Genomic DNA, 144,179 nt, shown 5'->3' on the forward strand with positions numbered 1-144,179 from the left:
GAAGTCTTTAAAATAATGCAGACCTTAAATGATAGAAGTGAAGTTTTTGATTAGTTTATTTTAGGACCAGTAACTTCTTTGTCTCATTTTAGTCTCCAACATACAGGGCCGATGGCTATGGCTACAGATGTAGATGTACACTGAATAGACGGTTGTGATAACTAAATTCACTGAGTATAATCTAAGCAGTGCTTGGTTGCTGCTTTTAAGATGTTAAATGTATTTTAGGGATGAAATACTGCTGTTATTAACCTGTCTTCCTGTGTTAACACTAATAGGCAGTCTAAATGGCTCTGGTGACTCTTGAATGTCTCTTCCTTAAGCTCCAGAAAACAACTGATTATGTTGAAGAAAATGGTCAAAGATTCTGTGATGGGGAAGAGTGGTTACCAGTGTGCATGAGGTGATTACTCAATGAAGGGTAAGATCTTCTTTGGCCTAACGGAGGGCAACCTAAGGCAGGGAGTCACCGCAGACACTGGGCATCTCCTGATAGGAGGTGTTTTATGTGAGATGGGTATGAGTGTGGAGCAGATTCTGTGAGTCCAGCAGAGTCATTACACCGGGAAGGGGAGAGGAGCTGTGAGAAGTTATGGCAGTCTGACCCAGAAATGTGAGTTCCTCTATACCACTCACCAGAAACCACATTAATTGTATGGCTTGTTTTTCATGTGACAAGTGTCTGTAACTATGCCAGGGGACAACACCCTGAAGAGAAGAAAATTAAAGATAAAGAGCTAATGGGAATGGGCTTTCAAGAGCCAGTTGAGACCATGAGGTGATTGGCATTATTTGTTGTGGAGACAAAACTTAATTTATATGAGGGACATGATGTTGGTTGCCTTATAGGCAAGAAAATGTATAGAAGTGTCTTTAACATAGTTTTAACTTCTGAAGGTTGTTAGACATGGTGGTGGATAAAGATGAAGACAGCTTTTGTAGATTCAAGAAAAGTCTGGATAACAAAGGTAAATGATCAATGGTTATTTTGATGAATTTAATATTACATTCTGTATAAATGACACTCTTAGGAAGCTGTTGAAAAGATTATTTGTGTATAGAGATAGGGAGGGAGACTGTTTGAGTGAAGGAAGGGATGGTAACTGTGTCTGTCTTTCTGTTATCAGCCTGCTAGAACAAGCTTAAACAAAATAATGATAATGAATCAAAACAACCCAGCTCACTTTTCTAAAATCAAATGAATAATGAACAGACATAATTTGAAACTGGTTAAGAGACCATGTAAAATTGGGTAAAGGCTACAGGAAAATGTGAAGTTTAAAATCTTACTTAAAATTTAAATCTTTTTGGAGATGATATAATGAAAAGCGAACATTGAAACTGAGCAGTTGACTGCACTTTATGTCTTGTATGTGTTAGTTTGGGGTACTAATACTCCGCCTGAATAGTGTGCATATTGTGTCATTAACCTGTGGAATGAGGGTTTTATCATTACAGATGGGTTAAGGCAAATGACAAGTTTTAAGGAAGCTGATATTTTTGAGTCAATCTGATGAAAAGATGATGCAGAAAATGGGACGAGCTTTAAATGGATTAGTTATCCAGCTCTGTCTGCTACTGGTAATTATGAATCAATCTATGGATTAAAAGCATTTATGTAAATTGGATTTGTGAACTTGTAGATCGCCGTCCATCATGGGTTGAGATAAACTAAAATGTTATAGATTTGAAGGCAACAACAAAGTGACATGTAGGCTAAGTCAATATCAAATTATCCAGAGAGTCCTTCACATTTATGATTACTGTGAACAAATGGGGAAAATGTTGTTTGACTGACTTTGACCAAGTCTGTACAGTGCGACCTGACCTGACAGCAGGGGTAACGAATTACTAATACCACGTTACTGTAATTAAGTAGTTTTTTTCAGAAATTGTACTTTTTTGAGTAGTTTAAAAATTGTGTAATTTTACTTTTACTTTAGTACATTTTAAGTGATGTATCGGTACTTTTTCTCCGCCATTTTCCTTCTGTTTGTGGTCGTTACTCGTTACATGCTTGTTTTAGCCTAATTTTATTTTATTTTTATCCATCAACGTGATTGGATTGAGTAATCGGTCTCGTGACTGTCATCAAATCAAATTAAGTATAGAAAACTTTAACCGCCTATTCCTGCTGTGACTGCTGTGGAAGTGCATTCTTCACGCATCAATTCAATCCAGATATCAGCGTCTTCCTCTAATATGCTAAGTTACATTTCACATTTCTGCTTAATATGATATTTATATAGGCTGGCCTGTCTACATGGCCTAACATTTGTAGGTTGGGGGTATTGCGTGACGAGTTCATAATGCGGTGAATTCCCGCTCCCATTTACTTCACAATCACATTATAGAGAGACGCGCGTCACGATCTGTGCACTGCCGCGTCTCGCGCTCGCCATGCCGCCAGATTCAGAATCAGTGCACCCTATGAACAATGGCGTTAACTTGAACTGCATTTCTGTCAGTCTCTGACTAACGTTACAGATCGTTAATAAACAACGTTTTTTGATTGATCCATTATACAATCCGTCTTCATTTGGCAAGTGCACTTGCGCAAAAACATTTTTCATGTTTAACTTTTGTTTTTTTGTGTGTGGATGCTGCTGATAAAACAGCTTCGCCGAGACTACAAATAGACATGCGTGTGTGTGTGTGTGTGTTTGTTTCTTTTGTAAAAGTTTCCTGGATATAACTTCCCTATTTAATGCACAATTTTCCTTACAAATTATTTTATCAGCATTACAATGCGAGTAAATGTAGCCGTGTAAAATGTAATAATAATAATAATATCCTTTATTTTATAAAGCGCCTTTAAAAGCAGCTTCTCAAAGCGCTGTACACACAATAAACAATTATTAAAAGCAAAACACATCAACAGGTAAATGCAAGTTTAAAAAAATATGTCTTAAGTTGACCTTTAAAAGTGGCATAAGTCTGGGGTTCTCTAAGTTCAAGAGGCAGAGAATTCCAAAGGACAGGTGCATAGAAGGAAAAAGCCCTGTCACCCATAGATTTTAAGCGAGTTTTAGGAACCACCAGCATGCTCGATTGTGAGGAGCGCAATCTGCGATTCGGAGTGTAGGGGAGCAACAGTTCAGATAGATAATTTGGAGCCAGGCCGTGCAAGGACTTGTTTGTAAGCATCATAATCTTAAAATCGACTCGGAACCTAACTGGGAGCCAATGCAAGGATTCCAAAACCGGAGTGATATGGTTGCATATTTTGGACCCAGTTAAGATCCTAGCAGCAGAATTTTGTACACGTTGAAGCTTGCTTAGTGTAGATTTAGAAACTCCGGCTAAAAGAGCGTTACAATAGTCAATCCGAGAGACGACGAAGGAATTTATCGGCTTTTCAGCTACAGGAAAAGTTAACATAGGCCGCAATCTAGCGATGTTTCTAAGATGGAAAAAAGATGTTTTAACAGTACTCTGAATGAAAGAATCAAATGAAAGATTAGCATCAAAAATAACTCCAAGGTTCCTCATTTTTGTTCTGGATACCCAAAACAGAACCATAAAGATTAAAAGACAGAGAACCAACTTTGGAGGTTTGATGACGAGAACCAATGAGCATAACTTCAGTTTTATCACTGTTAAAACACAGGAAATTATTACTCATCCAGGTTTTTATTTCAGTAATACAACCAGAAAGAAAATCAACGTTGGAGCGCTCATCTGGTTTTGAGTGTATATAAATTTGCGTATCGTCGGCATAGAAATGATAATGGAGGCCGAGCGATCTCAAGAGATAGCCAAGTGGTGATAGATAGATGTTAAAGAGTAAAGGGCCCAGAACTGACCCCTGGGGAACACCAGTGAGAACCGGGCTAATCTCAGACCTATGGTCACCCATTGAGATGAACTGGGAACGGTCAGCAAAGTAGGACCGAAACCACTTCAAAGCTGTCCCCGACACACCAGACACTCTCTCAAGACGTGTAAGCATTAGACTGTGATCAACAGTGTCAAAAGCGGCTCTTAAATCTAAAAGAATGAGAATAGATGTTGCACCAGAGTCAGAAGCCATCAACAGATCATTGGTGACTTTAACCAGAGCCGTCTCAGTACTATGAAATTTACGGAATCCTGACTGAAGTGGTTCAAAGAGGTTATTACCTGTGAGATGTTTACACAAATGAGAGGCAACAATACGCTCAAGTATTTATGCCAGAAACGGAAGGTTTGAAATAGGACGATAATTATTAAAATCATCCAGGGCAACATTCTCTTTTTTTGGTACTGGAGTTACCGCAGCAATCTTTAATGCTGCTGGAACAACCCCAGTCTGCAAAGAGTCATTCATAATACTGAGAACCACCGGAGACAGGACCCCAAAGCAAGATTTAAATAAGCATGTGGGAAGAGGATCAAGCAAGCAAGTGGAAGCTTTAATGCTTGATACCTCCCTTGTAAGAGTCTCAGTATCAAGAAGAGGAAAGTTAGTTAGAAAAGTACCAGTGAACCCAGGTGGACAATGGAATGAAACAGTAGAAACAGATGAAACAGAGATTTGTTTACGAACACTATCAATTTTTGAATTGAAGAAATGAAGAAAAGAATTACACAGCGGCTGAGAAGCAGGCGTGGTAGTAGCAGCATTAACTTGAAGGAGTCTGTTTATAGTTTTAAATAGATGTCTTGGGTTTTCTTGATTGTTTTCAATAATCTGAAAGAAATACAAAGATCTTTCAATATCAATTAATGCTCCGTAGTCACTTAGAAGATCCTTCCAGGCTAGATAATGAACATGCAAGCCAGTGAGACGCCATTTTCGCTACATTTTGCGACAGGCCGCCTTCTTAGTGCGGAGATTGTCATTATACCATGGAGCAGTGCGAGTAAAAGTAACCTTCCGTGACCTCAGGGGAGCAAAAGTGTCTAGATTAACAGCAAGAGCGTTATTCAGCTGTGAGACTTTCTCCTCCAAAGATGTGAAGTGCAGATCACCGAAAGTGGAAACAACAGAATTCGAAAATACTGTCTGATCAATAGACTTCCACTTCCGAAAAGTTACCGTTCGGTTGGCAGGCACACATGAATTGTGCAATACAAAATTAAAAAAGACAGTAGAATGATCAGATAATCCAATATCAACAGATGATAACTGTGATACAAATGAGCTATTTGTAATCACAAGATCCAAAGTATGGCCTTTACAATGAGTCGGGCCAGTTACCAAGTGTGAGAGATTGAAGCAGTCAAGCAGCGATAAAAATTCCTTAGCCGTCGTTGAATCACTTTGATCCACATGAATGTTGAAGTCCCCGACAATAAGAATTTTGTGGAACTTTAAGGACAGCATTGACAGAAAATCAGCAAATTCTGACATAAAAACTGCATGTGGCTTAGTCTTAGGTGGTTTGTAGACGGTCGCAATGATTGTAGAAGTAGGAGCGGAAGTACTCAAAACCAAGCACTCAAATGATGAAAACTGAGGAACAGACCCAGAGCTTAAATTGAACTGCTGGTTGTAAACCACAATAATGCCACCCCCTCTGCCAGATGACCTCGGGAGACCTAAAACTCCAAAACCAGCAGGAGTTATCTAGTTAAACAGAAGTCCGTCATTCTCTTTATGCCATGATTCAGTAAGGGAGGATGCCACCCTTCTAGAACAATGTGCATTTACGTTTAAATTCTAACATATTTAATAGCATGGAATTAAAGTGTGTAATTAGTGTTAGCTCACTATCTTAGCCTTTTTCAGTGCATTAGGTGAGGTAATCTGATAATATCAGTGATTCTAATTTATTAAAACACTAACATTGGTACCGTTTGGAGAGAAATTGGGTATTTTTTAATCTCTCTATTTAACCCATCTCATGGTGTGTGATGCTGAACTATCATATGAGTTTCTAAAGGTTTTTGAATTCTTTGCACAGTTATGAATATTGATATTTTATGTGTAACAATAGCATGCTCAGGCCCAGTTTCTTTTCGCCTAATTTAAAATGCTTTTCCCCCCAAATAATATGATTTAAATGGTGATGAGTGTACTGATTTGATGCATTTTAAAAAGACGGATGATAGATATTCTTGAATCCTTCTGACAAAGAACAAAATATAATGTGAATTACAGTATGTGCAATTTTTTTTAAATTTATAAATCGTAGTGCACAGTGTTTATTATAAGGGGTAGAATCCGCAGCTCAGTACTCACTACTCATGAATACTTTTAAATAAGCTACTTTTTTACTCTTACTCAAGTAGTTTTTTGGACAAGTACTTTTTACTCTACTCACACTACATTTTTTGGAATGTAATGGTACTTTTACTTGAGTATGTTTTTTCAGTACTCTTTCCACCATTGCCTGACAGAAACAATTGATGACTTCGAAAATGTTTGTAGACTGGCTTAAGAGACCAAACAACAGGCCTGAAAAGCAGGATACTCTGTAAGACTGCGTCATACAGAGCCCTCTCGAGCTCTCTGCATGACCCGGACGGGCATCATCTGTGTTATATGTAGGTCCCGTGCCCACTACTCGTGCGCGTGCCCTCGTACAAACAATGTTCCAGTTCTGCTCGACCACCGAGCAGGAAGCTAGCTCGCTTTACATTACAAGAGAGCTACTCCGCCCTCGCGTCCCCGTTCGCGTCATGTAGAGCCCTCTCGAGCTCTCTGCATGACCCGGACAGGCTTGCGCGCCGCCGTCGAAATGTCTCGCCCTGTCAGTCCCCTTAGATAAGGCTACTGCAGCAGTGTATTTGGCAGTAGCTCATGCTTACTAACAGACACATCGCCTACGAAAAGACGCGCGTGTCCCGCTGCGGCCGGACCGCAGTCAAAGTTTATTCCCTGTCAGTCCCCTTCAAACAGGCTACTGCAGTGGTTCAATTAGCAGCCAACGAGCCGGTTTGTCTCGCCTGCACACAAACGGCGTTTTCACGGCGAACCAGAAAAATCTCAAAAAGAGTATAATGTCTGGTCCGGCTCATGCCGTCGGTGTTGTAAGTGTAGTGAAAGTGCCCACGCCCCAGTGTTCACCCCTACAGATAAGGACACCGAATCTCGCAGAGCACACTCTCATAAAGCACAGAAAAGCCGCTCGAGAGTTGAATGTAAGAAATGTGTCCACAAGTCTGTGCCCACTATCTGCCGGCTCTGTTACACGATCAAGAAAGCAGGTTATGAATGTAAGTCTCGTGCCCGCCAGAGTCCGTTCACGCTTACTAACACTAACCTCCCGCCCGCGCGTTATCACAAAACGCATTGGATTAATAAAACGTTCTCCATCCATTATGATCGGGGCATCAAATAAACTTGTAAGTCTCGTGCCCGCGCACACGCGTTCACGCTTACAGGAAGCTTTTCCGCCCGGAGCGCTGCTCGCGCGTCAAGTGACATATGAATGTTCCCCATCCCTTATGATTGGGACATCTCACATAAATCAGCCGGTTTCGGCTTTTCAGCGAGCAGCCATTGCCCAGAGAGCGCGCGCGCCGCGCTTTCGGCTCCGGTTCAGTTTCACAAGCCCGCAAATGGCGGTGATCTGAACCCGGAGGCCATTCGCCCCCTAGCGGCTCACATAGCTGCGTGGGATATCAGAATGGGTGCTGAGCACAATAAAGCAGGGCTATACACTTCAATTCATTCGCCATCCTCCTCGCGTTCAAGCCCGAACCGCGACGATAGTGAATGCGGAAGTAGCACACCTACTTCACGCAGAAATAGCAAAGCTGCTGTGCAAAGGGGCGATAGAAAAGGTGCCGCCTTCTCTGAGCGAGTCAGGCTTTTACAGCCGATATTTTTCTCGTACCCAAGAAGGACGGAGCCTTCAGACCTATCCTAGATCTGAGACATTTGAACAAAGTGCCTGCGAAAAGGCCGTTCAAAATGCATGCGACCAGGAAAATCCTTGCGCACGTTCGCCCGAGGGACTGGTTTATTTCCTTAGATCTGAAGGATGCCTATTTTCAGATTCAGATAATACCCCTTCACAGGCAATTGTTGAGATTCGCCTTCGACGGTCAGGGATATCAATACACCGTCCTGCCGTTCGGCCTGTCCCTAGCACCCCGTACATTTACGAAGTGCATGGATGCGGCGCTCGCCCCGCTGAGAAGTCAGGGGCTGCGAATAATGAACTATCTGGACGATTGGCTGATATTGGCACAGTCAGAGACCGAACTGCTGTCTCACAGAACAGTGCTTCTCAGTCACCTGGAAAGCTTGGGTCTCAAGGTCAACTGGACCAAGAGCTCATTACTGCCCAGCCAGTCAATTTCCTTTTTAGGAATAGAACTGGACTCGGTGACCATGACGGCTCATTTATCGACATGCCGTGTTCGCCACCTATCCGCATCTTTCCAGAAGGGCAGCTTTCTCCCTCTGAAAACATTTCAAAGGATGTTGGGCTGTATGGCATCAGCTGCAGTGGTGCTTCAGCTGGGCCTACTGCGCATGCGCCCACTCCAACACTGGTCGGCCAGAAAATCAGAGTGACTCAGACCTGCATAGCGGCTCTGCAGCCCTGGTTAGTAGCCGATTGGTACCAGCAGGGAGTGATGATGGGAACCATCTCTTATCGGAAAGTCATTTCGACAGACGCGTCTCACTCGGGTTGGGGCGCGCTGTTCGAGGGCAGACCGGTCTTCGGCCAGTGGTCAGATCAAGAGAAGTGTTTTCACATAAACTGTCTGGAAATGATAGCGGTCGAGAACGCGCTGAAGCGCTTCCTCCCGTTCATACAGGACCAACATGTTCTTGTCCGTTCGGACAATATGTCTGTAGTATCCTATGTAAACCGTCATGGTGGTGTCAGATCCAGAAATCTCTGCAATCTGACGGAACGGCTCCTTATTTGGTCTCAGATGCACCTGCGCTCGCTGAGGGGGGCGCATGTGCCTGGCCATTTGAACGACGGCCCAGACAAACTGTCCAGGGACAATGTTCCCCCAGGGGAATGGTCCCTGCACCCCCAAACGGTCCAGAAGCTGTGGCGCCTATTCGGCAGAGTGGAAGTCAAGCTATTTGCGTCAAAAGACAACACTCAATGCCTGATGTTCTTCTCGAAGGACGGGGACGCGCTGGCCCAGGTTGGCCCAGCCTCATGCTATATGCTTTCCCTCCGGTCTCCCTGTTACCACAGTTGATCAAGAGAATCAAGGAAACGCGCCACTCGGTGCTCCTCATAGCCCCGCGTTGGTAGAATCAGATTGGTTCCCGGAACTAGCACGGTTGTCACATACAGCTCCGTGGCCGATTCCGGTGAGGGCAGATCTCCTCTCTCAGGCTCGCGGCACGATCTGGCATCCCCATCCAGAGCGCTGGTCTCTTCACGCATGGTTGATCAACGGGTACTCGTTGCCCTGCCAGAAGGAGTGATGAACACGATCACGCAGTCTGGAGCTCCTTCCACGAGAAGGCTCTACTCGTCTAAATGGTCGGTGTTCTCCGGATGGTGCACCAACAGAGGTCTGGACCCACGGACATGCGGGTCGGCGCATGTGCTCACCTTCCTACAAGAGCTGTTGGATAAGGGGAGGTCCCCATCAACGCTCAAAGTATACGTGGTGGCCGTGGCAGCGTTCGCAGAATCGACGCACGGCCAGTCACTGGGAAGACATGAGTTGGTCATCCGCTTCCTTAGAGGAGCTAGAAGGATGAACCTGCCGCGCCCCCCGTCGGTTCCTATGTGGGATCTTTCATTGGTCCTTGAGGCCCTGAAAGCCTTTCCATTTGAACCACTAGACTCCGTGGGGTTGAAATATCTATCACTGAAAACCGTCTTTCTGACTGCACTGTCGTCAGTAAAACGTGTGGGGGACCTGCACGCGCTGTCTGTTAGCGCGTCGTGTCTTGAGTTCAGGCCGAATGACTCTAAAGTCATCCTCAGACCTAGACATGGCTATGTTCCTAAAGTGATGGGCACTCCATTCAGAGCGCTGATATTTTACATTACGCGCTCCGCCTCCTTCAGGCGTTCAGAACAGCTTTTTTTGTTTCGTTTGGTGGGTGCACCAAGGGTCTCGCCTCCTCGAAACAGAGCCTGTCCAGATGGATAGTGGACGCTACAGCGGGTGCTTACGCGTCAAAAAGTCTGCAATGCCCTATGGGCATCAGGGCTCATTCCACGAGAGGCGTGGCCTCGTCGTGGGCATGGTCCAGTGGGATTTCTATCCATGACATATGTGTAGCGGTGGGCAGGAGCTCCCCATCTACCTTTTTCAGGTTTTATAACCTAGAAGTTCCTGCCTTGCAGGCTGAACTGTTGTCAGTGTGAAGGAGAGGTGTATTCTGCCCAGATCATCCTGCTCAGATCACTCTCACGTGACTCAGCTCTCCTGGTTGAGCTGCACTAGTAGGGTATGTGCCATGTGTACGCGCCGCTCTGTATTCCCTATGTGTGCTTATGTACAAGTGATGGCCCGCGTGGCTGGCCACCTTATTTTTCCACTTATGGGATTCCCCTGAAAGTTCGGGGTCTCATGGTGGATGCTTGGGGCGCACGCGTTGACAAAGTGTTCTCGTAGCGTAAGCTAAACTTACGCAATACGAGAGAACCTCTCGTAAGAGAACGATACTCGGTTACTTACGTAACCTCGGTTCTCTCTAGAGAGGGAACGAGTATTGCGTAACCGGCCATGCTCGCGCCATTAGCGACTTCGCTTCAGTCGGCGAAAAACCAGGGAAGTCAGCCTACAGACCCTATGTTTATACGCTAAGCCACGCCCATTCTGGCGGGCTGTGACGCTATGAAGGCAAGGGCGCCCTTCATTGGGCGTGACTTCACGCCGGGCTCACTGGTAGGCTGCAGCAGTTGCCCGCAGGGCAGCCAATGAGCACGCGAGATGGCCTGCTCTAGGTGTGCTAGCTGCTGCACTGCGTTGACAATGAATACAAAATTAAGGATAATTTTTTGGCTTCAATATCTCGAGAAGATGAATCTTTCCCGTAGCGTAAGGTAAACTTACGCAATACTCGTTTTTTAAAAACGAGGTTACGTTAGTAACCGAGTATCGTTATCACGCATAGTACACGTCATGAGTGACGTAAGCATCTCTCTTAAAGGGCACAACTGCACTATAATGTGATGAACATGAATACACAGTAACGATCATTACAGTATGCATCATGTTTGAATTTGAAATGCCTTCATTTGGCAAACACATCTTACAATGGCTTTTTTCTGGACTTTGACTGTGCAAACTGGTGTATAACATCTTCAAAATCAAGGCCACTAACAAGTTCATGTCCAATAGCTAAAATAGAAAGCGCAGAGCCGTGTCTGTGACACAATTTCTCTCTAGAAGACAAGATAAAAAGATACAGCTGGTGGTCTAGAAAAGTCCTGGCTAGCTTAGTTGTCCTCATCGTTGACGGAAGCTGACTTAACAGAACTGTCGGCAACATTAACAGGAGTGAAGAAATTACCTATTTTAGGTATATACTTTAAATTTTCTGCTTTTCTGATGTCCTTTTCCTTTTTTAATTAAAAAACTTAGCTTCCACTTAGCTTCTCCATGTCTGATTTTTTTCTGTTGTAGCAACGCCTGACGTCACGTAACCCGCTCGGTGTAACCTTTGACCAACCCACTTCATGCGGACTGACCAATGAGGAGAGGAGAAGACCGGGTGTAAATGCCCTCCGAAACGCATTCGAGACGGATTTGAAATCGATCGCTCAAACCACTTCAGGAGTAGATCTGAGAATCATTCCACAAACTGGACAAGTGTAAATGCATTTTTACTCCTCCGAAAAATGCTAAAAGAGAGCGTGTTATAGGCTATATGTAATGTTATAGCCAGATATGACGGCGCTATTGCAACACACATTACCGCAGAAAAGCCAAGGCACAAAGTACTTTCACTTTGATTTGCGCAAACTATCGCATATCAAAGTGAAAGTAGCAGACGCTTAACACACAATCATCATCATTAAAAGTAAAGAAACGAAATGATCTTACCAGTGCTGTTGCCGCTGATTTTAGCTGACGATCAATAAAATGCAGCTCATATCTGTTGCTTTCGGTGACGTGAACTCCGATAAATCTGCATATAGCGCGGGAATTGAAGATCGGATTTATATCCGTTTTGTGAAAACACATTTATGTGACCAGTAGTGATGTGACATTTGAACCGAGGCGTCGGAGCTTGTGTCGAGAAAAAATGGGCGTGCCAGATGAAGCCGCGATTCGAGGCTTGTGTTGTTAACGTGAAAATCACGTGACCAATGACAAACGAGGCCTCGGTTTGTGTGGATACGTCATCGGTTCGGTCTGAGTGTCGCTACGGATAGACCAACGCTACTTTTGCGTCATCGAAGGGTAACGCCCCTTTTTGTGGGAAAACAAACGGATTCCTCTGAGAACAGAACTCGCTCTAGATCTGCAAAGTTTTTTGATCGCAAAAATGGCACAAACACACTCTCTTTGCCGGACTATTCAGACATCTACCACTATCTCGTGGTATCACCAAGTTAGTAGCCTATTTTTTTGTCATCAACACACGCACAGTATGACAAACTAGACGATGAGGCCATGAGGGATGTTCCATTGTGGCGGTTTGTATTTTGGTGAAGAAATGACTTTTTTTTTTTTTTATCCGACGGATATTTTCTTCATCTTCCGAGAATTCAACACCGGTAAATACACTATTATCTCAGACCATGCCTCTGTTCGTTCAAGATAGTTTGTGAAATGATATATTAAAGATGTTAACCAAACCTAAAATGATGGGAAAAGATGAGATGCCAGGAAAGATTGGGCTATAATAGTTTTTGCGTTTACTTGCATAACTTTGGTGTTGATATAGGCTATATATTTCCTCCCAGGTCTTTATTTCATTCTCCAAAGTTTCTCTTGGGAAATTTTTCGTAGAAATTTTATGACCGAATAAAACTTTCTCGGGCAATTCAAAGGTTTTGCAAGTGAACGCAGAATAGAGATATAATTTGTTAGGATCATATAGACCAACGCTACATATTTTGCCGTACACTGTAAACCTTTTTACAACTTTCAAAGTCCTAGCACTTTCTAGACACAAGCAGAAACCAGCCAAGTCCACTTTAGTCCTAGCCTGCCACTATTTCAACAATAAAATCAGTTAACAGCCAAGGTAGCGTGCCTAGTGAGAGCTAATCACGTAGCTGCTAGCAGCTTCGTCTTTCTAACTAGTATAGCTAGTCGACAACAAAACTATTTCAATAGTTTAAATCAAGTTGAATATGGTCCAAGTGACATGGCCTCATCGTCTAGTTTGTCATACTGTGAGTGTGTTAATGACAAAAAATAGGCTACTTGGTAATTCCACGAGATAGTGGTAGATGTCTGAATAGTCCATATTTGGCCACTGCGTGGGGTCATTAATCCAGTTTTCGACCATTTTAAAGGGACACCTCTGTAACCCCGTATCCAGTAGCTTCTTTAAATACCGCTCACGGTCCTCGGCCGGCAAAGAGAGTGCGTATGTTTGTTACATTTTTGCGATCAAGAAACTTTGCAGATCTAGAGCGAGTTCTGTTCTCAGAGGAATCAGTTTGCTTTCCCCCAAAAAGGGGCATTACCCTTTGATGACGCAAAAGTAGCGTTGATCTATAAAGGGGATTCGAAACTCGCGCCACCTTGTGGGTGTTGTTAGGAGTAGTAGAAGCAGTAGTAGTAGTGTCAGAGAGTCAAAGAACTCTCATTGTTATTGTCGTTATTGAGATATATATGTGTTAGGGCTGTATATTATTACATTATATCAGGTTAGAATACGTATATTATATTATTAATTATAGTAGCTATATTATAGTCTTGTTATATAAATGAGATAAGATTATTTGGATTTTTGGATCTGGACTGCTTTTTGTGGTAACACTTTATTTCGATAGTCCACTTTAGACATTCAACTAACTATAAGTAACTTTGCAGCTACATGTCAACTAACTGTCATTAGAGTATTAGTAGAGTGTCTGCTTAATATCTGCTTACACTTTATTTTGTTGGTCTCCCAACAGATATTCTATTGACTATAAATAACTTAGCAACTACAAGTCAACTTGTTCTCCTAACCCGAACCCTAACACCTAACCATAAACTACCAGTCTACTGACAGTCTACTACAGTCTAGGGCTGTAGTCAAGACCACCTTTGTCGAGTCCAAGACAAGTCCAAGACCAGTACTAGTCGAGTCCAAGACAAGACCAAGACCAAAGAGGTTCGAGTCCAAGACAAGACCTAGTCCAAAAAGGTTCGAGTCCGAGTCAAGGCCAAGTCCGGGACAGGGAAAAAAAGTCTTGTGCAAGACATTATCAACACAATCATTTTGGGTTATTATTTGTTGATCTAAAAGCAAAAACAGTGTCACGACACCCAGGATTTTTAAGTATAGACATTCCCCTTGATATCATATCTTCTAATCTAAAGAAAACAGAATGATGACATATGGTGATACCTCATAATAGCAGTGTTTCACTCTGGATCTGAAAGACGCATACTTTCACATTCAGATAGCCCCCCATCACAGACCATTCTTGAGATTCGCCATCGTGGGCCAGGCTTATCAATTCACAGTTCTGCCGTTCGGTCTGTCCCTACCACCCCGTACATTTACGAAGTGCATGGACACGGCGCTTTCTCCCCTGAGACTCCGGGGAGTGCACGTGCTGAATTATATCTCGATGACTGGCTGGTTCTGGCGCAATCGCGGCTCACACCAGAGCAAGTAAACGGCCTGCATATAAATGGCTTTTATGTGTGCTTACTGGGAACATAATAAAGACACCTGGACTCGGTCGAGATCAAAAGCCATATTTGGCAAGACCAGTGGCCGAGACCGAGACAAGTCCGAGTCCGAATACCAGCGAGTCCGAGACAAGTCCGAGATCATAGAAAAACAAGACCGGACTCGAGTACTACAGCCCTACTACAGTCTACTTATACTCTAATGACAGTTAGTTGACATGTAGTTGAAAAGTTACTTATAGTTAGTAGAATGTCTAAAGTGACTATCGAAATAAAGTGTAACCCTTTTTGTTTTGGATCGCCCTTTTGGATTTGTTTGCTTTTTGCGACTCTTCCTTTTATCCTGGTTATGGAGCCAGCAAGAAAGAGGAAATCCTCGCCTGTCTGGGCTCAAAAGAGGCATCAGTATCCTCATTTATACGAGCTGGCACTGGCATTTTTATGTTCCTCTGCATCCTCTGTTCCTTGTGGAAGGATATTTTCCAAGGCTGGAGAGGTTTTGTCCAAGAAGAGGAATTGTCTAAACCCCAACACACTTGAAAAATCTATTGTAATCCTTCCTTCACCCACCCCGAACTGCAGTGTTGCAGTTTTCTCCTCTATATCCCCAGTCCCATAAGCATAACACTGCACTGATTACCTGCGCGGCCAATAGAAACTGGGCATCCAAACAAGCACGGAAATCAAAATGAAAACTCCACCTACTTTTGCTCTGGCCAGTGTAACGCAAATCGCTCTGTATCTGAATGGCTACAGTTTATATCTGCATTTAGTAAACGAACGATTTAGTCAGATAGGTCTTTGTTGTGAGAGAACAGTTACAATTTCTGCATTTAATAAACGGTGCAGTTTATTGCATACAATAAACTGTATTTAATAAACAGTTTATATCTGCATTTAATAAACGAACGATTCAGTCAGATAGGTCTTTGTTGTTAGAGAACAGTTACAATTTCAAGCATTTTCAAGCATTTTATCCAAAATTTAAGCACTTTTCAAACCTTGAAATCACAACATCAAAATTCAAGCATTTTCAAGGATTCCAAGCAGCCGTACGAACCCTGTAAACTGTACACTATTTCTTGTTTATACTGAGATGACTGAGGGTTCGATCTAGGTCGAGAGTGCAATAACAGTGTTTATTCATTTAGCCCGCCTTCAGATAAAGTCTTTACTTGTTTGCTAATAATTAAGGGACTATCCCCACAAAAACAGCCTAAGCTTTTTACTTTTATAAATGTTATTTCACAAATGTTTAAGAGAGTGATCAGTTATGCGAAAACCAGAGAGGAAGAGTAGTGTAATGATATGACTTAAAATTTGTCTTATTGTTTATTATTAGGATTGAGTAATCTGAATAATAAAAAGCGGGGATTTGTTTTAGAAATTTTAAACGTCATGGATCCCTAACAGGTATCATAGGACAGAGAACCTATTCAAAGTGTAAAAATATATGTGTACGTGCTTGTGCGTGACATTTCAGGGACATATGGGACAGGACCTCTGACCTTAGGGTAAGGCAGGAACACACTAAGCCGACGGTCGGCCGTCGGGCAGTTTTTGTGCGTCGGCCGAGTAAGTTTTCTCAGTGTGATCATTCTGCACCGTCGGCTGAAATTAGTCCTCGTCGGCTTTGTAACAGCCGATTCGACATGTTGAATCGGCGTCGGGCCGTCGGTGAGAGAGAGAACTCTGATTGGCTGTTCAGCTTAGTGAACGAGTCAGTGCACGAGAATAATAGCAAAACAGAGAGCAAAGAAGTCAAAACGGTATAGATAGAAGGCTGCTGTTATGTTACGTCATCTTACATGAGTGTTCCTTGGCAAATATTTAAATATTAACATGAGTGGAGTGGAATAAAGAAAGTGTTTAACAGGATTGATATTCAAAACGGTAAGCACGCACCGCTTTGGTTTTACTTTATCTGCAGCCTGCAGTGTCGGTTTCTCTTTTGAATGTCGGATATAGAAATAGACAGTTGTCTCATTCACAAGCAGGTGCAGAACGCGCATTATAGCTAACAGTCGGCAGTAGTTCTCTCGGTGTGTTCAAGTACAGCTTTTTACCCCGACGCGAGGCGACAACACAGTCGGCTTTCATCAGCACTAGATCGTCGGCGTCGGCTTGGCGTGTTCCTGGCTTTAGGCGCGAGCATTCATTCATTCAACTAGTTTAAAAGACTGGAATAAAGCACTGGTCAATGCACACAAGCAATCCTTTTTATTTGTCAAATTCATTTAAAAATGTAAACTCAACAGGTATGAAATATCAGTAAGAGAAAAACACTTATTAAGACGAGCATATAGGACTGCTGCAGGTTAGTGGATAAATAGGATATTTAACCTATTTATTTTTTCAGAATGCACAGTTGGAAAGAAAATATAGGCTTAAGGAACATTTCAGCAGGCTCAAGATAATTAATACAGACATAATTATTTATTGTTTTAATTAATTGGCATCCATAAAAGGTAGTGATAATCTGCGTTATCATGTATGTAGGTGCGCTGAACGCTCTAACCGGAAACCCCCGATATATGTACTAAGTAGAACGCAGAAGTAGTTGTGCAAGTAGTCCATGACACAGCACAAGTTCAGTGACATTTTTATTTGTGCATGGTTGAAAGCAAATACTGATACTGACATAATGAGAAGATACAATAAATATGGAAAATTTAACTACATACATAACTAACTACTGACAACTAACTACTTCTGAATAACTATAATATTCAGAAGTAAACAGTGTAGCTGACTTAATGTTTAGCTAACAGAATGTTTATTTTTAAACCCCAATTTTTAAACCACAACCCTCTCTAATGTCAGAATGTTTATTTTTAAACCACAACTTCAATGTGTGCTTCTTTTACTGATATATTTGACGATGTCTCTTGCATTTCTAATCCATACATCATCAAACTCGGCACTGCCCTTACTCGTGCCTGTAGCGAGACACCTGTCAAGTTTGAGATCCATCGGACTAACGGTTCGAGAGATATGCGATTGACAGACACACAGACAGACAGACAGACAGACAGACAGACACACAGACGTTCCTGTAATTTATGGATAGATATATAACATTGTTGTAGTGGTTTTTGAATATTTTGATCCAAAAATATTACATAGTGTACCTTTAAGGGATCAAATTATTGACTAAAGGCGGGATTTAATAATCACATGATAATTAATGCTGTATATGATATTGTATATTAAGTCAGTAACATAAATCAAATTAATCATCAGCAATAACAATGACCATTTCACAAAATAATTACATATATATTCATTCTAACACCATCTAACACTATTTATTCTAAAGTGAGATCAAATAAACCTGGTAACACTTTACAGTAAGGTCTTACTCGCATGATTAAAAAATAGCATAGGTCTTACCCAGTGAATGTGCAGCTCTGTCCGAACAACTGAGTGACTAATGTACTGCGTTCTGCTTTATACTAGAATCTCCCATCATAAACATGCACTGCGTCATGAGAAACAAAACTGAAACTGAGTTAACTATCTAGTTAAAGATCCTACCTGACTGTTTGAACATGCTTGAGAAATGCTTTAAACGACTCGACTGCAGGCATAACAACACAGTGTGAGCAAGTAGTGAGCTTGTGATGAATGATTAATGACGGCATGAGCTTCACCCTTAGGTTTCGTTTTCCTGCTCTCGTTCTCAGCTGATCTAATGCTCTCTGTTATGAAAGAAGTCATGTGACTCCTCCAGCTGGAGCCTGTGACAACATGCGCTATTGCATTTCCTGAAACACGATACTTAACTGGCTTGCCAATTAAAGGGGCAGTGAGGAAAATAAAAGCAGGTTAAAAAACTGGTTACAAACCCTTGTTTGCTCAGCATGCAGGAAATACAAAACACATGCCAGTGGATTTTCTAGATCAGGGGTGTACAGTATTTGGACCGTGTCAGCGTGACTCATGAAGTCCAACATGTGAAAATGCTTTTAACATTTGACTCCTATCCGTAACTCAGGCCTGGGACCACACACACAGCCGGGGGTCAGGCCTCAAAGAGATTGCTATCTCCTCAAAGGAATGCCAGATGCGCAAATGGACATACACAAACATACACACACACATATCCAAGGACTTTCACTAATTTCCTCATTTAGTAGACTTTACTGAGATGTATTTGATATGTTGTTATGTTCGTCCGATTGCCCAGGTCCTATGGAGGGATCTGTGAGTGTTTAGTAGCAGAGCTGCCAACTTTTGAGTATAGCTTGGCGTGAGGGGGGGGGGGTCCTCTCGCTCGCTTACCTCTCTGCCGTGCGCGCACGCAGTTTGAAGCACGATATCTGTCTCGCATGCACGCTCGCTCTAGATAGATTACGGGATAATTTAACGAATTTGCGGTATAACTAGTCGATCACGAGTGGCTCAACAGGTAGATTTATCAGTATAGATCAGTATAGATAAACTCATCTTTCAGGCATTTGAACGACCGGGTTGACACTTCAGCGTGAGAAATCGGGGGTGTGGGGTGAGAGCGTGAGAATTGGGTCAATTGCGTGAGTCTTACGCTCAATGCGTGAGAGTTGGCAGCCCTGTAGTAGTTGTAGAGTCTGGACCAATCACACACTCACAGAATCCTGTTACAATAGGTAAGGATTTTTACGACCTCTAAAAGGGAATTCCTGAGTGATGTGACACTCACTTAATTCTCCTGAGGAGGAGACATAAACCCTGTTAATCTTATATATTATATATACTGTATATATATATATATAAAACCACTTGAGAAATGTATAAACATGTATAAAAATTTCACATCTCATGATTTTCCTTCGGATGTTGTTTTGGCCTTTGTTTTCTTGTAAACTCTAATGGGTTAATGTTTTAGACTTTGCATACAAATATGTGAAGCATATTTGGTCTCTATAAATTCCAATCTTCGTTCCCCATTTGTTAATTTACATTACATTTTGTTAACTTTGTGACACATGGGTATTATAAGAATCTTGAAGATTCTTTCTCTTAAACACCCAATGAAAGGAACCTCCAAAGGAACGACTTCGGATTGGCTCACATACCCCCAGAGGGTGTGACATCCTCACCCTTTTAGATGACTGATCAAGATCAGTCTCTCTCTCTTACTTCTCCTCTCTTCGCATCATGTAACTGCTCCGCGTGATCCCCCTCCGGGGATCATTTCTTTTGTTTAAGTTTTATTTTTCCTTTCTACTTTGTTCATTTCCTCAGACGAGTAAGTGAACTTAGCTTGAATCGTTTCTTTGGTGTATTATCGTCCGAGACCTTTAAACCTTCGTTTGAAAGTGTGCGCTCCAAACAATCTGTAGACCACGTGACTCTCCCACGGAACACATCCACATGCCTACGAAGCAGCCACACAACGAGCAACTGTGCAAGTATATATTCGTATCGAACTTTTAGAGCATTAAGATGTGTTTTTCCGTGTTGTCTCTCAAAGGTTTTGAGGTCTGTAATTCGCCACTGATCTTTCCAGATTCTCTCTCTCTCTCTTTATTGATGCATTAACTTTCATTGTCGTTGTATTTCTGTTGTAAATACATTTTATTCCTTGTAACGTTAGTAACCGTATACGTAGTTTTCCTTTATTAAATTCATTATATTCATCTATTGACTTTGTCTCTATGCTCATATACAAGTCCCTTTAATGTTAGGATCCAGCTACGTGCTTTACAAATTTATTGATACTTAAAGAGGTCTCGTTATAGAACCGGAAAGTTGTTCCTTGTGGCCAGAGGAATAGCTTCTCTTGGAAGTCTATAAAGTAGGATAATTTTGCGAGGTTTAATGAGATCGAATCATCAGGTTTGCTGGACAAACATTCGATCATAAATTAATCCCCTTAAAGATTATCCTGACGATCGATCTATGATAGACATAATTGATATTTTAAAAATTTAATTAGAATCCGTTTTGATTGAGTATTGATATACAATTGAGCTGATAATAACCTGTCTGTAAAATATAGTCTACATATGCAATTAATTATAATCCTTTGTGGTTAATTGTCTAGGTACATATATGAATGCAGATGCAGGGAAAATATTATCCCTTTTTGGGAGATTTTACATGTATGATTATCTGGGTCAAACCCATATGAATAATTATTACTTGTAAAATTACTAATTTTTGAATACATATCCCCAAAGCCTGACCCAGGTTCCTTACAGGGGTGCCCAAACTTTTTCCTATGAAGGGCCAAAAATCAAACTTGATTGAGGGCCGTGGGCCAAAAGTAAATTTTGCATCATAAATCAAATTGTATTACATTAAAGTTGCTATGGGTTTATTTATTTCATAATATTTAAAATAAATATAAAACAGCTTTAATCTGATTAACTAATGCAGTTTTATTTGTAAAGTTTTGCATTTTAATGAACTTAATACAATAAAACCAACAATCCCCAAGTGTTCAATGTACAAAACAGTTCAATGCCAAATACACAAGCAATAATAAAACCATGTGGTTGCAATGTCAGTGACCTAATGAGAGATATGAAGCTGATCCTTATTTTTTCAAGATTGGGCTGTAGCAGCAGTGGCGTCATGCCCATTCAAAGTGAGGGGGCACGTGCCCCCTCAGATTTTTCCTCCCTGATAATTTTTTTTGTCACAACTTTATTCCTATTATGCTCCATAATTAACAGAGCCTATAAAGACTCAAATGTATTCTCAGGGATGTGATTTTTCCGGATTAATTGGATTAAAATACATGAATTGGTTATGTCTAAACTGAAAGAAAACCGAGAAAATTGAGAGAAATCTGCTTGTCAAATGCGTGTATATTAGACGCGTCGCGTACAGGTCTTAAAGAGACAGTAGCCCTAATAATAAACATGCAGCCGCTTTTCCTTAAAGGGATAGTAATAAAAATTTAATTCCAAAAATAAAAATTCTGTCATTATTTATTCACTGTAATGTTGTTCCAAACATATATTAATTTATTTCTTGTGCTGAACACAAAAGAAGATATTTTGAAGAACGTGAGTAACCAGACAGTTGCTGGTCCCCATTGACTTCCATAGCGAAAAATATACTATGGAAATCACTGGGGTACATCAACTGTTTGGTTACCCACATTCTTCCAAATAACTTCAACAGAAGAAAGAAACTTATTCAGGTTTAAAACAACTTGAGAGAGTAAATGATGACAATTAAAGTTTTTGGGAGAACTATCTATTTAATGTTAATAAAACAACAAAATCGGTATATTTTCCTGCTTTTTTGTCCTTAGCCAATCACATGCCTGATTCTTCTGGATGTGTAATAAATCGGTCAGCATCAGCCCGCCCCTTTTTCCTAATATGGTGTCTGTGTATATCAAATCAGCGCTCTTGAATCTTTGCTGTGTATGTTCAAACAACTCACTCGTCTCGCACGTTGAGCTGGCAATGTTTTACAGATGGTCTTGAAGTGGTAAGTGGGCAAAGCAACAAATCGGCATTGAATTAGTTATCGGATGATATTAAAAGGTAGTGGGATTATTTGTGGTTGACCTGGAAATTTGAACTTGATCAAAAAGTTATGGATTTGATATTAGCTGCGAATTCAGAGCATTAACTTCAGTAGTGTTAGTGTAACGTTATCGATAGCTAGCCTAGTCTAACCTTCAGAAAACAATTGCCTCAGATTGTGCCCCCCCAGAATTTTGGCTTGCATGACGCCCCTGCTTGCATACAAAGACAAGATATTATGTAGGTGAGAGTCAGTGATTTGGCTTCTGAGTTTACTCTTTTTCAAGTTCATCAGACTGAAAGTCTGCTCGCAGAGGTAGGTCCTGCCAAACAGAGACAGCATCACTTGTGCCTGCTTACACATCTTTGGGTACTTGTTTGCTGGGACACATTTGTAGAAGTCTGTCAAGGGAAGGGATGTGAACTTGTGTTTCAGTTCTGAATCACACTGAAGCTCAACTAGTTCCATCTGAAGATCATCTCTGACTGCATCCACACTGATGGTGAAGGGTTGAGCAAACAACTCAAAGTCAGCAGTGTTGTGTCTGAAGTCCTCAAAGCGACTGTCAAACTCCTGGATGAGGTTGCTGAGAACAGCATCATACTCATGGACCTTGTCTTTCACCATGCCTACCTCTCCAAGACAGGGAAAATGGGCTAAATTTCCTGCATGTGGGATGAGAAACAGAAAGAACAGTGTGATACTGGGATAGGCATGTAAAACAGAGGGAGAAAAAAATAGAATAAATAACTGAAAAAAGATTGAAATTATTATTTCATGACAATTTAAGAAACTAGCAAATTTTAAGCAAATTTTAAGCAAATTTTACCAGCTTGATGTACAACAAAAATACAAATGCTGACATGACTGAATATAAATGTAAACTCCACATATAATTCTAAATATAATTAAAAATAATATAATTATAATTGCACAAAATATCCTGAATATTATAACTGTAAATGTTACTGTTACCTGCTGAGAGATGTCTTCTGAGCAGCAGTAGTTTTTGTTTGAAGGCCCTGACGTGATCAAAAAGCTGGGTGATAATCTGGTCCTTTCCCTGGAGCTGAACACTCAAAATATTGAGCATCTCTGTTACATCCACAAGGAAAGCCAGGTCAGAGAGCCATTTCTTATCAGTGGGCACTTGAATATTACCATCCTTGCTTTCCTGAAAAACTCTGATCTCATCACGCAGATCAAAAAATCTCCTGAGAACTTTTCCAAGGCTGAGCCATCTGATCTCCTGGTGGTACAACACATCACCATATTGCGCATCCATCTCATCCATCAGTGTCTTGAACTGTCGGTGAGAAAGCGCCGGAGCGTATATTGACAATTTTGATGACGTCACGCATCACATCCACAAGCCCGACAGATTTAGCACATAGTTGTTCTTGAGGTAAAATGCAGTGGTACCTAACAACTTGTCCTCCACATTCACTGACTTTCTGAGACACAAATGTAGCAAGGCCAGATTTCCTCCCTACCATTGCCGGCGCTCCGTCAGTTGTAATGCCGGCCATCTTCTCCCACTTTAATTCATTTTTTGCCAACACTCTCTCAACAGCAAAAAAGAGATCTTCTCCTTTAGTAGTACCAGAAAGGGTCTCAATGCCAGCCAGCTCTTGTGTCACATCAAACGTTTCATTTACTCCATGCAAAAATACCAACAGCTGTGCGGAATCGGATATGTCGGTGCTTCGTCGCAGGCTATTGAATAGGCAGAGAACGCACTTGCCTTTGTCTTGATTTGCTCGCCGATGTCGTGAGCCATGTCCTCTATGCGTCGGGTAACAGTATTTTTTGACAGACTAATTTGTGAGAACATTCGTACCTGAGAAGGACAAACTGCTTCTGCAGCCACTGCAAGACATTCCTTGACGAACTCTCCAGTAGCGAAGGCTCTTCCACTTTTAGCAATTGTGTGCTGCTTTCTTGTGCGGATGAAGGACGTAGCAGCGCGCTCTGTTCATATCGAAGTTCAGCAAGCAGCTCGTTAGCCTTCTGTTTTCGCGCCTCGCCGCTGTACTTTGAGAAAGCTGCAGAATGTTTTGTTTCATAATGACGATGGATATTGTTCTCTTTTAAAACAGCAACAGACTGTTTGCAAACTAGACATACTGCCTTTGATTTGACTTCCGTGAATAAAAACTCATCTTGCCAAACTTTTTAAAAATTTCTCTTGTCTGTGTGCCACTGCCTTGATTTCTCCATTATTGCGTTTAATTTGTTGACGTTAAATGACGTCAAGTGTCGCAAAGCACGCGTTGCTGCACCTTGAATTGCGCATTTACAGGAAAAAAATCTAATTCATTTACATTTAATTTAAACATTTAGTTTCAGTTTATTCTGTTGTAGTTCAACAATAAAACAAACAAAAATGTTATGTCAAATTAGAAATGACGATCTGTGTCGAAGGTATCACCCCCTCCCCCCTCTCCCCAGACGGTACGGTATTGCGGGCCCTAGTTTGGGCATCTCTGTTCTAGATCGTTTTATAATAATTCATTTGTCATTCAGGAGATGCTTTAATTCACAGCAACTTTTGGAAGATCAATAACAAAATCTGATATACTATATTGAGATATATGATTATATAAATACATATTTAGTGATAGAATATTAGACAATACTAGAATTAAATATTCAATTAAAGAGGTCATGACTCATGAAGATTTTAAAATTATTTTTAATATGTTCCTTGAGGTTGACTCAATGTTAAAAAACGGAGAATAATATATATACATATATATATATATATATATATACACACACACACAAATATATATATATATATACACACACACACAAATATATATATATATATACACACACACACAAATATATATATATATATATATACACACAAACAAATATATATATATATATACACACACACACAAATATATATATATATATATACACACACACACAAATATATATATATATATACACACACACACAAATATATATATATATATATACACACACACACAAATATATATATATATTAGTGGTGGGCCGTTATCGGCGTTAACGTGCTGTGTTAACGTGAGACTCTTATCGGGCTGATGGATTTAGCATAAGGAAAACCATGATCGCACTTCTGCAGGCCAACGTTAAAAAGTTGGTTTTCCTCGGGACATTCTAAAACGCTTAACGTGAAAAAAAGCTTTAAAAATGCTTAAAGGGCACTTTTACATGACTTAATGTATAGTAGGCTACATACCTCATTAAGAAACCATACTATGTGCAGATAAGAAGATGAACCCAGAATATGAACGCAACGTGTTCCTCCTATAGAAAGTCACGTAAAGCGTTTTCTTTATAATAGCGTTTTTCAATGGGAGGAAAATTAGTGTTTAATTAAACGCATTGCGTTCATATTCTGGTTTCATCTGCTGTTCTGTAGGCTATACAGTAGGCCTGTGCTTTATTAATACGTATAGAATTTGATCTTTTAATAGACCCCTTTTCAGCTGGTAAACATGATGATGTTTTATGTGGGCGGAGCTTAGGTGGAGGCAGAACGATCCCTCTGGTCGCTTCCCTAACGTTAGTTTGCAAGTTTTGTTAGCTTGTTTTTTAACAATGACGGGAGAAAGCCAGATTTTATCTTAATGTGCAAGGTCATTCACTGTCCAGACCGTGATTGTTGTTTGCAAAAGAAATTTTTTTTCGGACGGAGCCAGATTGGCCGTCCCATGCACGCTCAGTCAATGGATGGACGATATGACAGGATTAACTTTACCTCGGTTGAGTGGCCAAACTACACCGGCCTGATAGAGAAACCCAGCGTAAAGTCAAACTGAGGGCATATACATCTTTAGATGCCTATAACTATGTGATGAATGGTCTTGACTTGTGGCAACGTTACATTGCGCGGTCCTGCCCAGCGCCAAGGCCAGAAGACCACAATGTAAAGAGTGACATTACAGTGCAATTTTAATGATGTGAATATTTTCTAGAAATAAAAATATTTTTTATGTATTAAAATTATATTAATTAACTATGTATTTGATTATTCTTTCTTACCAGGTTCTTCAAAAAGTCTATCACAATCAATCACAACAATGTATACAATCATAGATGATTCATTAATTTAGAAAACATTATGCGATAAAATATCAAATTGATCCTGTGATTCTTGCACCCAGAAACACAACAAGATGACATTTTATAAAAATTTAAATAATTTAAGATCCTTATTATATAGCCGAATCTGTGCTGGTTTGTATTGGCCGCCTCGAGTTTTCACTTTGTCTTGCCTCCAGCTAGCGCCGTGACGTGACTGTGACGTCGCCGCAAAAGGGGTCTATATAACTGTCTTAGGATATTAAGCCGTTAAACGTTTTTCACGTTAAGCGTTTTTCATGTTAAGCGTTTTAGAATGTATTTTATCCGTGCACACAGTTTGAAAAGACTCAGACCTACACAGAGACACAGACAAATTAAGAGACTAGATTTTTCTCTCTCGATCAGGTAGGGTACAAGTGATTTCAAAACCTTTCAGCCGGTTCTAATTAGATTTTTGGATGCTGTGAACATGTTTAGATAAACTGTCACTCGAGTTTAGCGTTTATTGTTGTTTATGCAGTTAAAAAGACAAAGTTGACAATTCTGGCTATACTTTTGATATTTTAATAATTTCTTTATTCTTATTTTATTTATTGATCACTCAGGGTTATCTAATTTAACTATCTGTGGCTTGTGTTTTGAATATATGTTCCCCTGCACTTTATGCACTTTGCACACATTCTGCATCTTTTGACTTGATTCGGACTTATTTCGTTTTGTATTTTTATTTATTAGAAAGGTATATTCTGTTCTAATTTAATTCTGTAAATGAATTGACTATTTTTCAGTGGATCGATGTTGCGCTCTGTACTTAGAGCCTGCTCGCACAGGCAATTTAGCCGATTTGATTTGCATGCGAAATGCAAATCCTGTCTGCAGTGTGGCCTTTCTTTATTTATGTTATTTCTTAGTTTTATTGATCCGAAATGTTTTTCTACATTTTCTTCTATATCTTTGTGTGATGTTCTGTACATCGCGGCTCTAAAATGTTAAAGCCCCGCCCCTCACCAACCCCACACACATGATTCGACTATTAGTCGACTATAGGGAAGACCTGACAGTTCTGATTCGACTATGAAAATCCTAAGTCGGGGACACCCCTACATTGATTTATAGGCAACAAAAAAACGCTTCAGAGTGTCGGCGCACTGGCAAAGGTTAACAGGTTAAATAAGCTACCATTGTGTACAGTTTATGAAATGAACACCCACCATCCCGCGGTAATGTGTGTGTATTGCGCAGGGGCATGGTTTTCAATCAATATAAACTATTCGTGTGACTAGTTTATATTGATTGAAAACTAATTTGTTTAAAAGGGAGGAGGATTTTGCCGGTAAAGGCAGGTTCACATAAAATCATTATGACATATGACATTATTTTTTGATCTAACGAGCATCTGGTTTGGCGATGCAAAAACGGACTGTACGTCGTGCTTATTGTTTTTGTCTTCTTCCAATTAGCCTATTATGTTAAAAAAAAACGACGAAAACATGTTACTTGTTAGATTTTTGATGACAAATCGCTAAAGATGAAAGTGGCCTCCCTTTCTTTCACTGTGAGTGTGTGTTTGTTTTTTTACGATATTCGACTTTTGCTCCTCTATTGTCGAATGGCATTTTTGGCAGAAATTCACATCCCTACGCGAGGCGAACTATTCTCAAAGACTAACTTTAGTCATTATTTTGGTAGCACAAATATTCTGAATTCCTTCGGCAGAATTCAAATGAGCCATTTTAATCTAGATTAATCTAGATTAATTCCAAGATTCCAGTGAGATTAATCTAGATTAAAAAAATTAATCTATGCCCACCTCCAATATATATATATATGTGTGTGTGTGTGTGTGTGTGTGTGTGTGTGTGTGTGTGTGTGTGTGTGTGTGTGTGTGTGTGTGTGTGTGTGTGTGTGTGTGTGTGTGTGTGTGTGTGAACTTTTTTTTAAACCTTCAATCTGAGCTTCTTTCTGAAATGATCCATTTGTGCTGCTTCTTTAATGGGATAGTTCACCCAAAAATGAAGATTCTGTCAGTAGTTACTCTCCCTCATGTTGTTCAACCCCGTAAGACCTTCGTTCAGCTTCGGATCACAAATTAATATATTTGTGATTAAATCTGAGAGCTGGATCACTCCTCCATAGGCTTCTAAGGGATTGACACTTGTTCCCCGAAAAGTTATTAAAGACATCGTTAAAATAGTCCAAGTGACTACAGTGGCTCAATCTTAAGTTTATCAAGCGACGAGAATACTTTTTGTGCGCAAAAACAAACAAAAATAATGACTTTATTTCAACTATTCATTTCCTTCTCTGTGGGCCTCGACTCAGTTCATTAGTGTAATAGTGTAAGCTTCTGTTGTTGTACGTAGGGCTGGGCGATAAAACGATAACGATATGTATTGCGATAGACACGTAATCAATATCAATAAAAAATGTGTTCGATAAAACGTTTGATAATTTTCTAAAAATTTTTTGGTTTTAATACTCTATGAGTGTACACGCACTCATTCACAAAAATTAGCTGACTGAATGAAAATTGCTGATGTTATCGGAATTATAGGTGAGATTCTCAATTCATGCAGTTAACGGACGCTCTGAGGTAAAGTGTAGCAACGATTGTATTTAATTTTACAGTACAATCATAACATAGTAGCCTACAGGCCTTATCTTAATTTCATAATGTCCTTAAACATAGCCTAACAATATTGCTGGCCATAAACTGAGAAAGTGCGCGTCCGGTGTGCGATACCTCTAGTTCTTGACGCGACGCGGCGCTTCTCGTCCGGTGTGCGACCCCCTTAACAGTATGGTTGCGCCATATCGTTGTCTCGTGTTGGATTCTTCAGTAACAGAGCCGGCGTGGAGTGATAAGTGGAAAATGAGTGCCGCAGCGATTGTTTATAAAACAGGAAAAGTCAGCTCGCCAGTATGGCAGTTTTTTGGATTTTATAAGTCTGACCGTAGTCAGACCAATGTCGTCTGCAAATAATGCAAGACCGTCGTCGGTTTCTCTATGTTTATTTAACACTTTGCACTATTTTATTACCCTTTTTTTAAGCATTTCTTATGTATACTTTAATTTTGCAACTTAAGTTTAAGAGATAATTAAGTGTTCATTGTGATTTTAGACTTATGTTTACATTTTAATTATTTGATGTTTTCCATGGTTGTGTTGACATTTTTTGCTAATATATTATAATCAGAGGAAGGTTAAGTTTAAAATAAAAAATGTTTAAATGTAGTCTAATATATTTGTCTCCTGGTCCTTTAAATAGGTCATAAAAAATATCAATAATTATCGATATGACCGATATGAAACACTTATATAGTGATACAGTTTTCAGCCATATCGCCCAGCCCTAGTTGTACGTCACACGCATCACACACATGACCAGCGTCGGCCAATAGTGACCCTACGTGTGACGTAGCTCTACACTATCACACTACGTTAACTCAAAATTATTTAATCCAAAATATCTTAATTCGTGTTCCAAAGATGAACGAAGGTCTTACGGGGTTGAACAACATGAGGGAGAGTAATTACTGACAGAATTTACATTTTTGGGTGAACTATCCTTTTAAGGCTTGTCAGTAAACTGAGTGTTAGTACAGATACGCACTACCGGCACATCCGGGAACTTAATGGGGGACCTTGGCAACTATTTCAACTTAATAAAACCGTTTAGAAATTATTTGGATGGTTAAATAACCTGTTCTGGTGAGAATGGTGACTTTCCCCGCTCCCCCCAGCGTTACCAGGTGGAAAACCAACCTTGCAACATGAGGACTAACGTCCCGGTAAGTTGGAAATAGGAAGTCTCGTGAGAAACACAAACTGCTTTACAGCAATTCGACATAAACACACATGTCCGACTCAATGTGTATGATGTATTACCCACCTCGGTAGAGTCAAGTCAAGTCATCCTCATTTATATAGCGCTTTTAACAATGTAGATTGTTTCAAAGCAGCTTTACAGAGATAAACATATAATTTAAGGTAACAGAGATTGGTTTGGTTTTATAGTGGCTCTTGAAAAATGTTTTTTCCAGCTAAAGTTAGTTTTGATTGATTCACTTCCGTCTAAATGATCATTTGTTATTAAATTAGGGGCCGCTAAGACGACACCGTTCTCTCTAAACAGACTTTAAACGTGAACCTGTGATAGACACTGATGGCGTTCACATGCGCATTAAGAATTTATTCTATAGTTATGTGCGTTTGAATATATGTGCGCAGGTTTGTAATTCCTTACAAACCATGCCTAAACAAACTACTTGTCTATAAATTTTGATGCTTTGTCCAATAATTAGAATCTGTTTTTTCAGAATTTAGTAGTAGGAAATTACTAGTCATCCAATTTTTGATATCAACTATGCATTCCGATAATTTTGTGAATTGGTGAGTTTCGTTAGGTTTGGAAGAAATATAAAGCTGAGTATCATCAGCATAACAGTGAAAGCTAATTCCATGTTGCCTAATGATATCTCCTAAAGGTAGCATGTACAGAGTGAACAGCAGCGGTCCTAGTACTGAGCCTTGTGGTACGCCATACTGAACTTTTGACCGATAAGACATCTCTTCATTTACTGCTACAAACTGATAGCGGTCAGATAAAAATGATTTAAACCATGCTAGTGCAGTTCCACTAATGCCAACATAGTTTTCTAGTCTTTTTAAGAGAATGTCGTGGTCAATGGTGTCAAATGCAGCACTAAGATCAAGTAACACTAATAGAGAGATACAACCACGATCGGATGATAAGAGCAAATCATTTTTGACTCTAATGAGAGCTGTCTCATTGCTATGGTGCGGTCTAAATCCTGACTGGAAATCCTCGCAGATACCATTTCTTTCAAGAAAGGAACACAGTTGTGAGGACTGAGGACTAGACATAACTCCACACGATAAAGTTGGCCGGCTCCAATAATAACAAATGCACATGAGCACCGGTAGAAAGGGGGAGGACGGGAGTTTTTTACGAAATTGTTGTGAAATATATGCCCCACAGCTGTAGGGGGAGCTCGTTGAGAAAACATGCGACAACAAAAGTGAAAATCAATGAAGAAAAAGCTAATAGTTGCCAAGTTCCCCTTTAACTGTCGATTTCGTCACCGCCCCTTTTTAGGGGAAAATAAACTAGACTTTCCATAGATTTCAATCAGAATCAGAATCAGATTCTGAATCAGAAAGAGCTTTATTGCCAAGTGTGCTTGCACACACAAGGAATTTGTTTTGGTATTGAGGCTTCCAGTGGACATATACAAATACAAATACAACATGAAACATAATACTACAAATTATAAGAATAAAAATATAAATATATGAGAATAAAACTATCACAGTTGGGTTTAGTCAGAATAGACATTTTCAGATTTACAGATTATGAACCTATTTACAGTGTTTTGAATATTATAAATAAATAAATCTACATATAAGTATCACCTGAGTTGTAGGATATTGCACTAAACAGTGGGAGTATTGCACTTACAGGCATATGCCTTGGGAGGAGTGTTAACTGTTCAGGAGGGAAATGGCCTGTGTGAAGAAACTGTTCCTGTGCCGAGATGTTCTTGTGGCCAGTGATCTGAGTCTCCGTCTTGACGGTAACAGTTCAAACAGGTGGTGTCCAGGGTGAGTGGAGTCTGTGATGATTTTACCTGCTCTCTTCCTCACTCTGGAAGAGTACAGGTCCTGGAGGTTTGGCAGGGGGGGCACCAATGATCCTCTCCGCAGTCCGGACTGTCCGTTGTAGTCTCCTGATGTCTGATTTGGTAGCTGAACCAAACCAGACAGTGATGGAAGCGCACAAGACAGACTCAATGACGGCTGAGTAGAACTGAATCAGCAGATCCTGTGGCAGGTTGAACTTCCTCAGCTGGCGAAGGAAGTACAGTCTCTGCTGGGCCTTTTTCACAGTGGAGTCAATGTGATTGTCCCACTTCAGGTCCTGAGAGATGATAGTGCCCAGGAACCTGAATGACTCCACTGCTTCCACAGTGCTGTTCATGATGGTGAGTGGGGGGAGTGCTGGCCTGTTCCTCCTGAAGTCCACGATCATCTCCACTGTTTTGAGCGTGTTCAGCTCAAGGTTGTTATAACTGCACCAGGCAGCCAGCTGTTCAACCTCCAGTCTGTAAGCAGACTTGTCACCGTTTTGGATGAGACCGATGACAGTGGTGTCGTCTGCAAATTTCAGGAGCTTGACAGTGGGGTCTTTAGAAGTGCAGTCATTAGTGTACAGGGAGAAGAGCAGTGGGGAGAGAACGCACCCTTGGGGGGCTCCGGTGCTGATTGTGAGTGTCTGTGATGTGTGTTTCCCCAGTCTCACTCGCTGCTGCCGGTCCGTCAGGAAGCTGGTGATCCACTGACAGATCGAGGATGGTATGGAGAGCTGGGTCAGTTTGGCTGTGAGAAGACCAGGCATGATGGTATTGAAGGCCGAACTGAAGTCCACAAAGAGGATCCTTGCATAAGTCCCTGGTCTGTCGAGATGTTGCAGGATATAATGCAGTCCCATGTTGACTGCATCATCCACAGACCTGTTTGCTCTGTAAGCAAACTGAAAGGGATCCAGCAGGGGTCCAGTGATGTCCTTCAGGTGGGCCAGCACCAGTCTTTCAAACGACTTCATGACCACAGACGTGAGAGCGACAGGTCTGTAGTCATTAAGTCCAGTGATTTTGGGTTTTTTGGGGACAGGAATGATAGTGGAGCGTTTGAAGCAGCAGGGAACTTCACACTGCTCCAATGATCTGTTGAAGATCTGCGTGAAGACCGGGGCCAGTTGGTCAGCGCAGGCTTTTAAACAAGCAGATGAGATGCCGTCTGGGCCTGAGGCTTTCCTAGTCTTCTGTTTTTTGAAGACTCGGCTCACGTCCTCCACACAGACCCTAAGCTCAGGTTGGATGGCAGGAGGGGGGAGTGATAATTGGAGTGCAGGAGGTGATGCTGAATGTGTGAAGTGCAGATCAGACCGGGTGTGTGGTGTGAATGAGGGCTTTTCAAACCGGCAGTAAAATGAATTTAAATCGTCAGCCAGGTGTTGATTGTCCACAGATCGAGGGGATGGTGACTTGTAGTTGGTGATGTTCCTCAGGCCATTCCAGACTGATGATGGTTCGTTGGATGAAAACTGGTTTTTCAGTTTATCAGAGTAGTTCCTTTTAGCAACTCTGATCTCCTTTGTCAATCTGTTTCTGGCCTGGTTATACAAGATTTTATCCCCACTTCTGTAAGCATCCTCTTTGGCATGATGAAGGTGTTTGAGTTTCCCAGTAAACCATGGTTTATCATTAGTGAATGATAAGAATGTCCTGGTAGGAATGCATGTATCCTCACAGAAACTTATATATGATGTTACAGTATCTGTGAGCTCATCCAGATCATTGGTAGCAGCTTCGAAAACAGTCCAATCAGTGCAATCAAAGCAGGCCTGTAGATTCTGCTCTGCTTCATTAGTATATCTTTTTACAGTCCTTATTCCAGGTTTAGCTGATTTCAGTTTCTGCCTGTAGGTCGGTATGAGATGAACCAAACAGTGATCAGAGAGCCCCAAAGCTGCCCGTGGGACGGAGTGATACGCATTTCTTATTGTGGTGTAACAGTGGTCCAGTATATTACTGTCTCTGGTGAGACATGTAACGTGCTGTCTGTATTTTGGTAGTTCACGGGAAAGATTTGCTTTGTTAAAATCCCCAAGAATGATTAAAAGAGAGTCTGGGTACCTTTGTTCCGTTTCAGATATTTGTTTAGCCAGCTGTTGTAGCGCCGCGCTCACGCACGCGTCTGGAGGGATGTAAACATTCACGAGAATGAAAGAGGAAAATTCCCGAGGCGAGTAGAAGGGTTTACAGTTTATGAAATGTGCCTCTAAATTAGGAGAGCACATCTTCTTCAGTGTTGTTACATCTGAACACCAACTTTCGTTAATGTAGAAACACAATCCACCACCTCTCGTTTTCCCCGTTAGCTTCGCGATGCGATCCGCTCGGAACAGCTCGAATCCCGGCAGATGTATTGCGTTGTCCGGTATGGCTTCACTCAGCCAGGTTTCAGTGAAGCACAAAGCAGCAGAGTTTAAAAAATCCTTGTTAGTGTGGGTGAGGAGAAGAAGTTCATCCGTTTTGTTAGGAAGGGATCGGAGATTCGCGAGATGAATACTGGGGAGTGCAGTGCGCAGGCCGCGCTCGCGGAGTTTAACCAGCGCGCCGGCTCGCTTCCCGCGTTTGCGTCTGAACGCGCGTTTGAACAACACCGCTGCCCCGCCGACGAGAATGTCCAGCAAAACGTCCGAATAATCAAAAACTGTAGAAAAGGTTTCTGGTGTGTGTTTCCTAATGTCCAGTAGTTCATCTTTGGTGAAACTGATAGGAAAAGAATCACTAAACGCAGAACAAACGAACAAAAACAACACAATAGCTGGAGAGCTCCACACCGAGGCAGCCATCCGCGGCGCCATCTTGTATTATGTGTACAAAATAGCATCACAAATCAACGTCCGTACACAGCCGACAGGCGTAAATAACTTAATAAATCACTAATATAAAACAGGTCAAGTTATTATATGTCCACCCTGCCTGCCATAGAGCGTGAAAGATAGACATCAACAAACTTAATTTGGTCAATTTAAAAATATGTCCCTTCATTCTTCCAGCGTCAAATTGGTGTAACAACCCCACCCCAACATATAATCCTCTGATGCGATTCGGGACGGCATTAAAACAAACCATCCACTTGTTTCTGACGCTGGACGAACGCTCTCATCAGTGAAGGCAACTCTCAGCCATTAAACGACTGAACGGGTATATTTTTACAGACTACTGAAAGCTACAGAACAGATACGCTGTGATTCACAGAAACGCCTGGTTCCAGCAGAGAAAGGAGGATTTGCCGTTTTCATTTTGTGCCAATATGCTGAATTACGGGGTAAAATCACACCCTATATATTGTATTGTTACAAATTGTATCGACAACTCATCAAGTAAATATTTATCGTTGTATATTCTGCATAATTGGATGTTTTTAAATAAACACTGACAAAAAACTACATAAGTTTTAGGGCTGGACGATATGATGATATATATAACATTAATATGATTAATCACATGGATTTAGAGCTATATTGTGTTTAAAGCATTCACAGGCAAATCTGCTTTATGTATTTCCCCGGCGTGGAAATCAGGCTCATATAAATGTGAGGAAACACGATTCCTGCTGCATGTTGATGTCCATGATCACTGGATCTTTGGTAAGTTGTAAGGAACACTATATCGAGTCCAAGCTTTAGTTTAAACTTTAGTTCTCTTACGAGAGGTTCTCTCGTATTGCGTAAGCTATCAGGTAAAGTCATCTTTTCTTGAGAAATTGAAGCCAAAAATTATCCTTAATATTACATTTATTGTCAACGCAGTGTAGCAGCCAGCAGACCTAGACCAGGCAATCTTGCGTGCTCATTGGCTGCCGTGCGGCAACTGCTGCAGCCTACCACTGAGCCTCGCACGTGACGTCGTGCCCTCTACGCGTCACAGCCCGCCAAAATGGGGTGGCTTAGCGTATAAAGGCCAGGCTCAGAGGCTGCATCACTGATTTCATCATCTTCAGCGAAGCTCTCCGCATCGCTGGATCTTGAGAGAAAGGCGTCCGCCATCGAAACTAGCGACCAGCACGCAGAGGAAAGCGCCGGAGGAAGCCGGCCGTCTTCGCCACCATCAGCATTCCGTGCCTGCTACGCCATCCGGTGCTCTCTGCCTGGGCCCAGACCACGCAGCCCTCGCCCTGGAATCGGGCGGCTGCGTGCACTGTGAAGCACTTCCGTTGTCGATCCTGCAGGCTCGACTCGAAGCCTTCACCCCGGATGTTGTCACTCCACCCTCTGGACCGCACAAGAAGAAGCGCTGTGCGCAGAGGATGCCGGAGCCTGTGGCCACAGTGAAGCGCTCGCCGGATCGTATCCCACCAGCCTCACTTTCTCCTTCTCCTCCCCTCCCGGACGCGCAGCTGCCGGCTTCGGCCCTCACTGCTGCCACCTCAGGGGACGAACCTGAAGGAGTGTACCCAGGTGACAGCTGCTCTATCCTGGCATCAGATAGCGAGGAGTGGTCGAGTTCACATTACTCCGCCTCCTCCTCGATCCAGGAATCCAGCAGGACACAGGCTGGCGTGGACGCCGAGCTCATGCGCCTCCTTTCCAAGGCCGTCGACCAACTCGGCCTGGATTGGTCACCACCTAAGGAGCCTGTGCCCAATATGCTCGACGGCTGCTTCTTCCACAGCCACCGCCCCCCGCCCGTTTACAGATCTGCGCCATTTCTGCCAGAGCTTCATGCCGAGCTTTGAAGTCGTGGAACGCACCATTCTACGCGAGGCTCCACTCACGTCTCCTCGGCGCTCTCCCAAGTGGGTGCTCTCCTGCCGAGAAGGGGTACACAGCTATCCCCCCAGTGGAAGAGGCGGTCGCAGAGCACCTTTGCCCGCCCTCTGCGAGATGGCACTCAAAGTCTGCCCTACCGTCCAAAGCCTGCAGGACTACCTCAGTCCTTGTAAGCCACGCGTTCGCCGCCGCCGGACAAGCTGCTTCCGCCCAGCACTCGATGGCTGTGCTGCAGATCCTCCAAGCTGATCTCCTCTGCGAATGGGACGAGAAAAGCAAGGACCCAGCCGCCATCACGGATTTGAGGAGCACGACGGTTATCTCCCTTCGTGCTACGAAATCCGCGGCTCAGGCAATGGGCAGATGCATGGCCTCGCTCACCGTCACAGAGATCACAGGCACCGTCACAGGCATCTCTGGCTGACGCTTGCGGATATGAGGGAGTCAGAGCGCTCAGCGTTTCTCGACGTGCCGCTCTCCCCCACTGGTCTCCTCGGCCCAGCGGTGAACGGGATCGTCGACCGTTTCTCCGAAGTACAGAAGACCACGCAGGCCATGAACCTCTTCCTGCCGCGACGTTCTAGCTCCTCTGTAAGCCATCCACATGAGCCGCCTGCATGACACGCTAGCCAGCGCTCAGCTCAGCCCCAGCCTCCGCAGCATCGACAAGGCGGCCGCCCTAGATCACGCTCGTCTGGACGCAGGCCGCCTCCCCCCCGCTCAATCGCTTCCTCCCGTTCATACAGGACCACCATGTGCTAGTCCGCTCGAACAACATGTCTGTGGTGTCCTACATAAACCGTCAGGGCGGTGTCAGATCCAGAAGCCTCTGCCATCTGACAGAACGCCTTCTTGTATGGTCTCAGTTCCACCTGCACTCGCTGAGAGCTGCGCATGTGCCAGGCCACTTGAACGACGGTCCAGACAAACTGTCCAGGAACCACGTTCCCCCAGGGGAATGGTCCCTGCACCCCCAGACAGTCCAGTTACTGTGGCGCCTTTTCAGCAAAGCGAAAGTCGACCTGTTTGCGTCAAAAGACAACGCTCACTGCCTACTGTTCTTTTCAAAGAACGAGGATGCGCTGGCCCAAACCTGGCCCAGCCTCCCACTTTATGCTTTCCCTCCGGTCTCTCTGTTACCACAGGTAATCAAGAGGATCAGGGAAATGCGCCACTCTGTGCTCCTTATACCCCCGCGCTGGGGGAACCAAACCCGGTTCCCGGAGCTGATGCGGCTGTCACACACAGCCCCTTGGCTGATTCCGGTGAGAAGAGATCTCCTCTCTCAAGCCCCCGGCTCAATCTGGCATCCCCATCCAGAGCGCTGGTCTCTGCACGTATGGTCAATCAACGGATACCCCGTTGTCCTTCCAGAAGGAGTGATAAACATGATTACGTAATCCAGGGCTCCCTCTACGAGGCGGCTTTACGCATCTAAATGGTCGGTGTTCTCCAAATGGTGCGCTGATAGAGATCTAGACCCACGAACGTGTGGGGTCCCGGGGTTGCTTGGCTTCCTTCAAGAGCTGTTGGATAAGGGCAGGTCCCCATCTACGCTTAAAGTTTATGTGGCGGCCATTGCAGCGTTGCCTCAGTTGACGCGCAGCCAGTCAGTAGGAAGAAACGAGCTCGTGCTACTTCCTTAGAGGAGCTAGATGAATCCCCCGCGACCCCCTTCGGTTCCCTTGTGGGATCTTTCATTGGTCCTAGAGGCCCTGAAAGCTTTCCCCTTTGAACCGTTAGACTCCGTGGACCTAAAGTACCTCTCGCTCAAAACCGTTTTTCTGACAGCTCTGTCATCAGTTAAACGTGTGGGGGATATACACGTGCTATCGGTTAGCGCTGCGTGTCTTGAGTTCGGGCCAAATGACTCTAAAGTCATCCTTAAGCCAAGACATGGTTATGTCCCTAAAGTGTTGGGCACCCCCCTCAGAGCGCAGGTCATTTCTCTTTCGGCTCTGCCAGCATCCGATAGTGAGGGTGATGTTAATCTCCTCTGCCCCGTCAGGGCGCTGAGGGTTTACATTACGCGCTACGCCTCTTTTAGGCGTTCGGAACAGCTCTTGGTCTCGTTCGGTGGGCGCACTAAGGGTCTCGCCGCCTCGAAACAGAGCATGTCCAGGTGGATAGTGGAAGCTATCACATCTGCGTATGAGTCTAAAGGTCTGCAATGCCCCTTGGGCATCAGGGTGCATTCCACCAGAGGCGTGGCCTCGTCTTGGGCTTGGTCCAGCGGAATTTCCATTCAAGACATTTGTGAGGCGGCAGACTGGGCCTCTCCGTCCACATTTGTTAGGTTTTATAACCTGGAAGTTCCTGCCTTGCAGGCTAGACTTCTGTCAGTGTGAGCGGTGTGTTTGTCCTGCCCAGATTATCATGCGCAGACTACTCTCACGCGACGTTAGCTCTCCTGGTTGAGCTGCACTATATGGTGAATAGTTATATGGACCGGCGACACCGCTCTGTATACCCTGTATGTGCTTATAACATGTGCTGGCCCGCATTGCTGGCCACCTGTTTCCCACGTATCTATGTTCCCCGGGAATCCCTGGGACTCATGAAGTGAAGGCTGGGCACGCACGGCGTTGACAACAGATTCCCGTAGCGTAAGCTAGCTTACGCAATACGAGAGAACCTCTCGTAAGAGAACATACTCGGATACATACGTAACCTCGGTTTTCTCTAGAAGACGGAACGAGTATTGTGTAACCCGACCGTGCAGGCGCCACGAGCGATTTTCGCTTCAGCTGATGAAACCAGTGACGCAGGCTCTGAGCCTGGCCTTTATACGCTAAGCCACCCCCATTTTGGCGGGCTGTGACGCGTAGAGGGCGCGACGTCACGCGCGAGGCTCAGTGGTAGGCTGCAGCAGTTGCCGCACGGCAGAAAATGACTTTACCCGTAGCGTAAGCTAGCTTACGCAATACTCGTTCCCTCTTCTAGAGAACCGAGTATACTTAGGTAAGCAAGTACGTTTTACTCGTGTTTTCGCAGTTTTCCCCATTAAATCCGGTCACGCATTGGTGGGAAAGTGACTTCAATGCATATCCTCTATTGGTTGATATCTTGCTCTGGAGGCGGGCATATGCAAATGAATTTGCCCGAGTGACGTCACAGGTCACCTAATATCAAAACCAGCTGTTTTTGAAGCTTGATTAAATAAATATTTATAATAAGGACGTTATTGTAAGCTATTAAAACTTGTACAGGTGAAACTCGAAAAAATTAGAATATCATGCAAAAGTTATAATTTTGATGATTATGGGTTACAGCTTACCCCAAATTCCCAAATTCAAAATCTCAGAAAATTAGAATATTACATGAAATCAATAAAAAAAAAGAATTTAAATACAGAAATGTCGGCCCTCTGAAAAGTATAATCATGCATATGTATATAGTTATATAAACTAAATATATTAGTTTCACCTTTTAATTTGAATTACTGAAATACATGAACTGTTGCACGATGATCCTTCTATCCACCCTCTTATCACTGGGCATCACTGGAACTTCCCTCCACTGGTTTGAGTCCTATCTCACAGGTAGGTCCTTCAGGGTCGCATGGAGAGGCGAGGTATCCAAAGCACATCGACTGACCACAGGCGTTCCCCAGGGTTCAGTCCTTGGACCCCTCCTCTTCTCCATTTACACCACATCACTGGGACCCATCATACAGGCACATGGTTTCTCTTACCACTGCTATGCTGATGACACCCAGCTCTACCTCTCATTTCAACCAGATGATCACACAGTAGCTGCATGTATCTCAAGCTGTCTGGCGGACATCTCGGCATGGATGATTATGATGATTATTTCTAGGCTTGATTACTGCAATGCTCTTCTTGCTGGACTTCCATGATGTGCAACTAAACCCTTACAAATGATCCAGAATGCTGCTGCTCGTCTTGTCTTCAACGAGCCCAAAAGGGCTCACGTCACTCCGCTGTTCATCTCCCTGCATTGGTTACCACTCGGTGCTCGAATCAAGTTCAAGGCGCTGACACTTGCTTACATATTGACCACTGGCTCAGCTCCCTCCTACTTTCACTCGCTCCTACGGGTCGACATCCCTACCAGAAGCCTACGATCGATCAATGAGTGACGGCTCGTGGTACCATCACAGTGAGGCACAAAATCACTGTCCAGAACATTCTCATTCACGGTTCCATGCTGGTGGAATGATCTCCCCACCCTCGTCCGGAATGCAGAATCCCTGACAGCATTCAAAAGACAACTGTGAGCACTTAACATAAAAAAATATATAAAAAAATAAACATTTTTCTTGAAATCTTCACTTGTCTGGTTTATGCTACTCTGAGCAATGTTTGAACTTTGTATTCTGAGCACTTCTTGCGTTGTTTTGCCTCTCCATGATGACTCGCTTGGTTTAATCCTCAAATGTAAATCGCTTTGGATAAAAGCGTAAGCTAAATGACTAAATGTAAATGATATTCAAAATTTTCGAGTTTCACCTGTATATGTCAAAAGATCAAGGGAAATTTGATTTCTAATGTTAGGACTATAGACTGAAAAAAAAAAAAGTGCATAGTCTGTGTGACGTCACCCGTAGTGTTCCTGAAGAGTGTTTTTGAAGCCCAAAGTGGGCAGAGCCGGCCGTCGCCATCTTGGCCGCGCGTTGCTCCCGAATAAACGAAAATGTGCAAAGGGGCGGATTAGCTGAGGTGACGTGATGCTAACGCTAGCAGACAAACAGCTAGTAGTGACATCAGCGGCAATCCACCTGTCACTCAAGTGGCCACGCCCTTAATTATGCAGAACTTTAAGGCTTAATATAATTTAAACGGATGAGTTATAAAAAAAATTAACCCCCCTCACAGTTTTCATGAAGGGCAAAATTAGGTATATAGACCAAAACCACTTTTTGCTCAAGGCTGTAAACATGTTTTTTTTCTGCTGTAAAGTTGGGCATTTTAACATGGAGGTCTATGGGATTGAGTCTCTTCTGCAGCCGGTCTCTAGTGGCCAGTCGATGAACTGCAGTTTAAGTCACTTCAGTGTTTAATTCAAGAGAGAGACGGGACCCCTTTAAATTATTTGTTTACACAAAAATATTCATTCAAAAATAATATGCTATTTCGAGTACAGTAACTGGTCAAGGGCCCGAACCTCCTGCCGTAGACCCGTCTGTAGAGGAAGCTGAACCGGGACACCTCAATACCTTCTGGGAAACTCTGGAGGAGGGTCACAACCTCCTCTTTCAGTGTTTGCAGTGGCAGGCCTGAGGAAGAAGAAGAAGAAGAAGAAGAAGAAGAAGAAGAGCTGGTGCTCAAAGGCAGTGTTTTGCATTTTGATTAAATAATGTACGATACAGCGGAGCAAGATATTAAATATCTTTCCAATCAGACTTTATCCTGCCACAAACTGATTAATAAAAATTTAATAAATCATTTTCAAAGATTTTCAAAACGAATCCCTTTCACTGTGCGCTTGTGTGTCTGTGAGTGTATGAGTGCAGTGTTTCCCCTACCATTATATAAGGGGGCGCCCCGCCCTCCTAATGGCTCGCCCCGCCCTCCTAATGGCTCGCCCCGCCCTCCTAACGGCTCGCCCCGCCCCTTGAAGGTCAATTAAATTTGATTTGATTTTCTTTATTGCGCCAGATTACAATTTGTTATTTTATTAAACAAACTAAATAGCCCTTAAGTAATATGTTATATATCTTATTTCCACGATGGCATGTCTTTTCTGCCTGTGTTTGCACGTTTACAATTATCCCAATGAGTGCGCACACGTGCAAACACTTGTGCGAGTGCGAGCGCGGACGCCGGTAATGCACTCACTCTGTATGTGCGCGTTGCAGGGAGAATAAAACAATTCGCGGGACTTCCGCAAACTAGCGATATCTATGAATAAAACATATAAAAACTAATACATTTTTATTCATCTGTTGCAGAAAAGCAACAAGAACAACTAAAACAAAATAGAAACGATTTACAGGCCAGTTTCTTTTTATAACATGTTTGCAGCGTTGAGCGATGTAGCCAATCACAGACATACGTGTTGATTTCTTGAACGCAATGGCCAATCAGAAGCATTCAAGATAGACTCTCCTCACCGCTCAAAAACGGACGTTTTGTTCAGTGCTGAATTCTGTATGCTGGCAAATCCTCTAATTATAAAAAACAAAGTGTATATATTATGAAAGATTGATTGTGAAGTCAGCTTCGTTGATCATAACAGAGATGTGTGAGATTGTGATGAACTGATGTCAGCTTTTTAGGAATTATTAAGGGAGCGCACTTTGCGCGCACTCATGCCAAACCATGCACGCAGTGTCTGCTTGCTTTTATGTTATAACACAAACAGTGGTTTGTGTGTTAATGCTTTAATAATTTTTTAAAATTTATTTATATATATATTTTCTTATTATAATTTAAAATTTAAAAAAGTTTATAAAATGCAGTTAATATATTCACTGCGGCCATTAAAAGAAACAAGTGAACACCATGACTCCTTTAAGTGTTTGTGTCTGTCAATTTTCCCCAACCAACCAACACCCCCCCCCCCCCCCCCCCACACTCAGTGTGCATTTGTTAGTGTGTATGAGTGAGTGAGTGTGTGTGTGAGCTTGTGCGTTTGAGTGAGTGAGAGTGTTTGTGTGTGTCTGTGTGTGCATGTTTGTGTGAGTGTTTGTATGAGTGAGTGAGTGAGTGTGTGCGCTTGTGTGTATGAGTGAGTGAGTGTTTGTGTGTGTCTGTTAGTGTGAGTGTGGATGAGTGAGTGTGTGCGCTAGTATGTATGAGTGAGTGTGTGTGTGTGTGTGTGTGTGAGTGAGAGTGTGTGTGTGTGTGTGAGTGAGAGTGTGTGTGTGTGTATGAATGTTTGTATGAGTGAGTGAGTGTCTATGCGCTTGTGTGTATGAGTGAGTGTTTGTGTGTGTGTATGAGTGAGTGAGAGTGGTTGTGTGTGTCTGTGAGTGTGTGTGTGCTCGTGACTGTATGAGTGAGTGAGTGCGCTTGTGTGTATGAGTGAGTGTTTGTGTGTCTGTGGGTGTGTATGAGTGTGTGTGAGTATGTATAATAATAACTTTAATTTGGAATAGCGCTTTTAAAAGTTAATTCTCAGAGCGCTTAACATAGACAATAGATAAAACAAGCATGACATACAAACTATTACAGTACATGCATACAAACAATGTTATAAATCTAAAAAAAAAATAGTAATAATAATAATAATAATAATTAAAATCAATAAACAAAACATCAGTTAAACAAAACCATAAAATATATTACATGGAGAACCACAACAATCATGTTTCACCCAAAAGCTTCTTTAAAATAATAAGTTTTAAGGGATGACTTAAACAATTTCAGAGATGGAGCACTTCGAATATGTGAGGGCAGTGAATTCCATACCTTTGGGGCAACCGAAGAAAACGCCCTGTCACCCATAGTTTTCAGGCGCGTTACCGGAACAACTAAAAGACCAGCATCGGCTGAGCGAAGATTACGTGTCGTATGAGTGAATGAGTGAGTGTTTGTGTGTGTGAGTGGGTTTGTGCGTTTGTGTATGAGTGAGTAAGAGTGTTTGTTTGTGTTTGTGTGTGTGTGTAGTATCTTAATCCTGCCACAAACTAGAGAAAGTGATAAAAATATAAAATATAAACGAATAGCCGTTGAAATGGTCTATAAAAGGCTGGAGAGAGATGAACAGTACTTTGCTGGGCTCGGGGCGGGGAGGGCCTCTGTTCCTCCGGGGCCCTTGACCTCGCCGGGGGCCCCTGGTCTCTCTGAGGGCCTCTACTCATCTAACACCAGATATTCTCCAGCAATAAACCTCACTGAGATTTCAGACAAAACCAATTCAGTTCAAACTTCAGTTTTCCTCAGAAAAACTGCGTGACATCTGCAATTTAAATATGAGGATTTATTATTTGACTTTCATAACAATGAATTCAAAATCCTAGTCCTGTTTCACTGAATTTTGCCTTTTACTTTTTTTAGTCAGAAGGGAAAGTGCAGCAAATGATTAATAATCTGTTACATAAAACTGGATTTGTCCAAAAGAGGAAAAATACAATTTAAGTACGTTGTTTGAAATTTGTTTTGCGGCTAAAATTAATACCTCAAGAAATCTTGCGCCCGTTCTAACTTATAACTGTATTGTAAATCATCTCATTATGCTAAATAATGTTAGATCCAGTTGTTTTGAAATGTACATATAATAATACATAATACAGTGCAGCAGCTAGCAGACCTAGAGCAGGCTGTCTAGTGTGCTCATAGGCTGCCCAGCGGGAACTGCAGCAGCTTATCACTGAACCCGACGTGACGTCACGTCCAATGAAGGCGCTCGCGCCTTCATAGTGTCAAAGTCCGCCAATATGGGCGTGGCTTAGCGTATATAAGCAGGGTTCATAGGCTGAATTCTCTGGTTTTCATTGACTGAAGCGAAAAACGCTCGTGGCGCAAGCACGGCAGGTTACGCAATACTCGTTCCCTCTTCTAGAGAGAACCGAGGTTACGTTAGGTAACCCAGTACGTTCTCTTACGAGAGGTTCTCTGGTATTGCGCAAGTATAGCTTACGCTACGGGAAAACCTTGTCAACGCCGTGCGCGCCAGCATCCACTTATGAGTCCCAGAAAAATCCGGGGATCCCAGATCAGCGGGAATAAGCGCATGTATATATATGCGTATGTATATAAGCACTCACAGGGAATACAGAGCGGCGACGCCGGTCCATCTATAAGCATATATCACATAACCTGTCACAGGGCAGCTCAACCAGAAGGAGCTGAACCATGTGAGAGTAGTTTGTGCACGATAGTACCTGGGCAGAACTGACCTCTCACTTAGGCCGTCCACCAAAGTGTTTTTAGCCGGCTGAAAACGCTAGACGCTCTGCTGAAAACGCCTAGCTGTGGGCGCTTGAGAGCATTTTTGCAGCGCAGCGTTTTTTCAGTTGAGACGATTCGTTGCTATGATACAGAATAACCGCAGCACAGTTTACTTGTAACTGATTTCGCAGATAATTTTGTTTCAAACTAAAAATTTATTTTTCATCCATTCGGTTCGGTTAGCTCCGCTGGTTGACGTCGTTGTACATAAAGAATGTTGTGACAGTTGGTCGGTGTGATATTAGTCCCGACCCTCCTGCACTGGACATTGGACGGCTGTGTAAAAAGTGACAGTGATGAGCGCTGCATTTTACCCAAAGTTGAACATTTTAAAATGAACACGTTAAATGCACGTTCAGCGCCTAGTTACGCTCATGGCGTTTAAAAAATGCGGCGCAGCCCATTGAAAAAAATTAGAATTTTACGCCATGAGCGTGAAAAAACGCTTTGGTGGACACACGGCCTTAGACTGATAGTAGTTTCGCCTGCAGGGCGGGAACTTCCAGATTATAGAACCCACAAAGGTGGAAGGGGAGGCCCAGCCCGCCGCCACACATTATGTCATGAATTGAAATTCCACTGGACCATGCCCACGAAGAGGCCACGCCTCTGGTGGAATGAGCCCTTACGCCCAAGGGGCATTGCAGCCCTTTTGCTGTATAAGCAGCTGCAATCGCGTCTATTATCCATCTGGATAGAGTCTGTTTCGAGGCGGCGAGACCTTTAGTGCAGCCACCAAACGAAACAAAAAGCTGCTCAGAACGCCTGAAAGGGGCGGAGCGCGTTATGTAAACTCTCAGCGCACTGACTGGGCAGAGGAGATTAACATCACTCTCACTATCAGATGCTGGTAGAGCCGATAGTGAAATGACCTGTGCTCTGAAAGGTGTGCCAATCACTTTAGGAACATAGCCAATAGCGTAGAGCCTTCGGGTAGAAGGAGCTCTAGACTGCGTGGTTGTGTTCATTACTGCGTCTGGCAGGGCAACGGGTAACCGCGAGCTTGAGAGAGGAGATCTGCTCTCACCGGAATTGGCCCAGGGGGAGACACACACGAGCGGCCAGCCAGCGTTGTAGCGGGCGCATACGTAGCAAACCCAGCTTAAGTACCGTAGCAGCTGAAGCCATGTAACCCAGCATCCTCTGGAATGTTTTCAGAGGGGCGGTGCTGTCCTTCTGGAAGGACGCGGCCAGTTACTGAACACAGCGCGCGCTGAGTTGACAAGCGGGCCGTCATAGCCACGGAGTCCAGTTCTATTCCTAAAAAGGAAATTGACTGACTGGGCATTAATGAGCTCTTGGTCCAGTTGACCGTGAGTGCCGGGCTTTCCAGGTGACTGAGGAGCACAGCTCTGTGAGACAGTATTTCTGACTCGGATTGTGCTAGAACCAGCCAATCGTCCAGATAGTTCAGAATTCGCATGCCCTGATTTCTCAAGGGGGCGAGTGCCGCGTCCATGCACTTCGTGAATTTGCGGGGTGCTAGGTTAGGACCGAACAGCAGGACGGTGTACTGATAAACCTGACCGTCGAAGGCGAATCTCAAGAATGGCCTGTGACGGGGTATTATCTGAATCTGAAAATAGGCATCTTTTAGATCGAGAGATATAAACCAGTCTCTCGGGCGAATGTGCACGAGGAGTTGTCTGGTTGTAAGCATTTTGAACGGTCTTTTCATAAGAGCTTTGTTCAAATGTCTCAGATCTAGTATGGGTCTGACACCCCCGTCCTTCTTGGGTACGAGAAAATAACGGCTTTAAAAGCCTGACTCGCTCAGCGAAGGCGGCACCGGTTCTATGGCCCTTTTGCACAGCAGTTTTGCTATTTCTGAACGAAGTAGATGTGCTACTTTCGCATTCACTGTCGTCGCGGTCCGTGCTCGGAAGTGTGGGGGACGGCGAGCGAACTGTAATGCATAGCCCTGCTTTATTGTGCTTAGCACCCATTCTGATACCCCTGGAATCGCTTCCCATGCTTTTATGTGTGTAGCTAGGGGCAGAATGGCCTCCGGGTTCTGATCGCCGCGCTGTGCGGGCTCGAGAAACTGGACCGGAGGAATTGGCGCGGTGCGCGCGCTCTCTGTGCCTGAATGGGGCGGCTCGCTGACAGCAACAGCAGGCTGTTTCATATATAGCGTCCCGATAGCTGTGAATGGGGAGCGCTTTACAATCACTTTTACACGCCACTTTGTGGTGCTCGTGAGCGGGCACGGGACTTACATTTACATTTACATTTATTCATTTAGCTGACACTTTTATCCAAAGCGACTTACAATTGCTATATGTCAGAGGTCGCACGCCTCTGGAGCAACTAGGGGTTAAGTGTCTTGCTCAGGGACACATTGGTGTCTCACAGTGGATTCGAACCCGGGTCTCTCACACCAAAGGCATGTGTCTTATCCACTGCGCCATCACCACCCATATTCATAACTTGACAGATATGAGGCTGCACTTTGTGACGCGCGTTTAACGCCGTGGGCGAAGTGCATGTTAGTAAGCGTGAGCGCTTGCAAGCGGGCACGAGACACGTTCATATTCTGACTCATATAAGGCTGCACTTGGTGGTGCGCGCGCGGCGCTGTGTGCGAAGTGCTTGTTAGTAAGCGTGAGCGCTTGCGAGCGGGCACGAGACTTACATCCACAACTTGATTGATATGAGTCTGCACTTTGTGATGTGCGTGACTTGGCCGTGTAATAGAGGGGGCAGATAGTAGATGTGGGCACAGACACGTGGGCAAATCTCCTGCAGTTAACACTAGAGCGGCATTTGCCAGCTTTATGAGAGTGGGCTCTGTGGGTGACACGGGAAGTGCTGTGTTTGTGTGTAGGGATGAGCATTGTGGCGTGGGCACTTTTTATACACTTAAAACACCACCGGCGTGAGCCGGATAACCAGACATTATGCTCTTTCTGAGATTTCTCTGGTTTGCCGTAATAACGGCGGTTCTGTGCAGGCGAGCGGGTTGTGTTACCGACTTGGCAGTAGCCTGTGTTAAGGGGACTGACAGGGCGAAAAGCTTTGACGGTGGCCCAGCCGCGGCGAGACCCAACCGTCTTTTCCCTCTTACTGTTGCTAGGAGGGCTTCGCTTGTTCAGACTTCAAAGATCACGCTTTGGCCGCGGCCCATGTGGGGGATGCGGTCTGCTGCGGGTAGCTGAGCGCGATCTGGGGCGGCCGCCCTTTCGCTGCGAAGAGTGGCTGGACTGTCTCGGCTGAACTGGGCGCTGTGTAGTGGCTCGTGCAGCCGGCTGGTCACGTGGGCGACCTGCAGCGGAGCTAGCGCGACGGGGCAGGAACAGATTCATGCCTTGAGAGGTTTTCTGAACTTCAGAAAAACGGTCAACGATTCCGTTCACTGCAGGGCCAAAGAGACCAGTGTGGGAGAGAGGAGCGTCGAGGAAGGCAGACCGCTCACACTCTCTCATGTCAGCCAGCGTTAACCATAGGTGTCTTTCTGTGACAGTCAGCGAGGCCATGCATCGTCCTAGGGCTTGAGCTGCAGCCTTGGTAGCACGAAGGGAAAGATCCGTCGCGCTTCTCAAGTCCGTTACGGCAGCTGGATCCGAGCCTTTCTCGTCCCATTCATGGAGGAGATCGGCTTGTAGGATCTGTAAGACAGCCATGGAGTCCTGCTTGTCAGGCTTGCAGGCTTTAGACGGAAAAGCAGACTTTGAACGCCATCTCGCGGAGGAGGGGCAACGGTGTGCAGCAACCACTTCATCAACCTTGGGGATTGAGCTTTATCCTTTCTCGGCCCTAAAACCGTGATACGAACCGAACTGTGGGTTTTGTGAACCGTGCCACCCCTGTTTATAAGCAGAACTGCATGCGTCTCGCGGAAGAACATTTTAGCCGGAGCTACTTCTCTGTTTATGTCTACGACGAGTCACGCAGGTACTGTGCTCCTCCGCAGCGGGCGGTGTAAAATAGTCCGAATAAAATCACTTATTATAGGCGTACCATCGTGACTCATGATGAGTTCATGATGTACTCATTCATTATATACATTTTGAACAAGAAAAAGTTACATAGTGTACCTTTAAAAGTGTTTTTTTGTGGTAAAGAATGAGCAATGCTTATGCAGCGTTTATTTATTAATCTCATACTTATTAATACATTTTTAAGATCCAATGTTGTATCTGTTTACATAGTAAATAAACTGAATTTTTTTACTAACATTAAAGGTTAATAAATGCTGTAAAATTAATATTTCTTTGTAACTTATTGCAAAGCGTTACCAAATAACATTGAAAAAGTAAGAAAGCCTAATTAACACAAATAAATCATTGTCACTCATTAATAAAGAAAGTATACTTTTATTCAAAGGAGGAATGTTAATATTCATTTTGATAAAGGAATATATTAGAGATATTTGGAGCAGAACCACTTTCGTTATCTATTTTAAAATAATGTAAACTAAAAACAGTAATGTATACAGTATAAAACTGTCATGTTGAATAATGTGAGGTGGATTTATGTAATAGTCACACATCTGTGGAAGTCTGTAATAGACGAGCACCAAAGGATTCATCACAGTTATTAAAATAAGTACTTTTTCAGTCCCACGGAAATTTAAAGTTCACATCTTTCATTTTGTCTTTGTATACAGCATCAAATCGCTGCTCTTGAGCCTCGTTGAACAGATTCTTCCAGTCGCCTGCGATTCCTGATGAAGAAAACAAGACAAGATTACAGTAACTCTTACCGTCAAATAATAATCAGGTGATACGCTTCGGATAATTCACCCAAAATGACTACACACACACTTTTATAACACTATTTTTGGTGCTTTTGCAACTTTTGAAGCATGAAAGAGTGTATTGTCACTTTTTTCTCTACATTCCCTAGCAATCAATAAGAAGAATTGATCTGTTACCTTTCCTCAGGAATTCTGATTTCTTCTGGTTCATGAATTCCTCTGGAACCAGAGAAAAGTTGGACATTTTATTTTGCTTCATGTTCTTGAAAACGCAGTGTTCGGCGATCTTCTCCGTCACGTCCGGACTCAGAGATTTCCCAAGAAACTGTGCGATTTTCTCCACGGATCCTTTCAAATCCTGAACAAAGATTTGAATAAAGACAAGCTTATATAATCTGTGGTAACGACAGCATGTCATGTGATGAGTCATAAACTCAAGCTCCATATTCGCTCCATCTTACAGTGATCATCTCCTCATAGAAAATGTACAGTATGGATTCATGGTCTTCAGCATTAAGCCAACCTTTCACATGATCAAACCAGGAACCAAACATGACTGTGGAGAAAAGAAATCACACAAAAGCTGTAATTAATTCCATTACAGGACAAGGAGAAAACTAGGCTATATTACCACATAGTATTGCAAAAAGTTGCATATGCAAACTGATATGTTGCTGTTTGGAGTCTATAGGCAGGAGAATCGATTTGTACTTCAGTATTTGAACCTTTGGTTTGTTTGCTCTAGTAAGAACATCCCGGGTAACACACACATACCGTTAAAAAAAGAAAGTTTTGTAGACATTAATGAACGAAAATGTTCTCTAAATTAGGGATGTGAAATGATTAATCGCATCCAAAATAAAAGTTTGTGTTTACATAATATATGTGAACTGTGTATAATTATTTTGTATATAATACACAGACATGCATGTTGTATATTTAAGAAATATTTGCATGCATATATTGTATATGTACTTATTAAATATTTTATATACAAGTAACACATTTTTCTTAAATATATACATGCATGTGTGTATATATATATACACAAAATAATAATACATAGTACACTACACACATATATATTATGTAAACTCAAACTTTTATTTTGGATGCAATTAATCTCTGAATTAATTAAAACTTTGAAAAACCCTCTTTTATGGTTATTTCTAAGATTAATTCTTCCAAACATATTATTCTTGTATTCATCCATTTATACTTTTCTGTCTTTTTATTAGAACTAATATCCATATATTCGATTCAGATCAGACATCTACTTCAACTCTACTCTGAAAATGTAGATCTTTATTTTTGTGGCTACTTCCCCAAACGCATGAACATATTTATTGTATTTCCTCCTTCTGCTCAGTGTGCTTTCCTGTCTCACATGTGTGCTATCTTGTTTAATATCAGATTTTGCAAATGTTGGTCATCTAAAATGCTGCTGTATAAGGTTTAGACATGGTAAAAATGATTGTTAGTGTCAAAACCACAATGCTTGCAAAATGTAATACCAAGAGGCCAGAGCTGTTTCTTAGAAATGTTTTACATGATTTGCACAACCGTTCCTATGCAAGCTTATATCTGCCACAGAATAAAAAAAAGATACTTTTTAACATGCAATTGCAACTTTATTTTACGCAATTCTGACTTTTTATTTCAGGATTGCCTGATATAATGTTGCAATTGCAAATAAAATTTAGAATTGTGAGATATAAAGTTTCAATTCTGAGGGAAAAAGTCTGTATTTTTTTCCTTAGAATTGGACTTTTAAGAAAAGATGTCAGAATTGCGAGCTATAAACTCAAAATTGTGAGATAAAAAGTCTTTTAAAATCTTTTTTAAATGTTTTTTTTAAAATTATCTTTTAAAATGTTTTATTCTGTGGCGGAAACAAGCTTCTATATCTTATCTGAACACAGGTCAGCTCATACACTGCTTTTGCTCATATATCGAGATCTGAAATCCTACTGTCTCCATCGAGGAACTTCTCCATGAACTCGTCTTGAGTTCCAGGGTTCACCAGGTATGAGGCCATTCCGTAGTAGTGATACGAGGACGTGAACACGTCTTTCGGGTTACGCATGACATACAGAACCTGAAGCACAGAGCAAAGCATGCAGAAGATGATGCACATGATTTATGATTTATGAAGTGCATCTGAACGTTGTTGTTACCCTGGGCTTTATTTTGAAGTAAGACTCATTCATCATCGTGTGATGAAAGTGAGTAGCAAAGATGCGAGGAGACGGTCTCTGGTGTAAACTGAGTTGCATCGCCCGGTGTTCCTCCAGCCACGGCACTCGGTCCCAGTTCGGCACCGTCAGCACCGGCGTCAGATCGCCCTCGCTCACTATCAAGGGCACGACCTCCTGCATCCATGTGGTGCCTGAGAACATTGAGCAAACCTCGGGTCAGTGACATGATCCTGAGTTTACTCAAACACATTGACACACTCTTAAAAATACACTCTTTAAATGATCACATTGTTTAAATTAATACATTTTTCGCTAACTGTGATTTTGTATATGTACATTTCTGAAATACATAACTTAGACTGTTTCCTCTGATATCAGATCTCTCTAAATTGTAATGTGGACTTCATTTTCTGGCTTTTTCTGTGAAGCTGCTTTGAAATTATGTGTATTGTGAAAAGTGCTATACAAATAAATGTGAATTGAATCGTATTAAAAATGAAGGTTATTTGCATTGATGCCTCCAAAATATTAATCTCCGAAGCGTGTTCACTGAACAACATCCGCTCTCAGGTTAACACAACGCGCGTGCTCTCGTGAACGTGCATTGGAGATTATTATTTTGGAGGCATCAATGCAAATAACCTTCATTTTTAATATAAAAATAAAGTGGTAAATTGCAGGAGGTTTTTGTGTCGCTTCATAAAATTGGGGTTAAACCCCTGGAGTCACATGGATTACTGTAATGACGTCTTTACTGTCTTTCTAGGGCTTGAAAGTGGTAGTTGTGTAGACTGTAAATGGAGGGTTCAGAAAGCTCTCAGGTTAATCAAACAGATCTTCACGTGTGTTTTCGAGAAGAACTAAAGTCTTACAGGTTTGGAACAACATGAGGGAGAGTAATTAATGACTGAATTTTCATTTTTGGGTGAACTATCCCTTTAATTGGCCTCGTTTCCTAGTGTGTGCCAGTTAGTTTCTACAGCTAATGATTAGTTTCACCTGTTCTTCATTTAGCTCACTTTGTTTGCCCTTGCGTGTATTTGTGTGAGAGTGTGTGTGTGAGTGAGTGAGTGAGTGAGTGAGTGAGTGAGTGAGTGAGTGTGAGTTAGTGAGTGAGTGAGTGTGAGTGGGTGAGTGAGTGAGTGAGTGTGAGTGAGTGAGTGTGAGTGAGTGAGTGTGAGTGAGTGAGAGTGAGTGTGAGTGAGTGAGAGTGAGTGTGAGTGAGTGTGAGTGTGTGTGAGTGTGTGAGAGTGTGTGTGAGTGAGTTTGTGTGAGTGAGTGAGTGAATGTGAGTGAGTGTGAGTGAGTGAGTGTGAGAGTGTGAGTTAGTGAGTGAGGGGGTGAGAGTGAGTGAGTAAGTGAGTGTGAGTGAGTGAGTGTGAGTGAGTGAGTGTGAGTGAGTGAGTGTGAGTGTGTAAGAGTGTGAGTTAGTGAGTGAGTGAGGGAGAGTGAGTGAGTGAGAGTTAGTGAGTGAGTGAGTGAGAGTGAGTGAGTCTGTGTGAGTGAGTGTGAGTGTGAGAGTGTGAGTGTGAGTGAGTGTGAGAGTGTGTGTGTGTGAGTGAGTGAGTGAGTGAGTGACTGAGTGAGTGTGAGTTAGTGAGTGAGTGAGTGTGATTGAGTGAGTGAGTGAGTGAGTGTGAGTGAGTGAGTGAGTGTGAGTGAGTGTGAGTGAGTGTGAGTGAGTGTGAGTGAGTGAGAGTGAGTGAGAGAGAGCGAGTGAGTGTGAGTGTGTGAGAGTGAGTGAGTGTGTGAGAGTGTGTGAGTGTGAGTTAGTGAGTGAGTGAGTGAATGAGTAAGTGTGAGTGAGTGTGAGTGAGATTGAGTGAGAGTGAGTGAGTGTGAGAGTGTGTGAGTGAGTGAGTGTGAGTGAGTGTGAGTGAGAGTGAGTGAGTGTGAGTGTGTGAGAGTGTGAGTTAGTGAGTGAGTGAGTGAGTGAGAGTGAGTGAGTGTGAGTGAGTCTGTGTGAGTGAGTGAGTGTGAGAGTGTGAGTGAGTGAGTGAGAGTGAGTGAGTGAGTGAGAGTGAGTGAGTGTGAGAGTGTGTGTGTGAGTGAGTGAGTGAGTGAGAGTGAGTGTGAGTGAGTGTGAGAGTGTGTGTGTGAGTGAGTGAGTGTGAGTTAGTGAGTGAGTGAGTGAGTGTGATTGAGTGAGTGAGTGTGAGTGAGTGAGAGTGAGTGAGAGTGAGTGAGTGTGAGTGTGTGAGAGTGTGAGTGAGTGAGTGAGTGAGAGTGAGTGAGTGAGTGTGAGTGTGTGTGAGAGTGTGAGTGAGTGAGTGTGAGTTAGTGAGTGAGTGAGTGTGATTGAGTGAGTGAGTGAGTGAGTGTGAGTGAGTGAGTGAGTGTGAGTGAGTGTGAGTGAGTGTGAGTGAGTGTGAGTGAGTGAGAGTGAGTGAGAGAGAGCGAGTGAGTGTGAGTGTGTGAGAGTGAGTGAGTGTGAGTGTGTGAGAGTGTGTGAGTGTGAGTTAGTGAGTGAGTGAGTGAATGAGTAAGTGTGAGTGAGTGTGAGTGAGATTGAGTGAGAGTGAGTGAGTGTGAGAGTGTGTCAGTGAGTGAGTGTGAGTGAGTGTGAGTGAGAGTGAGTGAGTGTGAGTGTGTGAGAGTGTGTGAGTGTGAGTTAGTGAGTGAGTGAGTGAATGAGTAAGTGTGAGTGAGTGTGAGTGAGATTGAGTGAGAGTGAGTGAGTGTGAGAGTGTGTGAGTGAGTGAGTGTGAGTGAGTGTGAGTGAGTGTGAGTGTGTGAGAGTGTGAGTTAGTGAGTGAGTGAGTGAGTGAGAGTGAGTGAGTGTGAGTGAGTCTGTGTGAGTGAGTGAGTGTGAGAGTGTGAGTGAGTGAGTGAGAGTGAGTGAGTGAGTGAGTGAGAGTGAGTGAGTGTGAGAGTGTGTGTGTGAGTGAGTGAGTGAGTGAGTGAGAGTGAGTGTGAGTGAGTGTGAGAGTGTGTGTGTGAGTGAGTGAGTGTGAGTTAGTGAGTGAGTGAGTGAGTGTGATTGAGTGAGTGAGTGTGAGTGAGTGAGAGTGAGTGAGAGTGAGTGAGTGTGAGTGTGTGAGAGTGTGAGTGAGTGAGTGAGTGAGAGTGAGTGAGTGAGTGTGAGTGTGTGTGAGAGTGTGAGTGAGTGAGTGAGTGTGAGTGAGTGTGAGTGAGTGTGAGTGAGTGAGAGTGAGTGAGTGTGAGTGAGTGTGAGTGAGTGTGTGAGAGTGTGTGAGTGAGTGAGTGTGAGTGAGTGTGTGAGAGTGTGTGAGTGAGTGAGTGTGAGTGAGTGTGTGAGAGTGTGTGAGTGAGTGAGTGTGAGTGAGATTGAGTGAGAGTGAGTGAGTGTGAGAGTGTGTGTGTGAGTGAGTGAGTGTGAGTTAGTGAGTGAGTGAGTGTGATTGAGTGAGTGAGTGTGAGTGAGTGAGAGTGAGTGAGAGTGAGTGAGTGTGAGTGTGTGAGAGTGTGAGAGTGTGAGTGAGTGAGTGAGTGAGTGAGTGTGAGTGTGTGTGAGAGTGTGAGTGAGTGAGTGAGTGAGTGTGAGTGAGTGTGAGTGAGTGAGAGTGAGTGAGTGTGAGTGAGTGTGAGTGAGTGTGTGAGAGTGTGTGAGTGAGTGAGTGTGAGTGAGTGTGTGAGAGTGTGTGAGTGAGTGAGTGTGAGTGAGTGTGTGAGAGTGTGTGAGTGAGTGAGTGTGAGTGAGTGTGTGAGAGTGTGTGAGTGAGTGAGTGTGAGTGAGATTGAGTGAGAGTGAGTGAGTGTGAGAGTGTGTGAGTGAGTGAGTGTGAGTGAGTGTGAGTGAGTGAGTGTGAGTGTGTGAGAGTGTGAGTTAGTGAGTGAGTGAGTGAGTGAGTGAGAGTGAGTGAGTGTGAGTGAGTCTGTGTGAGTGAGTGAGTGTGAGAGTGTGAGTGAGTGAGTGAGAGTGAGTGAGTGAGTGAGAGTGAGTGAGTGTGAGAGTGTGTGTGTGAGTGAGTGAGTGAGTGAGAGTGAGTGTGAGTGAGTGTGAGAGTGTGTGTGTGAGTGAGTGAGTGTGAGTTAGTGAGTGAGTGAGTGTGATTGAGTGAGTGAGTGTGAGTGAGTGAGAGTGAGTGAGAGTGAGTGAGTGTGAGTGTGTGAGAGTGTGAGTGAGTGAGTGAGAGTGAGTGAGTGAGAGTGAGTGAGTGTGAGTGTGTGAGAGTGTGTGAGTGAGTGAGTGAGAGTGTGTGAGAGTGTGTGAGTGAGTGTGAGTGAGTGAGTGAGTGAGTGTGAGTGAGTGAGTGAGTGTGAGTGTGTGAGAGTGTGAGTTAGTGAGTGAGTGTGAGTGTGTGAGAGTGTGTGAGTGTGAGAGTGTGAGTTAGTGAGTGAGTGTGAGTGAGTGAGAGTGAGTGAGTGTGAGTGTGGGAGAGTGTGTGAGTGAGTGAGTGAGTGTGAGTGTGTGAGAGTGTGTGAGTGTGAGTGAGTGAGAGTGAGTGTGTGTGAGTGAGTGAGAGAGTGAGTGAGTGTGAGTGTGACTGACTGAGTGAGTGTGTGAGTGAGTGTGTGAGTGAGTGTGAGTGTGAGAGAGTGTGAGTGTGAGAGTGTGTGTAGACCTCAGATTCTTTTGTTCAGTGTTCCATCAGTGTTGTGTGTGGTTGTGGATTCTAACTCCCAACTTTCCCCATGTATGCCTGTTGGATTTATTGAACGACTGTTTATTTTGTACTTCTGTATTCGTCTTTGCGCACTCATTGCATTTTGGAACCTTTATTTATTATTAAAAGTGTATCGTGTAAAAAAAAATTCGAAACCAACGAAGAGTACATTTTGGCCCATGCATTTTAAACTACACTTTATCGTTGACTCTTACTGTATATGACACCAGCTGCGTCCGAAATCGCAGACTCTCTTGAGTAGCTACTTATTATGAATAGGTAATTACTTCACAATCACACAAAAAAAGTGCATTCTATATATAGTTTAATGTAATAGAGATGTACTACATTCACCATATGTTGTCATTATGTGACCTACTAGTTGCTTCACTGCCGTTCATAAATCCTTTTCCGTGGCCTCATGGGATAGTAAAGTGTCCATCGTATGAACATTTCACGTTTTGCACACTCTGTGAATTCGGACATACTTCTTTTGTCACCTACTATTTTTCGCCCATGTAAGACTGGGACAAACTGGAAGAACTGGAAGATAGCGCAACTCTCTGAGAGAACAAAGCAAATTAACATTTGAATTTCTCCCTTGTGCACCATTCGAGACGCAAGTCTCACCTAAGCAATCCTAATCTACATCTTTTCCCTTGACCCCCCATTCCCCCCCACTCCTTCTCCCTCATGCTGAGATCATCAGCAAGTCACCCAAGAATCTATATAATTTAATGTGAATAATTATCATACAGTATCACACATGTTTGATATCATTTGAAATGTCTCAGTGTGACTGGTACGAAGCTCTCATTCTCAAAGAAGTAAACCAAAAGGTAATAAGGCATTTAAGAGTTTAGAAATAATTCACATACATAGGAGGTGTGTCTTCCAGGCATATGGCCTCATGCTCTCAGAAGGTAGCCTGGTCCCACCAGACTCTCATACATTTCATTTCATTTGTACATAGAGTCTGGCACCGCTTCATCGACAAGCGTTAACTTCCTTGTAGGCTGGTACTCTATTGCAGTCTAAAACTATTGGATCTGCACAGAGTCACTCTGGATCTGCCATAACCAATCGCTAACGTCTGGTCATGACGTATGCCTAGCGTTCGCCTTAGCCAACTCATTCACCACTAACGGAGCAAGCTGGAAAATCAAACTTTTCCCGAACCCCGTGGGGAGGTTCTTGCTCCGGCTTTAACTTCTTGATATTCGGCAGCGTTGCCACAACGGACTGAATGACTTCGCTCGCATCTTTCTCCGCCGCCATTACTGAATAACGCACGACATCAAAGAAACAACAACGTAATTCTCTTTTTTTTCTGATCCTACTTTTATTTTGAAAGATCTGTGTGAAAGCTTGTGACACTTCTGTCAGATGCGGAGAAAACGCGTTGTCCTGAATCAGTAATGTTAGGCTATCTGCGGTAAGATGAGATGTTGTAAGGTCAACAAATGTCAGTAAAACTAACTTTCCTGTCCTGACAGCGGTTGTAGCCTATGTACTTGCACATCACGCGCAATGTGGCGTGCTGTAGCAGTAATTCTGTCGTCAATTAGCTAACTCATGAAATAATCAAAAAGGCGATAATATCTGTGTTAAAACTACATGCATGCATGTATTTGTTATATATGCGTAGGGCTGGATGATTAATCGAAAAATAATCGAAACCGAAATTCAGAGCCTAGAACCGACGTAATTTTACCATGTCGGTTATTTCGGTTTTTTAATCCTATTAATATTTCCGCCCACTGTGTGTTTATGTACTTTCCCCTTAAAACATATTACCGCGTGTGTATTCACGTAACTCAGCCCCGTCCAGTCTGCGACATTGAAGCAACATGAGCCCCTTTCACACGGCGCGTTGATCACGGGAAATTGCCAGAACAAACACCTTCTGTGAACGCAAACACGACCCGGGATTGATGCCAGGTTGGGGACATAGTAACATTGCCGTGTTCAGTCCAGGAACGCGCGCTTTGTGAACAAAAGCCGTAATGAATGCCGTGTCGTAATGATGGCGCTGAGCCGGGATCGTTCGCCAGCGTGAAAAGGTTCGTAATGCGCTAGTTTATGATCGAATCAGAGAAAAAATGCACAAGCGTGGCTTCTCGAGAGAAATCGCAGCTCATAAGCAAATTATAGACGCCGCTGGGACATGTCAGGTGTGTTTGCGGGTTGTGTGTGTCTGTGTGAACGCACTCTGTTGATTCCGGAAAATCACTGGCAGTGTGAATGAAGCAAAGTCAAACGAACCCGGGTCAAATCCCGGGCCACTTTATCCGTGTATTTTCCGGAATCTCTGTGTGAAAGGGAACTCAAACACTGAGTCGACTCAGCAACAGGAGCCGCTCGTACCAAAGAAACACGCGAAAACAGAGAGAGACTGACAAACGGCCAGCAACACGTGCCTCCACTCCACAAAGCAGGTTTCCATAACACAAGCATTTACAAATGCTACACAATATGAAAAGGATTAGTTTTTTTCGTTTTATACAAGTTATATTTTACTTTTAAGATGGCAATATTTACAATAATTTATTTTTTTTACAAAAATAACTATTTTCTTCATTTTAGGAAACTTTCTTTTTACATTAAAACTTAATTACTTTTTTATAAGACGTTTTTATTTCAAGCATTGTATGCTTTGTTTGATTCAATTGTTTGAAATATTTAATAAGTAAGCATTAAAAGCGATATCTGTGTGTTTCCTTAATTTAGAATCACAAAGATAGGATTATGCATTATTTCATTTAAAAAAATAACCGTGAATATTTACAGTATAAGCCTTGCCAGTGACATATGAGAAATAATTTATTTTAAATAATCGTTCAATAATTATAATCGAGGTAACTTGTTCGATTAATCGCGATTATGATTTTAGCCAAAATCGTCCAGCCCTATATATGCGTCATATATGTCTTCGACTAAAATATTCTGCCATGTGAAATCACAATTTAAGGCACAAACTGATAGGCTATGTGATTTTTTTTAATGTTCAAATAAATGTGAGCACTGTCCATTTGTTGGCTACTAGAAGATAGGCGGTAATTTTGCGTTAATTTGTAAAGGAAAAACAAAAATTTATCATTTTTAAATCCATAAAATAATTAATTTTACATTCTGGTATTGCTGTTTACTTCCGCCTTGTTCACATTCTTGCAGTTTAGATTCTTTATTTTGACAACTAATATAGAAAGTTGAAGAGTTAATTGATTATATGAAATTCAATGAAGGTTAAATAATCTTCGAACTACAGTAGTTATCTGCATGTCTCATCCATGAAGGTGCAACAATGTTGGGGGTTTGGAGAACCAGAACTAAGCTAACTGAGCAAGTTGAACTTTAGCTATAGTGTGTGTACTCTTTATTAATATGCCTGGAGGTAGTAAGTAGCTAATAATAATAAAAAAGATCAAATTCACTCAGTATCCATGATTCCTAATTCACTACTATCTCAATTACAATTAAGTACAAATGAACTGTATTCAGTTGTGTAGGAAGGCACTAAAACAGTCCAATACATTATTTAAACTAATTTTTATGTTAAAATAATTAAGATTTATATGCCACCCCAGACTCTTTGCTGGCCCTTGCCTGGCCACCCAATCCTGGCTCCGCCACTGCATTTACCTGACATAATAAATTGTAAACATTTGATTTTTTTCTAATCGACTCGGACATTATTTTAAGTAAAGAGTTCAAAAATAATGGTCAAACATTCACACACACTTAATGATGTAGATATATAATTAAAACCTTTTTCATTTATGGAGTCAGATGAAATAACGAGTTAATGCATACAAGAAAATGTATATAATTTAATCAAATTACTTTGTCACGCGGAAAGACGGGAACGCGCAGAGACCTTCACCAGCTGACCGAAAAACCTTCTTTGGGCCGATCGAGCCGGGCTTTACACTATACAGTGGGGAAGTGTGTGTTTTCAGATCCAACCTTCGACTCATATAGCAAATGCTAAGTTTGTAATTAACATGCACAGCCATGTTTCTACATAACAAACATTCCAGTCCAGAGCAGGTTTTGTCCTGAAATAGCGTGCGTGCGTGTGTGTGTGTGTGTGTAGTGAGCTGCCTACCTAGACAGCATTATGGGCAATCGATTGTCTTTCTGCCGCAACTTAAAAGAATAACCCAGTAGTAAATTCTGCATGATATTTGTTAACATACAGTAGGCTAAATGAGTAAACCCGATATTTATGATGTGACCATGAGAAGAAAAACAAGCACACTACAAAGTTTTAACCAGAATACCCGTCAGAAACTATAAAGTGATTGCATGGTGAATTGTTGCAGGTTTAACGAACTACACAACAAACACACGGCATTACAAATTTACAGTGGGCTACTATCTGCTAAATGACGCTTTTCCAGAATGATAGTTATATTATGTTAATGCAATAATAAAAAAGTAAAACTCTGCAAACTCACCAGATTTGGGATAAGTGACGATCAGAATGTCATCTGGACGGAAAGTGAACTCCTCACAGTATTTCAGGCTTTCAGGAGGGTGTAAATGCGTCGGCACGTACAGACCTTTATAAACCGAGTACAGTTCTGCCTCTGTCATTTTCTGAAGCAAACGAAGAATAATAAACACAAGTTACAGCTGAGAGCTGATGTAGAGCCTGTAATCCCGCGAGAACTCACGCGATCCGCAGATGGCAAGCCGCTTTCGTTTTATTCAGCCCCAGGATATAGATTTTTCATATTAACAATTGAATTTTCACTAGTTAATAATTCTTGATATCAGAAATTGGATTTTTACTAGTATCAATGGCGATGTTTGACATTAGGAATTACATTACCAATAGTAAAAATGTGATTTCTTGGTATTTTGTTGACACCGCACTTGCTGAAGAAAAAATAAAAAAATAATTTCTAGTTAAAATCTAATTCTTGATATCAGAAATTGGATTTTTACTAGTAACAATGGCGATTTTTTGATATAAGGAATTACATTTTCACTAGTAAAAAATTTCATTCTTGAAATAAACAATGACGTCATCACTTGGAGAAATACGAATTTTCACTAGTTAAAATTGAATTCTTGATATCAGAAATTGGGATTTTTACTATTAGTAATGGCAATTTTTGATATTAGGAATTACATTTCCACTAGTAAAAATGTTAATTCTTGATATCAGCAATGACGTCATCACTCGAAGAAATAAAAAATGTTACTACTTAATTCTTGATATCAAGTATTCGTGTTTTTGTGAGTGATGACATTATTGTTGATATCAAGAATTTACATTTTAACAAGTGAAAACTGAATTGTTGATATGAAGTCATATCCTGGAAATGAATAAAAGTCAAAACTGCTTGCCATAGTAGATGTTGTTCCTGATGGCGACTGGTGAGTCACTGGACGTCATGTAATCATAGTAAACGGTGCTTTTTTGGAAGCAAATGCATGTCATAATTATTTATTTTAGTGTGCGAGACTTCATGCTCTTGACACTTACTGAAAATGTTAACCGTTCAGTAGTTGTTTATTGGCCGGAGTGAAGCTCAAAGGGCTTTTATACAGTTAATCAGAGGTGTAAAAAGTGCACTGAAATTATATTTAAGTTAAAGTATATGGATACTGAGATTATGTCCATGTAGCCTAGCTAACAAAAACAAGTTTGCAAATGTGGTTTATGTTTTAATGCATCAGGCTTGTATAGTCTGATATTGTGAGATTATGGCTCAGTTTAATTCAGAGACTCAAACTGAGCAAAAATGCTACAGATGCTGATATTTAAATGGACCAAAAAAATGATAAAATTCTGATGCTTGTAATGCAAATCAATGAGATCTTTATAAGCAGATACTTACATAAAATACATATAAAATCAATATCTACCAATAATGTCTTAGTAAGATGATATTTAAATTCTTAGGTTTATGCTCCGTCGTTTTAAAACATACAATGCAATGCAATACAATGATTATTGAGAGATGAACAAATAAACCATATAAAACTAAGCCAACCATTTATTTCATACATTCTGCAATAAATTAAAAAGTTTATTTTGAATCACAAAATTCAAATAAAATGGAAATGTCACACAAATAACAATTACTGTTAATTTTTTATTGTCTTCTAAAAAAAACAATGATATGAAAACTGCCTGTTAAGGGCCTGTCTGTTGTTATTAAAAGCAGGTAAGATTAAACATGCATTTTTTCAGTCCCACAGAAATTTGAAGTTCACATCTTTCATTTTGTCTTTGTATACAGCATCAAATCGCTGCTCTTGAGCCTCGTTGAAATGATTCTTCCAGTCGCCTGCGATTCCTGATGAAGAAAACAAGACAAGATTACAGTAACTCTTACCGTCAAATAATAATCAAGTGAAACGCTTTGGATAATTCACCCAAAATGACTACACACACACTTTTATAACACTATTTTTGGTGCTTTTGCAACTTCTGAAGCATGAAAGAGTGTATTGTCACTTTGTTCTCCATTTCTGCCAATGATTTTAAGAAGAATTACCTTTCCTCAGGAATTCTGATTTCTTCTGGTTCATGAATTCCTCTGGAACCAGAGAAAGGTTGGACATTTTATTTTGCTTCATGTTCTTGAAAACGCAGTGTTCGGCGATCTTCTCCGTCACGTCCGGACTCAGAGATTTCCCAAGAAACTGTGCGATTTTCTCCACGGATCCTTTCAAATCCTGACCGAACATTTGAATGATCACAAGTTGGAAATCATGATGCATTTTCACAAGGATATCAGTATTTTACTGTATGAAAAACAGAATGAAAATCCACTCCGCCTCGTTTGTTTGTTCTATACTCTATTTTGAGATATGGGAAAAGCGGACGTATGGAAGAACCTTAACCTTAACCTACTTTGGATATTTCGACCAAGTTCAGTGAGGTTGAAGGACATGAGAAAGCAGAGATTGCGTCAGAGAGACCTTGAAAAAGACCTTGGAAAACAATTTTACAACTGCTTATACCCTAATAAACTGAGAGGCCTATAAACGACGCATGAGTTTATTCTGAGTCTTTTAGAAGCTGCTCACACCTTTCACTGAAATCTGGTTTATTTACCTCCACAGTTTTACATTAATATGAAAAGAATTGTAAACATTAGATTTTCTCGATTACAGAAACTGCCTACCGAGGCTTCGGTTTTTACTGTTTTATGAGCTTGAGCAAAAACGTGAGTCTTTTGACTAAGTCGTCAGTGTTTTCCACTTACTTCACCTAACCTGGGAATAAATAATAAGATTAAAGGTGTTACGATTACAAGTCTCGCTCTGGAGTTACTCGCCCCAAACCTGCTTGACTGTTATCTGAAGATTACAGAGATCCATGAACTCTGACAGGTGTAATAAAAATAAACTAATAAACTCATCCTGCGTATTCCATCCTGCTGTGAAGTGCCACGTTTATCTTCTGCTCTGAGGACTTTTAAGTCAAGATATATTCTATTCCCCCTATAGAATGCGTCTGACATCGCATACTTCCCTACAATACAGTAAGCGAAAAACAGTATGTGACAAAAGAAGTATGTCCGAATTCACAGAAAAGGCAAAAAGTGCCGGGATGAGCGACTTCTTCCAGCGAGATTGTGAAGTTTGCAAACAACAGACACTTTACTTTGGCGTACAGTTTTTCATATGCTATATAGCAGCGAAGCATTTTATTTCAGACGCAGCGCCAGCTTCTGATCAGCATCTGTTTGGTTGCTATGGTTACTGATTACATTGTTTACCTGTTTTTTGTTATCCTGTGCATTTATACCCCACTCTTTAGTCCAGTTTGTCTGTTCTTGTCATTGAGTTCATCTTGTTCCAGAGTGTTTTGTTTTTGGTTAAAGTTTTTAATGTTGTTTATATGTCTATGTGGTGTTTTTAATACGCTTTAAGACAAACCATGTGTAAATTCATAAGTCGACAGCATTGCTGAGTATTTTCTCCTTAAAACTGCAGTGAACCAAAGACAGTCTCAAAAACACGCTTTGAAATCGCTGGTGTTTCTGACGTCACAAACTACCTTGTAACCAATCAGATCAACGTGTGATCGTCAACCAGTGGAACTCTGAGTGAGTGAGTGAGTGGAGGCGGGGCTCATTTGCATGTATACATAGAACCGCGCATACTAAATGAGGCGAGGGTGTCGAGTTACATTCAAGATATTTTCAAGGAATGTAAATTCAAAATTCAAGGAAAAAACGTTTAAATTTGTCACTTTGGTGATCGAAGATGAGTTTTAAGGGATACAATTATTGACTACAGGGGGACTTTAATAAAAGACAGCTGCATTTAGATCGTTGCCTCTGTTCTCCTGCTTTAAACCAACCCGTGACATGAAGAAGATACTTACAGTGATCATCTCCTCATAGAAAACGTACAGTATGGGTTCCTGGTCTTCAGCATTAAGCCAACCTTTCACATGATCAAACCAGGAACCAAACATGACTGTGGAGAAAAGAAATCACACTTTTAAAACAGCAGAAAGAGGAATGAAGAAAGACTGCAAATTCGCAATATTAGGACATATTAAGTTGCCATTATAAATCTATCCACTCAAATTACATGAGGACTGAACAGAACATCAAATCTAGACCAGTTTTTACAGTTTACGATATTCATAGTCACATATACGAGATCTGAAATCCTACCGTTTCCATCGAGGAACTTCTCCATGAACTCGTCTTGAGTTCCCGGGTTCACCAGGTATGAGGCCATTCCGTAGTAGTGATACGAGGACGTGAACACGTCTTTCGGGTTACGCATGACATACAGAACCTGAAGCACAGAGCAAAGCATGCAGAAGATGATGCACATGATTTATGATTTATGAAGTGCATCTGAACGTTGTTGTTACCCTGGGCTTTATTTTGAAGTAAGACTCGTTCATCATCGTGTGATGAAAGTGAGTAGCAAAGATGCGAGGAGACGGTCTCTGGTGTAAACTGAGTTGCATCGCCCGGTGTTCCTCCAGCCACGGCACTCGGTCCCAGTTCGGCACCGTCAGCACCGGCGTCAGATCGCCCTCGCTCACTATCAAGGGCACGACCTCCTGCATCCATGTGGTGCCTGAGAACATTGAGCAAACCTCGGGTCAGTGACATGATCCTGAGTTTACGCAAACACATTGACACATGGTATAAACATCTTTCAAAATCACTTGCAACCAACAATGAGTAGCATACCAATCACACATGCATTTAAAACTAGATGCTTTCTTTTGTTTATTCATTATTGATTCTTATATGACATTGACCCACTTGATAAAAATTTAAATTTAGCTTGCAATTATAACTAATTTTTCTGAAAGCAAATACTTCTGAAAAGAAGTACAGGAATAACATGCTTCAAAAGAATATACTTAGTTGGACTTAAGTACTTCTTTAGTTTCATGAAATATAGAGTTAAATAATACAGCATAATGCACACAACATTTATAATAAACTGAAATATACGTTAATGTCATTTACATTCAAATTTGTATGATAAGTCCCCCTGTGTTGAAAATCCAGCGTTTAATGTTGTTTGTATGTCTATGTGGTGTTTTGAATATCCTTTCAGACAAACCATGAGTAAATTCATAAGTCGACAGCATTGCTGAGTATTTTCTCCTTAAAACTGCAGTGAACCAAAGACAGCCTCAAAAACACGCTTTGAAATCGCTGGTGTTTCTGACGTCACAAACTACCTTGTAACCAATCAGATCAACGTGTGATCGTCAACCAGTGGATCTCTGAGTGAGTGAGTGAGTGGAGGCGGGGCTCATTTGCATATTCATAGAACCGCGTATACTAAATGAGGCAAGAGTGTCGAGTTACATTCAAGATATTTTAAGACATGAAGATGAAAAAACGTTTAAATATGTCAGTTTGGTGATCAAAGATGTTTAAGGGATAAAATAATGAATACAGGGGGACTTTAAATAGATACAGTGAGATACCAAACTTAATTTACACCTCATTCTTTTATTTGACGTCAGTGACGCTTTTACAGTAATCTGCACCATAGAATGATAAAACTCCATCCTTTTCTCTTGGTAATTTCTTGTAAATTATCCCCTATGTAGCCCCTCCCATTTCTTTAATGCTATTATGAATGCGACATGAATATAATTGCGATTCTCTTTAAGTGTACAGTTTATTATGTGGTTCTTGTTAAAAAAAAGAAAGAAGTAGAACTCCTCAAACTCACCAGTAAATGTACTCTGTTACATAATATAGGATTATCATTCTGGTACAATTTGCCAGAATGATAATCCTATATTATGTTAATGCAATAATATAAAGGTAAAACTCTGCAAACTCACCAGATTTGGGATAAGTGACGATCAGAATGTCATCTGGACGGAAAGTGAACTCCTCACAGTATTTCAGGCTTTCAGGAGGGTGTAAATGCGTCGGCACGTACAGACCTTTATAAACCGAGTACAGTTCTGCCTCTGTCATTTTCTGAAGCAAACGAAGAATAATAAACACAAGTTACAGCTGAGAGCTGATGTAGAGCCTGTAATCCCGCGAGAACTCACGCGATCCCGCGTGACGTTGTTCCTGAACCTTCGTGTAATAATCAACACATCTCTTTCGCAATAAGTGCATAAGTTCAACATGCTCCTGATTCCCTGCTAGTGTGCAAACAGTTGTTTTCTAACCCACTGCAATTCTACAGTCAAACTGAACATTATTCAGACACCAGATATAATGTTTGATATTTCTTTACTAGTGTGTGCAGAACACTGTAGGCCTAGTTCATTTATGTATTGTGAGGATTGCAGAATAAAGTAAACTGTGATATATTATACCCAAAAATTCTTCATACAGTGACTACCAGTAAAATGTATTAAAATTTGGGACCAAAAATGATTCACTTTGAGCTGATCATGCTTGTGTTTTTTCTTACAGAAAAAGCGGTGTCCCGCTATCGGTATTAGGTATCATTTGAAAGCTTACGAGCTCAGAATTCATCCTGTGAAAACTGTTTTGAAATTGGACGTTGCGTTACCATAGAAACTGTACTCTAAATTCTTTTATTAGGCTCCTCCCCTTGTTGGCATCATCTTCCATAATTTATTATCAAAACCTTTTCTAATCTTGATAAAAACACATATTGTCAGAAAGGTCTGAGTCTCAAGGTTCCATATTTAGTGACAGAAGTGATATTTGAATAGAAATTTTTTAATTTGTTACGGCAGAATGCATACAATTAAATTCAATGGCACCTGGTGGCTATTTTTGGTATTACACCTAAACAAAATCTCATGGGAACTTCAATTTTTGTGATATCAACTTTAAATTTGGAACACAACTTGGTTAGATATATAGCTTTCATTTTATCGAGATTTTATAGGAAAAAAATATTTTGTAAAATATTTTGGGTGGTGGGGGGGTGTTGACACAACTTAGAAGTTAATTGCTAATGCACCTTTTTACACCACAGACTGAACAACATGAAGCATTGCTTGGTGATTAGTTGAGCTAAACTGGTATTATCTAATTGTGTAGTTAAATTTAACAGCTGACAGATATTCAACATAATTCATGTGTGAGAGTCTAACAGAAGGACGGACAAAACCAGTCAAATATCAACTGAGTTCTTGTCAGATTTTATTACCATTTTCTAAACTATAGCGAATAAACTGTGATAATATGAGAAATGTTGAAGGAGTCTGAATATATTTTTGTTTGACTGTATTTGCTACAGTGAAGCATAAAGTCTTTTAGATATTATAATTTATAAAATAACCCAGGTGGTCCATTGTCTGAAACCATGAAGTTTTAACAATATAAAGTTATTGATAGCCAGACCTTTTTTGAGCATATAGACTTGTTTGTCCCCGCTGTTAAAAAAGGCTAAAAATGCATGTTTTATGTTTTATATATGGACTTTTTATGCATGTAATAAAGAGTCGTATAAATTTGGCACGAGAGACACAATATAGCATTTTAGTTACTCAAACTAAAACTAAGCAGCCAACCATTTATTTCATACATCATGCAATAAATTAAGATGTAGTCTTATACATTTATTATTCTAATCATGCACATATTTTTAATAACAAAATTCAATTAAAATGCAAAGATTACACAATTGAGATGATAATAAAAAGGGACCTGTACATATAAAACCAGATGTTTTAAAAATGAAACGCCTCCATTTTAGTCTTGAGTTTCTTCCGGGAATGAACACGTCACAATATTCCTTATTTCAATAATTAATAAAGGGGCGGGGCCTGGTTGAGTTAGTTAGTAGTTTGTTAAACTGGCGGTTATGTTAAGGGGCGGGACATTTCCCAAACACACTCGAAGCGCTCAACCAATCACAACACACTCCTCCAGCTGACCAATTAGTGCAAAATGAATGGGAGTCTATGGAGCTAGACGGCTAAATGTGTCGCTTTCACCCGATTGCCGTTGAGAAATCTCAGATTTGATTGTAGATTTTGCAAGTTCAACATGGTTTATAGGTCGAAAGTTGAATTAATGAGTACTTATGTCCTTTCGATTTCTTACAGGTTGAGTTGTTGTTGCCCATTACACGCTAGCATTCTGCTAATGAACGCTGATTGGTCAGTGAAGGACTGTTACGACCAGAGATACCGCTTGATGGCATCGTGGCATCCGGGACCAGAATGTGTGTGTATTTTCGGCATGGTCTTTTAAAACAACAAAACAAAAACTCGTCTAGCACGTGTATTTACCTGTGTCAGCGGTGTTGTCGAGAGATAAGAAAGTGCAGAGCGCGAAAGCACCAAAGTGACTGAAGGATTGCCGTAAAGCAGTATCTCTGGTGGAACGATGTGTATGACTTCATTGATATTTTAAAAGACTTTTTAAAGCAAATGAGTGACACTAAAAAATGTAACACCCAGCAATGTGTAATTTCTTTGCATCTCCTTTCGAATACAACGTTCAAATTACTAGACAAAAAATGATATCCTGAGAAAAGTGGATTTTGAGGGGTATATCTCCATAGACCTCCATTCATTCTGCACTCGTCCTGTGAGCGCCCTCATATGGAGCCAGAGTGGAACTGCAACCAGTTCAGAAGCCGGAAGTTTACTGCGAGTGACAGTTCTCTTCTTATTAGACATTCTCTGATGATACTAACAGACTGGGAAGAGAGGAGCCGCAACAATGGAGAATATAAGGAAAATAATCAACATTCAAGCAGGAAAACAGAAACACAAGGGCACAATAGATCCACTATTCAGGGTTAAGCAGATTTTGTCCCTGTTTCTTATGTAGCGCTGTGAGATCTGGCAACCAGTAGCCGAGGGTTGTCTCCTGACATCTGAATGAGCTCCAGGGAACTAGAAGTAGAGAAGAAGAAATGTTATTCGCTTAAATCTGTTATTTAGTAACATATTATCATAATATGTTCAGATGGGCTGTAATCCTGCTCACGTCTGATAGTCGAGTCCCGCCAGACTCAGTCCGTTCACTGCGAGTATCCGATCGCCTTCTCTCAGTCTCCGGGATAAAGCAGCCGGAGAATCGGGAACAACTGACCGGATGTAAATCCCACTGACGGGAAACGGTGTTTCCTGCGTAAAACAAATAATTGTTATTCCAGTATTTTAGATTCTATGGAAGCTTGTTTCCGCCAGAGAAAAATAAATAAAAAAGATAATTGCGATTTTTTATTTCACAATTCGCAATTGCGAGAAATAAACTCGAATTCTGATTTTTTTTCTCAGAATTGCATGTTTATATCTCGCAATTCTGACTTTATAACACGCAATTGGGAGAATTACATGACATAAAGTCGCAATTGCGAGAAATAAAGTCAGAATTGCGAGTTTATTTCCCTCAATTGCGAATTGTGGGATAAAAAGTCGCAATTATCTTTTAAAATGTTTTATTCTGTGGCGGAAACAAGCTTCCATATGATTCTGTATGAAAACACATCAACAGCTTCATTCCAACAAACAGTCTTTGTTTCTTAATAAGTTCCATGCGATGTTGCACTGCAGAAAATATGTATTTGCTTAGTATTTTTATCTTGTTTTCCAGCACAAATATCTCAACATTCTTAAATCAAGATACATTTACGGAGAATCAAAATGACTGAAGATATTAAGTTAAAAATGTGTCATAATGAAGTGATTTTGAGCTTAAAACAAGAACAAATATCTGCCAATGGAGACCAAATAATCAAATAATCTAGTTTTGCCTTTGAATTAAAATTATATTTGGACTCCATTAGCAGATATTTGTTCTTGTTTTAAGCACAAACTCACTTCATTATGACATATTTTTCATAAAACCAAACTTAATATCTTCAGTCATTTTGTTTCTCCAGTAAATGTATCTTGATTTATGAATGTCAAGATGTTTCTGCTGGAAAACAAGAAAATAAATTATATTTGTGCAGTGTGTAAATAATCAGAGAACTAAAAATATTCCATCTTTAACCACATGGTGATGCTATTGCGCTGTAAGGAAACTAGAATATTCTATTAATAATATCGTTTGTTATAGAAAGGACAAAGGATTTATTGTAATTGAAGTAACTTCATGATATTCCAAATAATTATTATTAAGTAAACACAATTAACTTCATATTTCAATATATCCTGAGAAAAGTCCCTAAATGAATATCAGTCAAATACATTGCTTTTTGCATATTAGAACAAAATTACTTCCGTCTTAAAGTCGCCATGAAATCAAAATGGTTAATTTTTTTTTATCATAGTAATTTATCAGTGCACCTCATTATTGTTTTAAATTCATCTCTTAATCTTGAACCAGAATAACTTAATCTCTTCTCTTCTCTGATGACGTGTTTACTGGCGCTTTTACTCTCTATTGTGTCGTATAGGTCGTATATCGAGTGAGACGCTTCAGGAACAAGAACAAATGTGGGCGGGGCTTGATTTTGTCCGTGGGGAATTGATTGGATGGTTGTGGTTTGCTATTGGCTGATCTCATGTGAGTGACAGGTTATAGCCCCGCCCACATCATCAGAGAAGAGAAGAGATGCTGCAAGAGGAACTGATTCTGATTCAAGATTATTAACACAATAATGATTTCAAATTTCCCAGGGATCCACTCACCTGTCCGTCGACCAACATCAGACCCAAAGCACACGCTGATCTCTGCAGCTCCAGCACAAACACATCTTCCTCTTCCTCTCCATTCTCACACTCTTCACTCGCATCTACATACACACACACACACACACACATGCTTTTGTTTTAAACATTCTGCTTCCATAAAGCTTACATGCATAACGTTTATGCATATACAGTCAAACCAAAATGTATTCAGACACATTTCTCACATTATCACAGTTTATTCGCTATAGTTTAGAAAATGGTAATAAAATATGAGCAGAACTCAGTTGATATTTGACTGGTTTTGTCCGTCCTTCTGTTAGACTCTCACACATGAATTATGTTGAATATCTGTCAGCTGTTAAATTTAACTACACAATTAGATAATACCAGTTTAGCTCAACCAATCACCAAGCAATGCTTCATGTTGTTCAGTCTGTGCTGTAAAAAGCTGCATTAGCAATTAAAGAAAAAACACTTCAGCAAAACATGATCAGCTCAAAGTGTCCGAATCATTTTGGTCCCAAATTTGTATAAATTTCACACTGTATGAAGGGTATAATATAATATTTGGGTATAATATGTCACAGTTTACTTTATTCTGCTCTCCTCACTTACATAAATGAACTATAGAGTCCTGCACACACTAGTGAAAAAAAAAAAAACTCTGTCTGAATAATGTTTGGTGTCTGAATAATGTTTGGTGTCTGAATAATGTTCGGTGTCTGAAAAATGTTTGGTTGGACTGTAAGTGTCGCGCACCTTCCTCGCGCGTCTGGAGCTCCAGGTGTTGCGGTGTGTTGGGTGGAGTCAGTAAACACGACGGATCCGGGGACACACTGATGCTGGACACAGCTTTATTCTGGAGCTCAAGATTCTGCAGCTTCCTGGTTAAAAGCGCTTCAGATCCCGAGTCGATCGCGTGAGGAAACACACACTGCGCCTGACCGACCTCGAGATGAGCTTTGGGATGAACTTCCAGTTTGACGAGCTTGGCCTCCATCGGCACCGCAGAGACCAGCTGGACCAGAACAAACAGTTTTAATAATATATATATACACTCACCTAAAGGATTATTAGGAACACCATACTAATACTGTGTTTGACCCCCTTTCGCCTTCAGAACTGCCTTAATTCTACGTGGCATTGATTCAACAAGGTGCTGAAAGCATTCTTTAGAAATGTTGGCCCATATTGATAGGATAGCATCTTGCAGTTGATGGAGATTTGTGGGATGCACATCCAGGGCACGAAGCTCCCGTTCCACCACATCCCAAAGATGCTCTATTGGGTTGAGATCTGGTGACTGTGGGGGTCATTTTAGTACAGTGAACTCATTGTCATGTTCAAGAAACCAATTTGAAATGATTCAAGCTTTGTGACATGGTGCATTATCCTGCTGGAAGTAGCCATCAGAGGATGGGTACATGGTGGCCATAAAGGGATGGACATGGTCAGAAACAATGCTCAGGTAGGCCGTGGCATTTAAACGATGCCCAATTGGAACTAAGGGGCCTAAAGTGTGCCAAGAAAACATCCCCCACACCATTACACCACCACCACCAGCCTGCGCAGTGGTAACAAGGCATGATGGATCCATGTTCTCATTCTGTTTACGCCAAATTCTGACTCTACCATCTGAATGTCTCAACAGAAATCGAGACTCATCAGACCAGGCAACATTTTTCCAGTCTTCAACTGTCCAATTTTGGTGAGCTCTTGCAAATTGTAGCCTATTTTTCCTATTTGTAGTGGAGATGAGTGGGGTCTTCTGCTGTTGTAGCCCATCCGCCTCAAGGTTGTGCGTGTTGTGGCTTCACAAATGCTTTGCTGCATACCTCGGTTGTAACGAGTGGTTATTTCAGTCAAAGTTGCTCTTCTATCAGCTTGAATCAGTCGGCCCATTCTCCTCTGACCTCTAGCATCAACAAGGCATTTTCGGCCACAGGACTGCCGCATACTGGATGTTTTTCCCTTTTCACACCATTCTTTGTAAACCCTAGAAATGGTTGTGTGTGAAAATCCCAGTAACTGAGCAGATTGTGAAATACTCAGACCGGCCCGTCTGGCACCAACAACCATGCCACGCTCAAAATTGCTTAAATCACTTTTCTTTCCCATTCTGACATTCAGTTTGGAGTTCAGGAGATTGTCTTGACCAGGACCACACCCCTAAATGCATTGAAGCAACTGCCATGTGATTGGTTGATTAGATAATTGCATTAATGAGAAATCGAACAGGTGTTCCTAATAATCCTTTAGGTGAGTGTATACATTTTATAATTTATCATTTAATTTACAACTGAAATAAAATAACATAAAAAAATAAATAGACATATTAATAAATACTCATACAAATTCTAAAACCACACACACAAAAATCATAAATTAAAATTTATTTAAAAAAATGTTATATATTAAAAAAACTAAATTACACTAAAATAACACTGCCCTAAATGAGAACCTAATTAGTGAAATACAATCAATATTAATATTTTGTTATATCATAATATTTTGAGCTAAATCTAAACGATGAAGGAGGCGCGTACTTGAGGCGGTTCTGAGGATTCTGGGTCTGTGATTTTCCTGATGATGCACAGGAAGTGATGTAGTTGTTTAATTAGCCCGCTGTCACTGATTGGTCTCTCGAGCTCGAGTGTGAAACCGTCCGCTGGAAGAACGAGCGGCGGATGATTGTCGAAACTCTCCAGGATATCGGCTGCAAACACACCAAACATTACATTTATTATTAACAACAAAGAAGAGTATGTTACAAATAGTACAGTAAATAAGAAAATACAACGGTAACACTTTACAATAAGGCTCATTAGTTAACATTAGTAATGTATTAACTAACATGAACTAACAATGAGCAATACATTTGTTTTTGTATTTGTTCATCTTTGTTAATGTTAGTTAATAAAAAACAGCTGTTCATTGTTTGTTCACAGTGCATTAACTAATGTTAGCAAGATTTTAATAAAGTATTAATTAATGTTGAAATTAACTTTACCAAAGATTAATAAATGCTTTATACTGTACATGCAGTTCAATATAAATTCATGCTAACTAATGTAGTCAGCTAATGTTAACTAATGAACTTCATTATAAAGTGTTACCAATACAACAAATGTAACAGAGTTGAACACTAGAGGAATTAATGTAGATCTACATAAAGACATTGAAATATTTACACATTTTCAGTTTTAACTGCTTCTTGTTTCATAGAAAATCGAATTGAGTCAATATAAAGCTCCATTTCTTTCATAAATGATGTAAAACTGGGAAATTTGCATTTGTGAACATAGAATTTTGCCATTAAAAGAATAAAATGTATTGTATAACACCTGACTGTGGACTATAGTGCTCCAAAAGACCAAATAATAAATGCTTCCAAAACAACACAAAGTGGCCATCAGTGTTTTCTGTGATAAAATCACAAACATTTTGCCAGAATGTTCTTACAAATGGGCAGTGCCAGAATAAATGAACCACAGTTTCAGGGCACCTGTCACAAAAAGTGCAATTAAAATCAATGTAACTTTTAAATTTCACAAAGTAATGTTTAACTAGGTCAATTCTATGTATAATTTTGTACGATAACCTCCTTAACTTTGTTTGTAATTAAATATTGAGGTATAAGCCAAACCTTTTTCCACACAATATCGTCTAATATGTGACCACAAAACCAGTCAGAAGGGTACATTTTTGAAATTGAGATTTATATATCATCTGAAAGATGAATAAATAAGCTTATCGTTGATGTTCGGTTTGTTAGGATAGGACAAGGGAAAATCTGGAATCTGAGGATACATAAAAATCTAAACATTGAGAAAATCGCCTTTAAAGTTGTTCATTTATGTTCACGATTGTGCTGCATTCACACACAAAAATAAAGTTTTATATATTTACGGTAGGAAATTATACCAAATATGTTCACGGAACATGATATTTACTTAATATCTTAATGATTTTTGGCATAAAAGAAAAATCTATAATTTTGACCCATACAATGTAGCGTTGGCTATTCCCACAAATACACCCGTGCGACTCGTGACTGGGTTTGTGATCCAGAGTCACATGAGTAAATATAAGGCAGAGACATATTGTTTCTTTGAAATAACGCTCTTATGGAACCGTTTTATGAGTTCAGTTGCATGAGCTGATCATTCAGAAGGCTTGTATGAGTGTGTGTGTGTGTGTGTCACCGGTCGTGAGAGTCTCGTCACTCGAAGGAGTCCATGTGTCGGCGCACGAGTGTCGAGGCTCGTACTCTCTCAACATGTGATGAAGCTGAGCTGCGTTTAGACTCCTGAACTCCATCCGCAGAGCCTTCCAGCACATCTACAGACACACAAACACACTCACACACATTACACACCCTTTAGTGACATATGATATAGGCCGTAAGGTGAAGACGTTTTACGTTTAATCCTGTTCTCATATATGGGGCACTAAATTCTTTTCATTACAATAAAAACATCTATTGTTTTTGGGCAAGAAAATAAAGTTCTCCATATGTAATCCTGTATGTGTACTTTCCTATTACTGTTTAATGTCGCGTAATCATATTTTGATCATCAGTGATGAGGCTTCGTGGAACAATCGTCACGGGCTTCACGCTAGACTAATAAAGTGGCCGCTTTTTGGAACGACATGTAAACACGAGCCCAAGATGCCTGAGCCCTTGTTAACACTCAATACAAAAATGCATTTAAAAACTAGTGCCCTAGTGAGGGTACGACACTTTTTCCTAGTTCACCTTCTGGCCTGATAGTCATGATGTAACTGTTCATAAAGATCGAGTGTTTTCCACCCTGATGGCAACGAATAATGTTTTAACCTTGTGACGTTAGCATAAAAACATTATTTAAAAACAATTTTTTTTCTGAAATGTTTTGGTTGGATGTTTGTCTAATGTTTTTTTAAATGTAACTTGTTTCGGAATGTTCAGAAAACATTCAAAAGTAACGTTTTCATAATGTGTGAGAAATGATACAATGGAATGATACAATTTTAGTAGTTACTAAGTTTCATCTTATTTTATTTAAATTTAATCAATTTAAATATAATGTATTCATTTGTTATTTATTTTAATCATTGAATTTATTCATTTTTATTTAAATAAAATTGTATTTATACATATATTTGAAATTGTTTTTATTAAAAATTATTTATTTAAGTTTAATCTTATTTTTATTTAATTTATGTTTTGAGTTTAATCAAATTTATTTTATTTAAGTAAAATTTATAATTTCTTTTATTTAATGTACTCATTTATTATTTATTTAAATAATTTTTATGTACAGTATTTATTTTTATTTAAATAAAGTTGTATTTATCGATTTTAATCAATTTATTTTAATATAATGTATTAATTTGTTATTTATTTATTTTAATTATATTTTATTTGTTTCAAATTAATTTATTTTGTTAATGTAATTTAATTTCATTTATGTTTTTAGTTTAATAAAATGCATTTAATTTATTTAAATACTATTTTTTTATCATTGATTTATTTTTATTTAAATACATTTCTAGCTATTTAATCAATTTATTTTAATATAATGTATGAATTTATTATTTTCATTATTTTCGAAAAAACGTCTCTCACATTAATGCAGCTCACTATAGTTTCTATTTCATGTAGCAGGACGAGGTCATCGGTTACGTGTCAGACGCAGACGTGTCTTATCCAGTATCTTTATCTAATGCCATGAAAGAATCTTTGTGCTCACAAAGCTTTATCCTTTAATGAGTAATGCTTCCTGTTAATTATTCCTGAGGAACATACTAATGCGAGATCGTGATGTAAGAGGAATGCATCTGTAATAAGACGGGAATGCAAACAAGCTTTCTTGCTTTCATGCATGCTCATATAGTGCAATATTTAAGGCTTTAGGTTAAACTTCATCCTTCCCTCGGATTTGTAAAATGTAAAAATTGAGTGTTTATCAAAGGGGTCCAAAACCCCAGGACTTTTTTCGCACTTAAACCAAAAATACACAAAAAAGATTTGAATGGATTAGTTTTGTGTTTGAAATTTAAAAGAGTAACAAATCTTTTCCGGGTCAATTTGACTCCTTTACAAATGAATGGGAGGAATGTTTCAGTTCACATAGAAAAACCTTAAAATTCAAATTAACAATGCTAAAACTTTACCAAAACATGATTTTATAATGTCTACATGTGTATCTGAATGCATACCTCCCATTCATTTCTAAAGGAGTCAAATACACCCAATGTAAGATATTTTGAGCTGAATTAAAATGTTTAGGCATGAAATTGTGAGTTATTTTGAATTAAAGTTGAAAGAATGTGAGGAATGTGCTTAAATCACTATTTATTGATCATTTATTGATCAAATCTAGTAATGTAAAGGTAAATAAAATAAAAAATAACAAAAAATCTCCAAAATATATAATCAAAATGAAATAAAATAAGCTTTCTGGACAAAACATATATATATATATTTGTAGAGTTTTGGGTCATTTTGACCCGCGAGGGAAGGATTTGTTACAGGAATGAACAGAACAAGCACCTGTAAGAGGTTCTCTTTCGGCGTGGCCAAGAGATTGACAGCTGAGGAGATCTTGAGAAGAAAAGCGTGAGCCAGATCCCCGAGTCCGGCACTGTGAGCCCAGTCCATCAGCAGGTCCAGATTAGCCCTGATCTGGACCCCACGGGACCAGTGGAAAAACGTCCCGCCTGACCCTTCACACGAGAGCAGGAGTCACATGAGCAGAAGCATTGCTGAACATCAAGTCAAGTCTCCTTCATTTATACAACGCTTTTAACAATATAGACTGTTTCAAAGCAGCTTTACAGTGATAACAGGAGATTACAGTAACAGAGATTGTTTAGGCTTTACAGCAGCTCTAGAATAAAGTTATTGCCCAGATAAAGTTAGTTTTTGATTGATTCACTTCCATTGCAAAGATCATTAGTTATTAACTTATGGGCCGCTAACACGACACACACCGGGAGCGTCTCAGACACACCCAAACTGAACTTTTCCAGATTGAGACCATGCGCTTAGACAGTTAAAAAAGGGCCCAATAACTGTTGAAATATTTGGACTGAAAACGTTTCTCAGGTGAGTCGGAGCGATGATGGTTCACACACACACACACACACACACACACACAGTGTGCGTATAGCCGTACAGATGCAGACGCCACTGCAGCCAAGCGCATATCTAACTAAATTTAGCCGCACCGCCAGGAAAAGGGGCCGCCAATGGAATAGCCCTGCCAGACACTATATAGCGATTAGTGAACGAGCGTTTGGGACACAGCTCATGCCTCACCTCTCTCCATCAGCAGGTTGAACAGCAGAGCGTTGATGAAGAAGAAGATGTAGGCGAAGAGTTGCTGTAGGATCTGCGGATGCACCTGGAAGCCTCTGAGTAAACGCAGTGTTTGTGTGCAGATGTGCAGGACTCGCCTGATGTCCTCGGGAACATGCAGCGTACCGCTCTCTGAGAACGCATCGCTGTCCAGAAAGCCCGGCAGAAGCGGGTACAGCATCTGACAAACACACATCAGTCATCGTTACACACTGAGAGGAAGAGGAGAAAACACTACATCTGAATAATGATGGACACAACACAGACACAGCTACGACACCAAACACCTGTTGATGTCAAAGATGTTCATCTAAAAAAATTCATTATTTTTTACATTTCTTCTTCTTATTTTTTTATTAATATTATTATTATTTTTTAATATATATATATATATTATTGTTTTAATTGTATTTTTTACTATATATATATATATATATATAATTGAATTTAATTACATTTTTGTCCACCTCTGAAAAGTTGGTTTGGAATTATTTTTATTGTTAAAACATTATTTAAATACATTTGAATCACTATTAAAAATGTTTATCTTCAAGTTTGTGTGTCTAAGACTGCTCTCATATTGAGTTTAACGATACTCTGTTGACTAAATACAAATTAAATTTTATCCCCTGATATTTTAATAATTTGAAGTAATTGTAATACTTTTTATACAATGCAAAATAAAGGCCAGTTAAATGTTTTTCTTTGTTCTTTAATGTATGTTGCAAAATATATTTTTCACATTTCATGCATGAAAATATATAGCTGTGTTAATATTTTCTCAAGTTTAAATAAGTTTCCTTTGGGAGTCCTTGACATCACAACATTTAATCCCTTGTAGTGTCTAATTTATATATATATAGTTTTGAATGTTTTGCTACTTTATTACATCAAGTTAAACTAAATGAAAATGAGAAGTAAAATAACTTAAATAAAATAAGTTTTTTTATTTATATTTTATGTTATTTCAGTTAGTTTCAGTTACTTTTTTCAGTTACTGATTTTAGTTGATGATGCTAAATCATATTTTGATGTTATCATTTGATTGCCTTTTTTTTTAGTGTAGTTAACTATACTAACCCTGTTACTAATGTATTATGTGATTCTATAAAACCTGTGCTGTATTTGATTTGACTATATTATAATAATGTATTGTTAAAGCTCTTTATAAATCACCATGAAATCAAATTGGACAATCCGGTAACACTTTATTTTTAAGGTGTCTTTGTTTCACTGTAACTATACATTTAAGTACTGGGTAATATTAAGTAACTACATGTACTTACTATAGGGTATGGTTTAGGGTTAGTTGCATGTAATTATGCATCATTTATAGTTATTACTACAGTAATTACATGTAACAGGAACACTGTAAAATAAAGCGTTACCAACAATTCTTATTTTTCTAATGGAATATTGCAGTGATTATCATTAATGATTTATGGGTGCACATCATTATTGTGTTAATAATCTTGAATCAGAATAAGTTCCTCTTGCAACTTCTCTTCTCTGATGATGTGGGCGGGGCTATAACCTGTCACTCACATGACATCAGCCAATAGCAAACCACAACCATCCAATCAATTCCCAACAGACACAATCAAGCCCCGCCCACATTCGTTCTTGTTCCTGAAGCGTTTCACTCGGAAATGCGACACAATATAGGGAAGTAAAGACCATGGCAACGACTTTAAAGACAAGATAATCCAGAGTGTTCTTATCAGAAAAGAAAGCAACAGAAGTTCCTCCAACCCAACAAACACCAGCTCTGCTCAGTGTTAGACATGATCTCACTGTCAGCGATAAGATTACGTGTCTTCATCATCTTCTGGTCTTCGTCATCAGAGGTTCAGGGTCACTGACCGAAAGACCAAACAACGACAAGCTTTCTTTCTTTTCTTCTCGCATCAATCCCTTCACGACCCTAAACGACTCTAATAAAGATGTTGACTGTCTGCCCTAGTGAAAAAAAAGGAAAGCTTTGTTGTATTTGAAATATATTAATATATATATCCTTCCTGTCGCTCAAACAGTAGAGCGTTGGCGCTCGCAACACCAAGGTCATGGGTTCGATTCCCAGGGAAAGCAAGAACTGACAAGAATGTAAATGTGTATCCTGAAATGCAATGTTTAAAAGTGTCTGCCAAATGCATAAAATGTAAATATTCCCTATTTCAATTACACATTGCAAATATACTAACAAAATTTGTCACTATCTTTAAATATATTAAAAGTATATCAGCATCATGCTTTCACCTATTTTCACAATGCAACTTTTAACACACTTTAAAATAATTGTACTTCAATATATTTTCTAAAATTTAATTGAAATGAAAATTCTGTTTATTTTTTAAAAGTGTATTTATTTGCACTTTATTAAAAAACATATTTTAGGTATATTTTTAACTGTGTGCTGGTAATGATCATTGTAACAATGCATTGAAAGTATACTTTCGTAAAACATTATAGTATACAATAGTATATTGTACAAAGTAATATTTGTTTATTAATGTGCATTTGTTATTGAAGACAAAGTGTGCAATTTGTAATAAGCCAAAGGTATTACTGAGCATATACTTTATACTCAAATATAATACACTTATGGTTTATTGCTTGTGTGTTTCAAAAACTCAATGTAATGTACTTGTAACACAAATTAAGTACTCTTTAATAGCACTAATAAAGCATGTAATTAGTCCCTACACAGGCGTATACAAAAATACACTTAAGGTTATGCTTTACAGCATTATATTTAATTTAAAATATATTAATCGTTCCAAAATAGCACACTTGAAGTATACTGAAATAGTGTGGCTGCAAGTATTCTTAGCATATTTTTTTCCACCAGGGTGGATGAGGATGAAACACATTTTCTGACATCTCTGTTTCTATCAGCACTTCATACTCCAGCAATAAGCATGTAAATGCATCTCCAGCTGGCGGTGGCAGTGATATAGAGTCAGAGAATCCCTGAAAGGATCCTGTATGAGAAACACAATGCTGGGTTTGTTCAGAGTAATGTAGTGCAGACAGACAGCTGAATCCAGTCTACATCTGACCATCATACGTATAGACCCGCGTCTCACACACTCACACGGTCTTGGCAGTCGCGGTACGCTTTGGCAGTGAGTTTAGAAAGTATTCACCCAAAACCATAAAGGGAAAAAGTGGAAAAAGTGAGGCTTACAACCAAACTGCTTCCCTTTTAATCTGGGAACTAAAACTGAGGTTCACCTATAAAAGTTCTCAACGCTCATATTGTCGTCAGTTCACAATATATTATAAGGATTAGTTCACTTTAAAATTAAAATTAAGTCATTGTTTACTCATTTTGTTGTCAAACTCATTTTAGGTTGAGGGCCGGATGAGTAAACGAATGTAAACAAATTCCCTTTTTTAAACCATAGTGCGCTGACAATTAGCCTACATTCATATTTATATATTAACAAATTAATAAAACTAGAAAACACACTGCTTTGTGAAAACATTTTTACAGTGAAAAGACAAATTTTTGAAATAATGTTTTATTATTTTTTATTAGGGATGCCCTGAATATAATTTTTCATGGCTGAAAAAATTTTTTTTCTTAGTTTAAAATCCCCCTGTAGTCAATAATCAATAATTGTATCCCTTAAAACTCATCTTTGATCACCAAAAGATGTTTTTATCCTTGAATTTTTTTCATGTCTTAAAATATCTTGAATGTAACGCGACACCCTTGCCTCATTTAGTATGCGCGATTCTATGAATATGCAAATGAGCCCCGCCTCCACTCACTCACTCACTCAGAGATCCACTCGTTGACGATCACACGTTGATCTGATTGGTTACGAGGTAGTTTGTGACGTCACAAACAGTGTCCTTGATTCCAAATGATTCCAACTAAATGCACTGATATTCCTTTACATTTAGAAAGATTTTTAAAACTAAATCTTTATATCGTTATAGTTATCGTCCCTGGTGTAAACGGCCCATTTCTATCTAATTGTGTGACAAATCTAATTTTTAAATGATAGTTTAAACAATGGCACATGAAAATAAATAATTTAATTTATTTTAATTTAAATGTAATATTTGATTTAACTTTTAAGCATTTTTTAATTGAAATGTAATATTCAATTTAACTTTTGAGCATTTTTTATTATATTGCATCAGTTTTACAGACAATATTGCCAGTCAGTAAGAAAAGGAAAAAGATGGAAGCTTTTACTGACTGGCAATATTCTCTGTAAAACTGATTCATATGATTTTTTATTAAAATATTGAAACATCCTATCCAGTTGAAAAGATTTCTCTTCATCTAACGTTAACTTTTCAGACTGAATACAAAGGGAATATTTTGTGTCTATCACTGGGAATCACTAGCCTGGATGCTAGATGCTAGACAACATTTTTAGGCTCGATCCGTTGAGGAGGTATTATGCCCGATCAAAAATAGTTCGGACCAATCAAATTGTCAGGGCGGGCTTTATACGATGATGGACAGATGATCAACAGTAACATAATCCGAGTCACCAAAGAGCGCTTGGGTTGAATTCGTTTACAACACAGAATGGCTGCCGCTGGAGAAATGATGTGTCTGTAGATTCAGCCATCGCGTCTGTTATAGAAGATATAAACAGCGCATTCGTTTTAAAAGAGGAACAGAGAACCGCCACCAAGGCATTTGTCGATCGGAAAGATGTTTTTGCCGTCCTTCCTACAGGATTCGGTCTATCCAATTGGCATTGCAGAGGCATTTTTTTTCCTGGTTTGGATGAAACACACCCCATAATCACAGCCCAATGGAGCAGTATCAGACTCACATTCTGACTAGAATCTGAGTATGACGACGTCAGGCTAGGGAATCACTAACAAAACGTGCTTTTATTAGTTTAAGCCGACCAGCAGCTGTTTCCTTCTCAGCGAGAGACAATCCCTCACAAAACTTCAACAGAAAACAGAACATGTTATTGTAGTCGGAAAACATCAGTTTGCTTTCCAACCCCTCGTGTTTGTTTTTGATTCAATTTTCCTATTGAAAATATTGACCTCATAATGGAGCCCTGGCACTGTGTGCGCATAGGAAAGGACATTTTGCCAAGCTTTTAAAGTATAAAATGTCATTTACAGAAGAATGGATGCTTCGTGCCACCAGTGCAAACCACAGTTTAATCATTTCCACTCTCAATATAAATGCACATCAATAAAAATATTTCTCAAACGATTGTCCTCAAAGGAAAATTCCCACGACTAACCTTTTGATTTACTTTATTGCATGCTAAATGTGATTATCTTTATAATGAATAGAAATTAGTCAAGGATAACGTTAATTTATTAAATAAATACAAAAGTTCCTGTGATTACCATCATTATGGGGTTTGGCCTTTATTATTCAAACAAACGACTTGATGTGAAACATGAGAAAGTGAGAAAAAACAAACTGAATATGTTTGCATTAATATTTCAAGGTCGTTGTTTCAATTCACTATTGCCCAGAAATACGGTTCACATTCCAATAAACCTAATTTTTTTATGTTTCCACAGAAAAGCACAAACCGCTGGACGATGTATTGCACTAAATCAAATCACAGCCATTCAAAGAGTCTCTTGGAACAAAGATGAATTATAATTTCCTAAAGGGCGAGACGTTTGAGGATTTTCCCATGCAGAATACAAATTAATCCTAAATCCGGGCTTTGCCAAATTACGTCTGAACATTGAAGGAGAGTCTGTGGGAACGAGCTTGTAAAATATAACTGAGGATGCATTTCATCATTTTAGGGCTTTAGGCTAAAGGGTTTATATATGTACACTATCATTTAAAAGTTTGGGGTCGGTACGATTTTTAAATCGCTCACTGAGGCTGCATTTATTTGATAAAAAATACAGTAAAAACTGAAATATTATTGCAATCTAAAATATCTGTTTCTATGTGAATATATAGTAAAGTGTAATTTATTCCTGTGATCAAAACTGAATTTTCAGCATCATTACTCCAGTCTTCAGTGTCACATGATCCTTCAGAAATCACTATAATATGATGATTTGATACTCAGGAAACATTTATGATTATTATTAATGTTGAAAACGGTTGAGCTGCTTCAGATTTGTGTGATATATTTTATTTTTCAGGATTCTTTGATGAATAGGAAATCCACAAAACCACAGCATTTTGTTACATTATAAATGTCTTACTGTCACTTTTTGAGGAAATTAATGTGTCCTTGCTGAATAAAAAACTATTACTTTCTTACTGATCCCAAAGCTTTTAACAAGTTTTGTATATAGTTTTGAAGATAAATATGAAATGGGTCAACACTTGCATTTCTTTAAAGTCCCCCTGTGGTGAAAATCCAGCGTTTAATGTTGTTTATATGTCTATGTGGTGTTTTTAATATGCTTTAAGACAAACCATGAGTAAATTCATAAGTCGACAGCATTGCTGAGTATTTCCTCCTTAAAACTGCAGTGAACCAAAGAAAGCCTCAAAAACACGCTTTGAAATCGCTGGTGTTTCTGACGTCACAAACTACCTTGTAACCAATCAGATCAACGTGTGATCGTCAACCAGTGGATCTCTGAGTGAGTGAGTGAGTGGAGGCGGGGCTCATTTGCATATTCATAAAACCACGTATACTAAATGAGGCATGGGTGTCGAGTTACATTCAAGATATTTTAAGGCATGAGATGAAAAAACGTTGACATATATCAGTTTGGTGACAAAGATGAGTTTTAAGGGATAAAATGATTGAGTACAGGGAGACTTTAAAATAGTTAAGTGTTGTTAACTAATATATATAGTTGGAGTTGGAGCTGGCTGAATAAAAAAAAGCACATCATATCAAACCAACTGTGCAAAACAACTTGTGTTTATCTCTGTTTCCTGCTTATATTTGCACAAGCTGATCCAAAATAAGAGCATAAGACTCATTCAGCAGAAGAAATGCTAAACTCTCTATAATTCCCCTCCGTCACTCAGTGGAAGAGAGTTATCAGCGGACAGCACTCGCCTCACGGAGGGAAGAGAAACTCTGATAACACTCTACGCTACAACTCAGACTCAATGCAACTCTGTCCACTTCAGTTTGATGCACACAAAAACTGCCACTGAAACCAACAGATTCTGCCGGGATTTGACTATAAATCTGCCAACGGTCATGAGAAGGTTCTAATAGCAAGCTAAAACTAAAACCATGAAAAAACTTTTGTTAGTTGAAACAAAATAAATATTAAAAAAAAAACTAAACTTATTTTTTTTCAGCTATAGTAGCCAAGGCAACACTTATTTTCACTTTCATATAGTTTAAATTGATGTACTAAACTACGTTGTATAGATATATTAAATAAAAATATCAAAACACATAACTTTAAATACAATTAAAATTAAAAGAGAACATATAAAAATACGATAAATTAATTCCGATATAGAGCAATATTTTACCATTTATTTTTTTAGTGAATTATTCAATGACTAAATAAAGACTTAATAAAAATTACTTAATAAATCGTTCAATTGTTTCAAAACTGGAAGACTCAGCGTTTTGAACGATTCTCTTGAATGAATGATTCAATGACTCACTCATAAATCCTTCACTTGTTTCATTAGTGGATGAATCAGCGTTTTGAACAATTCTCTTGAATTAATGATTCAATGACTCACTCATAAATCCTTCACTTGTTTCATTACTGGATAAATCAGTTTTTTTAATGATTCTCTTGAATAAATGATTCAATGACTCACTCATAAAGCCTTCACTTGTTTCATTACTGGATGAATCTGCGTTTTTGAACGAATCTCTTGAATGAATGATTCAATAACTCATAAAGACATCAAATGTTTAATTATTGGATGAATCCGTGATTTTGAACAAATCTATTAAATGACCGATTCAATAACTCATAAAGACATCAAATGTTTCATTACTGGATGAATCAGCGTTTTTAAATGAATCTCTTGAATGAATGATTCAATAACTCATAAAGACATCAAATGTTTCATTACTGGATGAATCAGCGTTTTTGAACGAATCTCTTGAATGAACGATTCAATAACTCATAAAGACATCAAATGTTTAATTATTGGATGAATCCGTGATTTTGAACAAATCTATTAAATGACCGATTCAATAACTCATAAAGACATCAAATGTTTCATTACTGGATGAATCAGCGTTTTTAAATGAATCTCTTGAATGAACGATTCAATAACTCATAAAGACATCAAATGTTTAATTATTGGATGAATCCGTGATTTTGAACAAATCTATTAAATGACCGATTCAATAACTCATAAAGACATCAAATGTTTCATTACTGGATGAATCAGCGTTTTTAAATGAATCTCTTGAATGAATGATTCAATAACTCATAAAGACATCAAATGTTTCATTACTGGATGAATCAGCGTTTTTGAATGAATCTCTTGAATGAATGATTCAAAAACACATTTTTAACAGTCACTTGTCGCCACCTACTGGTGTAACGATATAACTGATACAATCTTTATTTAAAGTGTCAAGTTACTTTCAAAAGGTGATTTACACTATTTTGATCACTACCGTGGACATCAGTGTTTATATCTGAACAATAAACTTTTATCCCAGTACTTCTGTGATAATCTGAATACAGTGGGGTCTAAAAGTCTAAGACCACTGGTGAAATAGATATGAAGACCTCACACATGTATTATACAGTAGATTCGTTCATATTCACAAGCCAAGAAGGTTCATCGAGGTCACATGCAAGCAAGACATCTGGAAGCGCTTGAGATCGATTCTGCGTTCAACCACATTCACAAGGCCAGTGTTTTTGTAGGCCTGCTAACCTGACTTCCTGATAATGAGTTATTCATCACAGACAGCCACACTGAGACATGCTTACAGCGCTCTTTTGCCTAAAGATAGAGTCTGATTATTGTTCTTATGTACAATCTGTAATATCATCGAGTCGATTATATGTAACAAACGCTTTTGTGGTGTAATGAAAGATGGTGACCCTATTTTCACTGCATTGACATTAAGGACAGAATCCACTCAAACCTGCATGAAATTACAACTCACCCTATCTATTTTCCAAACGCATATTGTAGATCTTAATGTAAACAATTCATCTGCGCATGTTAAGTATTTTTTTTAAATTTACCTTATAATATTTAATTGAAATCTGACTCCAATCGTCTAGTCTGCTTAAAGTCCCCCTGTAGTCAATAATGTTATCCCTTAAAACTCATCTTTGATCACCAAAATGACAAATTTAAATGTTTTTTCCTCTAAAAAAATGTCTTCATGTCTTAAAATATCTTGAATGTAACTCGACACCCTTGCCTCATTTAGTATGTGTGGTTCTATGAATATGCAAATGAGCCCCGCCTCCACTCACTCACTCACTCACTCAGAGATCCACTCGTTGACGATCACACGTTGATCTGATTGGTTACAAGGAAGTTTGTGACGTCAGAAACACCAGGGATTTCAAACCGTGTTTTTGAGACTGTCTTTGGTTCACTGCAGTTTTAAGGAGAAAATACTCAATCAATAAATAAACTGTCCGCACACTTGAATCCTTAAAGCAAATTTAATTACCAAGCTTTCGGTCAACAGACCATCCTCAGGGCATCTAGCGTGGGAATTAAATTTGCTTTAAGGATTCAAGTGTGCGGACAGTTTATTTATTTTTTGAGTTTTCTAGTCTTGCCTTTCTGGCACCTTGTTCATCGTGAGTGCGGTGAAACTCCTTCTACAAGGAGAAAATACTCAGAAATGCTGTCGACTTTACACGAATTTACACATGGTTTGTCTGAAAGCATATTTAAACAACAATAAAAGCTGGATTTTCACCACAGGGGGACTTTAACAGGTTAACTAAAATGGATAGTTCACCCAAAACAACATTGGACCCCATTAACTTTCATTGTATGGACAAAAAAACACTTGCACAAACAGATTTTGAAAAAATGGCGACAGAATAATCAATTTTGGTTGAACTGTCTTCTTTAAGTACGAAGATGTGCTGACCTTGGTGAGATAATAGACACACTGCTGGAAGGTGAACATAAGAACCTCCTCCAGAACCGTCATGGCCTCTTCGCTGGCCGACCGCACCGACGACAGCCGAAGCTCCAGAACCGCTACAATACAACCAGAAACATGCAAAGCCATTGAATCTGAACCGACACATCACATTATTCTAGCGCTGTCAATCAATTAAAAAAATTAACTCTATTAATCACACATTTTTCTGTGATTATTCGAGATTAAAAACACGTTTATATGTTTTTAATACAATTTATAATTGAACAATTTCCCAGTTAATCTCCAAATTAATGTAGAAACAACATAAACACAGTTTAATACTTGTTTAATACTGTTTTATGAATGAAGACCAGCGTTACTGATATTATTACAGCTACTGATGTCTCAATGAACCACCACTGCCCCCCCCCCCCCATTTTAAACTTTAATAATAGCCTTTCAACATTATTGAAAGCCATCATTTTTCTAAAAACATTTATTAGGCTTCAAAAAATATAACAACTTTTAATTTAAGTGATCTTCAACAATCCTCACATAAATTAAATAAAGTTCAATTTGCTATTACAATACATAAATTGAATAAAGTTATCAAACAGTCTGAACTGCATAAAATTATACATATAGACTAATCCTTGTTAAAGCTACAAAAGTTCTTTAGTCAAGAGCAGGGAGATTCTTTTATTAACTTTATTAACCTCTAACACACAAAATTAGTGGCTGCTGTCCCTTTAAGAGCAGCCGCTGCTGACAGAGACTCGGATCTCACACGCGTCTCATTCTCTCACAACTCTTTACGTCCATTTAAGACTTTATTTATGCTCCATCTCAACACCTCTCACACACACACACACACACACACACACACACACACACACACACACACACACACACACACACACACACACACACACACACACACACACACACACATCCCTCTGAACACCAGAGGGCGTCTCACACAAACACACACACACACACACACACACACACACACACACACACACACACACACACACACACACACACACACACACACACACACACACACACACACACACACACACACACACACACACACACACACCACACATGTCCCGCTGCAGGAGTATGATAACACACATCACTCCAGGATATCTCTATGGTCATCACACTCTCTGTCTCTGAATAAACAGAAGATTGAAACGCTTTGATTGATGAAACATGAGTAATAAACACTCGACTGCATTATTCTGTGTCAGAAGCTCATCATCTCACAGGAGGAGGAGCTCAGCTGTCCTGATGAAGTGAGTCTGGAGCAAAAGCGTGTTATTAAATGTCTTTTGTTGGTCAAGAGGTTCATAAATGCTTCTCATGTCTGGAAAGATGTTTGATGTTTGTTGCTTTTTCAAATCCACACTATAAGCGACTCAAACTCAGAGCTTTCAGAGTGAGCCGCGTTTACAGACGATCATCACTGACGAGCTGCGCACAACTAACAATCACACACTTTACCATTTCACAATCACGATAAGCCAAGTGTGATGACATGGAAATGGCGATTAATCGTGCAGCCCTAACGGACACATCACATTATTCACATAAGAACACATTTGATTTTGAACTCTACCAATGCAGTCTTCCTCCTCCTCCTCCTCCTCCTGAGAGATCCCATGCAGAAGACGAGGAAGATCCCGGTGGATGAAGTGAAGGATCTCGATGGAGTTGGCCATCCACAGGACCAGCGGCTCCAGACCCCGCATCAGCCGGTCTTCTGCTTCTGAATCACGTCTGCTTGCGTCACAAGAGCCAGAGAATCTGGGTTTAATGTAATTTGTGCCTGAGATACTGAATCTTAATTCCTCTGGTTATGAATTGATGAGAAATAAGTTCCTGTTCTTACATTTTAGGCTGCAACGCTGCAAGTTCTTTCGCCTTTTTCTGTATTAAGGTATAAAAGATACACAACAACATTTTATAACGTGATGAATCTTGCATTTTACTCATTTTCTGACCCTCTTGTAGCTCGAATCCATTTTTAAAACACAAAAGGAGAAATGTGAAGACTTTTCCAAGCAGTTACAATGAGAACCGAAGCCTTTATGTTTCATAAAGAATGAAAAAGCACCATAAAAGTAATTCATTACACTAAAGAATGCACCGATATGAACATTTTGGCCGATACCGATAATCCTTCATATTTGAAAGCCGATAACCTGATAAATCTTGATAAATCTTATCAAACTTTTTTGTTTCATTTTTGAGAGCCTGATTAAAAAAAAAAAGCGCTGTGTGTTCGCTGTAGCGCTGTGTGTTCGCTGTAGTGCTGTGTGTTCGCTGTAGCGCTGTGTGTTCGCTGTAGTGCTGTGTGTTCGCTGTAGCGCTGTGTGTTCGCTGTAGCGCTGTGTGTTCGCTGTAGTGCTGTGTGTTCGCTGTAGCGCTGTGTGTTCGCTGTAGCGCTGTGTGTTCGCTGTAGCGCTGTGTGTTCGCTGTAGCGCTGTGTGTTCGCTGTAGCGCTGTGTGTTCGCTGTAGCGCTGTGTGTTCGCTGTAGTGCTGTGTGTTCGCTGTAGCGCTGTGTGTTCGCTGTAGTGCTGTGTGTTCGCTGTAGCGCTGTGTGTTCGCTGTAGCGCTGTGTGTTCGCTGTAGTGCTGTGTGTTCGCTGTAGTGCTGTGTGTTCGCTGTAGCGCTGTGTGTTCGCTGTATAGTGCTGTGTGTTCGCTGTAGTGCTGTGTGTTCGCTGTAGTGCTGTGTGTTCGCTGTAGCGCTGTGTGTTCGCTGTATAGTGCTGTGTGTTCGCTGTAGTGCTGTGTGTTCGCTGTAGTGCTGTGTGTTCGCTGTAGCGCTGTGTGTTCGCTGTAGCGCTGTGTGTTCGCTGTAGTGCTGTGTGTTCGCTGTAGCGCTGTGTGTTCGCTGTAGCGCTGTGTGTTCGCTGTAGCGCTGTGTGTTCCCTGTAGCGCTGTGTGTTCGCTGTAGCGCTGTGTGTTCGCTGTAGCGCTGTGTGTTCGCTGTAGCGCTGTGTGTTCGCTGTAGCGCTGTGTGTTCGCTGTAGTGCTGTGTGTTCGCTGTAGCGCTGTGTGTTCGCTGTAGCGCTGTGTGTTCGCTGTAGCGCTGTGTGTTCCCTGTAGCGCTGTGTGTTCGCTGTAGCGCTGTGTGTTCGCTGTAGCGCTGTGTGTTCGCTGTAGCGCTGTGTGTTCGCTGTAGCGCTGTGTGTTCGCTGTAGTGCTGTGTGTTCGCTGTAGCGCTGTGTGTTCGCTGTAGCGCTGTGTGTTCGCTGTAGTGCTGTGTGTTCGCTGTAGCGCTGTGTGTTCGCTGTATAGTGCTGTGTGTCCGCTGTAGCGCTGTGTGTTCGCTGTAGCGCTGTGTGTTCGCTGTAGTGCTGTGTGTTCGCTGTAAAGTGCTGTGTGTTCGCTGTAAAGCGCTGTGTGTTCGCTGTAGCGCTGTGTGTTCGCTGTAGCGCTGTGTGTTTCGCTGTAGCGCTGTGTGTTCGCTGTAGCGCTGTGTGTTCGCTGTAGTGCTGTGTGTTCGTTGTAGCGCTGTGTGTTCGCTGTAGCGCTGTGTGTTCGCTGTAGCGCTGTGTGTTCGCTGTAGCGCTGTGTGTTCGCTGTAGCGCTGTGTGTTCGCTGTAGCGCTGTGTGTTCGCTGTAGCGCTGTGTGTTTTCTGTAAAGCGCTGTGTGTTCGCTGTAGCGCTGTGTGTTCGCTGTAGCGCTGTGTGTTCGCTGTAGCGCTGTGTGTTCGCTGTAGTGCTGTGTGTTCGCTGTAAAGTGCTGTGTGTTCGCTGTAAAGCGCTGTGTGTTCGCTGTAGCGCTGTGTGTTCGCTGTAGCGCTGTGTGTTCGCTGTAGCGCTGTGTGTTCGCTGTAGCGCTGTGTGTTCGCTGTAGCGCTGTGTGTTCGCTGTAGCGCTGTGTGTTCGCTGTAAAGTGCTGTGTGTTCGCTGTAGCGCTGTGTGTTCGCTGTATAGTGCTGTGTGTTCACTGTATAGTGCTGTGTGTTCGCTGTAGTGCTGTGTGTTCGCTGTAGTGCTGTGTGTTCGCTGTATAGTGCTGTGTGTTCGCTGTAGCGCTGTGTGTTCGCTGTAGCGCTGTGTGTTCGCTGTATAGTGCTGTGTGTTCGCTGTATAGTGCTGTGTGTTCGCTGTAGTGCTGTGTGTTCGCTGTATAGTGCTGTGTGTTCACTGTATAGTGCTGTGTGTTCACTGTAGTGCTGTGTGTTCGCTGTAGTGCTGTGTGTTCGCTGTATAGTGCTGTGTGTTCGCTGCATAGTGCTGTGTGTTCGCTGTAGCGCTGTGTGTTCGCTGTATAGTGCTGTGTGTTCGCTGCATAGTGCTGTGTGTTCGCTGTATAGTGCTGTGTGTTCGCTGTATAGTGCTGTGTGTTCGCTGTAGCGCTGTGTGTTCGCTGTATAGTGCTGTGTGTTCGCTGTAGTGCTGTGTGTTCGCTGTAGCGCTGTGTGTTCGCTGTAGCGCTGTGTGTTCGCTGTATAGCGCTGTGTGTTTCGCTGTAGCGCTGTGTGTTCGCTGTAGCGCTGTGTTCGCTGTAGCGCTGTGTGTTTGCTGTAGTGCTGTGTTCGCTGTAGCGCTGTGTGTTTGCTGTAGCGCTGTGTGCTGTGTGTTCGCTGTAGCGCTGTGTGTTCGCTGTAGTGCTGTGTGTTCGCTGTATAGTGCTGTGTGTTCGCTGTAGCGCTGTGTGTTCGCTGTAGCGCTGTGTGTTCGCTGTAGCGCTGTGTGTTCGCTGTAGTGCTGTGTGTTCGCTGTAGCGCTGTGTGTTCGCTGTATAGTGCTGTGTTCGCTGTATAGCGCTGTGTGTTCGCTGTAGCGTGTTCGCTGTAGCGCTGTGTGTTCGCTGTAGCGCTGTGTGTTCGCTGTAGCGCTGTGTGTTTGCTGTAGCGCTGTGTGTTCGCCTTAGCGTTGTGTGTTCGCTGTATAGCGGTGTGTGTTCGCTGTATAGCGGTGTGTGTTCGCTGTAGCGCTGTGTGTTCGCTGTAGCGCTGTGTGTTCGCTGTAGCGCTGTGTGTTCGCTGTAGCGCTGTGTTCGCTGTGGCGCTGTGTTCGCTGTAGCGCTGTGTTCGCTGTAGCGCTGTGTGTTCGCTGTAGCGCTGCATGTTCGCTGTAGCGCTGTGTTCGTTGTAGCGCGGTGTTCGCTGTATTGCGCTGTGTGTTCGCTGTAGCGCTGTTTGCTGTAGCGCTGTGTTCGCTGTGGCGCTGTGTGTTCGCTGTAGCGCTGTGTGTTCGCTGTAGCGCTTTGTGTTCACTGTAGTGCTGTGTTTGCTGTAGCGCTGTGTGTTCGCTGTAGCGCTGTGTGTTCGCTGTAGCGCTGTGTTCGCTGTGGCGCTGTGTTCGCTGTAGCGCTGTGTTCGCTGTAGCGCTGTGTGTTCGCTGTAGCGCTGCATGTTCGCTGTAGCGCTGTGTTCGTTGTAGCGCTGTGTGTTCGCTGTATTGCGCTGTGTGTTCGCTGTAGCGCTGTGTTTGCTGTAGCGCTGTGTTTGTTGTAGCGCTGTGTTCGCTGTGGCGCTGTGTGTTCGCTGTAGCGCTGTGTGTTCGCTGTAGCGCTTTGTGTTCACTGTAGTGCTGTGTTTGCTGTAGCGCTGTGTGTTCGCTGTAGCGCTGTGTTTGCTGTAGCGCTGTGTGTTCGCTGTAGCGCTGTGTATTCGCTGTAGCGCCGTGTGTTCGCTGTATAGCGCTGTGTTTTTCGCTGTAGCGCTGTGTGTTCGCTGTAGCGCTGTGTTCGCTGTAGCGCTGTGTGTTCGCTGTAGCGCTGTGTTCGCTGTAGCGCTGTGTTTGCTGTAGTGCTGTGTTCGCTGTAGCGCTGTGTGTTCGCTGTATAGCACTGTGTGTTCGCTGTAGTGCTGTGTGTTCGCTGTAGCGCTGTGTGTTTGCTGTAGCGCTGTGTGTTCGCTGTAGCGCTGTGTGTTCGCTGTATAGCGCTGTGTGTTTCGCTGTAGCGCTGTGTGTTCGCTGTAGCGCTGTGTGTTCGCTGTAGCGCTGTGTGTTCGCTGTAGCGCTGTGTGTTTTCTGTAGTGCTGTGTTCGCTGTAGCGCTGTGTGTTTGCTGTAGCGCTGTGTGTTTGCTGTAGCGCTGTGTGTTCGCTGTAGCGCTGTGTGTTCGCTGTAGCGCTGTGTGTTCGCTGTATAGCACTGTGTGTTCGCTGTAGCGCTGTGTGTTCGCTGTCGGCTACGCTAGAAACATGACGACACAATATGTCGACCTCCATAGAAGGGGGCGCCTGCGGTTATGGAGATATAAATGTCTCATTCTAAGCTAATAAAAACATAACGGTTCATTATGCAAGGTCTTTATACACCACTGAAAACATAGTTATGGATCTTATATTGAATTTCTGTCAATAGATCCTCAGAAATATTACACAATGCACCTTTAAGTAAGTTGAAATGACTGACCCACACGAGCATCTGAAGCTGATTGGCTGTGTGTAACAGGAGTCTTCGGAGGGCCGGCATTGAGAAGTGATTGACGGATCGCTGGAAACACAAACACAGCAGGAACGCAGCGCTCAGTTTGTGTGTGTGTTTATCCTGATCAACCGTGGAGAAGATCTCCTCCAGGACCCGGGATTCATGTTCAACATCATACGCCAGCGCCAGCTCTGCTCCCTCAGGGTCTCTGAAGCCTCGAGGCCGTCTGGATTTCTCTGACAGCACACACACTTGACAGAGAGTTGGGCGTTCAGAAGTCGGGTCTTTAAACATGAAGAGGTAATGATCTCCCAGAGCGATGACGTCTCCCGAGCGCAGCTCCACCTCGTGCCGGACAGCGGCTCCGTTCCTCTTCACTTCGGCTCCGTCCAGGGGTTTCAGGAGCGTCACGGGTCTCACGTCGAGGCGTCGGACGAGACAGTGACGAGGAAGCAGATCCGGAGCCCAGAGATTCAGGCGTTCTGAGTCGCTCTGATCGACACGCCGTCCGAACACTGAGCTGCTGTTGATCAGGGGATAGATGACAAAATCCTGACGAGACAAGGAAATACATTACAGTGATAATGTACATCCAGCCGGTTGTGCATTATCACTCTCAGAATAAACCCGACGGGGTGATCATGATCAGGTCTTCATCAGGTCATTATCTCAGTGTGTGTGTGTGTGTGTGTGTGAGTGTGTGTGTGTGTGTGTGTGTGTGTGTGTGAGTGAGCATGTGTGTGAGTGAATGAGCATGTGTGTGTGTGTGTGTGTGTGTGAGCATGTGTGTGAGTGAATGAGCATGTGTGTGTGTGTGTGTGTGAGCATGTGTGTGAGTGAGTGAGCATGTGTGTGTGTGTGTGTGTGTGTGTGTGTGTGTGTGTGTGTGTGTGTGTGAGTGAGTGAGTGTAAGTGTGTGTGTGTGTTTGTGAGTGTGTGTGTGTGAGTGAGCATGTGTGTGAGTGAGTGAGCGTATGTATGTGTGTGTGTGTGTGTGTGTGAGAGTGAGTGTAAGTGAGCATGTGTGTGTCTATGTGTGTGTGAGTGACCATGTGTGTGTGTGTGAGTGAGTGAGTGTAAGTGTGTGAGTGTGTGTGTGAGTGAGCATGTGTGTGTGTGTCTGTGTGTGTGTGTGTGAGTGTAAGTGAGTGAGTGAGTGTGTGTGTGTGTGTGTGTGTGTGTGTGTGTGTGTGTGTGTGTGTGTGCGTGTGTGAGTGAGCATGTGTGTGTCTGTCTGTGTGTGTGTGTGTGTGTGTGTGTGTGTGTGAGTGAGTGAGTGAGTGTAAGTGTGTGTGTGTGATTGAGCATGTGTGTGTGTGTGAGTGAGCATGTGTGTGTGTGTGTGTGAGTGAGCATGTGTGTGTGTGTGTGTGTGTGTGTGTGTGTGTGTGTGTGTGTGTGCGCGCGCATGTATCTATTTGATCATTTACGGCCGATCATCACTCCATATACAGAGATTATCTGTCAGGAAATGTGTTCAGTCTCTGGACGCATCACTTCCTGTCCAACACTGGGCCTGTTTTTACATACGTGGTCATTTTTCATGCCTTTTTTCCTCTGTTTGGCACATTCTGTTATTTTCCAGTGGAATCGAAGGGATATGGGATCATTTTTTTCCACAGTGCATTTACGTCACCTGTGTTGTATTATCCAGTTTAAAGGGAGTGTATTATTGTGATTGTAAGATTGTAAAATCTGATCAGTGACTGAATTATGATCCTAAAACAAAAAAAAGAGTGAAAATCCCTATAATTCTTTATCTTACGTAACAGCACAGATTAATAACTTACAACATCAGACATGAAACTGAAGTTCATATTGATGCAGAAGTTAAAATAACGATGCAAGAGAATAAAATCATCACTTCCTGGGAAATTGGTGCAAAATATCAGTAATAAACTGTACATCTGCAATCGGCTTGTTTCCGCCACAGAATAAAACATTTCAAAAGATAATTGTGACTTTTTATCTACCAATTGCAACTTTATATCATGCAATTCTGACTTTATATCTCCTAATTGCCTGTTATAAAGACAGAATGCAAGATATACACATGCAATTCTGAGAAAAAAAGTCTGAATTACGAGTTTATTTCTCGCAATTGCAACTTTATATCACGCTATTTTGAGTTTATAACTCGCAATTGTGAGAATTTTTTTTTATTTTTTATTTCGAGATAAAAAAAATCGTAATTTACTTTTTAACATTTTTATTCTGTTGCGGAAACAAGCTTCCATACTTTTTTCCTCCATCATAAATGAGTTTTAGTCTCAGAGCGTCAGACGAAAGGCGTTTCAGAAACACCAAACCAACATCAGAGATGCTGCGATGCCATTGGTCCGCTGGTTACTCCAGTTATCCAATCACAGCCTCCGCTGAGGGTTTTGTTGCACATCAAAGGATTTATTCAGTAAATGTGTTTCCATCGTAGTTTATATGCATGTCTTCTTATCGGATAAACAATTATTTATACGTTGTTTATGCGCATTTTTCAATTAATGCACATCTTGCAGTTTCAATTCAGCATTTTTATGCAATATCCCAAAATTCGCATGAATGTAGTGGATGTAAACACAGCTACTGATAAAAACTTTCACAGCAAATGAAATTTCCAGAAACAGTGTTTGTTAGGCTGGTTTTCTCATTTTGTTTTTATCCCAAAATAGGTGTATGGAAACACAGCTGGTGGGGAAAGAGTTAAAAATTTTAAAGCCAAAGAAATAACATAAATTGGAAACTTTCTACACTGTGACTGAAAGATACTGACAATAATAATACTGATACTATTATACAATTATTATTGTATTTATGTCCCTAATTGACTAAATTTGTTTAAATAAATGAAAAGTAAATTAGATAATAAATCCATATATGATATTTGTTAATGTTTTAAGGTTAACATTGAACATTTTATTGAAAGGTTTGCACCTCGTTTCACTGACCTTTTGTTGAAAATGAGTTTCAGGGCCTAAATTTCTTCTATTCACATAAAGAAAGTAGTGGATGTGAACACAGCTACTGATAAAAATGGCATACAATTCCAGAAAAAGTGTGTGTTGTGCTGGAGGAAAGAACGAGGAAGTGCGATGGATATAGTGTGAGTCTGTCCTACCTGTGTGTAACTGAAGCCCTGCAGAAGCAGAAAGTAGGGAAAATCCAGAGGCGGATGAATGGAAAACTGTGTGTCGTTGTCATCGCTGCTCTCCGTCTCCTCGCGCTCACCAGCGGGACACTGTGTGTGTTTGTAGACCTCGGTCTCTGGATCCTCCGTGAGGGTTTTGTGATCCTCAACTCTCAGGTTCGTCTCGCTGAGACTCTTAAACATATTGTGTTTTCCATCGTCCAGCCGGAGCGATCTCCCACGAGAGCGGGTCTTCTGCAGCTTCCGTGCCTGTGCGTTTATGCCTGGAGAATGAGACATTGAAAATATTAAAGTGGTGAAAATCCAGCATTTAATGTTGTTTATTTGTCTATGTGGTGTTTTTAATATGCTTTAAGACAAACCATGTGTAAATTCATAAGTCGACAGCATTGCTGAGTATTTTCTCCTTAAAACTGCAGTGAACCAAAGACAGTCTCAAAAACACGCTTTGAAATCGCTGGTGTTTCTGACGTCACAAACTACCTTGTAACCAATCAGATCAACGTGTGATCGTCAACGAGTGGATCTCTGAGTGAGTGAGGGAGTGGAGGCGGGGCTCATTTGCATATTCATAGAACCGCTTATACTAAATGAGGCAAGGGTGTATCGAGTTACATTCAAGATATTTTAAGACATGAAGTGAAATGCCATTTTGCTGTTCAAAGATGAGATTTAATGGATAAAATTATTGACTACAGGGGGACTTTAAACATCAAGTGTTTTAGAAGAAAGGGTTCAATGTGGATATAACTTTTCTCAACCAGGGGGCCACATCAAACTTAATATTTTTTCACCACAAGGTGGCGCTATCCCAAAACTTTTTGAGTACCTTAAAGGCATCATGCCGAAGACACGCACCAATTTTCGTACCAATACGCCAATGCGTTCATAAAATATAGCATTTTAGTGGCCCAAAACACCAAACATCTTCATCCACATGCAGAAGTGATTATAGTGAGGTTTACCAGCGGTCACCGTGTCTTTGTCTTTAGAGTTGTTTTCTTCCACTGTGGCCTTGCGCTGGATCTCAAATCGGCGAGCGAAACCTTCTCTGGGCTTCCAGAGCGACTGCAGCAAGAGCGGCTTCTCGTCGTCTCCGACCACACGAACACATTCAGTCCTCCAGCGCTCGCTGTCCACACAGCCGATCACGTCACACAACACATAGTCATCCGATTCTTCTTTGCTCAGGGAGTATCTGAAATAATACAAACAGCAGAACAGCTGGTAGGATATATACATACACTAGTGTTGGGTTCAGGGTTTTTAATGTGTTTGAAAGAGTCTTTTCGGCTCACAAAGGCTGTTTATTTGATCACAAATACAGTAAAAACAGTGAGATATGATTCTAATGTGAAACGGCTGTTTTCTATGGAAGCTTGTTTCCGCCACAGAATAAAACATTTTAAAAGATAATTGTGACTTTTTATCTCACATTTGCAAGTTTACTTCTCGCAATCTGACTTTATTTCTCAGAATTGCAAGACATAAAGTCAGAATTGCGAGGTGTAAACTCGCAAGTGCAAGATATAAAGTGATTTTCAGCATCATTACTCCAGGCTTCAGTGTCACATGATCCTTCAGAAATCACTATAATATGAATATTTGATGCTCAAGAAACATTTATGATTATAATCAATGTTGAAAACAATTCATATTTCTGTGGAAACTGTGATACAATTTATTTTTCAGGACTCTCTGGTGAATAGAAAGCTCAAAAGAACAGCATTTATAGATTCTTTTGTAACATTATAAATATTTTTACTGTCACTTTTGATCAATTTAATGCATCTTTGTTATATAAAAGTATTAATCTCGTTCAAAAAACAAACGCACTTTAAGATCTTGGAAAAACATAGGCACTTTCACACACACTTTCTAGTTGTAGAATTAGGAAAGAACAGAGGAGTCTCTGTGCTGACGCAGCTTTCTATCCAAATTGGCTTGCGTTCACCAAAGAATTAATGTCGCCTTGAGTTTCCAACTTCTCCAAACCAATCGAGACTTTTGGTATGAAACCTTCACATGCAGTTTGAAATTTAAACAAATGTGCACAAAGGCTGTTTTCCAAAAGCCTTCAGAAAACCTTCTGGTGGTTTTGTTCATCACAGCAACAGCATTATAAATTTAAAGTCACCATGAAATTAAAATAGGCAATTCTTTTTTTTATGGAATTTTGCAGAATGAATTATGATGTGCACATCATTATTGTGTTAATAATCTTGAATCAGAATAAGTTCCTCTTGCAGCATCTCTTCTCTTCTCTGATGATGTGGGCGGGGCTATAACCTGTCACTCACATGACATCAGCCAATAGCAAACCACAACCATCCAATCAATTCCCCACAGACACAATCAAGCCCCGCCCACATTCGTTCTTGTTCCAGAAGCGTCTCACTCGGATATACGACACAATATAGGAGAAAAGACCAGCGCAACTTCATGACAACAACCTTTTCATTATTATCAGTTATTCATATTTCATATGAACCTAAATATATGTCAAGTCACCTTTATTTCTATAGTGCTTATACAATAGAAATTGTTTAAAAGCATCTTAACTATAATAAACAGAAATCAAATATAAGACAAATTCAAATTATGCATATTATGAAAATAGTGTCATCAGTTCAATTACTGTGTAAAGTTTATTCATTATGAAACAAGTTCAATTCCGCTAAGCAGCTCTACAGAAGACAATAGAATCGTTCCTCTCAACCAATAGTGTCAGTGCAGTCAAATCAATAGTACTGCTGAATAATTTACTTAGTCTTGAGCTTCGCAGACAGCAACACAGTGTCGGCCCAGATCCGGCCCACATCTGGTATGCGAAGAACCCACACATTCTAAAAATATTGGGTTATTTTTTCAGTGTTTGGGTCATTTTTGTGTTACCCAGCTCCTGGGTCAGATGTAACAACTCAGTGTTTGGGTAGTTTTTGCGTAACCCAGATCCTGGGTCAGATATAACAACCCAGGGATTGAGTTATTTATCGCGGGTCTTTTTGCGTGATGGAAACGCCTGATGCCTTGAATGAAATTGTATGATTTTATTAAAAAAACATACAGAATATAATTGCTTATTTATAAAGTTAAAATATTTTCTCAGAACTGTACACCGATTGTTTATAGACAGGTTATGGAGCCGGTCGCCTCATATTCCTGCAACGAGTGAAACGCAGGGCGGCGGCTGAAGTTATGAAGTTCATGAACATGACACAAGCTCCGGCACGAGATCCAGTGCCGTTACGGTGGAAACGTGACAACATTTTTTAATTTTTACTTCTAATATTTGTTAAACGAGCTTAAACGTATGCAATAATAATGCAAAACTATATAAAATATACTGTAAAATATGCTAAAAAATAAAGAAATGATCATGCAAAACAGTGTTTGTGTGGAGCATTTTTTTTATTTTTTACGTTTAGAGGATTTAAGTTAATCTGTAAACATTAATTCATGCATGAAGTAAAAAAGAAAGAAAAAAGCTAGTGTTCTAGTAAAAATTAATCAACCCAGTATGATGGGTTAAATAAACAACCCATTTTACTGGGTGAAATTAACCCAACATGTGTTCTGGCCTATATTTTCAATATTGGGTTGTTTTTAACCCAGTGTTTTATAGAGTGCGTGTGGCCCGGATCTGGGCCGTTGCTGCCTGGGTTCTGACTGCTGTGTAGTGTAGAACGATCGCAGTGTTCTCCGCTCACCTGGCGAGAGCCTCTTTGACCAGCTCTTTGGCACTGGAGTGTGTCGTGGCCAGAACGCTCTTGTAATTCGCTCCTTCGCAAATCTCAGTGCCGAAGATCTTCAGGATGCCTGGAGCCGAGACCTGATTGGACAGTTCTGAGGGATCGTCCGTCACCTCAGCCGAGTCTCTGCGAGGGCCGCGGCCGAACACAGCCGACAGACGCTGGCGCCGGATCTTGTTCTTGGCCGGCTGTCGGATCCCGACACTCTCCGTGGATCTGCCCGTGCCGCTGGAGGAGCTCGACCTGGAGGAGGAAGCACACGGATCAACTCCATGCACTGCACTGCTTTAAAGACACAGTTCACCAAAAAATGAAAATTACCCCATGATTTACTCACCCATCTATCAATCATAAAAAGTGCATCTTTATCATGGACAGATGCACTTTTATGATGGACAGATGCACTTTTATGATGGACAGAAGCACTTTTATGATGGATAGATGCACATTTATGATGGACAGATGCACATTTATGATGGACAGATGCACTTTTATGATGGACAGATGCACATTTATGATGGACAGAAGCACTTTTATGATGGATAGATGCACATTTATGATGGACAGATGCACATTTATGATGGACAGAAGCACTTTTATGATGGATAGATGCACATTTATGATGGACAGATGCACTTTTATGATGGACAGATGCACATTTATGATGGATAGATGCACATTTATGATGGACAGATGCACATTTATGATGGACAGATGCACTTTTATCATGGATAGATGCACATTTATGATGGACAGATGCACATTTATGATGGACAGAAGCACTTTTATGATGGATAGATGCACATTTATGATGGACAGATGCACTTTTATGATGGACAGATGCACATTTATGATGGATAGATGCACATTTATGATGGACAGATGCACATTTATGATGGACAGAAGCACTTTTATCATGGATAGATGCACATTTATGATGGACAGATGCACATTTATGATGGACAGATGCACTTTTATGATGGACAGATGCACATTTATGATGGACAGATGCACATTTATGATGCACAGATGCACTTTTATGATGGACAGATGCACATTTATGATGGACAGATGCACTTTTATGATGGACAGATGCACATTTATGATGGACAGATGCACATTTATGATGGACAGATGCACTTTTATGATGGACAGATGCACATTTATGATGGACAGATGCACTTTTATGATGGACAGATGCACATTTATGATGGACAGATGCACATTTATGATGGACAGATGCACTTTTATGATGGACAGATGCACATTTATGATGGACAGATGCACTTTTATCATGGATAGATGCACATTTATGATGGACAGATGCACATTTATGATGGACAGATGCACTTTTATGATGGACAGATGCACATTTATGATGGATAGATGCACATTTATGATGGACAGATGCACATTTATGATGGACAGAAGCACTTTTATGATGGATAGATGCACATTTATGATGGACAGATGCACTTTTATGATGGACAGATGCACATTTATGATGGATAGATGCACATTTATGATGGACAGATGCACATTTATGATGGACAGATGCACATTTATGATGGACAGATGCACTTTTATGACGGATAGATGCACTTTTATGATGGACAGATGCACTTTTATGATGGACAGATGCACTTTTATGACGATAGATGCACTTTTATGATGGATAGATGCACTTTTATGACGGATAGATGCACTTTTATGATGGACAGACGCAGTTTTATGATGGACAGACGCACTTTTATGACGGATAGATGCACTTTTATGATGGATAGATGCACTTTTATGATGGACAGATGCACTTTTATGATGGATAGATGCACTTTATGATGGACAGACGCACTTTTATGATGGACAGACGCACTTTTATGATGGACAGATGCACTTTTATGACGGACAGACGCACTTTTATGATGGACAGATGCACTTTTATGATGGACAGACGCACTTTTATGATGGACAGATGCACTTTTATGATGGACAGATGCACTTTTATGATGGACAGACGCACTTTTATGATGGACAGATGCACTTTTATGATGGACAGACGCAGTTTTATGATGGACAGATGCAGTTTTATGATGGATAGATGCACTTTTATGATGGACAGATGCACTTTTATGATGGACAGACGCACTTTTATGATGGATAGATGCTCTTTTATGATGGATAGATGCACTTTTATGATGGACAAACGCACTTTTATGATGGACAGATGCACTTTTATGATGGACAGATGCACTTTTATGACAGACAGATGCACTTTTATGATGGACAGATGAACTTTTATGACAGATAGATGCACTTTTATGATGGACAGATGCACTTTTATGACGGACAGATGCACTTTTATGATGGACAGATGCACTTTTATGACGGACAGATGCACTTTTATGATGGACAGATGAACTTTTATGATGGACAGATGAACTTTTATGACAGATAGATGCACTTTTATGATGGACAGATGCACTTTTATGATGGACAGATGCACTTTTATGACGGACAGATGCACTTTTATGACGGATAGATGCACTTTTATGACGGATAGATGCACTTTTATGATGGACAGATGCACTTTTATGATGGATAGATGCACTTTTATGATGGACAGATGCACTTTTATGATGGACAGATGCACTTTTATGATGGATAGATGCACTTTTATGACGGACAGATGCACTTTTATGATGGACAGATGCACTTTTATGATGGACAGATGCACTTTTATGATGGATAGATGCACTTTTATGATGGACAGATGCACTTTTATGATGGATAGATGCACTTTTATGATGGATAGATGCACTTTTATGATGGACAGATGCACTTTTATGATGGATAGATGCACTTTTATGATGGACAGATGAACTTTTATGATGGATAGATGCACTTTTATGATGGATAGATGCACTTTTATGATGGATAGATGCACTTTTATGATGGATAGATGCACTTTTATGATGGATAGATGCACTTTTATGATGGATAGATGCACTTTTATGATGGACAGACGCACTTTTAAGATGGACAGATACACTTTTATGACAGATAGATGCACTTTTATGATGGACAGATGAACTTTTATGATGGATAGATGCACTTTTATGATGGACAGATGCACTTTTATGATGGACAGATGCACTTTTATGATGGATAGATGCACTTTTATGACAGATAGATGCACTTTTATGACGGACAGATGCACTTTTATGATGGACAGATGCACTTTTATGATGGACAGATGCACTTTTATGATGGATAGATGCACTTTTATGATGGACAGATGCACTTTTATGATGGATAGATGCACTTTTATGATGGACAGATGCACTTTTATGATGGATAGATGCACTTTTATGATGGACAGATGCACTTTTATGATGGACAGATGCACTTTTATGATGGATAGATGCACTTTTATGATGGATAGATGCACTTTTATGATGGATAGATGCACTTTTATGATGGATAGATGCACTTTTATGATGGATAGATGAACTTTTATGATGGATAGATGCACTTTTATGATGGATAGATGCACTTTTATGATGGACAGACGCACTTTTAAGATGGACAGATGCACTTTTATGACAGATAGATGCACTTTTATGATGGACAGATGAACTTTTATGATGGATAGATGCACTTTTATGATGGACAGATGCACTTTTATGGATTTCAAAACAGAAACAGTTATCCACTGCCATTATAAAGCTTGGAAGACCCAGGCCATTTTTTTATATAACTCTGATTGTATTCGTCTGAAAGAATGGCTTCAGGGTGAGTAAATTATTGGCTAATTTTAATTTTTGGGTGAACTATCCCTTTAATCTGGCTGTCCATCACTAATGAACGCCAATGTGCAAATGCGTAGTTCCTCTAAATACCTTTATAATACTTTGAGGATTTTGTCTAAATCCTGTATTTCAGTAGCAGTGGCACAAAAGCTCCTTTTCATTGCGTCAGTATTAAATGTGTGTTTCTTCATCTTTTAGGCCATAGATAAAATCTCTAACCTCACTATTTTTTATTTGTTCCAAGGAAATAGTTGGAATTATGGCGCTATTGTAATTGATTGTTCTGATTAAGCGTTGTAATATTATTGTGGGATCCATGAAAAATTTTCAAGGAATTATGTAGTATAATTCTGTTACATTTATTCATATTTATGGATTTATGTATGATATGATACCAGACACATTTCTGCTCTATGACAAACAGAATAAAGTTAAACTAACTAACTTAAAACATACTTTTCACATGATCACTTGTTTAATAACAATGTATGAAGATCAAATCATGAGAAATCCTTTCCACTACAGTGTCATTTCCATCTCAATATTGGATGTGGTATATGATGTGGTGGAAATAAAATTTTAAACAACTTGAATAGAAATTATGCACAATAACACATACTCATGCATTAAACGACTAATAATTAGTCTCAAGTTCTCCACTGACTTTTTCAAAGTTATGAACAAACTTTTTTTTTTCCAGTGCAAAATAGTTTATTGTGGCGGAAATAGGCTGCAACTGTGGGGCGGTTGTGATTTGTGTAATATTCATAATCATATCAATAATTTTAACACAATAAATGATTCATGTTTATTTCGCACTTTGTTTAGAGCATAGCTTTTTAAAATATAAGAAACTTTTTTTTTTTCATTTTAAATATTGAAAGTCTGGTACTGGAACAAGTGTAAAACTAAAAAAAAAAGGCATTTTTAAAATAATCAGAAGTAAGGTATAAAATGTTTACACGTGTGTGACCTTCATATGGAAAAAAGTTTTTTAAGAGACCTAAAATCACACTCTAAATAAAAAAATATGGACAAACCCAAAACGTTGGGTTAAAAATGTGTAATAGAAAAATTCAACACAACGGCTGGGTTTGTGCATATTTTATCCAAAATTGGGTTTAAAACAACCCAGCATTTTTTTTTTTTTAGTATTTCTTTGCTTTGATTTTATATATAGGTTGTTTACCCTACTTTATATATATAATATCAAAGGGATAGCTTATGAATGACAAATCAGTCCTTTAATAACGTTATAAGTGAACTCACTGGACGGATCCATTGCTGTGTTTCCTCCCGACCCGTGAGAATCTCCTACGGGACGCGCTGGCCGGTAAACCCGGTAATCTTCGTTCGTGCCCGATCATCGTTCCCGTCATCAGCTGTCGTCTAGTTAACGGGTCCGTTAGAATGACGTTCCCGGGCGAGCTGCGCGCGCACCATATGAACCGGCTAACACTTTTCCAGAGGCGATATAAACTCTTCACTCTTCAGATCAACACTGAAAGAGTTTCTGCTCGGCGTGGCTGTAGTTCTGCTCCTCAAACACCGGGATCTGATCATCTGTCTACGTAGGCAGCACTTGTGGGCATCACGGGCGCGTTCCCGGGGAAAAATGCTGCGCGCGCCTGTGATGCCCTCACTCATGATGTCTTGATAGTGTGTATTTGAGACACCCGCAATGTGCTGCTGATGATGGACGGCAATTGAAAGTCTATGACTGATTTCAGGGGAAAAAATCTCTTTTCTATCATTAAGTTGGCCTGAAAAACTTTTTATTCTTCTGATATTTCTCAGTTCTACTCCTCTTAGGCTCAAGCTACATCCACTAAACTCAGACAAGATCTTCATACTGTTCTGATTTGGTGTGCTTTATCTATTCAGACTGATCCGACTTACTGTTTTGTCTAAAAATGGCGATCAAAACTCGGAAAATCCCATAAACTTTCATTGACGGAATATTCAGATGAGCCAAGAGACTGTTCAAACTCCAACTGTCAAAATTCAAAATTTGACCGTTGGAGAGGCTCATTTAGAATCAATCAAGCTGCCTTTATATGTACTATTTCTGAGACATTGAGACTAATTTTTAAGCTTCTATCTATCTATCTATCTATCTATCTATCTATCTATCTATCTATCTATCTATCTATCTATCTATCTATCTATCTATCTATCTATCTATCTATCTATCTATCCAACATCTACAGCTGAAGTGTGCGCATGCGCGTACATGCGTACGGGAACCCCGCGTATTACGTAAGAGAAATCCCGCGAAGAGTCAAACGTAAGTCCAACAAAACAAAACGACAGGGAACTAAAAAAAAAACATTGAAGTCCTCAGATCGTTGCAAGAAAACTACTGACTAAGAGTAGCCTAAGTTTAAACCAAACACGGCAGGTTAACTTGGTTAACAATGCACGGCTTTCTGTTGTTTGTGAAAAGTAATTATACTTATATTAAAAACATTAATTACGATCTCGAATCGATCATATATTGGTAAATTAAAGACCATCATGTTACTATGAAATCGTTACTAGCTAGCTCGTATTATGGTGGTTAAGCAGTGCGTGGACATGGGCTCCATCTAGTGGTCAAACTGCGAAAACAACACTTCGCATTGTGTCGCGTGAATTCAGCGGTCTTGTGACTGTTTATCTTGATATTTCATATATTTTTTTATTTTATGCAAATGTCTTTATTTTGTTGGTTTAATCTTATTTTTATTTATGTTTTTAGTTTAACAAATTTATTCAATTTATTTAAATACATATTTATTAGTTTATTCATTTATTTTAATTTAATGTATTCATTTATTATATAATTCATTATTATTTAAATAATTACGTTTATTTATTTATTATGTTTTTAGTTTAATTATATTGTACTTATTTAAATACAATTTTATTTATTTTAATCAATTTAATTTTAATCGATGTATTTTTGTATACTTTTTATTTCATTAAAATTTATTTATTTTGTTAGTTTAATCTTATTTTTATTTCATTTATGTTTTAATTTAATCACCTTTATTTTATTTATTTAAATATAATTTTATTTATTTATTTTAATAAATTTACTTTAATACAATGTATTAATTTATTATTTATTTTAATAATTTTTTATTTCATTCAAATGTATTTATTCTGTTAGTTAAATCTTATTTTTATTTAACCTTTATTTTATTTTTTAAATACATTTTTATTTTTTTATTTTAATCAATTTACTTTTATCTAATGTTTTAATTCATTATTTTTTATTTTTAATATTTTTTATTTTATTAAAATGTATGTATTTTGTTAGATTCATCTTTTATTTATTTAAAAAAATGTACACTGCTTTTCTCCGGACCTCAGTCTGAAAACCCCAGGCTCGTGTATTTACATGTGTTTATATAATATTGGGTTATCTCATCCGTATTTATTGTCCGTGTAAAACAGTTCTATCCGTATGTTGTGTATGGTTGCCTGTACTGTCTGACAAACAGACACAAACTCTGCTTTTACTCTCTAGATATTCTTTTTAAGGTTAAAAAATAAATAAAAATCATGTTTTACATCATTCTCTCGAAACACTAGAGGGCGCAACACACCCAAAAAGAAAAGAAACATCACTTTTTGTTCAAGAAACACAACATATTAAACATTTTTAACAGCCAAGCTGAGTCACAATGAGTCAGAAATCTCTCTGGATTGTTAAAGCATGTGCCCTTGAAAGTGTTTGCTGTAGTAGTGTGCTTTATCTTGACGTTATAGATGTTTTTTTTAGATAATAACCCTCGATATTATAAAGGGTTTCCCCAACTCAGAGCCGTTTTTTTGGCTTATGATTCAGCAATTACAATAATAATGGAGGCAAAAAAACAGTTGATTAAAAACAACAGATAGTTATTCTGTCATATAAAGACTTATGGAGAGATAAACCACACACACACACACACACACACACACACACACACACACACACACACACACACACACACACACACACACACACACACACACACACACACACACACACACACACACACACACGCACACACACACGCACACACACACACACACACACACACACACACACACACACACACACACACACACACACACACACACACACACACACACACACACACAGGTTTCTAAAAGCTGTTCAACATTTACAGATTCGTGCCAGCAACAATCCTATATGAATATAATGCTATGTATACCTGACAACGATTTGCATGAATGCAAATGAAGGTCTTGTAAGTATCATCTTCCTTTGGGGCATGAATAATAATTCAAATATGTGTGTGTGTGTGTGTGTGTGTGTGTGGTTTATCCTGCGATGTATGCAAGCATTGTAACACACATTTACATTGGGGATCGGTCATATATATCTCTGGTTATACACTGTATAAGCATTATTTAATGCATTAATATCAGCTGGAGGTCTTGTGCATCATTTGCTCATGTTAATAATCAAGTCTCCATAGTCTTAGAAAAATCATTTGTGTGTGTGTTTCTGACCTATAGGCATCATTAAGGGGGACAAAATTATTGAAAATAAAACTAATTTTGTGAATGTTTTTAAAAAAACTGTCCATTTGTTTTAGCATGTGAAAGATTTAGATTAATCTGCTGTAATTATAAATCCATCAGATATGACAGATAGTCACATAGATTTAAAAGGAAGCTATAAAACACAATTAGTACTGTGGAAAATTAATATTATACATTTGTTGTGCAATACAGTATTGTACAATATTTAGTTTCTATTACATTTCATCATTGCATATTTTAACACTCGTGTACTATTTTATTATTTTTATTTAAATCACATTTCTCTTTTTATTTTAATCAATTTATTAAATTTTTGTAGCCTAGTTACTTAGTTTCACCTTATTTTAATTTTATTTATTTAAATATAATGTATTAATTTATCATTTAATAGTTGTATTTAGTTATTTGCATTTAAATAAAATTGTAATTATTTTAACATATTGTATTCATTTATTATTTTAATTCTTTTTTATTTTATTAAAATGTATTTTGTTAGTTTAATCGTAATTTATGTTTTTAGTTTAATCACATTTATTTGATTTATTTAAATAACATTTTGTTAATTTATTTTTATTTAATGCATTACTTTATTTTTATTTAAATAAAGTTGTATTTTTTTATTTTAATCATATACATATAATATATGAATTTATTATTTATTCATTTTAATTATTTTTTATTTGTTTCAAAATTATTTGTTCATGTAATTTTATTTAATTATTGTTTTTACTTTAAAAATTAATTAATTAAATTTAATTAAACTATTTTATTGTTTAATTAATGTATTTATTTATTTAAATTATTTTTATTTAAATAACATTTTATTTATTTATTTTAATTAATTTTAATATAATGTATTAATTTAACATTTACTGAAATTAGTTTTTATCAGTTTCAAAAGCATTTTATTTGTTTAGTTTAATCATATTTTTATTAATTATTTTTGACACTTCTATTCTCTACACGTTTCCACGAGCCCTGTAATTCTTTTTAATTGATTTTTTTTACTTTTATACAATTTATTTCCCCCAGACCCCCCAGTGTGAGACGCGCAGGTTTCAAGTAAATAAACACACGACCTTTTTTGCTCGCGAGCGCGCGCGCGCGCGTGCAAGATGCGCGCAGAAAGTGGGCGGAGTCTCGTGCCATGACAACCTCTGAGTGACAGACTGACTGTCTCTAATGCACTCTCGGTTCTGGACGGGGGGAGGAGGGTCGGGACCGGCCACACTCACACACACACACACACACACACACACACTATCTGGCTGTCCGTCGGTGCAGTGTGTGTCGTCCATGACCGTGTGTTTTAGTTGCATGCAATAAGAAAAGAGAAAAGCAGCCACATCCTCTCGGCACTAGGAAGAGGTCCATATACATCAGCGCAAATGGAGCTCTTATGCGGCCGCGAGCTGCCATTCTGGGTGAGTTCTCGAAACACATCTGTGTTTGGCTGTTTTTAGCTGTGAATTATTTATAAAGAAGCTTTTCTGCTGTGCTCTGTTTCCTTGACACTCGTTAAACTACAAACGAAGCATATGAGTTGCTGGAGTGGCGCGTTACGCAGAAGCAAAGCGTCTAATCTTATGAGTTGGATCGTTTCAGTGAATCGGTTCCGAATTTTTAGTGAATCGGTTCTTGTGTTCTAGAGTCAACTGTTGTCTCGTGCTGAATTCGGAGCCGCATACTAGCGTACTATTTCTGCTATAAAAAAAGATGTGATAAAAGTATTATGAGTAGTATGCGGTTCCGAGCACTGTTCAACTTCTCAGTGAACCGAACACCGGACGTGTTCGATTCTTAGTGATTCGGTTCAACAGCGAGAAACGAGGTTTGAGTTTGAATACTTGGTTTTTTTTTATTGAACAAAGATCAAAAGGGATACATGTATCACACACAAAAAATAGGATAAGAAACTCAAGGTAAAGCAATGCAGTGAAGTACATACAGTAATAGATACTCTACTAAAAAAAAGAATTGAGCTTTAATACTTCAATAATGGAAAAAACCTGGATGACCTGGAATATATTTAGGAATTATATATTAGCAAACAGTTTATTTAAATAAAAAGCCTTTTCTACAAACATCCAAAAGCTGAATGAAATTAAATGTAGCATTGAAAATTAAATTATATGCATAAAGTTCAATTAAGTTTAACATTTATGAAACTGTATTTTATAAACTGAATGATGGATTATATACACTTAGTTGTTACAGTGTAATTATACATGTAAGTACTGTGTACTAATTGATTAACTACATGTACTTACTATAGGGTTAGGTTAGTTGCTTGTAACTATGCCTACACACACACACACACAAACACACACACACACACACACACACACACACACACACACACACACACACACACACACACACACACACACACACACACACACACACACACACACACACACACACACACAGATGCAGATCAGGAGATGAAGAGAGCAGTGTGTTTCCCTGCGTCTCCTGCATCAGTGATCCTGAAGAGACCCGGTAATCTAACCCTGAGAGAGTAAAACCAGCTGAACAATACGCCTATAGCTCCAGTTCATCACAGCAGCTGCACAGCCATAATCATATCACTGATGATCAAACTGTGCAGCGTGAGCTGAGTGAACACAGCAGTGTGTTCTTCTGTAATGTAGAGCTTAAATGAGAGTCGATCTGACGCCTCATTCACGGGTCTATGACAAACGGTGTACAGAAGAATAATAATAAGAATGTACATTTCCTGAAGAACATGTGAGTGGTGCTTGCAGTGGCAAAACTCGGCACTTGGTTGCTAGGGTGTCTCTAGGCGGTTGCTAGGGTGGCATGAGTGGTTGCTAGGGTATAGCCTACTGGATGGTTACTAGGTGGTTGATGGTGTTGATAGGGTGTGCTCGATGGCTGCTATGGTGTTGTTAGAGTACCTGGCGTGGTTGCTAGGGTGTTGCTATGCGGTTGCTAGGGTGGCATGAGTGGTTGCTAGGCTATACTGGATGGTTGCTAGTGTGTTGCTAGGTGGTTGAGGGTGTTGCTAGGGTGTTCTGGCTGGTCGCTATGGTGTTGATAGAGTACTTGGTCTGGTTGCTAGGGTGTTGCTATGCGGTTTTTAGAGTGGCACGAGTGGTTGCTAAGAGGTTGCTAGGGTATACTGGATGGTTTCTAGGTGGTTAAGGGTGTTGCTAGAGTACTTGGGGTGGTTGCTAGGATTTTTGCTATGCGGTTGTTAAAGTGGCATGAGTGGTTGCTAGGGTATACTGGATGGTTTCTAGAGTGTTGCTAGGTGTTTGAGGGTGTTGCTAGGATGTTCTGGGTGGCTGCTATGGTGTTGCTAGAGTTCTTCAGGTGGTTGCTATGGTGTTGCTATGCGGTTGCTAAGGTGACATGGGTGGTTACTAAGGTGTTGCTATGCAGTTGCTAAGGTACTTGGGGTGGTTGCACGTGCACTTAATACAATATATATGACCAAAGACTCTTCATTTTCATGCGCATGTGTCCAGTCTTGACCCAGGACTGAAGACTCAGTGATTGAGGCGTCAAGCAGGGGAACAGAAGAGATTTACAGCCCTTTGCATTTCTTCTTAACCTACATAGTGTTGATTGTCTGTAATACAGACTGTATGGTAGAGTCGAATGACCCTGAGAATAGGCCTTTACCTGGAATTACATTGCAAACAGCAGATGTTTCTCTCCAGAGCCTGTGACGACGTGCCCTGATCCTCAATAACACAGAATTAGGAGACAAATAACATATTAATGTTAATATTAATGGACGCTGCGGAACGTCTTTCTCATTAAACACACTGACTCATTTCACTGAATCTCTAAACTCTCCGGTTGTTTACGTGATCTATCTTACTGTCAGCGATATTAATATGCTCTAAAATATTCAAATAAAGCCATATTGCTGCTAACAATAATAGTTTGTAGTTGTATAGGTGTTTAATGGAATTTCAAAGTGTATATTTGCTGATGTAAACTATATTCCAGTGTCGAGCCAATGATGCTTTACTCCGATAACCTTGTGTGAAAAATGTCAATTTCATATAATCCATAAAATATGCTATTGATTTCATAATTCACGTGTAGGTGAGATTCCTCTCAATGCTCAGCAAACAAACAACATTCGCTATAGTTTAGAAAATGGTAATAAAATCTGACAAGAACTCAGTTGATATTTCACTTCTGTTAGACTCTCACACATGAATTATGTTGAATATCTGTCAGCTGTCAAATTTAACTACACAATTAGATAATACCAGTTTAGCTCAACCAATCACCAAGCAATGCTTCATGTTGTTCAGTCTGTGCTGTAAAAAGCTGCATTAGCAATTAAAGAACAAACACTTCAGCAAAACATGATCAGCTCAAAGTGTCCCAATCATTTTTGGTCACAAATTTGTATAAATTTCACACTGTATGAAGAATATTTGGGTATAATATGTCACCGTTTACTTTATTCTGCTCTCCTCACTTACATAAATGAACTATAGTGTCCTGCACACACTAGTAAAACAATATAAAAAAATATTAATTTTGAATAATTTTTGGTTTGACCAAATCTTTAACTCTGAATGTTATTATAACGAGAGCTAAAGCTATTACTGGCGTGTGTGAAATGTCAGGTAAGGTCTCTCGTTTGGGGCCGGAAATATTTATATTAATATTTGTTCGCTGCTCTGTTTCTAATCCCTGGCCTCGTTTGACCCGTGTTTGTTTCTCATCAGCGTCGTCCTGCTGGATTTAGCCTGGATTGTCTCGTGATCGGATAAATCCCTATTAGCACTGCGGTCACTTCAGGCCAACACTTAAAGACTAAAGTGCCTGCTTTCTGGGGGATTATTTAATAAATGTTTAAATAAAAGGAACCCATTACTTATTTAACGCCGTCCGTCTCCCTCGGGTGCTTCTGTTTAGTTCAGTTACTATGGAGGGATTCCAGATCTCTGATGAAATACTTTCCTATTAACTGCAGAAAACATTTACTATACAGTATTTTTGTATTTTAATGTGCTAATTGTGTGTTGTTCTGCTTTATAATGACAAGAATATAAAGTCAAGTGTTATTCATTTTTGGGCAGTCAGATTTCAACATAGTCTTTTTAAGGAGTTACATCACAAATTGTGCAATTTGTTTGTCTTTTTTTATTTAAACAATAAAATTTTAGATAGATAGATGGATATATATATATATATATATGTAGATAATAGATGATAGATGTATATAGATAGATAGATAAATAGATAGATAGATAGATAGATAGATGTATATAGATAGATAGATAGATGTAGATAAATAGATAGATGTATATAGATAGATGTATATAGATAGATAGATAAATGTAGATAAATAGATAGGTGTATATAGATAGATGGATAGATGTAGATACATAGATAGATGTATATAGATAGATGTATATAGATAGATGATATATAGATGTAGATAAATAGATAGATGTATATAGATAGATAGATGTAGATAAATAGATAGAAGTATATAGATAGATAGATAGATGTAGATAAATAGATAGATGGATATAGATAGATAGATAGATAGATGTAGATAAATAGATAGATAGATGTAGATAAATAGATAGATGTATATAGATAGATAAATAGATAGATGTATATAGATAGATAGAGAGATATATGTAGCTAAATAGATAGATGTATATAGATAGACTGATAGATAGATAGATAGATAGATAGATAGATAGATGTATATAGATAGATAGTTAGATAGATAGATAGATAGATAGATAGTTAGATAGATAGAGATAGATAGATGTATATAGATAGATAGTTAGATAGTTAGATAGATAGATAGATGTATATAGATAGATAGATAGATAGATAGAGAGATAGATGTATATAGATAGACTGATAGATAGATAGATAGATAGATAGATAGATAGATGTATATAGATAGATAGTTAGATAGATAGATAGATAGATAGATAGTTAGATAGATAGAGATAGATAGATGTATATAGATAGATAGTTAGATAGTTAGATAGATAGATAGATGTATATAGTTAGATAGATAGATAGATAGATAGATAGATGTATATAGATAGATAGATAGAGAGAGAGATAGATAGATAGAATGGAAGCTTTATTCGTTCAGGTTTACACGCATTCAAGCTCAAAAAACACATTTCCTCATAATCTCTTTCTCTCAGTGTCTGAAACGCTTGGTTTGAAGATTCAGTCTCTCTAAGCCAGTAATACGAACAGTAACGATGGCGTGGGTTTTACTGTATCAATCTCAGAAAAAAGCGTCTTCTCGACATGAACAACACGAACCAAACTCTTCCAGTCTCAGATAAACTACAGGGTTTGAGGGCGGAGCAAAGAGACGCTGCTCAGCCAATCATTACCATTTATGCAAATTAGTTACAAACCTACGTAGAAATGTCACGGAACTGAGACTGGAATTACTGACGATTCGTTTCAGGCAGAATCGATTCTTTCTTTAAGGAGACAAAAGCTGTGTCCGAAACCGCTCACTCGTTCACTAATCCCTATATAGTGTGCGGCCTTCGAGTGCACTACATCTGCAAGGAGTGTAGAGATGAAGTGAGTGAATTCGGACGCTGACGTTTACACTGTAGTGATCAAATTCCTTTTAACTTACATGTCACTTACTTTATAAAATAATATTAACAACAATAACAATCATAATGACTTTATTTCGTAATTATATATACCGTTATGATTATTACATTCGAATGAATACACTAGGCCTACTACTGTCACGTTTTCTATGTGTTATTAGTTCAGTTTTGTGATCTTGTTCACCCCCGTCTTTTGTGATTTTGTTTCAGTCCTGTTAGTTTTCCCGCTCCTCGTTTGTGTTCAGTTTCTTCACCTGTGTTCTGTTAATCATCCCATTAGTCCCAGTTCTTTTAAGCCTTGTGTTTTCCTTCAGTGTTGGTTGGTCGTCGTCGATGTAAGGTTGTGTGTTTTTGAAGTCCTGGAGTTTCCTTTGTTTCTGTCTGTTCCTGTAAGTTTAGTTTGTAAATAAATCAACTATACTTCAGTTCCCGTGTCCTCGTCTTCGGCATCCTGCAACAACTCTGACAACTACAGATTAACGAATATTTTTAAATCATCCACCAAATTATAATCTTTTCCTTACAGTTTATTAAATTATTAAAACACCTGGCTGTTAGTAAAACAAAGCATAAATAATATATTTTAATAAAAACATATATACCTATATAATTACCTTATTAATATAATTACATTTAATTTTAAAATTCATCTATATAATATTGTCTCGATATTTTAATATGTTTTATTCAAGTAATGATTAATAAAAAAAAGGTAGAAAAAACCCTAAAACTAGCATGAAATAAAAGTTAAAGCAGAAATAAGAAAGCTGTAATCTCTGGTGTAAACTCGCGCACTCGGTCTCGCCGCAATGGATTGTGGGAAATAGCGCTTCAGCAAGTGTAAGTCGAATGTACACTCTAGGGATGGCGAAAACTAAAAAAAATTCTTGACCGACCACCAAGCCTCATTAGCCGGTTGAAACCGGTTAACCGATTAGTTTAAAATATGCTACGCTATTTGAAATAACCGCCATTTCGAGCCGCGCCTGGAATTTCGCAACTCTGTCGCATCTCTCTGCCGCTCTGCCTTCCGCTCACACACACACACACACACACACACACACACACACACACACACACACACACACACACACACACACACACACACACACACACACTCGTTTTGGAAAATAGGGGGGAAATCCCCCTTTTGGTTATTCTTATGGGGGGATTTCTTAATATGAGGGGGGAGTTTTTTAAAAATATGTTCAGCTAAATGTTTGCTGACTCATTGTATTTGTGTTTTTACAATGGGGTCATTTTTTTTTACTTTACACAACAAAAGAAAGCTTGATTTCAATCTTTGAATTAAATTGAAAAAAGTAGCACAAATAAATACATGAAATAAAGAGAAAAGTTTAGGTCTAACAACACTAGTATTCAGAAATACTACAGAAACGGAAAAAAAGTAATCAAATGTAAAATAATAAGTCAAGAATAAGTCAAAAACACGGTTTGGAAAATGGATTCATGATGTAGCCTACTCGTTCATTTCGAACATAAGTTACGGACTGCAGCAGCTGATACAACGGCGTTCTGTTGCTCAAGCCTCCATATATATTTCCAAGACCCTTGTGATGGTACATCGACTTGACACGTCTGCCATAGCCTGACGTGGTCTGTATCGCTTTTACTGGCATGTAACTTCGGGTTTCGGGTAGTAACAAAAAGAGCATAAAAAGAACTACAAAATTCGACTGCTTTACGGCATACATAGTTTTTCTTCGTGTGTGATGTCTTTCATAAAATCATGCATCATACCCTACCTTGTCTGTGGCCATTGTTGATTCCAAAGCCGGTGCTGGATAAACAGCGAGCGTGTGTGTAGCGGCGGCGGTAGGCTAACTTATTTGGTGTTGCTTTGAGCACTGTATCACACAAGTTGCAACTTACATCTGTGTCATTCTTTTTGGTGACATGGTCCCACACACTACTTTTCTTTGCACGCTTCATCCTGTCGTCCGCCCTGGCTCTAACCTCCAGTGTTTTAGCCTGTAGCCTTTACTTTTCGGAAACCTTGTGAGCGCGCGAACCCAAACGCTGTGAGCTCGCGCCAAATGTTTTTATTGGTTTATTAAGTACAAACAGGCGAGTTATGAAAAATTTAGTGTGAGGGATTTGTTCACTTCACACAAAAATATCTTGGCATGAGATGGCTAACTGTAGTAGCGATTTGTCCACTGTCTAGGCTATAATAGCCTAATTTAGAGATCACTTTTTTTTTTAACCGACTACCGACAACTTTGATCGGTTAACGTTGATACGGTCAACCATCGGTCAAACGGTCATCGCCGGTTAGCATCCCTAGTACACTCATATTCAGAGAGGATTGTGGGTAAAAGTAGTGAACGAATGTAGGGAATGATGTCATTCACACCACTACAAAATGGCCGACACCTGATATAGTGATATATAGTGCACTATATAGTGGATATATGGAGCGGTTTCGGACACAGCTAAAAACTTAATTTTTTTAAAAACTTTTAAGCTTTGCAGAGCTTTTACATTTCACAAACAGCTCTATTACACACTGCATGAAAGGCAATATTCGAAAAAGCATAATTATTTATTACAATCTCTTGATTCAAGCTGGCCAGCGTTCGTTTTACACGGTTAAAAACTATTGAGTAAAACGGTAACACTTCACAATAAGGTTCATTAGTGAACATTATTAACATGAACTAACAATGAACTCCATGAATACAGCATTTATTAATCTTTGTTAATATTAATTTCCACATTTACTAATACTTTATTAAAATCTTGTTAACAATAGTGAATGCACTGTGAACTAACATGAACTGACATTAAACAGCTTTTTTTTATTAACTAATGTTAACAAAGATGAACAAATACAGTAACAAATGTATTGCTCATGGTTAGTTCATGTTAGTTAATACATTACTAATGTTAAAGTGTGTCCAGTAACACTACTATGTAGCAAAATGACTTTTGATTGAGAATGTGCTGATTTGTTACCAGTCGATATAAACTGATAAAATCACATGCAACTGAAATCACGTGAGCAAAAACGCAGCATAATAAAGCCTTAAATGTGCCGCATGATGCTAATAATGATGTGCCAATTATTGACCTTGTGTTGTTGCATTTCCCATTAACAATTGGAAAATCTCTGTCTCTAAATATATCGTTTGGGTTTCACTTCTTCGTTTAAGCGGTGTGAATTCCCCTCGTGAGACTTCAGTGTCTTATGATAGCTTGGGAAGGAAATATGTGCTTGAACAGTGTGTGTTTGGAAAGCAAAAGTTGGTCCTTGTGTCACACACACTTCCTGTTGAAGTCGCTTGTTTTGCTAGTCATTGTGTAAATCTGAATGCATGTTTGGATTGCGGAGTTTGGTGTTACGGCTATTGAGAATTTCATGTGATACGGATCATATTTACACAGCGCACTCACTGTAAATGATAGTATCTGTTTAATTATGCATTTATGTGAATGAATATTACCAATAATACAGCTAATGATTGCATTAGTGCTGCAGTCTAACTTCACTATAGATCTCATGATAATGTCTTTACCCTCTGGTGCTCTTATGTCATTTTTGGCCAAACATTTTTACGTTTTTTATTTTTTTTTCATTGGAAACTTGGTAATGATTTTGGCACTTGCCATGTGGACACAAAAAATAAAATCATATATATGATTCATAAATGTTAAATGGCCCTGAAAAAAAAAATCGCGATCAAAAATGAGCACATTGGAAATAATAAAGACGAGTTTCCTCTAGTGGAAGCGTTCGGTACTGCAGCCGAACAACATCTCACTGAACGCTAATTTTTTCAGGTATCAACCTCAAATTTTGAACACAACTTGTTTAGATTTATGTCTTTGATTTTCTCACAATTTTAGAGTAGAAGAATAAGGAAATTATTCTTTTTGAAAATATATATTTCATATAAAAATTGGAAATAGTATTTTGGCACATTTTCCATAACAATTAACGTAAAATTCTGTAACTTTTTTAAAGTTCACTTTTTTAAACTTTTCTCACTTCAGCAATAATCTGCCAAGTGTCGTCTTTAAAAAAAGATCAAACTTCAGTCTGTGTTTTAAAGCATTCAAGATTTACAACAGTGTAAGTTAGAAATTAAGTTGTCAGGTCTAAGCTCAAAAAGTGAATAAATGGATTATAAATAGAGTGTAAATATAATTTAGTACCATATAAAATCCCCTAAAATACAAAATATTAAATAAAAAACATTATCAAACTAAAATATAGTAAATTAATTTCATTGAAATAAAAAAATAATTTAGGTCATTTAGGTTAGTATCTGTGGGCGAACCAAACATTAGTGGTGAACCAATATGGGTTTTTGATGTATAATTATGCTTATATAATACAGTTAAATGCTTGTTTTCAGATGCATCCATGCACACACACATATATATATATGGATCTACATCTGTTGTTATTTTCATCTTCGTCTGGTCCGGTGTGTGTTACTGTATGCCAGCATGAAGCACGATAATTATTAACCATACTTTTTCTCTTACTGTGGTTTGAGGTTTTTGAGAACACTGTATGCATTGTGATATTGCAACCGCCTTTCTACAGTATATAAGGGTGTTGATTGTGTGACAAAAGCAACTTGTGATAAGCACCGTGACCCAACGTGGCTTTGCAGTCCAATCTCAATGTACAGGACAAGCTTTATACCTGTGAATGTAGGGCAAGAACCTGGAGAACTGGAGTAACATATTATTAAAGAGGTCATTCCACATTTTTACAGCATTAATCCTTTGCTTGAAGTCAACTTTTTTCGCACCATAAACATTCACTTTGTTATTAAGTTTTACATGAACACTTGAATTTTTCATGTTTCTTGAGCATCAAATCATCATATTATAGTGATTTCTGAAGGATCATGTGACACTGAAGACTGGAGTAATGATGCTGAAAATTCAGCTTTGATCACAGGAATAAATTACACTTTATTATATATTCACATAGAAAACAGCTGATTTACATTCTAATAATATCTCACAATATTACTGTTTTTTTGTTGTTGTTGTTGTATTTTTAATCAAATAAATGCAGCCTTGGTGAGCAGAACAGAGTTTTAAAACTTTTGACTGGATATTGTTATTATTATTAACAAAAAACAAAACTCCTGGCTACTTGGTTTTTCAACCTTCATTATATATTTCCAAGACCCTTGAGATGGTACATCGACTTACAATAGCACTAACTAATTAACTAATTAACTGGCACTATGTAACTTCGGGTTTCGGGTAGGAACCCGAGCACAAACAAAAATACAAAATTCGACTGCTTTCACTTCCCCCACTTCCTCAGATTCTGACGTGAGAGCCCAACTAGCGTTTGATACCCGTCTGTGTGTTGTTGTCATGACCGAAGCAACAACTAAAAGGAAGAAGGCAAAGGTTTTGTCAGAGGAGACTAAAAGAAGAAAAAGGGAGAGTGACAAAATAAAAGACCGGACGAGGATCACTATTGGAGAGAGAGCAAGAACGTTTGAAGACGGTGAGAGTGTGCGCGCGCGACCAGCTCTCTCTCTCTCTATGCTCGTTCTTTCAGTAACATTCTCCCTGTCACAAGCGCAGCAGTCAGTCATCTATAAAGTGTTTATAAATGTATAAATAAATCAGGGAGTCAGGGAGCTGACTATCGCGCGAAATGTAAAAGGCTGTAAAAGGCCTGGCCATGTTACGGAATCTATCTGGTCCTCCATTTATCTTCATGAATCAAGTAATGCTAGTAGAGTAGCGAATGATCAATCTGGTAGCTACACTAACATGCTAGTTTACGATGGTTATAATAAATAATCTTTCAGGATAACTATCCTAATGTCTGCAGGCTGATATGTTTGTGTATTTATTTTTCTGGTGAAAGTGTCTTGCCTCAGGCTATAATGCAAATCGATTTTCAAATTTGCAGATTCATCTAAGGTAGTTTAAATTTAACAATATTGACGATATATGGCTATTACCTACCACACAAACATTGAATTGAATTAGCATATCCGCTATGTAAAACAGTAGACAATAGGCTACTATAATGACGCTGTCTTGTAAACGTGAGCTACGCGATCTTTTGACGTTTGAAATACAATAAAACCCATGAAGTTATATTCATATGACATGCTGAAATATATGCCAATGTACCTGGGATGAAGACATTTCACACGCAACGCTGGCAGTCTGTCCAAGACGTGAGAACTCGCGAGAACTCAAGACGGTATCGGCTTGTCAACAAATGCACACGTGTATCGCCTGAGGCCTGTACCATGATGGTAGTTGAACAAACTCAGGGTTACAGGATTAGTTTAGAGTTGACAAAACCAAACCAATCCAACCAGGCTTTGTTGGTACCATGATGCTGATCATCAACTTTCTCTGTCAACCCAGGCTTTGATCCTGAGTTTAGGAGTTTAAGTGTGACATCAGTAGCGAACAGCCAATCACACGCTGAGAAAGAGTGAAACTGAGATTAATTTCTCGCGAGAGAAGCAGCAAAATTCACTTATTAAATAAAAGTATTAAAATAGTAAGAATTTAAACAAATTTACACAGCAAGAAGAAAACAGCTGTCTATGAAAGAGGACAACTAAAAGAAAAAGTCTCGCTACTGTATATCAGTGCAAGTAAAAGTTCTGAAGTTATTTTATACAGCTGATAAAGGTATAGACAGAATTGATCATTTAAGCTCACATATAGTCATTTTATAGCTTCATCTATTGGTGCTAAAGCGTATTTATATTACCTTTATATATTTATTCATTTAAACTGCGTAATAATAATCGATTAACTAAAATTGTACATGTGTGATTGATAAAGGGTATAATAATTACATAAATAATATCTAAATCATACATATTTATTATTCTAAATAAGCATCACTAAAAACCAGACGATTTTGTCTTTAAAAATCATTTGCTATGTAGTGACCTTTAATTTGGAGTAGAAACTCGTGGAGTGACTTTATCGCATCAGGCATGTGACACTTTGCTCGCAGCTGATTGGTCCAAGTTCAGTTTGCAACCTCTGACCTGGAACATAACCTGCCCCGGACCGGGTTAGCCGTGGAGCGTAAGTTACTATGGCGATGAACACTGCTAAAAGCCAAACCACTTTCATGGTCCCTAAAACCCAGGGTTGACGCAAATTTAAACTGAAACATAGCTGGCTAGCCACCTAAACCGGCTTCATGGTATAGGCCCCAGGTGTAACCATGACAGATTTCACGACAGTATTAGAAGACAATACTGTTTCCCAACTGTAGGGGGACCCCGAGAGCAAAACACGCAAAAACGACATAGTGCTGCTTTAATAGTAAAATTCCATCAAATTGAATTGAAATATCCTTATGTAATTGAATTGAATAATTGATTAAGGATTGTTCAATTTATTCAATTTAATAACGTAAGGATTATTCAATTCAATTTGATGGAATTTTACTATTGATTAAATTGCGTAAATCTTTAAAAAAAAAAGGTTTAAACGTTTTTTGAGTGTAGCCAAGTTGATTATACTTAAAATGATGTCTTAGTTTTTTTAAATTATTTTAATCTTACGAATCTTTTAAATTGCTATAGCATCAAATTACATTTGTTTTGTATATCCATTTAAATTATCAAACAAAAGTTGTTAGTATCAGAAAATCCAAACTTTCGACCAGCAGTGGAAATGAAATCATTTATTCAAACCATTTTCAAACTCCTCAAAATTGAAATGATTGTAAAGTGAATCTTTTAGTCCTTTTAATAATGTACCCTTTTCCACAGTAATTTTTTCAAAATATATTTTATTGTATTAAATGTACTATAATGCATTAATGTAATGTATATATAACATATACTTGGCATGATATCATTGTAAACGTGACTGTTTCTAACAACAGCTGAGGGAAAATTTTACATCTTTCTACCTCCTTTTTCCTCTTTTGGAAAGTAATTGGAATTTTTTCTTTTGCCAATGGTGCAAATAAGCAAATAACTGGAATTAAGCTTTCCTGTCGCTCAAACAGTAGAGCGTTGGTGCTTGCAACGCCAAGGTCATGGGTTCGATTCCCAGGGAAAGCAAGAACTGATAAGAATGTAAATGTGTACATTGAAATGCAATATGAGTCGCTTCTGCCAAATGCATAAATGTAAATGTAAAGTATTAGTTGTAGCTTCTGTTCACCACTACAGAAGTACCAGATGACTGTAAATGTGAAACGGTTGCAGACTGTGATGTAAGAGTGTGTTGTGTGGACTCTCAGTGGGAACAATTTGTGTTTCTCAGCTGGTATTTTTCAAACAATGTGTCTGTAGACGGAAAACATAGAGCTGGAGCTGCTGACACTTGTATTTTACATCTAAAACTGATTTCTCCCTATAACGTATTTATTAGGGCTGGGTATTGACACAAATTTCACAATTCGATTCGATTCACAAGCTTGCAATTCGATTCGATTTCGATTACGATTCGATTCGATTCAATATTGATTATTTTGGATATCAGGTACAATACATGGCAAATTTTCTCAAGGAAAACAAATCTCTTAACCAATGCTGTAAACTATGGGAGTCAGTTGTATCATTAAAATTATTTCATTAGCCTACTATAGCCTAATATTAAAGGTAAAGATTTACTGATTTGAATACAAACAATTACACTTTTACTTATTTTTCTAATAATAAAGTTATATGAAATATAAATATTTAAATGGAGGCTGTCATAAAAACTTGCCAGATTTATTCAAACATGCATTAGATATTGAAAAACATAAAATAATTATAAAATAACATAAAGTGCATATGTAATATGGTGCATATATTTAGCAAAATGCTCCTCTCTAGAGTTAATTTTTCTAGCTGACTAACGAGTTCATGGTCACTGGATATGGTTTTTCTGAGGTAAATGTGACGTTACATGACATTGTTTACAAGCTGTTTTACTGACGTCTTTCCTCGGTTGAAACAATGATTGAGCGATTCCATGTGACAACAAGGATTTCGATAAGTTGTACTCTATCTTTTAACACACTTTCAGATGCTCATTCATGTTTATTTCACGCTGTAACTGGTAATATTAAGGCGGAAGAGAAGATCATGTGTGCTCGGCGCTGCTGCTTCTCTTGAGCTGCCAGAGCGATCTCTCGCCACAGCGCCAAAACGGTATTTATGTTTTTGAATTTCGTAAGAAAATGGACGTAATTTGAAATCTGAGACTTTGTTTAATATCAATAGTAACAAAGCATAAAGATTATTGCGTTTATTGGATGGGATGCGCGCTACAATGTTCCATTCATTCATCAACTGAAAACAGGATGACTAATCGATTCTTGGGATTTAAGAATCGATATCGGTTCGTAAAAATGAGAATCGATTAAAATCGAGAAATCGATATTTTTTACCCAGCCCTACTATTTATATATGAATAACTGATTTAATTTCCACTGCTCGCCAAAGTTTGCATTTTCTAATGATATTAACAACTTTTGTTCGTAGACCTGTGCTTAATTTATATTTATATACAAAACAAATGTAATTTGTTGCCAAAAGCAATATAAAAGATTCATAATATAATAAAAATAAGGTTTAAAAAAACGTTGATGCCTTAAAGGGCCCCTATTATGGATTTTTGAAAATGACCTTTCCTGTAGTGTGTAACATAGCTCTAAGTGAATGAAAACGTCCTGCAGAGTTTTTTAAATCTGAAAGTGCACCGTATATTAAGTTATTGTCTTTCAAAAGTAAGAGTCGACTCTGAGTCAATTAAATGAATCGTTTTTTTCAAACGAGTCATAAGCCGTTTCGTTGTGACGTCAAGCCGAAACATTAGCATACCGCCCGCCCACTTATTGCGCGCGCAGACACCAGGGAAACGCGAACTTCGGGTTGAATAACTAGTTCTTCCAATGTTTTATCATCGCGCTCGCATTAATATGGTCAAATCGACGTCATTGTTCGTTACTGTTTAGTTTACAGTGTAGGAAGCCTCAGGACAGGCAGAGCTGACGTTGTTATGGCAATGGGCGTTTTTGTTTTCGACGCGCTGTACACGGTAAACCAATCACAACAGACTGAGCTGTCTGGCCAATCAGAGCAGAGTAGCTCGCGGAAAGGAGGGATTTATGCCTGGTTCAGATTACACGATTTTAGCCCGATTTTGGCACGATCCGTTTGACGTAGGGTCTCGTGGGGATTCGTAAACGACAACGGGCGTCGGGGACGCAAGATTCGATCTTATCATCTCGTATAGTGTGTCATAGTGGGCGACAACCTACGTCGCGTCTGCCATGCTTCACGACATCACGACAAAAAGACTAGCATGTTGAATTTTTTAAACGGTCATCCACGACGGGTTCCGTCACATGTATGAGGTTGACCAATAGGAGCACAGAAACTTTTCCGTACACAACTTTCAAAAATGGCGAAAGAAACGAAAGAGAGACGATGGTGCTACTAGGTGGAGTTATGACATGGAGGAAAGGTTCGTAAGAAAACAATATTTTACCTTAAGTTCTCTTTGGAGGATTGACAGCCAATACTGTCCTCTTCGAGCAATCCAGGAACGTGTCCATTGTAGGGTTTTCTTTCTTTTTTTAAAGTTTTTCTGAACACAGGACAGCCAATACAACACTCACCGCCACATCCATTGTTTGTTTACGTTCGTTTCCGGAAGTCACTCGCTATAGTTTCGCCTTTCTCAATGACATCACGCGCATCGTTAAAGACGGCACGCGATGACTGGTCAGGAAGCAACGTGTAGTCTGACATGTTTCTTGTCCACGACACGACAAGATTTTAGGAGGCAAAATCGCGTAATCTGACACAGTGACTATCGTAAAAGACAAAAAAAATCGTGTAATCTGAACCAGGCATTAGAGAGATTGATTCATCTGACAAGTCGTTTGAGAATCATTGAAAATGTGATGATGTGCAAATGTATATTATGAGGAAATTAAACAGTTTTTTTTTTACCTTTGATGCACGTAAACCTGTTGTAGGAGTCTCCACATTAACATTAGGAAACTTTGAAATAGCATAATAGGGGCCCTTTAAATTTTTAAGTACAATCAACTTGGCTATCACTGGCCCAAAAACACACAAAGTGCCACAACACCGCCTGCAATGGAAGAATACATGCATGTGAAATCATAGAGACAGACATTAAGAATAAAGGTGATTCTGATTATGCAACAAGGACAAAAATAATCATTTTGAGTGTAAAATAATTGAATAGTTCCTCACTTTTGCCATGAATTACAGCATCACTACATACTAGAGAATTATTCCTGCATCTTCCGGCAGTTTTTCCTCCTCTTGTGCTGCAGATAAAACCATAAACCAAGAGACATATTATAATAAGCGCGATAATCTGCAGCAATAAAGAGGAGCTTAGAAGTGGAAACTATAGGAAACACACAAACAACGAACAGCGGCTGCAAAAGTTTTTGATTTTTGAGATAAAACAACTGAACAAAGATAATCCATATCTGAACATCTGAGGTTTATATGAGGATAGATGTGTGTGTTTTACATGTCAGTTCAGTCTGAACACACACACACACACACACACACACACACACACACACACACACACACACACACACACACACACACACACACACACACACACACACGGGGTGAACACTTATAGAGATAGCTTATTTTATGGTTTCACTTTGGTTTTGGTTTCCCTTCATTTCCAAATGATTTATCTTTGTTTCATTATCTACATCGCCAAAAACTCTATACTACTCTATACTCTATACTATTTAGGAAAATACAATGTTCATCTTTCTACATTCATTTTTCATTACCTTTCTATACTTCGTGTTTAATTGATTGTGTTACGTGCAATTTCTTTGTTATTACTTGAGAAATTCAGCACTTTCTGAGCTCAAATTGTTTCTACACAAAAAAAAGTCAGTCTGAAATATTTCTCTGTATTTCCAGGTTTAAATTCCAATTTAATGTTGTTTTAAGAGCTCAAGGCATTAGATCTTACAAACTTAAGGTTTAATAATATTTATAATACATGAGGAATGTGTTGGTAATTCTGGATATTTATCGGAGACCATTAGCATACAGTGAGGTGTTTCCTACGAGATAAAAGCTTTAGTGTTTGTTTCTACAGCTCTTTCTGGGTTTAATGTGAGAAATGTGTGTTATTTCTCATGTCACCGCTCCTGTTACTGTCGAGATTGTTAAACAGTTTAATGGTGAGGGTGTGTTTGTGGTTTCATTACACAGACAGAAAGTGTGCTTTTAGTTCACTTGTTTTCTAAAAAAGATAAGGCTAGTTTTCGATTTTTTAAGTTTTTTCCTTACATGTTTTAAGCGTATATAACAAGAAAACAAACAAACACCCTGAACTTTGCTTCTCGATTCAAGGACCTAGATTTTACTTCAAAGTAAAGATTAACTTAAAGACAAAAATAATTTTAAAGCAACATTTTTCTTGTGCACTCTCGAAATCACCATATACACTATATAATCTGCAAATATAAATATTCCGAAAATGTTTTTTATGCATTATTTAGCATTATTTACTTAAAAAGGAATAAAATGCATTTTCTCAGCGAAGAGGGAGCGTTCTGGCAAGATTCTCTCAAAAGTTATGAACTAACAACAAAATGTTATTCATTTAAAAAAAATAACTGAAACATCTAACGTTTTTAAATGTTGCTACTTGTTTCGGAATGTTCATTCAAAAGTAACATTTTCATGATCTTTGCAAAATGGAACGTTCCATTAATGTTCACGTAACCAAGACAAACTGTTTTAAAACATTTTTTAAAAATGTATGTTTTGAACGTTCGGGGAACATAAAAAATTAACGTTCTGATATAGTTAAAAGTGCATGCAGAAAATATCATCAGTGTTCAGTCGTGAAGCGTGACAATATGCATAAATGCAAAATGTTGTCGACATAATGCATGCAGTAGGATATAGTGAGTCCAGAGGCTCAGGAAACTGTAAACTGAAAGAATGTTCCGCGTCTGGTTTGCTAGGTGTGCCTTAATGCTGTTTGCATATTTGCCTGATGGAGATGAATAGAGGTGCACAAAGCTAACACTGCCTGAGATCTGAAGTGCTTGAGGAAGTTAACGCAACCCATCTGGCGCAGGCCTTCATAAAGGTGTGGCTTAAACGAATGTGTCTGAACACGTGCAAACACACTCCATATCTGTGTGTTCCTTCAGTAAGAGGAAACCCTTACATGCTAGTAATCCATGCAGTTCTTTACTAGCCATTCATAGTGACGGCTATTTCTACAACACTTCTTTTCAGTGAGTGTAGAGTCTGAAAAAACTATCTTTATTTCCAGGTTTAAATTCCACTTCAGTGTTTTCTCAGACATTTTATGCATTAGATTTGTACTTAAAAAAAAAAAATACTTAAACGTAATCTTTTGCTACTTTGGCTCTTGTTTCAATGGGTATGTAAGCTTGTTTCCGTCACAGAAAAAAAAAATTAAGTAAAAGCGTGTTTACCTCAAAATTGCATGTTTTAAAGTCAGAATTGCGAGAGAAGAAAAGGCAGAATTGCAAGTTTATTTTCACGCAATTGCGACTTTATATCTCGCAATTGAGAAATAAAGTCGCAATTATCTTTTAAAATGTTTTATTCTGTGTCGGAAACAAACTTCCATTCAAGGGACTAGATTTTACATGATACTGTATCAGTACTTTTACTTGAAGACAAAAATAATGTTAAAGCAATATTTTTGTGGTCTCAAATTACCATATACACTTTATACTCTATGTAAATCATGTTTTTATTTACTTTAAAAGTACTAAACTAAGCAATGCATTATAGACACACTCTGCTGCATATTGCTTTCTGAAAATAAAATAGTATCAGAATAGAAACATGCACATTTATCGTTATTTTCCATGTGAGCGCAGTATACATCAGTGGATCTGGGTTTGCCCTAGACGGCAAACACACACACACACACACACACACACACACACACACACACACACACACACACATTCAGACGGACGGCAGCTGTGTTTATCTTAGCGAAGGGGAAAGAGTGTGTGATCGCCTTTCAGTTTGTTATAAGCACCTTTTTTGGTCAAGGCAGTTTTGACATCTTTCATGTTTTGCAGACATACTGAGTTTTTATTTCTTAGAAAAACTTTGTTCATACAGAATGAACCCTAAAAGCTGTAATCCAAATCACATAATCGTTTACTTGTGCATTACATGTTTTTCAAACAAAACTTTCGATCAGAACCGGACAACTAAAGAAGAAAGCTGAAAGACTCACGCAACTTCCAATTCACATCGATTCGAATCAGAGTGGTCATACGAACGTTAAGCGTCTCATTCACTAATAATTGCGTATTTTCACATGAAAATCTCCCTATAATTCGTGCGCACAAATTTTTCTTACTCTTTCACTGTATATAATGAAATAGCCTATATTTAAGATGAAATTATATTGTATTATTTATTAATTTTATTATATGATTTCTATTTGTCAGGTTTTTGTCTTTAAAATGCTCTTGTGTGTAGGACTAATTTCTTACGTATCTCATCCCAAGCCTCCGTTGCTAATTCCAAAACGTCATTTTAGAGCTATTAATGGAGGAATGAGCCACTAATGCAGTTATTAATGCAGTTATTAGTGAGAGAGAGAGAATTACCTGAGTCTGTCTCTCGACAGTGTTCAGCATCAGCGTCTCTAATAGTGAAACTGTAAGTTGATCTGCTTCAAGAACAGCGCCGTTTTTTCCTCGCTAGTGAGAGATGTCATGTAGCTTTCAAGTTGTTGAACTATTTTACTTGACAACACATTTCTGTGAGAGTGTGTGTATGTACTGTGTGTGTGTGTGTGTGTGTGTGTGTGTGTGTGTGTGTGTGTGTGTGTGTGTGTGTGTGTGTGTGCTTGTTTGAGTGGGAGAAAGAGAGTTTGTTCTTTCCGTACCTAATAAAACATGTTCCCTTTCAAGGGAACCTTGCCGCGCTAGCGTCTGTGTCTTCAGTAGCGCTCTTTGTGAAACTGTCCTTGTCATATTTGGTGATGTTTTGTCTTTATATCTGATATATATATATATTAGGGCTGTGAATCTTTGGGTAGGCAGCGAATCGATTCGATTCACGATTCATAGGTTTTCAATTCGATTCAAGAACGATTTTTGCAAATTCAGAAAGCTTCGATTCGATGCGATTCACATTAAAGTTCGATGCGATACGATTAATTCGATTCGATTCTTAATTTTTTCTATGCATTCATAGGATTATTTAAATGCTTCCCCCAATGGGTCTTAGTCAGGGTGTGAATTACACAGTGGTCTTCGGGGGTCAGAGAGTGGGGACAAAAAAAAAACCGACATTTTGTCTATTGTTAATGTTAGTTCATGCAAATTTTTAATTAATTTATTATTATAAAAAATATTTCCAAAGCCTATAAATTAGCATTTGTAGAAATGTAAGCCAAGATTTAAAAAGCATGATGAACTAACAATACTTTTAAAACCTAAATATTTTGTAGGATATGTTAATGGATACACAACCTTAAATTGTGGTACATCCTTCCATTGTGAGACTAAAAATACCATGAACTTTCCCACTAAACCTTAACTAACTTTCCTCATGGAATACTCTTTGTTCTCTTTATACTGAACATTTTCCTATGATTCGAGAGAAAACGCGCCGGGCGTCTACTTTTGCTATAGGCTAGTAACGATTACGAATGCAACTTTAATGCGCATCTGATTGATGGATAAACCACGCGCTTTTATTTCAGTCTAATTAATATTGTAGTTATTTCAGCAGTTTCCTTCGTACATTCAGTTTAATGGCATAAAGTTAAATTTCATTCATGATTCATAGGAAGCGTGTGTATTTTAGGTCTATTTGCGTCTACTCTTTCCATGTAATAAATGCGCACCTTGAATAAGTGGGCTTTTTACTTCAGCTGCTCAGGACGGGTATGACCCATTTCCGTAAAACTTCAGTATCTTATCTTAAAGAAAATAACGGCGACGTTTCCACGCAACGAACGCGTTGTTTCATAGCAGTGCCTGCGCAATGACATGGCAGCTTTATCAATGGCTTGAGCGGTTTGACTCAAGACTTGCTTTCTCGATAGAAAGCTGTCACCTGCTCATGTGAACATCAGTGGCTGTCCTGAGGAGAGCTCAAACATGGACTGCTCAAAAATCTGTAGATGAGAGCTATATGGGACCGAGCGCGAGCGAAATCCAGTGAAAGATGGTAAAGAGTGCAGCAAGTATCTGTGAAGGAGAGCTGGGAGGACGCCAAATGACATCACACAAGTAACGCCTCCATTAATTCACGCATGTAGTCATTTAATGTTTACATATTGTAAAGCACTGAATCGCAATAGAATCGCAAATTATTCGATTCTTAGCATTTTAAATCGATTATTGACCGAAATAAACGATTCACGATTCAAAATACAAGTTTCAAGATCAATGCATATGCATCGTCAGGATTTGTAATCGATGCATCGAGAAAACGAGTGAATCGTTACACCACTAATATATATATATATATATATATATATATATATATATATATATAATGTCATGGCGAGCAAACAGCAGTTCAGGATGTGTGTGTGATGCTTGTGTTTAACACTAGCTGTGTGCTTTCATGTTGTCATGTTTTGTGTGAACACGTGGCGTATGAGTGTTCTCTTTGGCTGGTGTTCACGTCTGGGTTTGTGTGAGCACACGGCTTGTGATTTGTTTTACTGGTCATGTGCTTGTGTTTTAGTCATGTTTGGTGAGAGCACATGGCTTGTCATGTGTTTCTTGTGCCATGTGCTCTCCTGTCGATTGTCAAGCCCCGCCCATCTCGTTACCTGATTATTGGTTCATTAGCCCCACCTGTCCTCCATTGTTACCTGCTTTGTTTGCTGCCCTATTTAGACCTTGTCCACACGGACACGGGTAATTTATTTATTTATTTAAGGGGTTTTTGCCTTGCGACGTCAGAGTGTGCGCCGCTATCCGCTGTGTTTGACGTCAGAGTGTGCGCCGCTATCCGCTGTGTTTGACGTCAGATTGTGCGCTGCTGACTGGTGTGGCATGCTCTTGACAGCGCTTGATAGCGTGTTTTTGCGTTTTCATGTAGACAGAGATTTTTTTTAAACCAAGTTTTTTTAAACTTTTTTTTAAAGGCAGGAGGAAAAACTCCGGTTATAAAAATAACCGTTTCCGTGTGGACTAGGCCTTATTCGCCTTGTGTTTTCAGTCCTGTGCTGGCTCGTCGTCGTATGTTTACCCTTGTTTGTTCCTCCTGTGGTCAAGTCTTCCCCCTCAGGTAGTTTTGTTTCTATTTTGTTTTATTTTTATTATTAAAATAAAGCCCGTCAACTCTGCACCCGAGTCCTCGCTCCTTTCACCACCCTCACACCTATCAAGTATAGTATAATATAATGGCACGGCATGTGCTTTATAACTCAAGTCTTCTCAGGCTTTGTGTGAGGAACAGACTGAAAAACCCACTATAATAAAGAAAGTCTTGGCTATTACATGAAAACACAAAGTGCTGGGATGGATGTCAAGACTTTCAGTAACAATATCTTACATTTCAGTCTGTAACTCTATATCGTATGGGTTTAGAAGACTTGGAATTTACTCGTATGGATCACTTTTATGCACTAGCGGCGCCAGGAATTTGATTGTAAGTGGGCCTCCAGAAAACTGGATGGGCCAGTTAAAATAAGCAACAAAAAAAAAAAAAAACGGGTTCCCCTTGATCTCGGTTTCAGCGCTTTTCTGCGGCACTGAGGACAGCGACTCAGTAGCCTATGTGTGGCTCTTGTGTCGCTGTCCTCAGCTCAGTGCAGTAACGTTAGGTATCGCACACTGTACGGGCACTTTTATGGCGAGCAATATTGTGATGTTTAAGGACATTATGGAATTAAGAGAATGTCTGTACTATGTTATGATTGTACTGTACAATCAAATACTGACTTTGCAGTCTGAACACACTTTACCTCAGAGCGTCCGTTAACTGAATGAATTGAGAATATCAGCTGAAAATCCGATAACATCAGCAATTTTCATTCAAGCAGCTGATTTCTGTAAATGAATATAAAACTAAATCTATATTGCAGCACAGGGTGAAGTCAGTATACATTAACGACGATTTGAGACAAATACATTTAAATTTAATATAAAACAAAATAAATGGCGTTCTGTGGCGCGGCAGGATTTTGAACAAGGTCCTGAGCTGTTGCTGGGCGCCGCCGGTGTGTGTACACTCATAGAGAATAAAGTGTTCGAAGTCACACGTGGGGTAGAAGCCGCTGATTGGTTGAGAAGCTTTCACTCAAAGCTTTCCTCGGGCTGCTTATTGGATGAACTGCTAGAATGAAACTCACTCACTATAGGTCTGGGTGAAAATGGGCGGACCCGGACCTAAAATGGGTGGGCCCAGGCCCACCCGGGCCCAATGGTAGCACCGCGGATGCTTTTATGATGATTTGCACATTTATTCTCTGTTATTTGCCCAGACAGCAACATAATGTCGGCCCAGATCCGGCCCACCTTTGGTAGGCGTTGAATCCACATGTACCGGATGTGGGCCGGATCTGGGCCGACACTATGTTGCTCTCTGAGTGGTTTTAAGTCTTTCTAATGTCTCCTAATGTTTAATAGTCTGTGTAATAGTCAGTCGATCACTGTTTTGATTCTTTTTGTCTTGACAATCTGACCTAATATTAAAGGGATAGTTCACCCAAAAACTGAACTCACTCGAGGCCCACAGAGAAGGAAATGAATAGTTGAAATAAAGTTGTTATTTTTGTTTGTTTTCGTGCACAAAAAGTATTCTTGTCGCTTGATAAACTTAAAATTGAGCCACTGTAGTCACTTGGACTATTTTAACGATGTCTTTAATGACTTTTCGGGGCACAAGTGTCAATCCCTTAGAAGCCTATGGAAGAGTGATCCAGCTCTCAGATTTAATCACAAATATCTTAATTCGTGTTCGGAAGATGAACGAAGGTCTTACGGGGTAGAACAACATGAGGGAGAATAATTACTGACAGAATTATCATTTTTGGGTGAACTATCCCTTTAAGCAGCTCAATCTCATCCAACACACTTTTGTCTATTAGAAACAATTGTCTATTGTCTATTATCTGCTGGTTTGAGTCTTTCACCTTGAGTTTAAAGACTCGGCTCTGACCGAAGCGTACAGAAATGAACAGATTTGTGCATCTGACCTCATAACCACGTCTAAGTCGGCACAGCGAAAGGTGTCTTCCCTTCAAACCGCAAACCTCAGACTCTGAGCCTCTGACTGACGCCTCGTGGGGTTTCAACATGCATCTCTGAGAAGAACAACACAATCCTGATCCTGTTTGCTGTTGATAGAGAATACAGCTCTTCTCTAGAGACTCTACATCAACTCGTTTCCACGGCCGAGCCGCTGAGGAATATTGTTTGTTCAAGTCTCATTAATCAAAGCGTTATCAAATATATATTTACCGTAATCGCAATTAATTGCATCCAAAATAGAAGTTTGTGTTTACATAATATATGTGTCTGCTATGTATAATTATTTAGTATATACTGTATAATTACACACACACATGCATGTATATATTTGAGAAATATTTATACTGTATATATATTTATATATAAATAACACATTTTTATTAAATATATACATGCATGTGTGTGTATTTATGTATACAAAATATTTATACACAGTACACACACATATATTATGTAAACACAAACTTTTATTTTGGATGCGAATAGCCGTTGCACAGCCCTAAATTAATTAAAATAAAAAATTAAATAAAAAATAATTAGATAAATAAATAAAGACCCCTAAAAGTGTCAATATATGAAGCGCCTGACGGACCCATTTAAAGTCCCTATATAGAAGATTTTAGTCAAGAGCGCAGCCGGTTCAGATGTGGAACACACCGCATTTTGTTCAATCTCTGAAAAATCATGATTCTGTTTGTGCTGCATATGGAATCATGTTGTTTAAATGGATAGTTCACCCAAAAATGAAAATTAGCCCATGATTTACTCGCCCTCAAGTTATCATAGGTATATATGACTTCCTTCTTTCAGACGAATACAATCAGAGTTATATTAAACAATTTCCTGGCTCTAATAGATGCACTTTTATGACGGATAGATGCACTTTTATGATGGACAGATGCACTTTTATGATGGACAGATGCACTTTTATGATGGACAGATGCACTTTTATGATGGATAGATGCACTTTTATGATGGACAGATGCACTTTTATGATGGACAGATGCTTTTTTATGACAGACAGATGCACTTTTATGATGGACAGATGCACTTTTATGATGGACAGATGCTTTTTTATGACAGACAGATGCACTTTTATGATGGATAGATGCACTTTTATGATGGATAGATGCACTTTTATGATGGACAGATGCACTTTTATGATGGACAGATGCACTTTTATGACAGACAGATGCACTTTTATGATGGATAGATGCACTTTTATGATGGACAGATGCACTTTTATGATTGATAGATGCACTTTTATGATAAATAGATGCACTTTTATGATAAATAGATGCACTTTTATGATAAATAGATGCACTTTTATGATAAATAGATGCACTTTTATGATAAATAGATGCACTTTTATGATGGACAGATGCACTTTTATGATGGACAGATGCACTTTTATGACAGACAGATGCACTTTTATGATGGATAGATGCACTTTTATGATGGACAGATGCACTTTTATGATTGATAGATGCACTTTTATGATGGATAGATGCACTTTTATGATGGACAGATGCACTTTTATGATTGATAGATGCACTTTTATGATGGATAGATGCACTTTTATGATGGACAGATGCACTTTTATGATGGATAGATGCACTTTTATGATGGACAGATGCACTTTTATGATGGACAGATGCACTTTTATGATTGATAGATGCACTTTTATGATTGATAGATGCACTTTTATGATGGGTAGATGCACTTTTATGATGGACAGATGCACTTTTATGATGGACAGATGCACTTTTATGATTGATAGATGCACTTTTATGATGGATAGATGCACTTTTATGATGGATAGATGCACTTTTATGATGGACAGATGCACTTTTATGATGGACAGATGCACTTTTATGATTGTTAGATGCACTTTTATGATGGATAGATGCACTTTTATGATGGACAGATGCACTTTTATGATGGATAGATTCACTTTTATGATGGACAGATGCACTTTTATGATGGACAGATGCACTTTTATGATGGATAGATGCACTTTTATGATGGACTGATGCACTTTTATGATGGATAGATGCACTTTTATGGATTTCAAAACAGAAACGGTTATTCACTGCCATTATAAAGCTTGGAAGAGTCACGACATTTTTTTATATAACTCTGATTGTATTCGTCTGAAAGAAGAAAGTCATATACACCTAGGATGGCTTCAGAGTGAGTAAATCATGGGCTAATTTTCATTTTTGGGTGAACTATCCCTTTAAGAAGCGTAAATCTGATTTGATGTTCATGATTTTAATGCTGTTTGCTTCTGCTCCCTCAACAGCCCAATCTCACGCTGCACTCGGCCCGGCCCGATCTCCCAGAATGCTTCCAGCTGTCGGTCCTGCCCTGGGCTCCCTGCATCTACCTGTGGGTCACCTCACCGCTCTACATCCTCTACCTCAAGAGGAACAGCAGAGGATACATCATGATGTCTGTATTAAACAGAATCAAAACGGTAAGAGATCTCAACATCTCCCTTACAATGTATTGCTAATGTCCCCATTAACGTAATGCAATCATTATTACTAGTGGTGCAACGGATCACAAAATTCACGGTTCGGATCATTTATTGTTTTTGAGCCACGGATCGGACCATCAAAAAAAATAAAAATAAATAATAATATATATATATATGGGGGGGTTGCTTTTCATTTATTACTTAAAGCTCACTTGAAGTTCTTCAATACCACATCAACAACTACTAGCCTAACTGATAAAGTTTAAACATTATAGACAAGTGAACAGTCAGTAATAAAATAAGAACAAATACACAAATTACAAGTAAAGATGAATACTATATAACAAAGTTACAAAGTCTAATAGTAGTACAGAAATTAATAATTAAGCCTAAATGTTAAATTACACTATTTGTTCACTATAGAAATTAAATATAGTTTCATCTTTGTTAAAGCTGTATTTTGCTGTTTTATTAACATTAATGAGACAGACAACAGCAGGAATATTAGTCTACTGTCACTTTAAGACCGAATAAACTGACAAACATCCGGTTTCTTTCTCAACTGTTCACTCACGACAGAACCGAGAGAATACTTACCGAGACGGTATTTAGACATCATTTTGAAATAATTTTGTGTTTATGTGTCTTCATGTGTTTATGAAGAATCAATCTCTCTCTCAGTCCCGATCTCTTCTGTGGTTAAAATGGTTTGAATGTGTAAATTGGCAAGAAAAAAACTGTCAAAATTATAAACTTTCACTCTATGATGGTTAAATTTAGCACTTAATCCACTAAATTTCCTTACCTGAAGGAAATATAGTGGACGTTTCCTTTTTTTTCCCTTCCTATACTATCTCTAAGATGAACCTCCAACTAAAACGTATCAGAAAACTACGTTCCATGATCAGTGTATAAATCATGTTTGTTAACGTTAACGTTTTGAGGACAGGACGTTATTAAAGACCAGGGGCCTCATTTATATCTGTTGCGTCGCACAAAACAGGCCCTGAAAGAGCGTACGCCACTTCACACGCATTAGTTGTGACTTATAAAAACTAACTTGACGGGAGAATGTGTAAATACGTCTGTAAGTAACTCATGCGTATGAACATATGGAGATCTGAGGGACTGACGGCAGATGAAGGAAAAACACTTTAATATTCATTATAAGTCCTAATCATAAACACAGTCCATGTTCACAATGCATAAAATAATTATTTAAACTATGTTTAACTATGTTTATACACATTTAGATTAGAGCCCGACCGATATGGATTTTTGGGGGCCGATGCCGATACCGATATTAGGGAGTAAAAAAAGCCCGATACCGATATATCGGCCGATATTATTTATGTGTATATTATAATACAGTAGCAATATTATTTATGTGTATTATAGTACAGTATACCAGTCAAAAGTTTGGACACTTTCCTATTGGTGTGTACAAACTTTTGATGGGTACTTTACACAGTAGCTATAAACAGAATAAATATATTTTATAAACACGTTTTGCAATGATCACTCAAATGTGGTAATCAAACACTTGTGTGACACAGATATGTAATGGAGGCAGGGGGAATGATAGAATGAGAATTATACAGCTGAGCTGTAACCAAACTAGTTTGCATTGCATGTTATATTATATTATATTATATTCTAAATACTGTTGCATAATCTTCACTAACGACGACTTTGTCTTTTAATTTAGTCATAACTTGTATCAATAAATATATAAAAAGTGTCACTGACAAAACCTTATTATCTTCTATTTTTACTCTTAATTCCTCTAATCTCTACCAGTGGAGGAATAACTCAGATCTTTTTACTAAAGTAAAATGAATAATATCATAATGAAAACGTTTTTAATTACATATGTACAGTACTTTTATACTATTTTAAATAATTAGTAAGCAAAATGTACTAAACGTGAAACTAGGCTACTCTTAATGCAAAATGGCCCTATATAAAGTGTTATAATTATATACATTTTTGGAATATTGCTTGATGTTGTAACGTAGCGTTATCAGGCAGAATGAGCTTTAACACTGTGTCTACACCGGACGCGGCCGTTACTGCTCGCGTCGCAACAGCTGTTTACCCGAGACAAAGCAGAATCAGTTTACTGTCGGAGATCGCTCGCGCCACGCATTTTAATCAATGTTTCATCAACCAATTGCCTTAATAAATAAGAAGAAGGCCTAAATATAGCAGACAATATAATCAGGACTTCTCAGCTGCGCGCTTGCAATAGTCACAAGCTCACACAATACGTGACGGAGGCTTGTAGCAGAGAAATCAATTCTGTGAATTACACTGCGCAAATCACAAGTAGGCTACTACCCACCGGATGAAGAAGGGTTGGCTCTCAGTCTCCACAGGCTACATAAAATATTCATTTTATTTTATTTTATTTTATTTTTCGGGTTTGCATTTATGAGGAAAAAACAATGTTACAGACGCGACAGTTCAGCACTACGGACGTGAGCGCTCTGAAAGCGGCACTAATGCTTTGAAACTTTCACATAGACATCAAACAGAAAGCACAAAACCTTTCGTTTCAAAGTGAATTTCGTTTTGTATTAATTGTATCTTAATTTTAATCAATGTTTCATCAGCCATTTGCCTGGATTTAATTTATAAGAAGTAAATATATCAGACGATAGATAATCTCGACACGGAGGCGCCTGCGGGTGAACTGGAGCTCGTCTCATGAACCGAAACTCAGCGTATAGACCTGAGAATTGAAATATATCTATATTGAAATGTCTACTTTTAAACAGAACAATTCAAAACGAAAGACAGACAGACTCATGTAATCGTATGAAATGTGCATTTCTCTCTGGCGCGCGCTCACTGAAGATCGCGAGTCAGCATCATCAACTTCATCTTTGGCTGACACTGACTGAAAACACTTGTTTATTAATAAACAATTAAAATGTCTCCTTGCTATATTTGTTGTATTCATAATCATTATTTTTGCCAGTTCTTGTGACAGCTTTTAGGTGCTTTATTGGCAGCGCCACCCTTACATGAATCACCGTACCCGCATTTTTTAAAATATTCATTTATCGGCCATTATAAATGCCGATACCGATAGTTAGGAAAATGCCTAAAATCGGCCGATAATATCGGCCCGCCGATATATCGGTCGGGCTCTAATTTAGATTAAATATGCCATTCTCATTAATGTAGATAAGCACTTAAATTACATCAAATCATCACGAGAAGATACAACATTTTTTATATTCTTCTAATACATATAAATATCTGTAGTGGATGCGCTGCGCTCGAACACTTTTCCCGTGGCATACTGCGTTTTAATGTGTGCTCAGCGCATGATAATAGCAGAACTCATGGACTGAGGAAATACTTTCATGCAAATAATGATCAATAATGCACAATCTGTATCCATTGGAAATATAAAAATTAAAAATACTATTTGGCCAGTGGAAAAGATTGAGAAAAACTTTCTCTGAAATGTATTTTATACTATTTGATTTATTTATTCAAAAACAAGGCGAGGATCGGCAACTAAATGATTTTTCGCAATGTAATGTGACGCACATGCGTATCTCATAATGTCTTGTACCGTTAAACATGGTATCACGTGCATGAATATGCATATGCAAATGATATGCAGATGTGGATTTGCATAGTAAAACGAGGCTTTGTAGCCTCATATATGGTTATTTCGGTGAGGATCTCAATCTGACTGGGTTTATAAAGGGCATTTTCCGCAGGTTCTGGCGTACGCACCACCTCTATATACGTCTGAATATTTTTGCTGTACAACATTTTTGGCTTTCGGGCGCACGTACACTTTTAGTGAGGATCCTACGCACAGATTTATAAATGAGAGCCCTGATAACTGTGAACAAATGCTCTATTACAGATACAGATAGCTTTATTAATCCCCAAAGGGAAATTCAGTTTCTACAGTACACCGTCTATACATACATACATACGACCAATCACACAGCCATAAAATGTAGAATGTAGTGTATAACAAGGGTAACATGATAGGGTCCGGGTCCAAGGACAGTTTATAAAAAAATATTTAAAAAATTAAAATAAAAGGTTCTGAATCCGTAGCTCCTAAAGTGCATAATGCCAAAAACAGATCAGTCCATAATTATTTCCTCAGCTCAATATTTAACAGACTGATTCCTGAGGGAATAAATGATCTTCCATAGCGGTTAGTCTTTCTAGGGGGCTGCAAGTATTAATGTCACTGGAAGAACGTTAGCTAAAGAATGTTCCCTGTATGTTTGTGGCTTCAGTTCTCTGTTATCTGTTTGTAATGATTGATTATATTTATGTGTGCAGGCTCTTGGCTTGATATTGTGGATCGTATGCTGGACAGACCTGTTTTCTTCATTTCATGAGATGAACCAGAATCACATTAGACCCCCAATATATTTTGTTACACCTTTAATAGTTGGCATGACAATGGTAAGTGAGAACATCTTGCTTGTGTCTGATCTAAAAATCATTTACAATGAGTTTTCAGACCTCGAAACTTCACTGAAACCAAGACTTATTGGTTGACTTTTTGGTGACAATTGAAATATAAATAAGGCAACATCTCAGAGTGTTGAAATTTTGCAGGCATATTCATGACCCTAAATGAGAAATAAACACACATTTTCAAGAAAAACATCTCAGGTTAACCAGTATTTCCACTAATTGAACACTAGACACACTATACTAACTTTATAAATGGACTTGAGGGGGGGAATTAACAGCCTAATAAAATGCATGATACGACTCCATTACAGTTTTTTACGATCACTATGACAATTTTTTAAATACTTTTAACAATTTTCCTAAACTCTTACCACAGTTAGCACAGCTTCCGTTATAGAGAGGCTTTA

The 144,179-nt window shown here is 39.3% G+C and overlaps 5 protein-coding genes and 1 long non-coding RNA gene across 14 annotated transcripts in view; 1 reads left to right on the forward strand and 5 right to left on the reverse strand.

The window, feature by feature from the left end:
- Positions 1-18,369, reverse strand: part of LOC143753264 (uncharacterized) — an 84,700-nt gene extending 66,331 nt beyond the window's left edge. For 3 of the 4 annotated variants that reach the window (XM_077245665.1, XM_077245664.1, XM_077245662.1), the window contains exon 1: positions 18,214-18,369. In XM_077245665.1, coding sequence (XP_077101780.1) covers positions 18,214-18,229 — 16 coding nt within the window. In that variant the 5' untranslated portion in view covers positions 18,230-18,369. Of the gene's footprint in view, positions 1-18,069 lie in introns of all 4 variants that reach the window. The other variant, XM_077245663.1, reaches the window with a different exon arrangement.
- A 23,407-nt stretch (positions 18,370-41,776) lies between these two features.
- LOC143753015 (uncharacterized) lies at positions 41,777-44,775 on the reverse strand. The gene is made up of 3 exons (XR_013207502.1): positions 44,679-44,775; positions 44,271-44,459; positions 41,777-41,832 (listed from the first exon to the last, which is right to left on the reverse strand). It is a non-coding gene; the product is annotated as an uncharacterized LOC143753015 (long non-coding RNA).
- Positions 44,776-49,527: 4,752 nt separating this feature from the next.
- On the reverse strand, positions 49,528-61,590 carry LOC143753474 (sulfotransferase 2B1-like). Its single transcript, XM_077245820.1, has 6 exons — positions 61,377-61,590; positions 52,328-52,539; positions 52,122-52,248; positions 50,612-50,706; positions 50,328-50,508; positions 49,528-50,117 (listed from the first exon to the last, which is right to left on the reverse strand). Exons 1-6 carry the CDS (start codon positions 61,513-61,515, stop codon positions 50,008-50,010), a joined length of 864 nt encoding a protein of 287 aa, XP_077101935.1. The 5' UTR covers positions 61,516-61,590; the 3' UTR covers positions 49,528-50,007.
- Positions 61,591-62,909: 1,319 nt separating this feature from the next.
- LOC143753100 (sulfotransferase 2B1-like) lies at positions 62,910-67,436 on the reverse strand. Its single transcript, XM_077245635.1, has 6 exons — positions 67,226-67,436; positions 65,777-65,988; positions 65,571-65,697; positions 65,273-65,367; positions 63,432-63,612; positions 62,910-63,230 (listed from the first exon to the last, which is right to left on the reverse strand). The coding sequence occupies exons 1-6, from the start codon at positions 67,362-67,364 to the stop codon at positions 63,121-63,123; spliced, it is 864 nt and encodes a 287-aa protein (XP_077101750.1). The 5' UTR covers positions 67,365-67,436; the 3' UTR covers positions 62,910-63,120.
- A 1,342-nt stretch (positions 67,437-68,778) lies between these two features.
- On the reverse strand, positions 68,779-107,978 carry radil2b (Ras association and DIL domains 2b). Of its 2 annotated transcripts, none has more exons than XM_077245700.1 (16): positions 107,691-107,978; positions 102,571-102,855; positions 99,826-100,058; positions 98,831-99,123; positions 95,704-96,270; positions 91,212-91,249; positions 90,939-91,126; positions 89,315-89,427; positions 79,281-79,500; positions 78,513-78,685; positions 76,180-76,315; positions 74,521-74,690; positions 72,734-72,992; positions 71,972-72,075; positions 70,320-70,459; positions 68,779-70,225 (listed from the first exon to the last, which is right to left on the reverse strand). In XM_077245700.1, exons 1-16 carry the CDS (start codon positions 107,798-107,800, stop codon positions 70,153-70,155), a joined length of 3,102 nt encoding a protein of 1,033 aa, XP_077101815.1. In that variant the 5' UTR covers positions 107,801-107,978; the 3' UTR covers positions 68,779-70,152. The 2 variants fall into 2 exon arrangements, with proteins under 2 accessions (XP_077101815.1, XP_077101816.1); XM_077245701.1 differs by having other exon boundaries at positions 90,939-91,099; positions 107,691-107,924.
- Positions 107,979-112,082: 4,104 nt separating this feature from the next.
- abcc3 (ATP-binding cassette, sub-family C (CFTR/MRP), member 3) overlaps positions 112,083-144,179 on the forward strand; it is a 111,898-nt gene continuing 79,801 nt past the window's right edge. For 2 of the 5 annotated variants that reach the window (XR_013207656.1, XR_013207663.1), the window contains exons 1-3: positions 112,129-112,387; positions 139,129-139,302; positions 143,632-143,757. Coding sequence is in view for 2 of the 5 variants with exons in the window: in XM_077245659.1 (XP_077101774.1) it covers positions 112,352-112,387; positions 139,129-139,302; positions 143,632-143,757 (336 nt within the window). In the remaining 3 variants the exon portion in view is untranslated. Of the gene's footprint in view, positions 112,388-139,128; positions 139,303-143,631; positions 143,758-144,179 lie in introns of all 5 variants that reach the window. The other 3 variants (XM_077245659.1, XM_077245660.1, XR_013207669.1) reach the window with 3 other exon arrangements.

Source organism: Siphateles boraxobius, unplaced genomic scaffold (genome assembly GCF_051911475.1).
Source record: "Siphateles boraxobius isolate OS27281-9 unplaced genomic scaffold, OSU_SipBor_1 103, whole genome shotgun sequence".
NCBI lineage: Eukaryota > Metazoa > Chordata > Actinopteri > Cypriniformes > Leuciscidae > Siphateles > Siphateles boraxobius.

Excerpts from the sequence above, each read along its gene's own strand:
- LOC143753474 (XM_077245820.1), bottom strand. The coding sequence starts at position 61,515 with ATGACAGAGGCAGAACTGTACTCGGTTTATAAAGGTCTGTACGTGCCG. Across the intron at positions 52,540-61,376 it reads CGTCACTTATCCCAAATCTG|GCACCACATGGATGCAGGAG; the intron begins GTGAGTTTGCAG and ends CAATGTTCTCAG. Across the intron at positions 50,118-50,327 it reads ATCAGAATTCCTGAGGAAAG|GAATCGCAGGCGACTGGAAG; the intron begins GTAACAGATCAA and ends TTTCTTCATCAG.
- LOC143753100 (XM_077245635.1), bottom strand. The coding sequence starts at position 67,364 with ATGACAGAGGCAGAACTGTACTCGGTTTATAAAGGTCTGTACGTGCCG. Across the intron at positions 65,368-65,570 it reads GAAGTTCCTCGATGGAAACG|TCATGTTTGGTTCCTGGTTT; the intron begins GTAGGATTTCAG and ends TTTTCTCCACAG. Across the intron at positions 63,231-63,431 it reads ATCAGAATTCCTGAGGAAAG|GAATCGCAGGCGACTGGAAG; the intron begins GTAATTCTTCTT and ends TTTCTTCATCAG.
- radil2b (XM_077245700.1), bottom strand. The coding sequence starts at position 107,800 with ATGACGGGAACGATGATCGGGCACGAACGAAGATTACCGGGTTTACCG. Across the intron at positions 99,124-99,825 it reads CAAAGACACGGTGACCGCTG|GCATAAACGCACAGGCACGG; the intron begins GTAAACCTCACT and ends CTCATTCTCCAG. Across the intron at positions 91,250-95,703 it reads AGCTTCAGATGCTCGTGTGG|AAAAAGGCGAAAGAACTTGC; the intron begins GTCAGTCATTTC and ends ACCTTAATACAG.